The sequence below is a fragment of the Ochlerotatus camptorhynchus genome, unplaced genomic scaffold, assembly GCF_037179485.1.
Source record: "Ochlerotatus camptorhynchus isolate MF236.1 unplaced genomic scaffold, CSIRO-AGI_Acam_v1.1 ptg000349l, whole genome shotgun sequence".
Classification (NCBI taxonomy): Eukaryota; Metazoa; Arthropoda; class Insecta; order Diptera; family Culicidae; genus Ochlerotatus; species Ochlerotatus camptorhynchus.
Genome location: NW_027040837.1, coordinates 350,250 through 491,000, shown reverse-complemented (window position 1 = coordinate 491,000; position 140,751 = coordinate 350,250). Strand labels below are relative to the sequence as shown.

At 38.8% G+C, this 140,751-nt stretch overlaps 28 protein-coding genes across 28 annotated transcripts; 12 read left to right on the top strand and 16 right to left on the bottom strand.

Annotated features, from left to right (window-relative positions):
- Positions 1-7,036: 7,036 nt before the first annotated feature.
- On the bottom strand, positions 7,037-9,065 carry LOC135709104 (ionotropic receptor 75a-like). Its single transcript, XM_065231303.1, has 6 exons — positions 8,960-9,065; positions 8,709-8,887; positions 8,156-8,628; positions 7,944-8,099; positions 7,434-7,881; positions 7,037-7,054 (listed from the first exon to the last, which is right to left on the bottom strand). The coding sequence occupies exons 1-6, from the start codon at positions 9,063-9,065 to the stop codon at positions 7,037-7,039; spliced, it is 1,380 nt and encodes a 459-aa protein (XP_065087375.1).
- Positions 9,066-37,979: 28,914 nt separating this feature from the next.
- Positions 37,980-38,375, bottom strand: LOC135709097 (histone H2B-like). Its single transcript, XM_065231295.1, has one exon. The coding sequence runs from the start codon at positions 38,373-38,375 to the stop codon at positions 38,001-38,003; it is 375 nt and encodes a 124-aa protein (XP_065087367.1). The 3' UTR covers positions 37,980-38,000.
- A 199-nt stretch (positions 38,376-38,574) lies between these two features.
- LOC135709068 (histone H2A) lies at positions 38,575-39,073 on the top strand. Its single transcript, XM_065231255.1, has one exon. The coding sequence runs from the start codon at positions 38,646-38,648 to the stop codon at positions 39,018-39,020; it is 375 nt and encodes a 124-aa protein (XP_065087327.1). The 5' UTR covers positions 38,575-38,645; the 3' UTR covers positions 39,021-39,073.
- Positions 39,074-41,041: 1,968 nt separating this feature from the next.
- Positions 41,042-55,331, bottom strand: LOC135709103 (uncharacterized). The gene is made up of 4 exons (XM_065231302.1): positions 54,897-55,331; positions 52,580-52,771; positions 41,829-42,027; positions 41,042-41,498 (listed from the first exon to the last, which is right to left on the bottom strand). The coding sequence occupies exons 1-4, from the start codon at positions 55,299-55,301 to the stop codon at positions 41,080-41,082; spliced, it is 1,215 nt and encodes a 404-aa protein (XP_065087374.1). The 5' UTR covers positions 55,302-55,331; the 3' UTR covers positions 41,042-41,079.
- On the top strand, positions 41,715-42,090 carry LOC135709089 (histone H4). The gene has a single exon (XM_065231286.1). The coding sequence runs from the start codon at positions 41,737-41,739 to the stop codon at positions 42,046-42,048; it is 312 nt and encodes a 103-aa protein (XP_065087358.1). The 5' UTR covers positions 41,715-41,736; the 3' UTR covers positions 42,049-42,090.
- LOC135709083 (histone H1-like) lies at positions 44,151-44,883 on the bottom strand. Its single transcript, XM_065231278.1, has one exon. It carries the CDS (start codon positions 44,868-44,870, stop codon positions 44,196-44,198), a length of 675 nt encoding a protein of 224 aa, XP_065087350.1. The 5' UTR covers positions 44,871-44,883; the 3' UTR covers positions 44,151-44,195.
- On the bottom strand, positions 51,742-52,168 carry LOC135709087 (histone H2B-like). The gene has a single exon (XM_065231282.1). The coding sequence runs from the start codon at positions 52,157-52,159 to the stop codon at positions 51,785-51,787; it is 375 nt and encodes a 124-aa protein (XP_065087354.1). The 5' UTR covers positions 52,160-52,168; the 3' UTR covers positions 51,742-51,784.
- Positions 52,371-52,834, top strand: LOC135709086 (histone H2A). The gene has a single exon (XM_065231281.1). It carries the CDS (start codon positions 52,430-52,432, stop codon positions 52,802-52,804), a length of 375 nt encoding a protein of 124 aa, XP_065087353.1. The 5' UTR covers positions 52,371-52,429; the 3' UTR covers positions 52,805-52,834.
- A 179-nt stretch (positions 55,332-55,510) lies between the features above and the next one.
- LOC135709090 (histone H4) lies at positions 55,511-55,894 on the top strand. The gene has a single exon (XM_065231287.1). The coding sequence runs from the start codon at positions 55,548-55,550 to the stop codon at positions 55,857-55,859; it is 312 nt and encodes a 103-aa protein (XP_065087359.1). The 5' UTR covers positions 55,511-55,547; the 3' UTR covers positions 55,860-55,894.
- A 2,266-nt stretch (positions 55,895-58,160) lies between these two features.
- On the bottom strand, positions 58,161-58,871 carry LOC135709084 (histone H1-like). Its single transcript, XM_065231279.1, has one exon. It carries the CDS (start codon positions 58,856-58,858, stop codon positions 58,184-58,186), a length of 675 nt encoding a protein of 224 aa, XP_065087351.1. The 5' UTR covers positions 58,859-58,871; the 3' UTR covers positions 58,161-58,183.
- Positions 58,872-74,154: 15,283 nt separating this feature from the next.
- On the bottom strand, positions 74,155-74,607 carry LOC135709096 (histone H2B-like). The gene has a single exon (XM_065231294.1). The coding sequence runs from the start codon at positions 74,568-74,570 to the stop codon at positions 74,196-74,198; it is 375 nt and encodes a 124-aa protein (XP_065087366.1). The 5' UTR covers positions 74,571-74,607; the 3' UTR covers positions 74,155-74,195.
- A 178-nt stretch (positions 74,608-74,785) lies between these two features.
- LOC135709067 (histone H2A) lies at positions 74,786-75,284 on the top strand. The gene has a single exon (XM_065231254.1). The coding sequence runs from the start codon at positions 74,841-74,843 to the stop codon at positions 75,213-75,215; it is 375 nt and encodes a 124-aa protein (XP_065087326.1). The 5' UTR covers positions 74,786-74,840; the 3' UTR covers positions 75,216-75,284.
- A 1,538-nt stretch (positions 75,285-76,822) lies between these two features.
- LOC135709102 (histone H3-like centromeric protein cpar-1) lies at positions 76,823-94,308 on the bottom strand. The gene is made up of 3 exons (XM_065231300.1): positions 93,832-94,308; positions 77,590-77,788; positions 76,823-77,259 (listed from the first exon to the last, which is right to left on the bottom strand). The coding sequence occupies exons 1-3, from the start codon at positions 94,237-94,239 to the stop codon at positions 76,841-76,843; spliced, it is 1,026 nt and encodes a 341-aa protein (XP_065087372.1). The 5' UTR covers positions 94,240-94,308; the 3' UTR covers positions 76,823-76,840.
- Positions 77,476-77,851, top strand: LOC135709048 (histone H4). The gene has a single exon (XM_065231235.1). It carries the CDS (start codon positions 77,498-77,500, stop codon positions 77,807-77,809), a length of 312 nt encoding a protein of 103 aa, XP_065087307.1. The 5' UTR covers positions 77,476-77,497; the 3' UTR covers positions 77,810-77,851.
- On the bottom strand, positions 79,912-80,644 carry LOC135709049 (histone H1-like). Its single transcript, XM_065231236.1, has one exon. It carries the CDS (start codon positions 80,629-80,631, stop codon positions 79,957-79,959), a length of 675 nt encoding a protein of 224 aa, XP_065087308.1. The 5' UTR covers positions 80,632-80,644; the 3' UTR covers positions 79,912-79,956.
- LOC135709095 (histone H2B-like) lies at positions 90,630-91,029 on the bottom strand. Its single transcript, XM_065231292.1, has one exon. It carries the CDS (start codon positions 91,022-91,024, stop codon positions 90,650-90,652), a length of 375 nt encoding a protein of 124 aa, XP_065087364.1. The 5' UTR covers positions 91,025-91,029; the 3' UTR covers positions 90,630-90,649.
- On the top strand, positions 91,147-91,698 carry LOC135709062 (histone H2A). The gene has a single exon (XM_065231248.1). The coding sequence runs from the start codon at positions 91,295-91,297 to the stop codon at positions 91,667-91,669; it is 375 nt and encodes a 124-aa protein (XP_065087320.1). The 5' UTR covers positions 91,147-91,294; the 3' UTR covers positions 91,670-91,698.
- An 89-nt stretch (positions 94,309-94,397) lies between the features above and the next one.
- On the top strand, positions 94,398-94,886 carry LOC135709065 (histone H4). The gene has a single exon (XM_065231252.1). It carries the CDS (start codon positions 94,486-94,488, stop codon positions 94,795-94,797), a length of 312 nt encoding a protein of 103 aa, XP_065087324.1. The 5' UTR covers positions 94,398-94,485; the 3' UTR covers positions 94,798-94,886.
- A 2,458-nt stretch (positions 94,887-97,344) lies between these two features.
- Positions 97,345-98,145, bottom strand: LOC135709050 (histone H1-like). The gene has a single exon (XM_065231237.1). The coding sequence runs from the start codon at positions 98,126-98,128 to the stop codon at positions 97,454-97,456; it is 675 nt and encodes a 224-aa protein (XP_065087309.1). The 5' UTR covers positions 98,129-98,145; the 3' UTR covers positions 97,345-97,453.
- An 8,740-nt stretch (positions 98,146-106,885) lies between these two features.
- Positions 106,886-107,292, bottom strand: LOC135709058 (histone H2B-like). Its single transcript, XM_065231245.1, has one exon. The coding sequence runs from the start codon at positions 107,278-107,280 to the stop codon at positions 106,906-106,908; it is 375 nt and encodes a 124-aa protein (XP_065087317.1). The 5' UTR covers positions 107,281-107,292; the 3' UTR covers positions 106,886-106,905.
- A 203-nt stretch (positions 107,293-107,495) lies between these two features.
- LOC135709061 (histone H2A) lies at positions 107,496-107,985 on the top strand. Its single transcript, XM_065231247.1, has one exon. It carries the CDS (start codon positions 107,551-107,553, stop codon positions 107,923-107,925), a length of 375 nt encoding a protein of 124 aa, XP_065087319.1. The 5' UTR covers positions 107,496-107,550; the 3' UTR covers positions 107,926-107,985.
- Positions 107,986-109,330: 1,345 nt separating this feature from the next.
- On the bottom strand, positions 109,331-126,707 carry LOC135709101 (uncharacterized). The gene is made up of 2 exons (XM_065231299.1): positions 126,299-126,707; positions 109,331-109,783 (listed from the first exon to the last, which is right to left on the bottom strand). The coding sequence occupies exons 1-2, from the start codon at positions 126,705-126,707 to the stop codon at positions 109,365-109,367; spliced, it is 828 nt and encodes a 275-aa protein (XP_065087371.1). The 3' UTR covers positions 109,331-109,364.
- LOC135709056 (histone H4) lies at positions 109,959-110,360 on the top strand. Its single transcript, XM_065231243.1, has one exon. It carries the CDS (start codon positions 110,023-110,025, stop codon positions 110,332-110,334), a length of 312 nt encoding a protein of 103 aa, XP_065087315.1. The 5' UTR covers positions 109,959-110,022; the 3' UTR covers positions 110,335-110,360.
- On the bottom strand, positions 112,784-113,503 carry LOC135709051 (histone H1-like). Its single transcript, XM_065231238.1, has one exon. The coding sequence runs from the start codon at positions 113,479-113,481 to the stop codon at positions 112,807-112,809; it is 675 nt and encodes a 224-aa protein (XP_065087310.1). The 5' UTR covers positions 113,482-113,503; the 3' UTR covers positions 112,784-112,806.
- On the bottom strand, positions 123,151-123,551 carry LOC135709063 (histone H2B-like). Its single transcript, XM_065231250.1, has one exon. The coding sequence runs from the start codon at positions 123,544-123,546 to the stop codon at positions 123,172-123,174; it is 375 nt and encodes a 124-aa protein (XP_065087322.1). The 5' UTR covers positions 123,547-123,551; the 3' UTR covers positions 123,151-123,171.
- Positions 123,741-124,250, top strand: LOC135709057 (histone H2A). Its single transcript, XM_065231244.1, has one exon. It carries the CDS (start codon positions 123,817-123,819, stop codon positions 124,189-124,191), a length of 375 nt encoding a protein of 124 aa, XP_065087316.1. The 5' UTR covers positions 123,741-123,816; the 3' UTR covers positions 124,192-124,250.
- Positions 126,708-131,272: 4,565 nt separating the features above from the next.
- LOC135709064 (histone H4) lies at positions 131,273-131,689 on the top strand. The gene has a single exon (XM_065231251.1). The coding sequence runs from the start codon at positions 131,295-131,297 to the stop codon at positions 131,604-131,606; it is 312 nt and encodes a 103-aa protein (XP_065087323.1). The 5' UTR covers positions 131,273-131,294; the 3' UTR covers positions 131,607-131,689.
- Positions 131,690-133,093: 1,404 nt separating this feature from the next.
- On the bottom strand, positions 133,094-133,816 carry LOC135709053 (histone H1-like). The gene has a single exon (XM_065231239.1). It carries the CDS (start codon positions 133,793-133,795, stop codon positions 133,121-133,123), a length of 675 nt encoding a protein of 224 aa, XP_065087311.1. The 5' UTR covers positions 133,796-133,816; the 3' UTR covers positions 133,094-133,120.
- Positions 133,817-140,751: the final 6,935 nt, after the last annotated feature.

Below are 140,751 nucleotides of genomic sequence, written 5' to 3'. Positions count from 1 at the left end.
AATGTGCTGAACTTTTTGGCTCAGTTCTGGTACTATCTTCGGTCCCAAGCTAATCGATGCACTCCTCGAAACATAGGAAAATCCACGAACCCCTCATTTTATCTGTCAAACTTCCATACAGAATCAAAACAAACATAGTGTAGTACTAGAATTTCGACAAGAATAGGGTACGTTAATCGATTTGCTTGGGACCAATAGGCAATTCAAGTAGTGAATCAATTTAAAATCGTTAGTTTCCACCGGTACTATTCGTAATATCAACAATCAATACGAAACTAACGATTTTAAATTGGCTCACTACTTGACTAGCCTATTGGTCCCAAGCAAACGATTAACGTACCCTATTCTAGTTGAAATTCTATTACTACACTATGTTTGTTTTGATTCGCTATGAAAGTTTGACAGATAACATCAGGGGTGTGTGGATTCATGCAGAACATGCAGGGGTGAGTGAAATAGCTTGGGACTGCTTGGGACCGTTGTTCTGGTACTGAGTGAGCCAAAAATAATAATGATTTTCTTCGGGACCCAGTGGTCTTAGAGTTACCTCTATGGTAATATCATGAAGTCCGCCATGTTTCACGCACAGTTTGAAGTTTACTTATGGATTTTAACGTAGGAGTAAAAAGCTACAGGGTCGCTGTGAACGTCAATTGCATTCAATTGATGGTTATGTTATTTTCACTGAATGGATTATTGATGAGGATTTCTCAAAATTTAGTTTTCATAATTTATTTAATTTTAGCTAGCCTCATGAAAGCCACATGATGAGTGAAAGAGAACTCAATTTTTAACTAACTTTAAAGTACCCATTATTGGGTGAAAAATATAAATTTTAAAGATAAGTGACTTACCATTAAATTAGCAATTTTTACCCATTAATGAGTATCTGTTACCCATTAATTGATAACAGTTACTCATTAATGGGTAAAAAACTACTAAAACTAGTTTAGTCACTTTTCTTCAAAATTGACCTTTTTTTTACTTATAAATGGGTACTTTCAAGTTAGCGTGTTGGGTACCTCGTTCTCCATGCAGCAACATTGAGTTCTCCAAGCAGGATCTCACGAACACTACACTAATAACATAATTTTACACACACTAGCGTATACTGTCATGTGCACGGTAAGAATCAAACATCCATTTATGAGTAAAAGTGAACCCATTGTCAATAAAAGCGGCACCACTAATTAATGAGTAATTCATTATGCCAATGAGGTACTAACTGTTAGCTACTGTTAGCAGAAACTCATTGTTGTTAAAATAATTTACTCATTAATGAGTAAAGCCACCTTTATCAAAAATGGGTTAACCTTTACTCACAAAAGGGTACTTGACTGTTACCGTGCAAGCGTAGGGTTTGTTTTCGTTTTGTTGTTTATTTTTACTTTAGAATGACAGTTCTTACAGCAAACAAAAAATTTCTCACAGCTAACAAAAAATTTCTCACAGCTAACAAAAATCGCACCAATACGAACCGGCCTGGAGAGGCCTATGTGCAAAGGCGTACAAGCCAAATGTATGCCATGCATTTAAACGTCGGTTGTTCCCAAATTGATGAATCTACGCAAAACTGCACCAGTGCATGCGACACCTAGGTTTGAAATCCAGAACCACAAAAATGATGATGTACTAAAAAGTATTCCATACGATTTGACAGCTAGCAAAACGTCATTATCATTTTCACATCATTTCCATCTACAGGTCGACCGTAACGTAGATTCATCAATTGCAACATGCCCACTCAAACTAACTATATCATCTGATAGAGTAAGTTATCTCTCAGATGTTGGTGTCAGTTTGCCAGATTGAGTCAATACTCATGAGAAATCGTTCGAAGTCATTGTTTACATTTGGTAAATAGGCTTTTTTTACATTTTTCTCTATACTTACTAGCTTTCTCTATCATACGTCAAAACCTTCATAACTCAAAACAAAAACGATAAAGTTGAGTGTTGTGGACTGGACTATGGAGAGTTTTTATGTACAATTGTCGGAAATTTAAAGTGGTTGTAAGTACGAAATACTATAGAGATTTAACAGAGATTTTTTTTTTCTTGATTGTTTTCCGTCGATCGTATTTTCTGTGCTGAGTTTACTGCGGTTTTACTTAAATTTGAGTTGTTTAAACTCAAGCTTTGGGTAAGTTTCATTTTCTGTGTACTCTGAGACTGGGTAGACGGTACCCATTCTTATGTGCAGTAAGGAGTTGGCAGAATCTGAGTAAACCAGTTTTATTACGATGAGTAAAATGTACCAAAATTCTGAGGAAATGGTTATAATCGCATGTTTAGAATGGTGCAGGTATAAGAGGGAGATTTTTGCGGTGTCCAAATATCCTACAATACTGTGGACCCCCGCTTATCTGAATGACACTTCGTGCATATTATCGGGGTTTATTATTATTTTGAACTTCTTGTAACCCTATGACCATTAGAAATTTGAGTTTCTGGTTGCCTTAGTTGCGGTTTTGTTTTGATTCTGCATTCCATCGTTTCATTCCGTTTTTTATTACGCAATTACAGCGGAAGCGGAACGGCAGCGCGAAAAGCGGAAAAGCCCAATCTGAGTAAGCCTACAAAATGTACTCCGGCTAGGCATCTTGATGTCATTTGTGACAACTGCCAAACTGCTCATAAAGACGATAATAAATAAAAACTGAAAATGTTCATGCATTTCCAAATGGTTTCCTACCATTCCCATATATTCGAAAGTGACTGGCCCTCTGGATGTGGATGATGTCAAAAACAACAAAACATGATTAATTGAGTACATGGGACTTTACTTACTTTTGGCTTCCCACATAGTACCTAGTTGGGTGAAATAAACTTTTTTCCTTGATTTGTTTTCCGTACTGAATACCAATGCTACTGACGCCCGGGAAGCAGCTTCCACACCCACACGAAACGAAAATCAATTATTTAATTCATGCGTTTCACTTATACATTTTTTCCAAAGCATCAGCCTTATACATTCCATAAGACAAACCACATAGGTCCTATTAGAATGCATGAAAGGTATGTGTGACCGCTTATACATTTCATTTGACACATGATCTTTATTAACTTTGTGCAAGGCGTCTGCTTATTAGTTGACTTATACATTTTATGAATAATCAGCAATGGAAATTTGCCAAAAGGTATAAGGAGATTTCTATTCGTGCACCCTTCGTGATCAGATATTTTTTACCTCAGAAAATCCCGGCGGCGCTTGAGATATAAACTTAATTTTGACTATTTTTTCTTACCGTGTGGTTAAATTTTACTCAACAGTGAGTTGTTTTTGATAGCCTTGTTACGCTCAATTTACAGTGTACTAGTCACCTTTCGCGTCACTAGAGCCGCTAGTATCGGGAAAAATCGTGTCTTGGGGATATTTGAAGAGTGAACCATATTGTTAATTTATAATATTTGCTATTTCCCTTCCATATTTCTTGCCGTGGCTTCCCTTAATTTTTGCGTGAAGTGTGGTTTTCGGAATATTGTACCTTTTCTGTGCCTAATACGCGGTAAGTGATTTATTTCTTGCTAAAAGAACAGCCTCTTGAAAATTTTCGACCGTATAACTCTTTTCTTTAGCCATTTTTTCAATCGAAGAAACTGATCACTCGGCCAAAACGAAATCGAATTTAAAATCAGCTGCACATGAAGGATGTAGACAAACCGAAGCGCACCTAGCGGCCGTCTTAGGAAACACATAGGTCTAACCATCATCATGCGTAGGTCCAACCATGATTATATTTATCTATTCGAGTTTCGTCAATTATTCAAACATTTTAGTGTAACCAATGGATAAATGGCCTACTAACGTGTTATTTACACCTTAAAGCAGTATTTTACTGCATGAAAATAAAAATAAATGTAAAAAATATTCCTTTTTGGTATGTTTGAAAGTAAGGCATGATGACGAGCAAATGTGTGGAAAGTGAACTGTTTTGAAAACACATTGAAACTCAATTGTTTTGAAGTTTTTTTTCTATAAAACACCCATGCAAATTGAAGAAAAAGAGTTTTTATATGATAGTAAAGTGGTCTTTGAAAAAAAAAAATAGCGAAGATTGATTAAACTAGCAATTGAAAAAATAGGTCCAACCATCATCAGTTTTTCGATAGGTCCAACCAGAATCAATTACCCTAATGAGATTTTGACGAAAGTTTTTTTGAGGATCAAGCTATCAGTGACTATGTGAATGCGAAAGCCTGTCAATGACAATGACAAATCTTAGCACTGCACAGTGGTTGAAAAGTCCATTTTGACGATCTTAATTAATAACACCATGGAGAGTGGATTTAGAGTAATGCTGTCTTCAGCAAAGTTGATGAGTATGACATGCTTCATCTTTTGAAGGCATGGGTTTTGTGATTAATCCCACTAAAAGTGAAATGAAATGTTTATTTTTTCACAATGTCCAGATAAATGGTTGACGTCTTGAGAATTGTAAAAGTTGTAAAGTTGTAGCAAAAATAGTTACAAACAGTTTTGCTCAAGACATCATAGCCGTAAATTTCACTCAAATTGAGATAGAGAGCGTTGTTTGAGGATGGACCCCTAAAAACACGTTTTTCATGAAAACACATATTTTCTATAATTTTATATTCATAAGGTATTAATACATGGATCAGCCGTGATTGAAAATTTCCTTGTTCCAATCGGTCAGCTTTCTGAGGAAACACAAGAGGCAAGGAACAAGGATTGGAAGAGGTACATGTATTTAACCAAAATAACAACGAATAAATTGATAAAACTTTTATTTAACAGATACCGAGAGTCCAATAAAGCAATCAAGATCGCTTACAAATCGTGGTCTATTGAACTGGCTTCTAGTATCATCAGATCCATTTATTACTAGCATTCGTGGATGGCCTAAAAAGCACGAGAAGCCATTGTCGAGCGTTGCTAAACAGCTGCTAGCAGAAGAAGCTTAAGGAAACGATAATTATTATATTAATGGTTATGATTATGATAATAATGATGGTAATTGAATACGATACACAATATTGATAACAAAAATACAAACCCAATCAAACAAAAAGAAAATCCAGAAAAATATTGATGTTGATTATCTTTTTATACTGGTTATATCATAAAACAGAGTAAAGATATGGATACTTGTTTTGATCATAACTCCCCAGCAGACGGTCGTGGACGGACAAGTTTACCACCATTTGAAAGCTCTTTTAATGTAGTTTTAGGTGCATTTGACTTCTTCTGCACCTTCTTGCACCTAAGAAAGATACGCAAGTCTGAAATACGTGGAAAATATGAGAAAATTTATCAATAATTCATCCTATTAAAATGATGCAAGTATAGTATATTCTAGAAAGATGTGTATACCATGGTATTTAGTATACCAATTAACTTTGTTAAACATAGTGAAGACCTCAAATTAAAAAAAAAATATGTGCTTTCATGAAAAACGTGTTTTTAGGGGTCCATCCTCAAACAACGCTCTCTATCTCAATTTGAGTGAAATTTACGGCTATCATGTCTTGAGCAAAGTTGTTTGTAACTACTTTTGCTACAACTTTACAACTTTTAAAACTCTCAAGACGTCAACCATTTATCTCGACATTGTGAAAAAATAAACTTTTCATTTAACTTTTAGGGGCATTAATCACATCAACATACTCATCAACTTTGCTTAAGAAATATTTGCTCTAAATCCACTCTTTAAAATTAAGAGCGTCAAAATGGACTTTTCAACCACTGTGCACTGCTTAGAGCCCTTGCACCACCTCTAGGTAAATGTTAACGAAAAAAGCTAAAATTTTGAACTGTTACTTAATTAGTCCCAAAAACCATTTTCCACATCGAAAAACATGTTCTCGAACGATCAGGGGTTGAAACAGTCGACGTTTTTTACTACACTCGCTTCGTTGTCGTGCGCCACAGTCTGTTTGTATTCGAACACTCATGCTCTACCGTCGTCTCTCTCACACAACACAAGCGGTAAAATAACATTCGAGCTAAAAGAAAATTATCAAAATAGCTATCATATGACATGTGTGATTTCGTTGTAATTCCTCAATTTGGTGTAAATCAAACCATTTCTGATCAGAAATATTATTACTAGGACATCATTGCTTGCTATTTTCAGAATTCACACAAGCACACCATCAGCAGCTCTTATTATGATAAAAACTAAAATACATACATTCGTGACGGTCTTCGGCGACAGTGTCGTATGACAGAGCCTGTCATATGACATTTTAGTTTGGTACTGTACTATGAAAGCTTGTTTTGCAAGTGTAGGAGGCAAAGGCAGTCAATTATCACAGAAAATGTGTCGACTAGCGTGACCGCTTACAAGACTGCGAACGATTATTAAAAATAAACTCTGCCCTATTGGGACAAGCTTTTATTGCATATCCATTTACACAATATATACAGCTGTTATTCTACTGTTTGCGGATTTTTTTGCGTTACCTAATTTGTGTATCGCGCCTTACAGACAGACTTGACAGACGAGGAATTAATTTTTACAAAGACCTTCTCGAAAACCGAACGATCAACAGCAGAGGGATTTCCGTACATTTTAATTTATTTTCGAAGAATGAAACACAGCCTAAGTCTATGTTGCACACAAAGTTTGTCATGACAATCATCGCAAAGGTTTGGTCTATATTGATGCTTGCTCTCTGTGCTCTGATACCAATCTGTTACATTTATTTAATACGGTGAAAGTTATATAAGAACGTTGACTACATGTGAGCTTGTTAATACTTCAATATCAACTACTTTAATCCATCGCTGAAAATTCATAAAGTAGTTAATTGGTTTTAACCGATTTTTCCACTACCCACAGTGTATAATACCACCATGAATCTGGGAAACACTCGACCCAAACCAATGTCCGATAGTACGGAAAATCCCGCTTTCGAGTGCAAATGCAAGAAATGCAGCAAGTGTGCCGGCTATCAGTAGCAAAAGTAATGGCAAAGCTCCGACAAGAGTAACGCTAGAAATCACACTCGTCACCAGACAGTCCGGCTTCTTGGTAATCCACAGCTCAGTGAACCGTTTGAATGCTCCAACTTCACGAAGACGTGTGAGTCTATAAAGAGAAACGAGTTGCGTTGATGTAGTACCTACTAATAATCATCACCTACCTGATGGTAAACAACTCACGGAAGGGAGAATCCTTCCGAATCATTAGGCCAACCCGCTGAAAAGGCATGACTTCCACCTCGTTGAGGTCACACGTCTCGGTAAAATCATACGAATCACGAATTATGCTGTAGGCTACAGTTCTGTCGCAATGATAAGCATAAGTTCCATCGCGGACCAGTTTGATTCCATCCGCAGGACCAACGTGGAAATTCCCTCCAAAATATTTCTTCTCCATCATATAACGGACGTCCGAATGTTTTGATCCCTTCAATATTCAAGGAGTATCTATAATGGATATGATGAGAGGGTTACATTTTACCTACCATAAAGAATTCCTTTGCTTCAACGGTGCCATCGATGCCTACCAACATCTGACTATCGGCCAGTTGTTCAAGAGTTTTAATATTTGACATCTGCGGTCCTTGCATTAGAATTGAGAATAAACCCGAGCTGTAATAATTAAACACAACAATAGAGCAAATGAACAGTATCATTTGAGATAGGCGCCCTGGTGAGCTGCGATTGATGAATTCACATCCTTCCTGGCAAAAGTTTGCTAGTGATTCCGTAAGCATTGTGGACAATGCGTAGTTTTCATGATAATCGACATCCGGCGTCATTTGTTCTTCGGCCAGGAAGTTGATCTTTACGGCAACACTTCCCAGGATTATAGTTAGTGCAATTGCGATCCATGTTTCCATAGCAAATGGTTGTGTGAATATGTTATCCATTAAACTTCTGCTCGCTGGCGTTCTGAATATGAACATTGATCTAAGAATGAGAAAATAAGTTAGAAAATAACATCGACAGGAAAAAGATTGTGTTAACCCAACTTGTAAGCCATGAAATTCTGAATGTACGCCAGTTCATTTGTAGTTTGTTTCATTACTCCAAAAATAGATAAATCTATTTGTTTATTTAACACAGCCTCAGCATTGTCCTCAAATGTTCCATTTCCCAACGTTTGTCCAGAGAATACGAAGTCGATTCTGCAATAAATCTGATCGTACAATCTACTGATATCAGCTGAATATTTAGCCATTACTTAAATTTCATATCAGCTTCAAGTGCCTTTGTCAACATGTATCCAATACGAGCAGCTGCATCTGTTCCCGGTTTCTTATACGATTCGAAGAATTCCAAAACTTCTTCCACCGTTATATTCGGAAACGGGCAACATTGTGATACTATTCCTGCTCTCAAACCAATATCCGACAACATATTTCGATTGTGATACTTCGGCTTCGCATCTACCGTACTTTCACCCAAGGCGATACGTCCATCGTCGAAGGCAAACACCTCCCGATCGAAGGTAACATTGAGCTTTCCTCCGAGCAGGAATCCATTGTTGTACACATCATACAAACTGAAATTACCGTCGGACTCCTTTGAAAGCACCTTCAGCTCAGCGTCCACGTATAGATCAGTATATTCCAATTCCACCAATACTGAATCATTCGCATTTCGATCAAACATGACCCAGTGGGTGGAGGTGGAAAAGCATCTTTTATCGGCACACTGCAGTACACAATACAAAACAAAACTCCTCGTTAATGGCTGTTCGTCCAATACCTACTGTCAAAACAAAAATGCAAAACCTCTTGCAGCATTCGTCTGCTCGAAGGACATCCAAATTCGAAAAGCACTCCGATTCTGGTGCGATCCCTTCGGTACGCACGATGTGCCAGATCAGCAAAATGCAAATTCTCGTCGTTCAAATCAACCAGTTGAACGAATTTCGTGACTGCAGACAGATTACCCATCAAGTATCGATTATCTGTGAAAAAAGAGGGAGGCAGTCAATTGAACTATAACTGGTTGACGTGAACACAAGTCAGATGCCAACAACCTTCCAATATCCAACAGTTGAAAACGGTGACATAATTAAGTTGCATCGCAGACAAGTAGCTCACTAGTAAGTTGATAACGAAACTGGGCTCAAACAGAGTTGACATCGTGCTTGGACAGGCGGTGGTCCTCGACTTGGGGAAACCTTGCTGCTGAAAAAGAATATAAGCTAATGGGTAGGTTGTAAAGTAAATGCAAATGGGTTGAATATTGTATGAGATTTGATTGATTTTGTGACATTTGAAATTGTTACGTAGATAAACGGCTATTTGCTATGATTAGCTGTCAAGTCTTCTTCTTTTTCTTTGAATTTAATACTTATAGCTTTTCGCATATTAGCATACTGCGTGCTCTCAACTTAGCGTTCTAGATGCACTGCCACAGTTATTAATTGAGAGCTTCCTTCGATGCCTGTACCATTTTTGCATTAGTATCTATAATTGTGTGGCAAGTCAAGTACAATCATATACTCTAAGCCCAGTCGAGAAAATTTCCAACTCGAACAATTTTTAGACCGGACCGGAAATCGAACCCAGCCACCTCCAGCACGGTCTTGCTTTGTAGCTGAGCCGTTACCGACTGAGCTAAGGGAAGTCCAATAGTCAAGTCATAGCAAGCCTAATTTTTTCAGCCGACGGATGAGTAGATTGCATTTGTTACACAAGAAACATTCTATTTATTTAATTACAACAATCAGAGAAATTAATTGTGCACCTCGTTCTATAAGTGCTAGCTTTGTTTCGAGGATTTTTTAGATTATCGTGATGTTTAGTTCCGTTAAATTGTAGAAAAATAATGGCAGGTAGTGTTCGTGGGTGTTGTGCAGTTTTTGGCAAGGCAAAGATAGTACAGTTTACCGTAGAACGCAGCAATCCACCCCTCCGAAAATTGCAAAACCCACCACCAGATGGACGAACAACTGCCTGTTGGGAGGCCATGAGGGTTGGCGATTGACGAATCCAACTTAAACTAATGCGCGCCTGGTGACAGGAATAAACACTATCCGACGGTGATCAGCTAGTGACAGCCCTTGGAAATTTCATTATTTTTATGAAAATTTGTTAAATTACAGTGCTAGTTCGTGTAAATATGCTATTAAAATGAATGAATCTTGTTCAAAACCTAAAAAACTATTGTGATAAGTGTCGATCCCAAAATAAAAATTACTAGTTTTCAAATAAAATTGAAAAAACATGATGAAGTTATGGGCATGGTTATGTTAACAGCCATACCACATCGATTAATGTTGATATGGAGACGTAACCAACAACAACGTGCTGGTATATGATTTGGCGGATATGATTTGCAACCATCGTTTGAAGCATGCAGGAATTTCGTTGTTTTATCATGTTTGTTCTACGATTTTTATTTTATTTCAATGCTATTTCAATAATTTAGCACTTAAATATCTAATTCTACTTACCAGAGAGATTCTACTTATGCCAGAGAAGAAAGAGTTTCCGCTCGGTTATATGTATGGTGATCAGGCAAACTACCCGTAAAAAAAAGAACCACAGAGGTACAATGAAATGTATTGTAACCATACAATATAATTTATTGCATTTACAATAAATCGTACTGTCCACAACGATAAAATAACCATAGGATTTATTGTTTCCACAGTAGTATCTATGGTAAATTTGATAATCTAAAATAGGACAAGGGGGTTGTTATGTATCTTAAGCATAAAAAAAATCTCTTTTTCTGGAACAAACTTGAGCCATTTATCATTAATTTTATTGTTTTTCTTTTGTTGAAAATTCATACTATATGGTACGTATCGTACATCTATTGTAATAACAATATTTTAAATTTACTTGTATGATATACATACAATAGGACCGATTGTTCGAAAAAGATTTTGTTGTGAATGCATAATATTTTAGCGTATTTTTTTTTCCGGGTATCCAATGCCGTCTACGACACAGGCACTTTTGGTACTGCCTTTGTTGTCCCGCTCGTCTGAATCTACCAAACCAGGCGTGATAACCTCCTAATGGTTTCGCAGCGGATTCAGCTATAAGAAAGATGATGTTCCTGCGGATGGAACAATATATTGTTTTGATTGCTTCAATATGTAAAATTGTTCTAACAACTCACCTCAAACAGCAAAATTAATTGATTTAATTCAATTTCCGATGGGATGATCCTTGAGTATTGCATTCTCAGTTTAAATACTGTAAGAAAATTGTTAACATTATTTGTTTATGTTTTGCTGGGAGCAACCTATTTTTCATTTTGAAGAAATCTCATTGATTTTGCATTTAAAAATAAGGATTTACTTACCATTCTTACCAGCGCTACTTTTCTGTTCATATTTGCTTTCTGTTATTGAATAAAGCAATTATAATAACACGTAAAACATAGGTTTCTTATCACAAACTTGAAAATATATGCAGTTTGACAGATGATCTCAAGTTCATCACCGCTACGATTACAGCGCCGCGGTGGCCGGCATAAACTTGGATTTGTCAATTGACAAATCCCAGTTTATGCTGGCCACCGCGGCGCTGTAATCGCAGCGGTGATAAGTCCAATAATGTCCCGAAAAAAATAATTATAATAAAACAATGAAATTACAATGATTATTACTGGTGAATTTCGAGTACATTAAAATTTATTGTTAAATTCTCGGTTAAATTGAAGTACGGGAGAAAAAGTTCATTTCTATTTTTATCGATACAATCATACAATGTTCAAACCATGAAAATTAGTGTTATGTGATCAAATTGATCAAACTGTAAATTTCTCAAATACCACGATTGTCATTGTTGTGAACCATGAATTTCGTTGTGATTTTATGGTAATCGACAAAAATGTCCAATGTTTTGACTGTAAATATCATGGTTACAATGACAATGAAAATCATTGCTTTTTGATTGGATTTTTTTTACGGGTTGATCAACATAGATTTTCACGCCTGATTGTATTGGTGCGATGTGTGAAACTGTGGTAGTTAAAATTCGAAGAAAATACATTACAAACCGCTGTCAAACTCATTTTGACAGATCGAATTACACACATAAATGCAGGTTAGCCCGGGAAAAATAATAAACAACCACAGCATAGTTCTGTCAAAACCTTAGTATTTTCATTGATCCATTGACAGATTCTCTTCGTCAACTTTCTCTTTGTATCCTCACGGCCATATTAAGAAATTCCCAGCTATTTTAGGCACACCGATCGATGAAATAAGCTATTATATCTAATATGACAACACGAAAAGAAACGGTTCTCTACCCAAGTTATCAACGATAATTAAGCTGATGAAGAGAATGTTACTTAGGACCTAATGCATTGTTCGGCTTGAATTGGGTTATGGTGATTCCCTGGTAGCGTCCCTTTTCTTGTTACACATCGTAATTGTTGAATTTACGACCAGCAGATGGAAATGATGTGAAAAAGATAGTGACGTTTTGCAACACGACTCATAAACAATGAACAGTGACGTTTTGCAAACCCGCATAAACAATAACCAATAAAAGCGCCTAGACACCACTTCGGGTATAATCTCAACTGTATGTGAAATGGTTGTACCATCTATGATATCGTTAGTGTATGGTACCTGTTTATTAGGGAACACTTTGCAGATCATCCAAACAGGGACTGTATTAAAAGTGAATCCAAGTTGGAGCTTACCGCATTTGTATTGAGGTAATTGCATTGCAATGACGTTTATATAAGGTGTGCGCCAAAGGGCTTATTGAGATTTTCACGTCCGGTTGTATTGGTGCGATATGTGAGAGCGTGTTAGTGGAAATCCGAGGAAAATACATAGCAAATCGAAGTCAAACTCATTTTAACAGATCTAATTTCATACATTTTTAGGTTAGCCAGAGGAAAATAATTAACAACTTTACACGGTGATAGACTCCCGTTAGTGTGTGTGCGTTAAACGTCACTAATCTCTATTAGGGTTAATGAATTGAGCAAATGTTTAGTGGTGTTTGTATTTCATTGCAATGTTTATCTTTTTATTATGTCCCGCTAAATTGAGGAAACATTATACCCCTCATACCCCTTCCGTGACGTTTTTCCTATACCTAATGTATTGCTTGTCACAAAATCATAATCCCCCTCCCCCTTAGAGCGTGACATAATATGTGCATCACCCCTTACACGAAACAGCTGTTGGCAGTGACGTGTCTATTTGTTCGTAGTAAAGAGCCTAAATTTATAAAAAGGGGACATGTCAAAATTGGAACAATCGATTGTCTGTCAAAGTCATAGGAAAAGTCATTCCAATCGAGCAGAAGAGCTGTCAAATGGATAAGGTGTCGTCTCTTTATAAATTCAGGCTCTTTAGTTCGTAGTACCTACAGCCGCTCTGAAAGCAAAATTTACAGGTTTAATGTGTCAAATACTTGCCTCTAAACCTGTTCTTGTATCTTAAAAGTACAAAATATCATTACAACATCTAATGATTTAAAAATTTCGAAAATAATGTTTTTATAGCAAGTGAGTGGAAGCAACCCTGCCTACAGCAATGTTACAATATTAAATATTTTGCTTCTAAAGGCCGGCGCACAATAGATACGTTTTCGGGTTTTTTGACAGTTAGCCCATGCATTATCTGTCAAAAAACCCGAAAACGTATCTATTGTGCGCCGGCCTTAAAACCAGCAAGCTGCATGTTGCCACATACCTTAGAGCAACCGTACCAGTCGTTGCCATTTGCGGCACTATTTTACTTACGCACAGCGTTTCCATTTTGGCTTAATCACTCCTCTCCACACCGGTCGTTGCTATCAGAGTCATAATTTAAGTAACTGTTTTCCACACCGGCAAAACCGAGGGCAAAACAATCTTTTGACGTTTATTCAAAATAGCAACCGTCTGATGCGTTGCTACCGGGTTGCTAAATTTATGAACTCACTACTTTCCAAGGTGCGGATTGCTATTTCCCCCCCCCTGAATAGCAACCCCCGGTACGCAAGTAGCGTTGTGGTAGAGGTTGGTAAATGTGCCTTATTTCTCATTGACGAGTGCACGGATGGATTTGAGTTCACTCACTCGCCAAAAAGTGACACAACAGCGGGCCCTGTTTACTAAAAATGAGCACATATGTGTTCATTTTTAGTAAACAGGGCCCCGCTGTTGTGTCACTTTTTGTCGAGTGAGTGAACTCAAATCCATCCGTGCACTCGTCAATTAGGTACTGCAGCGTGACGTCACGAATGAACTCAGGCTGTGAACCATTTGCCGAGTTAAATTTAACTCGTAGTTAAAAGTGACATTTCGAAAGTTATTTCTTATGTTCGAAAATCCCCGTGCTGTCGATCGACCGGTTTTCGAGCCACGGTCGTCAAAATTTAACTTCTTGTCTGTCAGAAATAACCACGCTCGGATAGCAGGGTTAATCGATAACTTTCCATCTGTCAAATTTTAACCAAAAGTTAAAATAATCCACCAAATGGTTCAGAGCCTCAGTGTTAATCGGCTGAACCTTTTTGACAGTTCAGTGGTACTGTTTACAAGCACTTAGTCGTTTTTCCGAAAAAAAAAAATTCTAAAATTTACGAATTTTAACTTGAAAATTGTCGAGGAACAGCGCATTGCAAGGATGTTGCTCGTGAACATTGCAGAAATGTGGTCGCAGTCTGAAAAATTATCGAGAAAATCCACCCAAGAAAAAATCGGCTAAGTCCACGTAAACAGTACCACTAAACTGTCATCAGATTGAGGTTAACCCCGACGGTGCAAAACCTAATTGGTACGGTTGCTCTAGGATTGGGCGATATTCAGAGAAAGATCGATCTTGACGGATCGATCTTGTATTTGGCTATTGGCGTTGACGGCGACTCTGTAGCTCTTTACTCCTATGAGAAAATCCATAAGCAAACGTCAGACTGTGCGTGAAACATGGCGGACTTTGTACTATCCTGTCACTCCACCGAAAATTCCCATAAGAAACTGTCTATATTTGCTGAAAGAGCAAATTTTTCGACGGTGCCGTCAACGCCAATAGAATCGATACACTGATTAAATCGGTACCAAAGAATTCGACAGTGAGCATGCATAAGGGTGAATACGCGATGATCGATTCTCTTCATCGATTTTCTCTTTGCATTACTACAGCTAAGCGAAACAATTTTCTAGAATTTGTTCAATGCAGAGTAGTAACAGGTTGTATTGACTATCAAAAGCAACACCAAACGCACCGAGAAACGTTAAATTCAGCGAGTTATTAACAAAAGAGAAAATCGACGAAGAGAATCGATCATCGCGTATAGGCCCTTCCCAAGTAACAATTTCCAGTTGAAGAAACGCTTTCGTTTTGATTTTGTTCAGCTGCATGTTGAATAATAATTGCACAATGTGTTCACCACAACTTTTATAAAACCCTTGTTTACACTGGTTTGGAGAACCTATACAACTGCAACACAAAGGTGTTGTCTAACGTATTCAGTAAAACGTTTACCCAAAATCAATTTCTTGTTGAAGAAACGCTTCCATTGTGATTTTATTCAACTGCATGCTGAATAATAACTGTACAATTTGTTTATTACAACTTCTGTAAAACTCTTGTTTACACTGGTTTGGAGAACCTGTTCAACTACAGCATTATATGTATACGCGGTATAGGAGTAGAAGCAACTTTTATACAACGTTTATAGATGCATATTTAAACTCAAGCTTTATTGTTTTGGTGAAAGCTCTAATACAACGTTTGTAGACATCTCCTAACAGCTGCTTCGAAATGTATTAGAGATTGAACCTGAGAGGCGTTTGTTGCACTCTTTTATGACTCCTAAATAATCACTATACAGCAAGCGGTGAAAAGCGTTTGTAGCACTTTTCAATGACTCCTTAACAACTGGATAGAAGCAACTTTTATACAACGTTTATAGATACATATTTAAACTCAAGCTTTATTGTTTTGGTGAAAACTTTTATACAACGTTTGTAGACACTTCCTGACAGCTGCTTTGAAATTTAGTAGATAGTAAACCTGAGAGGCGTTTGTTGCACTCTTTTATGACTCCTAAATAATCATTGTACAGCAAGCGGTGAAAAGCGTTTATAGCACTTTTCAATGACTCCTTAACAACCGGATAGAAGCAACTTTTATACAACGTTTATAGATACATATTTAAACTCAAGCTTTATTGTTTTGGTGAAAGCTCCTATACAACGTTTGTAGACACTTCTTGACAGCTGCTTTGAAATTTAGTAGAGAGGAAACCTGAGAGGCGTTTGTTACACTCTTTTATGACTCCTAAATAATAACTATACAGCAAGCGGTGAAAAGCGTTTATAGCACTTTTTAATGACTCCTTAATAACCGTTGTGTAAGTACTCACAATATTCACAGATTAAAATTAGTTTAAGAATTGTCGTGGTACGCCAAAATAATTGCTTGTACAGTTTTTAATTTAATTTATTTGTGCACGTTGAGAAAAATATGTAATTATGCCATAATTCACATTCTGTGATCATGGAGGAAGTAGTAACAAGCATCTGTTTAATCTTTGATTGATATTCTTTCAATTAATCTCTCTAATCATTAATTGAGAGAATTTATCTAGAAATGTTATCGTTGATTATATGATATATGTCTTAAATTAATGTTTGCATTTATTAATAAAACCTATATATAAATTTACCTCTACTCCACCGAAGGTTTCTCGAAGCAAGATTCGAACTCATGATCCCGGATTGCCAGCCGCTTCTGTTTCCATCTGCTCTATTCTTGAATACATATTTTGATCATATGAGAGAAGTATATGAAGCTCATCTTGAGTGACTTCTCTTGCAGTCGAATAATCATTGCCTTATGGTCATATAAACGTGCCTATCACTTGTGCTATTTTTAGCAACAAAATTGTGGTTGGTGGTTGGTCGAACGTAAACAATCATTTAAGAGTGCTCCAAGCAGTTTTTGAAGCTTTTAACCAAATGGCAATACAACTACATTCTTGTACAACTCTGGAAGCTATTATTCAACGTTTGATCAACTCAGGTGTTGTATAAGAGCCCCCAATGGTTTGTTTTGATGCGTTTATTCCACGTTCTGTATAGCTTTTGTGAATCAGTTTAACTAAGGTGCTATAAAAGTTATCGTAAGTCTTATAAAGCATATAGTTAAACCAAACGTAAACAATCATTTAAGAGTGCTCCAACAGCTTTTAAAACTTTTAATCAAATGGCAATACAACTACATTCTTGTTCAACTCTGGAAGCTATTATTCAACGTTTGATCAACTCAGGTGTTGTATAAGAGCCCCCAATGGTTTGTTTTGATGCGTTTATTCCACGTTCTGTATAGCTCTTGTGAATCAGTTTAACTAAGGTGCTATAAAAGTTATCGTAGGTCTTATAAAGCATATAGTTAAACCGAACGTAAACAATCATTTAAGAGTGCTCCAACAGCTTTCAAAACTTTTAATCAAATGGCAATACAACTACATTCTTGTTCAACTCTGGAAGCTATTATTCAACGTTTGATCAACTCAGGTGTTGTATAAGAGCCCCCAATGGTTTGTTTTGATGCGTTTATTCCACGTTCTGTATAGCTCTTGTGAATCAGTTTAACTAAGGTGCTATAAAAGTTATCGTAGGTCTTATAAAGCATATAGTTAAACCGAACGTAAACAATCATTTAAGAGTGCTCCAACAGCTTTTAAAACTTTTAATCAGATGGCAATACAACTACATTCTTGTTCAACTCTGGAAGCTATTATTCAACGTTTGATCAACTCAGGTGTTGTATAAGAGCCCCCAATGGTTTGTTTTGATGCGTTTATTCCACGTTCTGTATAGCTCTTGTGAATCAGTTTAACTAAGGTGCTATAAAAGTTATCGTAAGTCTTATAAAGCATATAGTTAAACCAAACGTAAACAATCATTTAAGAGTGCTCCAACAGCTTTTAAAACTTTTAATCAAATGGCAATACAACTACATTCTTGTTCAACTCTGGAAGCTATTATTCAACGTTTGATCAACTCAGGTGTTGTATAAGAGCCCCCAATGGTTTGTTTTGATGCGTTTATTCCACGTTCTGTATAGCTCTTGTGAATCAGTTTAACTAAGGTGCTATAAAAGTTATCGTAAGTCTTATAAAGCATATAGTTAAACCAAACGTAAACAATCATTTAAGAGTGCTCCAACAGCTTTTAAAACTTTTAATCAAATGGCAATACAACTACATTCTTGTTCAACTCTGGAAGCTATTATTCAACGCTTGATCAACTCAGATGTTGTATAAGAGCTCCCAATGGTTTGTTTTGATGCGTTTATTCCACATCCTATATGGCTCCTGTCAAACAGTTTAACCGAACGTAAACAATCATTTAAGAGTGCTCCAAGCAGCTTTTGAAGCTTCTAACCAAATGGCAATACAACTACATTCTTGTACAACTCTGGAAGCTATTATTCAACGTTTGATCAACTCAGGTGTTGTATAAGAGCCCCCAATGGTTTGTTTTGATGCGTTTATTCCACGTTCTGTATAGCTCTTGTGAATCAGTTTAACTAAGGTGCTATAAAAGTTATCGTAAGTCTTATAAAGCATATAGTTAAACCAAACGTAAACAATCATTTAAGAGTGCTCCAACAGCTTTTAAAACTTTTAATCAAATGGCAATACAACTACATTCTTGTTCAACTCTGGAAGCTATTATTCAACGTTTGATCAACTCAGGTGTTTTATAAGAGCTCTCAATTGTTTGTTGGGTTATGCATGCTCACTGTCGAATTGATCTTTGGTAGATCGATCTTACACACTAATCCAGCATTTAGTTGTTCGGTATTTTTTTGTACTGGGCTTACACGGTAAAACGAAAGATTTACTGAACATTCAGTTTAAATCAGGTGAATAACCGACGTTTTGCAAAACACAAACTGAACTTCGGTATCGTTTGATGCAAAATACTGAACACAGAATATTTATTTACTGAGAAAGTCGTTAATTTCCAAATTTTCGTGATTTCACGAAAAGTCAGCAAAAATAATTACTGTACCCAAAGTAGTCTTTATTTTTTTACCGACTGGTCAGCAAAATAGCAACCTTGTTTTACCGACCACGAATTGTAAAACTCTAACCTGTCAATTTTATTCCCGCCGCCATTTTAGCTTCAGTAAAATCCGGGAGCAAGAGTTTAATCACGCGGTTTTGTTAAAATTTGAATTATATCATGACGGAACTGAGAAAGCTCGACAGCGAAATTGAAGAACTATTTCGTTAGTACCAACACGTTACTCTCTTTGCAGTTCCTTGGTATCCAACAAATTTTGATTAAGAAAATGGATTTTTGCATTGTTTGCTTTCACTGTTGACGCGCTATTCCGGGGTACGTCAAGGGATTAAGTCGTCATATTAATTGGCATATTATAAACGGTGAATTGCACCAGGATTCATGCTTTTATGACTGCAAATTCACTACTTTTAATATACCTGGGTAACACGGTATAATTAAGGGACCAAATAACTGTCGTTTCAGTTAAATTGCAGCAAAATAAACAAAAAGAAAATACTGGGTTTTCCAGTATACGCAACTCGAACCAATTACTGAATGAACAGTTATTTTTGACAGATTGACTTTACGGACAGTTCGGTAATGCAAATTATTTCTGTGATGACTACTGGGCGATCCGCAATTCAAAAACCCAGTAAAATTTTACTGACTCCAGTAATCTAAAGTTAGTGTGTATGGTTTTTGCGTAATCCCATGTTCAAGTGCTTAGTTTGCTATCCTCACTTTCGCGCTAGCCAAAAATGCTGGTCTGGCCTCACTTCCGGACTATAGAGATTAGTGATGTTTAACGCACGCACACTAGCGGGAGCAACACCGTGTAAAGTTGTCTATTATTTTCCTCTGGCTAACCTAAAAAATGTATGAAAGTAGATCTGTCAAAATGAGTTTGACATCGATTTGTTATGTATTTTCCTCGGATATTCCGACAACCGGACGTGTAAATCTCTACACACAAAAAACGAAAATTGTATCAATAAAAGTATTGACCTTTCAATTTAATAGTACCCAAAAATTCGTTACTTCAACAATGAAAATGTTTAAAATAACAAGGGAATTTTCAATTCAAAAGTAGATGTTTTGATTTTAACTTGTGGTTGTAAAAGTGCAAATTTTCAAATCAAAAATTGTTTAACTGTCAAAATTACTTCTTCTGCGGTAGATTTTTACTCATTTCTGGATAGCTTTAGAATAACGTGAGTAAATAAAAAGAAAAACGCGCAAACCGGGAGGTGAAAAACATTACATCAGAACAGTTTTTAAATTAAATTATTCAAGGAGTGTTTAATTATTCGTATGGAGATGAAATACGCCCGAAACAGTTTTGTTTTGCTTCCACTGGTTATTCCCGGCAGTCGCCTAACCGGACAAGAAGGGAATCGAGAGGATAAAGGAGTGTTCTCACGATTTGTCCATCTGTGGAATCATCTGGTTCGAGATGAGGAAGATCTCACCAATGCCCAATCCTAATGAAGAGTGGGCCAAATATAAATACGGGAGAAGACAATCACCAAATCCAGCCGTGTATTGTTATGTAATGTAATGTACTGAATTGATAATTTTTGCCCTACATACGTTTTCTACTATCTCCACAGCGCTTCCATCATCGCATCTGGTGATTGTTACCATCACCAAAACGATCTACTGAGTAACCGAGTCGTTGGAGAGTCGTGTCTCAGCTGGTGATGCTCAATCTTCTCGTTGAACGATCTCGAGTCGGAAGGTGCAGCCAAGTACCTGAGTATAGTATCCCGAAAAAGATGTTCAGTTGAAGAAAACAAATATAGGAATTTAAAGGGTCCACGAGATCAAAGAATAATATATGGTTATTCATAAAACAAATGATATATAACAATTGAAAAATATACTTTTATAACTTACAATTGAATAATTAAGACTTTGAATTTGATATTCATTAGAATTAAAATGAAAAATAAAACTGTTATGTTGATAATTCTGATGTTTCACGCAGAAAAATTTATCGTTGAAACAAAAATATTTCAGGTAAATTTAAACGTAAACTCAGTTTGTTCTGGCCACAAAAATAAACAAGGTTTATTTCAAACGTATTCCATGTTTGAAGTCATGTGATATTAATGTTTAAAACAAAAATAATGTTACGTTTATTTTAAAAATATTCGTGTTGAAAATAAACGTGAATATTTTTGTTTGGTTTGACAAGTATGTGAACAAAAATAAATATGTTTATTTTAAACATGCTTCTTATGTTTGAAAGAAACATACTTAATTTTAAATTATATTAGCAGGATAAAGCAAAAAAATGGATTGCAAAGAGATGAAAAAACGATCTGCAGACAAGGCATCTAAACTCCTGCTCTTTTTCGGGTGCGATTAAGGGTAAGCTGTGGATGTTGGGTCCTGGTCCGAGATGCGGGGACCCGTCGGGGTGAGTGTCCGGAAGTTTCAGTTCAGTAAAACCAGTGAAACTTTGTGATATCAGCGTCGTTTTGTCGTTTCTAACGCTGGTCCTCATGCCAGCCTCTTTCTACGTTTGGTGTTCAAGGAGGGGGGGCTGGAGGATCCGGAATAGATTCAAAATCTATTTCGGATTTTCGTTTTTCTTTCGACGTCAGTTGTGGAGGAGGATGATACAGGATCGGCATCAGAAACGACAGAGTGACGTCGATACCGCTGGGGTTCCTCCGGTTTTATCGAGCCGGAACTTTGTTAAGACACTTACCTAGGTGGGTTTCCGAATCCATGACTTCGGTTTTGTTGCGGGCCGTTTTCAGTTGATTGGGGCATTTTTTTTCCGAATGTAAACAAGAAGGAAAAAAAGGCAGGGCACGCTAAAAATCGTTTACCCAAATTCTATATTGTTGAAATAAACATGCTTTTGACTTTAATTCAAACATATATATTTTTGATGCAAACATGTTTTTAATTTATTTTGAATTATTCATATGTTTATAGAATGAACATTTATATTTTTGATTTAAATGAACAAAATTTGGTTCCGTGTTAAATTGAGAATAGTTTTATTTGTTTTGAAACAGTGAACGTTGTTTCAACTAATCCCAACTTTCATGCCAAAAGTTTGTTTTGAATTCGTACTTTTCATTTGACAGTACTACAATTCATTTTGAAAGTTTCAACTTTCAAAAGCAGGGAATGGGTAACTTTTGAATTAACAGTTGGCTAACTTTTGTTTTGAAAGTTAACCGCTTTCTACCAAAAAGAACCAATGCAAACTTTTAGTTCTACCAATGGTTTTTATTAATTCTAATAACGTTTATTTTTTGTGTGTATACACAGAAATTCAAAACAACCCAAAATTAAGTTCTTTTCACTCATCTCTCATGTTCCGTACGATAAGCCAAATTTGGGTAAACCGGCTCAAAGTAGTTTGCATTTAAGCACGGCAAAAAAAATTACCCATCGCTAAGTTATTTTCAATTTTTTCTACCCAAAATTAAGTTCAATTAACTCAAATTTGGGTATATCGCATATTACTCAATTTTGGCTTCTCGTACGGAACTAGACGGTTGAGTCGAATCTTTCGTTCTATTTTTGACAACAATAGCGAGAGGAAATGAAACGGGCAGAGGTCAAATAACTTAAATTTGAGTTTAAAAAACCCAAGCGGTGGGTAGTTTTGTTTTTCTGTGTATGCTTGTTACCCACCACAGAGAATCGATCCGAAAAATCGAAAATCGGGATGCCAAAGATCGATCCAAGATCGCCCAATCCTAACACGTAATTGCGTAATTCCAAATTAAAGTGCGAAGTTTGCTATCCTCAATTTCACTTCTGCCAAAAATAATGGTTTGTTATTGTTATCCTCACTTTCGGGCCATCAATACTCGCACGATGCGCATAGAATGGCCTATATTCGTACCCTAATAAAAATGTTATGGTTAATTTGCTTTACGACGTGTTCGGGGTTTCATCCAAACAATTGCTGGAATAGTTCAACTATTGTGGTTATCGTTCGCGTGTGGTAATGTTTTTATTAGGGTAGGCTTGAAAGCAGCAAGAGAAGTGAAAACAAATGGTTTTGTGAAGTGACAGTGATCAGTGCCAGAATCGTGACGGTTGATACGGTAAGTTTTCATGTTATAAAGATGGAACTAGCAATCCGTTTTTCTGACGAGCATCCATCGAACTTTGCTCCAATTGAATGCGCTGAAAAAACGCAGCCGCAATCACACTGCTGCCGGTCAAAGAAGGATCGGAAACCCAGATCCAGGACGCCCCGTTCGATATGATTTCGTCGGTCAAGTTTTTCCCCAACAGAGCCCCAACTTTCGCGGGGATTCGATCCTCGAGCATCCTGCTGTTCGCCGTTGCCAAGCGCAGAATCTCGTTTTGCTATTTTTCCATCAAGAACTTTCCCATCCTACCCGAGAAACCTGCACGGCCAATGAGATAAACATAAATTTGAGTTCAGTTTACTCATAAATCACAATAAGTCCAGGAACTCAACGATGAGTAAGTTTGCCTCATGTATTTCCAGGAAAAAAAAATCCCAAATCCGAGTAAAGTAACGATGGATTCTCTCTGTCTATTGGTACTGCACCTAGACAGTAAAATTTCCCTCAGTTTCGGCAGATTTTTGGGGTTTATATGGCAAATTTACTGTTCGCTGAGTTCCTGCACTTCTTGTGATTATGAGTATACTGAACTCTAATTTGGGTTGATCTCATTGGCCGTGTGAATCTGTGTGAGGATGAAGGCTGCAATGACGCGGATACATTTGTATCACCAACTATGAGCATGAGCCTTATTTGTACAGTAACACCTAGTAACACTTGCATACTGCCTATAATCACATATCAGTCCCATATGGAAAAAGTAGGTATTGAGAAAATGTCAGTCAAAGCTACGAAGTGCAATTTTCATGTAAATATTTGAAAAATCATAGTAAATTAATTGATAATTTTTTCAAGTTAAAATCTGTCACAATGAAGCTTGCATGTTTTGCTATATCTGTGAATAATATGACAATTCGAAAAGCAGAACTTTAACTTGAACTATGGACGATTGAATTTCAGGATGGGAATGGTATGCGATTACTTTGCTTGAGCTTGAGCTTGAGCTTGCTTGAGCTTGATTGACCGCCCACGGTTGCTACTCTGTTATTGCCAGATCAGCTGTAATTACACAGAGAACCAATAGACGATGCTTGGGACTAGCAATCATCCTCAATGTGTAAAAACTGGTGATCTTAAATTAGGCAATACCAGCGCCGGCCGCGCCCGAACACAGGTCAAGAAAGGAATGGGAAGGATTGTGTTGACATGACACTCGCTTTGATGGAAGCCGAGAACACCTCTGCACTTCCACGAGGAATCACTGGGATGTTGGATAAGAGGGTTGGGTTTGCAGCAGGGTTCGTTTTGGTAAACGATAAGCTGAATTGATGCCCTAACGATCATATAACGCGAAGGAGCTTGGGACTAAACCCACGGTCTTCTGCTCAGTAAGCAAAAACGTTTGCCACTAGGCAGACGAGCACCTTTTTAATCACCGAGTTGCTGTTATTACCATGTAGTCATATTAACGATTGACGAATCTTGAATGTGGATGGGCCTGAGATTAGACTCATGATGTTCTGCTCAGTAAGCAAAAACGGTTGCTCTAAGGCCACCGAGCCCCTCATATCACATAATACCGTTGCTCAAATTTTTGTATCCATTCAAACCCGGAACCAACGACAACAACGAGTTTCACAAAATACACGATACACAAGCGATTTTACCATAAATCTCTTTGATATGTAAGGACCTGGGACCGCGTTTTTCTGCTCAGTAAGCAGGCCACTGTAACCGACGATCTTTCAAATCCGAAAACTAAAAACTACGAAAAAGTACTTAGGCCTTCATTAAGTTCCACTTTCACGCGACGTTCAATGTTTCAATTTGCTCTTTACGTATTGTTCAGGCTATAAATAGGCTCTTTTCAAAAGTTACGCGAGAAATACGCACAATCGTCGCCTACCTTGCAAAACTGGTTCCAAACGACAACAAAGGCATAAGCAACGATGGATTGTTGAACTTTGCTGGCTGGTGTAGTGCTGCTGAAAAAAGATAAGTCTATTATTTTGGTTAGTGATCGTTTGGATTTGGGTCACCCCACGTTGTGTTTAGGTTAGTATAAATAAATAATACTATTTAGTCATATAAATCACCAAAGCTCATTATCTTCAGCGTTATCGGTTTTCGTTTCTGTATCTTTAGTTGCCTCTGTGATATACTTACTTGCGGCATACTATTTTGGGAGTGTATATGAGCGTGTACCATGTACGGTAGCTCATCTCTCATCGTGATGGTGGGACATAGTAGACAAATTAGAGAGAAAACAAGGAGGTATTAGTATTAGTTATATGTAAACAAACAAAACAAAAGAAGAGAAGAGGAAAGAAGAGCAGACAAATAAAAAAGGGATGAAATAGATAACAAATAAAAGAAACGTAGGCAGATTATTAGAAAAGGCATTATCCGAGACTCGGCAATCAAATGTCACTCCCGCCGAGATCTCAGCGAAACCCTCTTCCCGCCGAGACCCGCACAGCCGAGCTCGGTAGAAAAAAACTAAGTGTGTAGATAGATTAGTAGGAAAATAAATAAAACTACTTTATGACTCAAAGTGCAATGAATGAGCGTTAGTTTCGGGATCATTTCAGTGTTAGAGTTATGTTAGTTTTGATCCGTAATCAGCCCTGCTGACCCCTCCAACATTAGTTGCAGGCAGTGGTTGTTAGATAATGCGGCACTGTAACTACTACTATTTTAGAGGTATGATTCGTCAAGTTTATGCAACTCAATGTTTCAATTGAGGCAAACTATCTATCTCACAATTACAAAAGCAAACCTAAACTTACAATTATATGCAAATGCAAAATGAAACTTGACAAATCATCGTCAATCCCCTTATTACAGGGCAGGGCCTGACGATTTGAATCTAATTTAATTTTGATCAGTGAACGGGCACCATATGGTACATTTTCTCACCATGAACCTATCATTTCCAGCCTATCTGAACTATTTAATAAATGGAAGCCATAACATGGGTTACGTTCCCTCTAAGCGGGCCCTCCGCATCCTGTCTCTGTCTTATCTCAAATACAAAATGCCAATGGTATGAATGTATCTATATATATAGGTCAGGCTTCAGAATCGTCCAGTGGGCAGTGCGCTCTACACTCCAAGTTCCGTTTCTTTCCAATTTACCGCAAATTTGATATTTTACCCATTGATTGTTGATTAGACACAATGAAACATTGTGACAGAAGTTGAGGTTACTAGTGTATTAAATAATCTAGGTCCTATTTAGGATTATATCTGAAAAATCCAAATCTGGCCAACGCCCACCCTAAACCTAAACCTGTTCTAATCCACCTGAAATGACTAACGTATGGAAGACTTTGACTACCCAGCCATGCAATAGTCTCATTCCGTGCCTTATGGCAACTTGATGATTCTATTGCGCTCATCTTCTTGCACCACCCAGGGGAGACTTGGTCCTGTACCCAATGCTTAACTTATCTCCTTTCCACTCAGCTACTCGCAATTTCTTGTGATATAGTGGGCGGAATATTATTATATGAGACAATTCAATGCAGACGTCTTTCCAAATTTGGCAGATCGACAGGTAATCGGTGAGTTACCACGATAGTTGCTATTCAACAACTCGACAACGTCCCATCGTCAACGCCTGCTATGAGAATTTCCCATTGCAGACGCCAACGAAATGACGTCATCGAGCTATCGATCAACTACCCTGGTTATCGCCTGGTACCTTATAGCACGATGCTAGGAGGCGAACCGGAAGAATCGATGAGCTACCTCCCCCGGTATGCGATTACTTTGCTTGATGGGATAAACTGACTTGATGTCGTTTTCATATTTTTCATGATCAAAGTCCATAGTTTTATCACATAAAATGAAAGTAGATGCCTATTGATAGTGGATTGCGTTGTTATCTCAACATTGACGAAAATCCATATGGGACTGATATGCGATTATAGGCAGTATAGTTTTTGTATAGTTTTTGTATAGTGCTCATAATTATACTCAAAATAATCGACGCGTTATAGTTACGTGAAAAATCACGTAGAGTATCTCTTTTTGCTCTGCCGTCAATTTTACATGATGCAAGTAGAATCTATATGACACCACTTATATATGAGGGGAAAATCCATTCGAAGCCGCTACATGTTTTTAATGAAGTTTACGTGATTTTCCCATACACACATTCAATGTGCGTTTCACGTAAACCCTAAGTGATTTTCACGTCTGAAAAAAAATGAGTGACCTTCATAGTTGTAAACAATATGGCGCTAGTTCAGTGGGTATATTTCCATACCACTGTTACTTCAGATTATTGTAGATCTTACTTTTGTGGGAAAATTTTATGTGGTAAGTTTACTGAATTAAACATTTAAATAGAGAATAATTTAGTCTGTTTTAGTGTGAATACAGCAGCCTCATGGAGTTATTTGTTATTTGTTATTTATTTAATTACATCAACAGGCTGGATGAAGCCCCAATGATTTAAACCTTATCAACTATGGTAAAAAAAAAATTACATTCAAGCATGGTCATAACATAAAAAAACATTAAAAAACGTATATCTTATAGTCAATATCTTAACTCCTGCCGGCGAAAAACAGAAGAAAACTTTCGACGAAGCGCATCACGGGAAAGATGAAAGTCGAAAACAGATGCAACTCTGTTGAATGTTCTCTGCAGTCCGCAAATCGCACCGTACGCTCCATAATTTGTGCGACGTAGAGGCAGTCTTAGCATAAGGTTATTACGAAGCGGTCGGGGTTGAACATTCAGGTCAATTTGCCTCAGGATAGCCTCACAATCTGTCCTTCCTTGTAGGATATCGGCCACGGTAAGGGCTCTGTTTGTGTCTCTTCTAGTCCGGAGAAGTTCTAGGTCGATAAGTTGACAACGGCTTTCGTAGCTTGGTAATCGAAACGGATCGTTCCAAGGCAATCTACGCAACGCAAAACGAAGAAAGCGACGTTGAACAGATTCAATTCTCTCGGCACCGTTGTTGTAGTTTGGGTTCCAAACCGCTGAACAATATTCAAGCGTCGATCGAACAAGCGAACAATAGAGAGATTTTAGACAGTAGATATCAGTGAAGTTTTTAGCTATCCTAAAAATGAACCCTAAAGTTCTTGACGCCTTATCAACAACTAATGCAATGTGTTGCTTGAAAGAAAGCTGCGAATCCAAGATCACACCCAAGTCTTTCACCTGATTCACGCGTTCGATTGTCGAGCCAAGCAGGTCATAGCTAAATATTATCGGTTGTTGTTTTCGTGAGAACGTAATAGCGGAGCATTTGGCTGGGTTCACTACCATTCTGTTTAACCTGCACCAACTAGCGAATACATTCAGTTGACGTTGAAGAAAGTGACAGTCAGCAATGGAGCAGATTCGTAGGAAGATTTTGAGGTCATCTGCATATGATAACCGAGGAGCTTCGATGACCACACAGCTCGTTTCCTTCCTTTTTTGTGGACGGGAAACATATGCGCAAATTTCCAGCAAGATGGAAATATGCCACCTGAGAGAGACATTCGGAACAGGCGAAGAAGCGGAATTAACAAGCTAGCAATATGTCTCTTCAAAAATACAGATGGAACTCCATCAGGTCCAGGATTGAAGGATGACTTGAGCAGAGTCGCGGCCTTAGAAATCATTTCTGCATTAACATCAATTGCACCCAGCGTTTGATCGTTTACTGGAACGTTCCTGGCAGCCAGGTTAATATGGTCGTCAGTTAGTGTCTCATTAGTGAATACACTGGAAAACTTTTCGGAAAAAAGGTGGCATATATCCTGAACAGTGGAAGCAACTTCTCCGTTGAATTCCATAGACGATGGGAGGCCGGATTCCCTGCGTTGCTCGTTCACGTAGTTCCAAAAGGATTTCGGGTGTAGCTTAAGTTTGCGCTGGATGCCTCGTTGGAAATTTGAAAAGCATTCACGACTGACTCGCTGGTACATGTGATTCAGCCTCACATAATGTAGTTTCAGAGGAAGCGTGCGATACTTCGTAAATCTTCTCAATGCTGCTCTCTTGATTGACTTCAACCTACGTAGCTCTCTCGTTTGCCAGGGAGGGTGAGACACTTTGTGGTGAGTTCTTTTCGGGACGTGTCTGTCAATGACATATGCCAAGACATGTGAAAAGGTTTGCGCTGCAGCCTCAACGTCATCTGGATCAAGGATGTTCTCCCATACCATGCTAGACAATACATCTATGATGCTACGGTGGTCAGCTTTACGGAAGTCATAAGAAACCGTAGCAGTATAGTCGCCAAAATCACGCACGAGTTTGTCCTCAACAGTGACAATTAGAGGAGGGTGATGTGGAATTAGCTTAGTTAGTGCACAAGGAGCCGAGGAAATTGATGGAGCCCTGTCCTGTGTGCTCACGAAGCAGAGGTCCAAACTACGACCATTTTCATTAACTACATGGTTAATTTGAGAAAGCGTCGCTGCGCTGTAGTTGTCGAGAAGGCTAATAGCTCCTGCGTGAAATGTAGATCTATCAGGATCTGGATACAGGAATCCGCTATGAGATGGACTCCACGAAACGCCTGGCAGATTGAAGTCACCAAAAATGAATATCTCATCAACTGGAGTGGAACTTTCGACAACTGTGAAAACTGACCGACAGTGAGTATCGATGAGTTCATTGTCGCGGACTCGATCAGGTGGAATGTACAGAGCGCATAGAAATAGCGTGCGATCACCCAGATTAATGGCTGTCCAAACCTGCTCCACATTGTTCCATGAATCGTTCTCGATGGCCTTTGCCTCCAACCCGCTACGGACAGCTACAAGGACACCTCCACCAGTAGATTTACGGCTGTTGTTAGGATTCCGATCGCAACGAAAGACCTCGTAGTCAGGACCGAAGACTTGACTGGAAAGCGTTCGATAATCGAGCCACGTTTCGCACAGGACAATAATATCGTAGCAACGATCCGATACAGCTAGGCGGTATTCTTCAACATCAGAATTCATTCCACCGGCGTTTTGGTAGAAGATCACGACGTCCTGCTTGCGGCAAGGAATCGAACGACTGCTCTCCCTGGAAATCACAGATACATCAGGCAATAACTGACCATCATCAAGTCTCATTGGATACTCGCCATAGTGAGTGGGTTGGAAGACCCCCTCTCCGCATCCGACAGCAGGTCCGGAACGACTATGATGAACGAAGGCTGCTGATGGCAGGACTGAGACGGAGGGATTGGGGGCTTCCATGGGGCTTTCTACGGCGCGTTCCGGGTTTCCAGGATTAGGAGTTACAGAGGCATCATCACAATGACTAACATAGTTAGAATTGCTGAAAATTTGATCGGCATCAGGCAGTGAATAGTTAATATATTGATTGTACTTGCTTGTAGAGGCAAGGTGGAAGACTCCTGATTCATATCCAGCCACAGGTCCAGGACGACTATGCAGAACGCTGGCGGGAATCGGCACGACTGGGCTGGAGTAACCAGGAGCTTCCAAAGAGCGGTCTATTGTGCGTCCCGGAGATGAATTAGGATTGTTCGAACAGTAAAGCGGATGTTGTGAATGAGCAGTATCAGAAGTGCTTCTCAACTGGAAACAGCCGGCAGGTGCTTGAAGCGTTGCACTGGAACACGGAAACTGATCAGGCAAATGACTGTAACTAATGTATGCATACTTGCCTGAAGACGATGCTTGGGAGACCCCACCACCGAACTCGACCGCAGGGCCAGAACGACTCTGATGGCAGGAAATAGAACGACTTTGATGGCGGGAAACAGCTAGCGCGACTGGATCGAGTGGTTCGAGGTCTCCCATAATGCGACAGGCATTGCGTTCTGGTCTACAGCGCTCCGATCCACAACGCAAAATCCAATTCTGAATCAGCAGACTGGGTCTAGTCCGGAAATGGAAGTTGAGAACTCGGAAGGTCCCGTAATAGGAGAGATCGTGATGGTAGGCGTGTTCAAACGAGGCAACCACATGTTTTTTGAACCGTCTTCAAATTCACGGAACAAAATTCCTTTCGGCCATGTATCCGATCTAAGAGCAGCTTCGCGTAGTTTGGGATCCATTCCGGCTTTGTACGAGATGAAACTCATACGGCTGATGTCGGATCCTTTTTTGACTAGCGGCACAACCTTAATCGGATCTTCGCACTGTACACAACCTTTCACCAGCTTCTCGATTGATTCCGATTTCACGCTAGGATGAATACGAGAAAGGTACAGCCAAAACAGCTCGGTGGGTTCAGGGACAGTAAGGACCTCGGTAAAGGCATTGTCACCTGTTACTGCTTTAGAACCACCAACAAGTGGTTTGCCTGTGAGCGAGCCTTCATCGCGGCGCCGTTTTAATGGCGGTTGACGCATGAAATCAGAGTTTGTCGGAGTTGTCAATGCGATTCGTTTTGATAGCTGAGCGATCTGCTGTTCTTGCTTAGCCATTTCTTTCCTAAGCTCAGCGTGTGCGATTTCCTGTCTCTCGGTGATAAAATTAATCACACTGCCAAACGACGAGGCGGCAGTTTTGAATCGAGCACATTTCATCAGCTTCGCGCACTCGTTACACATCCAAAACAGGTTCGGGCTAGTATGGACAATGTTCAGAAAAGCCTTATTCAGCTTTGTGCCGCCACACTTTAGGTGAATCATCCTGTCGCAAAAAGCCATGCAGGAGACGGATTCTTCATCGCCTTTAACTGGCTTAGCGCATTGGTCACAGGCGGAAGTCATGCTGACTCAGTTTCCAAAAGTGATTTAGAAACAGCGGTGGAGATGCTCTAATACGCAAAGAGGAATTGGATTCTCGAGATCGCCCAATGCTAGTCGTGTACAATATGTCCGATTGGATAATGTTTTCACTGTTTTCACAACACAAAATATGCCCTAATTGGCCGATTATCGTAACGAACTACACTTTCCACTAACAACCAGTACAATATTACAAGTATACCGAACGGAAAAACACGAATAACGATAGCCCGTGTGATAAAAAAATGACAAATTTAGCAGCGCAAAATCACGACGATGTGAATAACAACAACTCTATTGACAACTCTCAGAGTTAGATCAAGTGCAGGATATGGGCATATGTATTACATGTATGTGATCTCGTCCCCAATGCTTGTCCCGGTCGACTTTATTTCTATCTGGTTTTTATGTAAAATAAAAGCATATGCATAAAATAAGACTGGATTTTAGCCTAATGCGAAATCAAGAATTCATTTTATTTAAATCGTACATGAATTAACATCATTATGAACCACCATGAGCTGAACTGAAGGAATCACGTAACTTCTACGTGATAATCCAGTGACGATGAAGCTCACTCAAATGAGTGCTTCCATATGAGAATCACGTAACGTTTACGTGAAAAGTGCGATGGACAGATTCTATGTATGTTTTCACGTAGCATCAACGTGAAAATTATTTTGAGTGTATTATTCAAATAACGCTCATGTGCATAGTTTATCATACAAGTGCATCCACCGCATAACAGTGAGTATTTATAAAAGCCAGTATCGCAAACGCAAACAATGGTTTCTTTCTAAATTCTAGATCTAGAAGTCTAGATTGATTCTTCAAACGGTCCTATCTCGATCGATTCTCTCAAACCTGTCCGATAATAAAAAATATATAATGATTTGGTACATTAGTGCTTGGCGTGGTATAAACTGGGTCGAAATAGGCCAATAATTATACTGGATTTAAATAAAACCATTCTATTATAAAACAAATTTTAGAACACCGGTGCTACAAATTTGGACTGATCCAGCAAATTGAACGGCACGGCCGCCAAAGTTACCCTTGAGAAATTTAAGTTTGGGAAAAATTATGTCGATTTGTGGCAACTCGGGGGCAACATGACAGCTTCAGTATATTGCCAGTGTACCCTGACAATTTGGTGCTCGTGGTTCTGTTAAACTCACAAATTTCAGACGTGTTTTCTGAAAAGGGCGAATTTGGAAATAATGTACAGTAAATAAAATTAAATTATAAAATTGATCTTATTGTCGCGTGCCAACCAAAATGGACACGCAACGTCCAACGTAAAAATCAACATTTGCGACATAGGAACTCCAGTGATGCCAGCAAGAAATGTCGTTTTGATTCTCAGTAGTATGCACAATACATAATTGGTTTACGAAACTTTTTTTATTTGATGTAGCGTATGTATTTGAGCAGAGCCAAAAGCTTAAACATTTGATTTGGGAAACGAAATTATGTGATTATCATTGAATTTATTTGAAGAACTGAGAATTGATCAAGGATACTGTCGGTGTTTTTGATGCTATTGATATTATCGTCGATGATGAACAAAGAAGAATGGTTTTGCAGCGACTAAGAGCGTACTGATTATACGCAGCTAGTACTACAAAATGTATAATTTGAGGTACAAGCTTAAAAGAGTACAACCAATGGCTTGCTATTAAACTAGCCTATTGGTCCCGAAAAAATTCTGAACCACTTCACTTATATGATCACTAAATTTTCTCGAGAGTTCTTCATGCTATTTGTGTTTCATTGTCACTATGCCCAGTACCGTGTAACTACATAATATAACATACAAACTTATGGACTCATATGTTTAATGAGGCTTTGAGGGTGAGGAATAGAAGAAGCTCATTATGAATAATTTTTTGTGAGACCCTTATATAATTTAGATGATATAATTTTATTTATTTCTTCAATTTGAAACGGATTTACACCCAGCTACTCACTGCAAAATAAAATCAATTTTGTATTTTTTTTTTTTGCGAATGGAATTCTTAATGCCTACTATGCTTTTGGCATATCCAGCTTTCCATGCTCGGTAATGGCGGCCTGTTTGTATGAATAAATGTATCCTTCACTGTGCTTTTTGACACTATCTGGATGTTCGAATTTCAACCCCTTCCCTTGCCCTCTCCCAGGAACAGTAAAAATGGAACAACATACACCCTCCAGTTAGTGTCAAAAAGCACAGTGAAGGATACATTTATTCATACAAACAGGCCGCCATTACCGAGCATGGAAAGCTGGATTCCTCAAGCCGGACATTTAAACAAAAAAATATTTATTTTATTATAATTTTTTATTGATACGGCTCATGGCAAGCCTTCATCGCACAACTATGATAAAAAAATAATAAGCTGAAGCCTGCTTATATTCAAGAGCAAATAAAAAAGAAGACAGCAAAGTATTTTTATTGCCATTTAATTATATAAGAAAATGAACCTCCACCAATCTGTTTCAATTCGTTTGGATTTATTTCATTTCACCACGAATATCATAAATTCGCTCTTTTCATATAGTATTCATGCCTATGTTTTTGTCATGCAATGAAAAAGATGGTTTCCCATAGAGAAATACCATTACAGTGGTGAAGGATAATCCCTGTTCACGTTGTGTGGCGAAATCTACTATTTGCAAGTGGGCAAGTTAAACTGGGATAATCTGTTACCTTGCCGGGGACTTGATTTGTGGCGTCTAATTTCTCACACCTTGATCAATATTTCATAATGTTAGTAGGGTAAATGTGTCAATTGTGTAACTAGTACTCTAATTTTTGGTCTTAGGATCATAATTAAATTTTAAATTAATGTTCATGGTAGTATTTGCGTAGATATATCGTTAATTGTATGTTCTTACTTTGTATCGATATAAATTTAGTAAAGAAAGAAAAAAATCTATATAAATAAAAATGAATTTCTGTCTGTCTGTGTGTCTGTCTGACCCTTATAGACTCGGAAACTACTGAACCGATCGGCGTGAAAATGTGTATGCAGGGGTTTTTGGGGCCGGTGAAGGTTTTTATGATGGTTTGAGACCCCTCCCTACTCTGTAAGAGGGGGCTCCCATACAAACTAAACAGAAATTTCTGCATAACTCGAGAACTAATCAAGCAAATGGAACCAAATTTGGCATGTGGAGGTCATAAGGGGTGGCCCCTTAGATAAAGGGGGGCTACGTAAAATATAGCATCCTTTTTTAATTGGTGCGTAAACTCAAGCTAATATTGAATCCCGAGCAAGGCCGGGCACACTCAGCTAGTATGATATAAAAGAGAGCCAATCAGAAGACGATCCAGGTGAAAGTGGATCGGTTCAGAATTATTCACTTCATCGATTTTTTTACAAAATAACGCGACGCTCAATCGAACAACTCTTCCGTGCAAAATTAAAGAACTAAAATCTATCTTTTGGTATTATTTTGGTCTTTCAATTCGAAATATTCTGCGAAAATTATCGATACTTGAAAACGGATGTAATAATTATTCGGCAATGTCATCTATGCGTTATCGCAAGAACTCCTTTATGAAAGTGCTTGAAAATAAATAGTTAAAATAACGATAAATTGAGAGTAAATCATGTTGGATACGCGCAAGGGGTTCGTCAAATCTTAATCTCAATTCTAGATGCTCGAAAAATCTCACACTAATTAATCAATCTACGAAAAATTCTCTTTCATTTTTCACATTTACTTTTTGCAGGAAATCTTTAGAATCGTCATCAATCTTCCTTCTATCTACTCAGTGTCCGTGCAGTTAACCACAGCAAAACAAAATCTTTCCTGCATCGCGTGTATTTGTGAAATAATAAAAACAATTCAAGTGTGTGTTGCTAAGAAATAAGCGTTCTCTAGTAGCGCGGTTGTCGCAAATCGGTTGTGGCATCTTCTATACAACTTAAATCAGTCATAAACAAGTTTCTGCAACTTATTGTGACGGAAATGTGCTACTCGGGTTGATTTAGAAGCCAAGCTGCAGTGAAAGTGCATAGTAGTGGAAAAAACGAAATTTTAAAACGTATCCCAAACTTGAATCATTCGATAGTGCAAATGGTGGTTCATCACCGGAAGTTGCGAAGGCTCCTCGAAAGGGAAACAGTGTTCCTGGTGTGAACCGCACGAAGAAACAAAAGCTGAAAGACGAAAAATTTCAACAGACATTACCACAGGACGAATCAGGACCTTCTGAGTCAAACCAGCTAATAAGTGAAAGCTTCGAAACTGAAGAGGGATGGCGAAAGGTAAGTCCAAACCATTAATTTTCAATTACACTAGCTTACGGCATATTTCAAATTTGTACACTGGTGGTTACGTTCCATATAAAATCATGTGCCGAATCCAAAAATGTAGTCAGAAAAAATCTCAGTAGTATAGTTTTGTAGATACAGCTAAAACAATGAAATTTCACTCAAAAAAAAGTTTTTTTTACTAAAATACAAATATCTCCGGCTGTAATGAAGCTTTATCAATTATTTTAAAGCCAAATTAGAGGTATTTTTTTCCCTCGATCAACTGGTAATTTTTTTTCTTGGTACAACCACTACATACAAAATATTTACCTTGCTCAAAAACTTAGCTTAAATCGAAGACATCATATCAAGAAGACTGGCAACTTTGCCAGAATCCTAGCGACAGATACAGTAGCGCTGCACTTGAACGAAGGTGGAAGCAACGCATAGAAAAATGAGCAAATACACAAACCTTTCTTGATATCAAATGCGTTCGAAGCATTTACCTTTGAGCACGAGATGACGCGATTGTACCTGTCTCATAGCGTTCGTATGAGAAAATGGAAGAGTTGACAGTCTTCTTGATTTGTTGTCTTCGCTTAAATCGAATTTTTCTTGGAAAAATATAAAAAAAAAAAATATATTCAACAAACCATTAATTTACAACAATACCACTAATATAACTGAAGAGTTATGTCCAGTTGATTGAAAGAAATTATTCTCACCTTTTATTTAGCGTTAAAATAATTTATATAGCTTTACTTTAGCCGGAGAAATTTGTATTTAAGAAAACAATAGATACAATTAGATAATTTTAACTATTTTAGAAATTCGAAATATTTTTGAAGGTAATAAGATTAATTTAACTTTATCTTCAAATATTTGAGACATCATCCACCTTTGCCCTTAATAAATACAATATATTTTAAACCTTGTTGATCCTTGCCACAATTTGTTTCACAAGTATTTGAATATATTCTGTGCAAATTTCAACCTATATGATGGATGTATTCTGATGTGTGTCGGAATATTTTTGAAAATAATTAGATAAATTGAACTATTTAAAAAAAAAAATTTGAAAACCATTCGCCATCTTGGATCCACATTCTGGATCACTATTGCGAAAGTAAACCAACATCCAAGAATTGAAATGACAGGACTTCCCTGAACATCAGTAGGACTATGTCTATGTGGGCAATCGATCAACGTTACATTGGACAGTGGACCATGAATTAAATCTAGCAGGAAAAAAATAATAACGTTTTGCTGGTCCAATTGAAATGACGTCTTCAGTGAAATTTCTTGAAATAATTAGGACTACAATTTTTAGATAAAAATAGTTCACGTTTTGGTCAAACAGATGGCGCAGCGATACAAACATTTATATTCCACAAGATAGAGGTTTGCGGACTTGGGCAAAGTTGTAGAACCAAGAATCTTATGAAAAGTTACCCAATACATGGAAGCTGTACATCTTCAAACAACTGCGATGTACGAAGTTTTATAAAATTTGTCTAAAATTTACGTTTTAGTATTATATTTTGAACAATTGTTCAAATGAATACTTTTTATCATTTTGACTCGATCGGTGCTGATCAATCCAATCTCAATGCTTTTATTTTTAGAGTACTGAACAATTAATGTATCATGAAATTTGGAAAAAATCATGAATTTATGAATAGATTAAAAAAAAAGCGCAACCGAACGAAAGTTTGGTCAATACTTCAAAATTTAAATCAAATAGACATTTATGCCTCAAAATATCTCAGATGATTGTAATTGAGACATGAATTGAAAATTTAATAACCATTTCAATCGATTTCTGCTTTGTGAAAATTAAAAATGATCACATATGGAACACATCACACACAACTAAACAACAAATTCGTGAACAGTGATGAGAAAGTTCATTAGGCGAACATCGTTAAATATCGCGAACTTCTCCAACACTGCTTCCAAACATTTAAAAGAAATCATCAAAACTTAAACTCTTTTACGTTGAAAATCGATTGGTGGCCCTGAAAAGGGCCGATTTGTAGTTTCGATGGTACGAATTTATTTGGAGCTGGTGTACTTGGTGACGGCCTTGGTTCCTTCGGAGACGGCGTGCTTGGCCAACTCACCCGGCAGCAGCAGACGGACAGCGGTTTGGATTTCGCGAGAGGTGATTGTCGAGCGTTTGTTGTAGTGAGCCAGACGGGATGACTCAGCAGCGATACGTTCGAAGATGTCATTGACGAAGCTGTTCATGATGCTCATGGCCTTCGACGAGACTCCGGTATCTGGGTGGACCTGCTTCAACACTTTGTAGATGTAGATGGCATAGCTTTCCTTCCTGCGTGGCTTTCTCTTCTTCTTGTCTCCCTTGACGATGGCCTTCTGAGCCTTGCCGGACTTCTTGGCGGCCTTTCCACTGGTTTTTGGTGCCATAGTAAAGCTGTCAACTTGGGTACAGAATAACTAATAATTTTGGTAAGACGATGGTGTTTCTTTTTATACGCGTAGCATGGCAACCGCCACTCGTCCCCTTTTATGTATTTTAATCAAAACCCGTTTTATGCTACCCTCCTTGTATGTATAATATGCTGCTCGACGCAGGTATAAAAGCAACTTCGACGAGCTAAAACGGCATCAGTACAGCTTGAGCATAAAGCTGCTCGTTTTATTTTCACATCGTAATCTACCCTACTACATCGAAACATGTCTGGCCGAGGCAAAGGTGGAAAAGTTAAGGGAAAGGCAAAGTCCCGCTCGAGCCGCGCTGGATTGCAGTTCCCAGTTGGTCGTATTCACCGTCTTCTGAGGAAGGGCAACTACGCCGAGCGCGTTGGTGCCGGTGCTCCTGTCTACCTGGCTGCCGTGATGGAATATCTGGCCGCTGAAGTTCTCGAGTTGGCAGGAAACGCCGCCCGTGACAACAAGAAGACCAGAATCATCCCACGTCACCTGCAGTTGGCCATCCGCAACGACGAGGAGTTGAACAAACTGCTGTCCGGGGTGACCATCGCCCAGGGTGGTGTCCTGCCAAACATCCAGGCCGTCCTGTTGCCCAAGAAGACCGAAAAGAAGGCTTAAATTTGATCGGAGACCACGCCCAACATGTACAAAACCGTCCTTTTCAGGGCGACCAATTTGATATCACCAACTAAAGAGTTTGATTTATTGGCATTTTTTAGTTCAAATGAAGGCATATTTTCATATTTCATTCCTATGAGGCACCCCTCTATACAATAAAATGAGAGATGAAAAATGTATTCTTAATCGACCAATGCATATAAATACCACCCGATTTGTGGCTGCTCTGCAATTTCGTTTCCCCAGCTACCTGGTGAAGATTATCTCGGACTACCTCGACGGCAGGACGTCTCAAGTATACGTAGGCAGTGCTCCCTCCCAGTCCCTCAAGGAAGCATCCTGGGACCCATATTGTACCATCTGTACACATCGGACATACCGACACTGCCGGAAGGTGGAACACTGTCGCTGTTTGCTGACGATTCGGCAATCAGCTACAAGGGACGAGTAATGCGCACTCTCGTATCGAAGTTCCAAAACGGATTGGATGTTTACACCATTTATCTCACCGACTGAAAGATATGTGTGAACGCGGCCAAAACGCAAACCATTGTGTTTCCGCATAGCAACACCGACCGGCTCAAACCGTCATCAAAGATAAAGGTTCTGAACGCTGAAACTGAGTGGTCACCCGTGGTACGCTACCTTGGCCTGATTCTCGACAGTAAGCTCCTCTTCCGGTCGCTCGTGGAAGACCGAGTCAAAAAAGGCACCATGATGCTGAAACGTCTGTATCCGATCATCAACCGTCAATCGAAAGCATCCACCGTCAACAAGCTGGCTGTCTACAGGCAGATTGTTGCGCCTATGCTATAGAATGGGTCTCCGGTATGGAAAGGTTGCGTTAAAACACATCGGAAGAAGCTCCAAGTCTTGTAGAACAAGTTCCTGAAGATGATTCTGAATCTGCCCCCGCGCACACGGATAGCCGACGTTCATCGGCTGGCAAATCTCGATCAAATCGACCAGAGAATGACTGCGCTCGCCAGTTAGCACCAAACTAGGACACTAAATTCAGAGTACGAAAAAATAATAAATCTTAACCAATAATTTTGTAAATAATATGTTGTAGTTATATAGGAAATTTAAAAGTTTAAAATAGAACCAAAGTTCACACTGTAAAAAGATAAATACCAATAATAAACAAATTCAGATTAGAGAAGCTCTTGTGTGGGCAACATAATCGAGCAGCTACGAAAAGCCGAATAAACAGTATGAAACAGTACATAAAGGCCATTTTTCTTGTTCTTCGGCCAAAGGACGGCTCTTCTGCCAAACATCTTCAAGGGTGGTTTGTTTAAAGGGACGTTAATATATGGAAGCACAGCTCTTCTGCCAAAATATAGCAGACTTGGGAGACTATACAACTCCAGTATGTCTCTATATAAATCAGCCATTAGCCTTAAGTTACCCGTGCTGTAACCGTCCTAATAATAAGTAAACGCACCTTAAAACTGACCAAAGATAAATGTTCTTGTCCCGTATTCCGTCGCATAAAATCTTATTCAACAGTGTAATTAGTCCAGTTTTCCGTTACTGTGCTCGAGCAAACAAAAACAGTTGAAGACGGTTTATTCGTATTCATATTCCGAAAGGTAATCGTCATTACCTGACCAGATTCACGGCACCGGTCCAACAGACGCTTGAATGTGCATCAACTAGAACTAGAATCGATAGGACTAAGGACTAACTCTTATGCACAAAACGCACGGAATCTTAAAAACAATCATTCTATTCAGTCAATTTTGGTTTTCTCAATCGGTAGATAAGAGATGCACGGAGAGGTGATTGGAAGGACTTCCCGCTAAAATGTTTTGATCGACCCCATTTGCTTATGCTTTTTTTCTACCGTCTTGAACAAAGCCTTACCGTTATATCTGTCTTTGAGTAAAGCAAACTGAAAGTTATTACTTCCACCAAAAACAACTGTACATACAAAAGGATCAATTAAAGGGACAACAATTTAAATTGCAATAGGAATGTTCCATCTAAACTCTCTTGTGGATTGCGAGTAGTGGCCCTGAAAAGGGCCGGTTTTAAAACGGTGCGTTGGAGAAATTTAAGCGCGTTCACCACGGATACGACGAGCCAGCTGGATGTCCTTTGGCATGATCGTGACACGCTTGGCGTGGATGGCGCACAGGTTGGTATCTTCGAACAGACCGACCAGATAGGCCTCACTGGCTTCCTGCAGGGCCATGACGGCCGAGCTCTGGAAGCGCAGGTCGGTCTTGAAGTCCTGAGCGATTTCACGGACCAGACGCTGGAAAGGCAACTTGCGGATCAGCAGTTCGGTCGATTTCTGGTAACGACGGATCTCACGCAGAGCGACGGTTCCTGGCCGATAGCGATGAGGCTTCTTCACTCCTCCGGTGGCCGGAGCGCTCTTGCGAGCGGCTTTGGTGGCCAGCTGTTTGCGAGGAGCCTTTCCTCCGGTGGACTTACGTGCGGTCTGCTTGGTACGAGCCATTATGTTTAGTTACGATGCGGATACGATGAATCGAAGATGTTGAATAAAAATTTTGACCGTCTTCCCCTCGATTTTATACCATAATTTTGCTATGTTCAACCAATCACAAATGATGTAAGAACAAGAGGACAACAACTAGCAAGAAGAATCTAACCCTCGAATGGGTATAAAAGATGCATTAATGGTCAAATTAAGAATCATTTTCGTTTCAATCGTACCTGAAGACAGTATCAATCAGCATCAACAATGACCGGACGTGGCAAAGGAGGCAAAGGACTCGGCAAAGGAGGAGCTAAGCGTCATCGTAAGGTGTTGCGTGATAACATCCAGGGTATTACCAAGCCCGCCATCCGTCGTCTGGCTCGTCGTGGTGGTGTCAAGCGTATTTCCGGGCTGATCTACGAGGAAACCCGAGGCGTGCTGAAGGTGTTCCTCGAAAACGTGATTCGTGACGCCGTCACCTACACTGAACACGCCAAGCGTAAGACCGTCACGGCCATGGATGTCGTCTACGCTCTGAAGCGACAGGGACGCACTCTGTACGGTTTCGGAGGTTAAATCAGCATTATCAACTCTAGCATCAAAACGGCCCTTTTCAGGGCCACAATATGAATCAAAAAGAGTTTTTGATGGCAACTTCTTGCAGCATCTTTATTTGAAATTTTTTTAAAAGCCTTGTACCACTTTTTTTTCTTGGCCTATTTTTGTTCACATTCTTTTGTCACGAACTGTGTTCGGGTGTGGACATTTTTGCATTTCGGTTATTTTGTGTATATTGTTTTCACACTTCTACAGTAGTAGTAAAATTCCGTTTATTTCTGTTGATCATGATTGTACATTGTAGCCTATCTGGTTCTTCATCTTTGTTTCATTGGATATTCTAATTTAGTATTTGCGTTTTTCAACTAGTTTATAGGGGTGCGTTGAAAAATGTGATAACCTAACTATCTAAAGTGCTAGATCACGTATGATCTGATCTCAGACAGGTGTCTTTGAACCTTTCCAGGATGAATACTCTGCGTTTTTCTAATGTCTGAATTCCAGTCAGAAGGTGGATCTCAGAATTTTGAGTCCGCGGGACAGTTTAGGATCAGCCTAACGATCTTGTTCTGGATCCTTTGCAGTTTAAGATGATGGTATTTGGAACAGCTCTCCCAGATTGGCATACCATACTCAATAACAGGTAGAATTAGTTTTCTATAGACAGCAAGCTTAATTTTTCAGGGATAAGATGGACTTCTTGTTTGAACTTCCTTTGTTTCGCTAGCAGTGGATTGTCAAAACATTGCTATTCAGGCATACAAAGCCAAATCTAAAGTGAATATTTCGACCATTCTTATTTCTAATGACAGTATTGCATGAATCCGACGAAGTATGTTCTTGTTATTCAAATATTAATGTTTTTTGAAGATGACTATCAGGATCATAATGCAAGTTGTTTAAGATTACTTCTGTTGAAAGAAGAAAATGATCATCCACAAAACATTCAAATGCGGCCCAGAATTGCAGGAAACTAACAAAGGCTCATGAAACGGGTAGAAGCATAGCTACTATATACACTCTGAGCAATTTGCTTCTTGCTACCAAGCTCTCAACGGAAACTACATTGAATAGAAATTATCATCCAAATCCTACCTGTTGATACATACGTCGTCTCTTATGGAAGGTAGAAATATTAAATTAACGTTAGTCTATTTGTGAAAATAAACGATAAAATAGGTAGACAAAAGACAGCACACATCAAGCGTCATCGTCATTAATGCATAAAACAGTAACGTCTATTTTAATGAGATTGTTGAAAACTGCGGCGAAAAACTGCACGTCTTGCTTGATAATTTGTCTGTATTCAGAAGGGATAAGTTGGGAATAGAAATAATAGATAGGATGGATTGAATTTGAAAATTTGATGCGAGATTTGGGTAAAAATGGGACAATCCTAAAGTGTCGTTCCCCCTGGTTGTCATACATGTTATGGGCCATTTAATGAGGGAGTATTCTTAACGTTCAGGATCTACAGGCGATATTATTAAAAATGACGAGTTTCAAGAGAAAATGAACAAAAAGGGAATTTTACACTCAACACAAATAAAAATTAATCAATTTTTCGATCATAAATTTAATTAATTGCATTGAGAAACATATTGCTTAACCTTCAATTGAAAATTGTGGCTAGTCTTTCAGTATACTGGAGAACAATGTTCAACACCACGCGCCGAAAGCACGGCTGCTGATGATGACTGACCGGACACTACCACACACGGTGATTGACCGAGACCGAATGGAATTCGATTTTGAAATCTATGTTAAGGAAAGCGCTTCTTGCAGGCAATCGATGATAATTTTGATCACCATTGCAACAGTTGGACATTTGTGTAATATTCAATAGTGTGCTATTGAAAATTAATAAAATTTTCATTTAAGCAGATTCACAGAAAAATGATCAATCGATTGGCTTATTTGGAATTAAAATCCATTCGGGATTGACAGAGTTATAATTGGTCAAAACCTGACCACTTTCGTAACACGGTCGATTTAGGTTTTTTTGAAATTACACCTCCAAATATGTTGCCGAAAGACGTAATCATACGTCAAAAGATTATTCCAAAAGCAAACTCTTGATGGAAATCAATGATGGTAGCCCTGAAAAGGACTGATTTGGGTGATTATTTCGTGTATGACACACGTTGGGGGCGTCGTTTCCAAGTTTACTTCTTGGCGGCGGCCTTCTTCGGTGCAGCTTTCTTGGCTGGGGCGGCCGTCTTCGGCTTCGGGGTCTTTGGCTTCTTGGCAGCGGTCTTCGAGGGCTTGGTGGCCTTTTGCTTGGGAGCAGCAGCCTTCTTCACAGTTCCGGCCTTCTTGGCGGCCTTGGCAACGACAGCTTTGGCTTTCTTCACACCGGCAGGCTTCTTGGCTGCCGGCTTTTTGGCCTTCTTCTCACCAGCAGGTTTCTTAGTGGCGGGTTTCTTGGTGACCTTTTTCTTCTCACCGGTAGCCTTCTTTGCCTTCTTCTCTCCGGTGGCCTTTTTAGGTTTCTTTTCGTCGACCTTGAGCTTGAACGATCCTGAAGCCCCGGATCCCTTGGTCTGGACTAGAGTGCCCTTCTCGACACCGCTGACCAGAGCCTTTCTGATGAAGATGGACAGCTTGGCAACGTCGCACTTGTAGTTCGCAGCGATGTACTTCTTGATGGCCTGTAGGGACGATCCTTTGCGTTCCTTCAGGGTCTTGATAGCTGCAATGACCATCTCGTTCGCTGGTGGATGAGTAGCTGGCTTCTTTGGCTTCTTAGCGTCTCCCTTGGTGGCCCTGGCCTTCTTCGGAGTCTTGGCTGGCGAGGCAGCAGCAGGCGCCGCGGCGGCAACTTCAGCGGTTTCAGTCATGATGATTCACAGGGTTTCGTTTGATACTAGTATGTAGGTTAAAATGAACGAATAAACATGTATGATGAACTGACAGTCGTTTGACTCTGATGTCTGTGTTAGGGATAAAGATGTTAACGGAAAACATGAGTTCATGTGATATATTTTAATTTCTACCAGAAATAGTTTTTAAAACAACGGTTTCTACCAAGTGCAGGTTGATAAATGTGCTTGTGTATATTTCTAAATAGCGAATCGACTATTGTAGTTCTCAAAAATTAGCTTTGTAGTGGACTATATTTACTAGAAATACCATACAATTATCTTCTTTTGAGAAATGTTAGAATCAACTAGCAAATAGTTGTTGAAAATCAATAATATTCACCTATTGAAACAATATTGATTGTTCTGCAAGTTGGTCGCTCTTATAGACAAATATTTCCGCTACACATTGGCATCAATTTTATTGTTCTATTAGCAGAACGTTCCGTTTAAATTTGATATTTACCTGAATGATCAATGCGGTTATACTTTTCTCAATAGCATTATTCATGATGCCTCAATCATGGGTGTCCCGTGATTAATTATTATGGAAAAACTTTAACCCTTTTTAAGTCAATTCTCTTGGAATATAATGATTAAAAATAAATTACTCAAGTTTGAAGAAAAATCAGACAAGGCTATAGGACAATCTCAAAGTGAAACATCATTATTCTAGAAATCTTTGACTCGCTGTTTGATCATTAAACTGGAAAAGCGAGAGCTCTCAGCAAAAGGGATGTTTGATTGCTAAGTCGCAGAAAATGTCACAAAATTCACTGTTTGCTGAAATCGCAGTAAGTGCTGAAGTGCTTGAATTAAGTGTGTAAGTAGTTGGAGTCGAGAAAAGTACCGGCTCGGATACCGACTGATCTGCAAAATAATATTAATTAGAACGTTCCGAACCATGAATTATCATATTTGAGATCAAGGAACTTTGACCTGAAAGAAATTATGGACAGTTCAGGGAATTGATTTTTTTGTTTTTAGGGCCCTAGCACAATTTCCTGATGATCTCAAGCTTTTACAACTTTCCCGAACTTCAAATACTTTAAACATCCATAACGGTGAGAGACACCCTCTGAAAGTATCACCAGTGAAAAATAAGAATCTTTTAAGCAAAAGCACTTTTTTAGGATAACTATCGCAACTCGGAAAATAATTTTTTCTGATTTTCTTATTTTCTCAAACCATGAAAAACCATTTTCTGGTTAAATTTTTATGATCGGTTTATGAGTTATGGGTTTTTATAGTATTGAAAGTACGGGTAAATCGGAACGATAAAATAAACAAAAAAAACATTAACGTCTCATCGGAACGATGTTTTCCTACACAACTCGTACACGGCCAACTACAACATCTCAGTGACTGAATTCAATTGACTCAGAGCATTTTCTTTCCATACGGAATTTACTCATAATGGAAAAAAAAAACTGCAGTTACTCATTAGCTATGAGTAACTGCAGTTGTTTTTTGTTCAAATATGAGTAATTTTCGTACGGAAAGAAAATGCTCTGAGTCAATTGAATTCAGTCGCTGAGTTGTTCACTCATAAAATAAATCACATAACCAGTGGAAAATATCTATGTGAATTTCACATAACTTTCATGTGATCCAATGAAATCTATATGATTTCTCATATAGAATTTCTTATGCTATGTGATATTCAGATAAAAATCATTATTTTGGTTATTGGAAAAATATTATGTGCGTTCCTAATAGAAACTATGTGAAAACTTTTTCAGTGTTGTAGTTGGCCGTGTACGTTGTATTGGAAGGTGTTTTGCAGGTTTGATGTGAATTGTGTTTTATATAATGCTTATTTTTATGAATTTTCTATACAGGCTGTCAACATTATTATCATCATATGCAGGGGCGACTGAGGTGGCAACTCCTGCGAAGAGCTTTTATGAAAATTTCTCAATTGTTAGAATCTGAAATTTTAACTTTCTTATATTCCTATATTATGTGCCGCTTTTCTCGATACCAAATGTTTTTGTTGTTTCTAAACTACAGAAGAAATTTAAAATCAAATCTCAACAAATGGTTAGCATTTGTAACAACGATATTCCTATTTGAGGATTGCAATGTCATATTTCATAGTTATACATTTTTTTCGAATAATTACCTCGACAACCATAAACATTGATAAAAAAAAAATAATCTGAAGCCTGATTTTATTCAAGAGCAAAATAAAATAGAAGAGGGCAGAGTATTTTTGTTGTCATTTTATTATATAAGAAAATCAAGCCCCGTAACGTGGGTAGATCATCTTTTCGTCGTACGTTACGGGATGTAAGATCTACCACCAATTCCTAGTCTTGTCTACTTCAAACTAGGGGAACGGGATTTTCAGTAATCAAAGGAACACATCTTAGTCCTTGTTACTTTTTATGCCTTGTTGATAGTTACAAGACTGGGCTTTGTCCATCGAGGATGATCTTAAAACAAGGGAAAAATGAGTTAGTCAGTCTTCATCTATGTGATTCCTAATCTTCTATTCGTTGTTCTCTAGTTTGAAGTGGTTAAGACTAGGATTCTGATGCATGGTCATTATCGGTCTCATTCCTTAATTTTGCTGCTAAGGAATCCAATTTTGACTGACAAAGGAGCGCGCCGTTGGAAGGTGTTTCAACACTCCGAAGGGGAAAAATACCGAGATCTTTCAATTAGAATTGATTCCTTGCGATGAAGACAAGAATGACAACTGTATCAAAATCGAATACTTCATCATTTCTCAATAGTGATGGAGTAATACAACATGCACTAAACTAAGGACACGGGATTTACTACAATAGATCAAATTACTGGTCGCAGTAGTTTTATGTCCCGAACAGAGAAAAAAAAATCAACCTCCATCAATCTTTTTCAATTCTTTTGGTTTTATTTCATTTCATCGTGAATATCATAAATTCGCTCTTTTCATATAGCATTCTTGCCTGTTTTTTGTCATCCAAACAAAAAGTTGGTTTCCCATAGAGAAATACCATGAAGGACAATCCCTTTATTTACGTTGTGTGGCAAAATCTACTATTTGCAAGGGTGCAAGTGTTAAACTAGGATTATCTGTCACCTTGCTCGGGACTTGATTTGTTTCGTCTAATTTCTCACACCCTAGTCATTATTTCATAATGTAAATAGGGTAAGTGTGTCAATTGTGTTACTAGTACCCCAGTGTTTGGTCTTAGGATCTTAATTAAATTTGAAATTAATTTTCTCGGATTTCTTTGCGTAGATATATCGTAAATTCGTAAAGCAAGAAAAAATATAATATAAAAGAGGGCCAATCAGAGGACCATCAATGTGAAAGTGGATCGGTTCAGAATGACTCACTTCATCGATTTTTTACAAAATAACGCAAAGCTCAATCGAAAAACTCTTCCGTGCAAAATTGGAGAACTGAAATTCCTTTCTCTAGCAATTCACACAAGATTAATATATTGTTTAGGTTTTCAGAAATCTATTCCCTAAGTTCAATTTTAGGACCACAATTGTAGTGGTTGCTAACGTTGCTCATTAATTACACAAATATTTAGTATGAAAGGTCACATTTGACTTTCGTAGCTCATTTTAATACATTGTTAGTAGTATTTCCTCCGAGATTTCCTACGAATACAATTAACAATGCATTATTTCAATACAAACCTTTATTTATTACTTTGACTATATGTTTTAGTATTACTTCTACGTGAAGTCAACGATTTACATAGTTGAAGATGCTAATTTCAAATAACAGACTGCAGTGGTAATTTTTATACGATAGATGGAGTAGATGAAAGCATAGAGTTGATAGTTCCGTTAGATTACGGCAGTGTGAAGATTGCATATAGATATTAGAATAGCGAGCTAGGACAACTTTTAAGGAAGGTACAGCTCGGTTTTTTCAGTGGTGGTGGGGGGGGGGACACCCCTCACCATCCCTCTCCAAAGGGGGAGTTTGGTAAAGAGAGATGAAAAAAACCGATTTGTACCTTCCTTAAAAGTTGTCCTAGCTCATTCTAATATCTATATGCAATCTTCACACTGCCGTACTCTAACGGAACTATCAACTCTATGCTTTCATCTACTCCATCTATCGTATAAAAATTACCACTACAGTCTGTTATTTGAAATTAGCATCTTCAACTTTATTTATTTTTTGTCACGCAACCCCAAGCATTAGATTTCGTTTTCCTTAACAATCTGGCTTTCGTATGTATTTGTGAGTAAACAGTCTCCAAGTGGAAGAACAATGTGACTTGAAACGCTCACACAAAACAGAGAAGCGAAATGAGCCGCACGACGGGGTGATCCATAAATTAATTTGCAAGAAAAACCATTAGAACCGAGAGCATGATCATTTTGTATTTCAATTTCAAATATTCTGCGAAAATTATCGATACTTGAAAACGGATGTAATAATTATTCGGCAATGGTCATCTACGCGTTATCGCAAGAACTCTTTGATGAAAGCGTTTGAAAATAAATGGTAAAAATAACGATAAATTGAGAATAAATCATGTTGGATACAAGCGAGGGGTTCGTCATATCTTAATCTCAATTTCAGATGCTCGAAAAATCTCACACTATCGAATCAATCTACGAAAAATCCTCTTTCATTTTTCACATTTACTTCTTGCAGGAAATCTTCAGAATCGTCATCAATCTTCCTTTTATCTACTCAGTGTCCGTGCAGTTAACCACAGCAAAACAAAATCTTTCCTGCATCGCGTGTATTTGTGAAATAATAAAAACAATTCAAGTGTGTGTTGCTAAACAAGAAGCGTTGATTAAGAAACCAAGCTGCAGTGAAAGTGCATAGTTCGAAAATATATTTCAAGAAGCGAAAGAAAAATTCGATTATCGCGTGGTGGAAAAACGAAATTTTAAAACGTATCCCAAACCTGAATCATCTGATAGTGAAAATGGTGGTTCATCACCGGAAGTTGCGAAGGCTCCTCGAAAGAGAAACAGTGTTCCTGGTGCGGGCCGCACGAAGAAACAAAAGCTGAAAGACGAAGAATTTCAACAGGCATTACCATAGGACGAATCAGGATCTTCTGAGACAAATCAGCCAATACGTGAAAGCTTCGAAACTGAAGAGGGATGGCGAAAGGTAAGTCCAAACCATTAATTTTCAATTACACTAGCTTACAGCATATTTCAACTTTGTACGCTGGTGGCGATTTTCCATGTAAAATCATGTGCTGAATCCAAAAATGTAGTCAGAAAAAAATCTAAGTAGGATAGTTTTCTAGATACATCTTAAACAAAAATTCACTCAAAAAAATGTATTTACTACAATACAAATATCTCCGGCTGTAATGAAGCTATATAAATTATTTTAACGCCAAATTAATGCCAAATTGATAAAATTTTTGCACAACATTTTACATAAGAATCATAGGTCAAACATTGGAGTTAATTTTTTTGCTTTTATTTGTAAACTAGTGTTTTTACTATTTTTATCACTATTTTTAGACAATTAGATAAATTAAACTAGGGGAAATGGCTCTAATGTTGGCCTATGGATCTAAGATTGGGCCCATCGCTAAAAATCTGCTTTTTTTCTATTATATCTAGATGAACGCGTCATTGGAACGGTACTAATGGATATTTTTAGTTGCTATTGAAAATTTAGTTGATTGCTGAATTTATGTATGGCCCCAAATTAGGGACACTTAGGCCGACATAACATACCCCTTTTTTAGAAATTCAAAATATTTTTCAAGATAAAAACATAAATTGAACTATATCTTCAACTATTTTAGAAATCATAAACCTTTGCCAATATCATAAACCTTTACCAATATATTTTAAACCTTATTGATCATTGCCACAATTTGTTTCTCAAGTATTTGAATATATTCTGAGTAAATTTCATCCTATTTGACAGAGGTATTTTGATGTGTGTCTGAATATTTTTGAAGATAATTAGATTAACTGAACTATTTTAAAAATCCCCATTTTGAAAATCATTCGCAAACATGTCCAATATTGTGACAGTAAACCAACATCCAAGAATTGAAATGGTAGGACTTCCCTGAACTTAGTAGGACAGTAGGACTATGTCTATGATGGCAATCGATCAACGTTACATTGCACAGTGGGCCAGAAATTAAATCTAACTGAAAAAAAATAACGTCTTCAGTGAAGTTTCGTGAAATAATTAGGGCTACAGTTTTTTGGTAAAAAAATTTCAAGTTTTTGTCACGAATATGGCGAGGTTATACAAATTTTTATAATCCACAAGATAGAGGTTTGCGGACTTGGAAAAAGTTGTAGAACGTAGAATCTGATGGAAAATTCCAGAAGGCATGAAAGCTGTACATCTTCAAATAACTGAGATATTCTATAAAATTTGTCTGAAATTTCCGTTTTAGTATTATATTTTGAACATTCGTTCAAAAGAATTCTTTTATAATATTTCTTTGATCGGTACTGATCAATCTTATATTTTCCAGATCAATGCTATTATTTTATGAGAAATAAAAAAAATGTGTAATGAAATTTGGAAAAAAAATCATTATTTTCTGAATACATTTTAAAAAAGATGCGCAACCGAACGCAAAGTTTCATTAATTCTTCAAAATTTAAATCAAATAGACAATTATGCCTCAAAATATGTCAGGTGAATGTAATTGAGAATTGAATTGAAAATTTAATAACAATTTCAATTTATTTCTGCTTTGTGAAAATAAAAATGATCAAACATGAAACACATCACACACGTCTAAACAACAAATTCGTGAACCGTGATGGGAAAGTTTCACTAGGCAAATATCGTAAAATATCACGAACTTTTCCAATACTGCTTCCAAACATTTAACAGAAATCATCAAAACTTAAACTCTTTTACGTTGAAAATCGATTGGTGGCCCTGAAAAGGGCCGATTTGTAGTTTCGATGGTACGAATTTATTTGGAGCTGGTGTACTTGGTGACGGCCTTGGTTCCTTCGGAGACGGCGTGCTTGGCCAACTCACCCGGCAGCAGCAGACGGACAGCGGTTTGGATTTCGCGAGAGGTGATCGTCGAGCGTTTGTTGTAGTGAGCCAGACGGGACGACTCAGCAGCGATACGTTCGAAGATGTCATTGACGAAGCTGTTCATGATGCTCATGGCCTTCGACGAGACTCCGGTATCTGGGTGAACCTGCTTCAACACTTTGTAGATGTAGATGGCATAGCTTTCCTTCCTGCGTGGCTTCCTCTTCTTCTTGTCTCCCTTGACGATGGCCTTCTGAGCCTTGCCGGACTTCTTGGCGGCCTTTCCACTGGTTTTTGGTGCCATAGTAAAGCTGTCAACTTGGGTACAGAATAACTAATAATTTTTGTAAGAAGATGGTGTTTCTTTTTATACCCGTAGAATGGCAACCGACACTCGTCCCCTTTTATGTATTTTAATCAAAACCCGTTTTATGCTACCCTTCTTGTATGTATAATATGCTGCTCGACGCAGGTATAAAAGCAACTTCGACGAGCTTAAACGGCATCAGTACAGTTTGAGCATAAAGCTGCTCGTTTTATTTTCACATCGTCATCTACCCTACTACATCGAAACATGTCTGGTCGAGGCAAAGGTGGAAAAGTTAAGGGAAAGGCAAAGTCCCGCTCGAGCCGCGCTGGATTGCAGTTCCCAGTTGGTCGTATTCACCGTCTTCTGAGGAAGGGCAACTACGCCGAGCGCGTTGGTGCCGGTGCTCCTGTCTACCTGGCTGCCGTGATGGAATATCTGGCCGCTGAAGTTCTCGAGTTGGCAGGAAACGCCGCCCGTGACAACAAGAAGACCAGAATCATCCCACGTCACCTGCAGTTGGCCATCCGCAACGACGAGGAGTTGAACAAACTGCTGTCCGGGGTGACCATCGCCCAGGGTGGTGTCCTGCCGAACATCCAGGCCGTCCTGTTGCCCAAGAAGACCGAAAAGAAGGCTTAAATTTGATCGGAGACCACGCCCAACCTGTACAAAACCGTCCTTTTCAGGGCGACCAATTTGATTTCACCAACTAAAGAGTTTGATTTATTGGCATTTTTTAGTTCACATGAAGGCATATTTTCGTATTTCATGCCTATGAGGCACCCCTCTATACAATAAAATGAGAGATGAAAAATGTATTCTTAATCGACCAATGCATATAAATACCACCCGATTTGTGGCTGCTCTTCAATTTCGTTTCCCCAGCTACCTGATGAAGATCATCTCGGACTACCTCGACGGCAGGACGTCTCAAGTATACGTAGGCAGTGCTCCCTCGGTACAGTATGATGTACCCGCCGGAGTCCCTCAAGGAAGCATCCTGGGACCCATATTGTACCATCTGTACACATCGGACATACCGACACTGCCGGAAGGTGGAACACTGTCGCTGTTTGCTGACGATTCGGCAATCAGCTACAAGGGACGAGTAATGCGCACTCTCGTATCGAAGTTCCAAAACGGATTGGATGTTTACACCATTTATCTCACCGACTGAAAGATATGTGTGAACGCGGCCAAAACGCAAACCATTGTGTTTCCGCATAGCAACACCGACCGGCTCAAACCGTCATCAAAGATAAAGGTTCTGAACGCTGAAACTGAGTGGTCACCCGTGGTACGCTACCTTGGCCTGATTCTCGACAGTAAGCTCCTCTTCCGGTCGCTCGTGGAAGACCGAGTCAAAAAAGGCACCATGATGCTGAAACGTCTGTATCCGATCATCAACCGTCAATCGAAAGCATCCACCGTCAACAAGCTGGCTGTCTACAGGCAGATTGTTGCGCCTATGCTATAGAATGGGTCTCCGGTATGGAAAGGTTGCGTTAAAACACATCGGAAGAAGCTCCAAGTCTTGTAGAACAAGTTCCTGAAGATGATTCTGAATCTGCCCCCGCGCACACGGATAGCCGACGTTCATCGGCTGGCAAATCTCGATCAAATCGACCAGAGAATGACTGCGCTCGCCAGTTAGCACCAAACTAGGACACTAAATTCAGAGTACGAAAAAATAATAAATCTTAACCAATAATTTTGTAAATAATATGTTGTAGTTATATAGGAAATTTAAAAGTTTAAAATAGAACCAAAGTTCACACTGTAAAAAGATAAATACCAATAATAAACAAATTCAGATTAGAGAAGCTCTTGTGTGGGCAACATAATCGAGCAGCTACGAAAAGCCGAATAAACAGTAGCCGAATAAACAGTACATAAAGGCCATTTTTCTTGTTCTTCGACCAAAGGACGGCTCTTCTGCCAAACATCTTCAAGGGTGGTTTGTTTAAAGGGACGTTAATATATGGAAGCACAGCTCTTCTGCCAAAATATAGCAGACTTGGGAGACTATACAACTCCAGTATGTCTCTATATAAATCAGCCATTAGCCTTAAGTTACCCGTGCTGTAACCGTCCTAATAATAAGTAAACGCACCTTAAAACTGACCAAAGATAAATGTTCTTGTCCCGTATTCCGTCGCATAAAATCTTATTCAACAGTGTAATTAGTCCAGTTTTCCGTTACTGTGCTCGAGCAAACAAAAACAGTTGAAGACGGTTTATTCGTATTCATATTCCGAAAGGTAATCGTCATTACCTGACCAGATTCACGGCACCGGTCCAACAGACGCTTGAATGTGCATCAACTAGAACTAGAATCGATAGGACTAAGGACTAACTCTTATGCACAAAACGCACGGAATCTTAAAAACAATCATTCTATTCAGTCAATTTTGGTTTTCTCAATCGGTAGATAAGAGATGCACGGAGAGGTGATTGGAAGGACTTCCCGCTAAAATGTTTTGATCGACCCCATTTGCTTATGCTTTTTTTCTACCGTCTTGAACAAAGCCTTACCGTTATATCTGTCTTTGAGTAAAGCAAACTGAAAGTTATTACTTCCACCAAAAACAACTGTACATACAAAAGGATCAATTAAAGGGACAACAATTTAAATTGCAATAGGAATGTTCCATCTAAACTCTCTTGTGGATTGCGAGTAGTGGCCCTGAAAAGGGCCGGTTTTAAAACGGTGCGTTGGAGAAATTTAAGCGCGTTCACCACGGATACGACGAGCCAGCTGGATGTCCTTTGGCATGATCGTGACACGCTTGGCGTGGATGGCGCACAGGTTGGTATCTTCGAACAGACCGACCAGATAGGCCTCACTGGCTTCCTGCAGGGCCATGACGGCCGAGCTCTGGAAGCGCAGGTCGGTCTTGAAGTCCTGAGCGATTTCACGGACCAGACGCTGGAAAGGCAACTTGCGGATCAGCAGTTCGGTCGATTTCTGGTAACGACGGATCTCACGCAGAGCGACGGTTCCTGGCCGGTAGCGATGGGGCTTCTTCACTCCTCCGGTGGCCGGAGCGCTCTTGCGAGCGGCTTTGGTGGCCAGCTGTTTGCGAGGAGCCTTTCCTCCGGTGGACTTACGTGCGGTCTGCTTGGTACGAGCCATTATGTTTAGTTGCGATGCGCATACGATGAATCGAAGATGTTGAATAAAAATTTTGACCGTCTTCCCCTCGATTTTATACCATAATTTTGCTATGTTCAACCAATCACAAATCACGTAAGAACAAGAGTACAACAACTAGCAAGAAGAATCTAACCCTCAAATGGGTATAAAAGATGCATTAATGGTCAAATTAAGAATCATTTTCGTTTCAATCGTACCCAAAGACAGTTTAAATCAGCATCTACAATGACCGGACGTGGCAAAGGAGGCAAAGGACTCGGCAAAGGAGGAGCTAAGCGTCATCGTAAGGTGTTGCGTGATAACATCCAGGGTATTACCAAGCCCGCCATCCGTCGTCTGGCTCGTCGTGGTGGTGTCAAGCGTATTTCTGGGCTGATCTACGAGGAAACCCGAGGCGTGCTGAAGGTGTTCCTCGAAAACGTGATTCGTGACGCCGTCACCTACACTGAACACGCCAAGCGTAAGACCGTCACGGCCATGGATGTCGTCTACGCTCTGAAGCGACAGGGACGCACTCTGTATGGTTTCGGAGGTTAAATCAGCATTATCAACTATACCATCAAAACGGCCCTTTTCAGGGCCACAACATGAATCAAAAAGTGTTTTTGATGGCAACTTCTTTCAGAATCTTTATGATGAAATTTTTAAAAAAGCCTTGGACCACTTTTTTTTCTTGGCCTATATTTTGTCCACATTTTTTTTTTGTTTTCGGGTGTGGACATTTGTTTTATTTCGGTTATTTTGTGTGCATTGTTTTTACACTTCTACAGTAGTAGTAAAATTACGTTTATTTCCTTTAATTATGATTGTACATTGTAGCCTATCTGGCTCTTCATCTCTGTTTCATTGCATATTCTAATTTTGTATTTGCGTTTTTCAACTAGTTTACAGGGGTGCCTTGTGTTGAAATTGAAAAATGTGATAACCTACCTATCTAAAGTGCTAGATCACGTATGATCTGATCTCAGACAGGTGTCTTTGAACCATTCCAGGATGAATACTCTCCGTTTTTCTAATGTCTGAATTCCAGTCAGAAGGTGGATCTCAGAATTAAGAGTCCGCGGGACTGTTAAGGATCAGCCTAACGATCTTGTTCTGGATCCTTTGCAGTTTAAGATGATGGTATTTGGAACAACTCTACCGGACTGGCATACCATACTCTATAACAGGTAGGATTAGTTGTCTATAAACAGCAAGCTTATTTTTCAGGGATAAGATGGGCTTCTTGTTTGATCTTCCTTTGTTTCGCTAGCAGTGGATTGTCAAAACATTGCTATTCATTCATAAAAAGTCAAATCCAAAGTGAAAATTTTGACCATTCTTATTTCTAATGACAGTATTGCATGAATCCGACGAAGTGTGTTCTTGTTATTCAAATATTAATGTTTTTTGAAGATGACCATAAGTATCATAATGCAAACTGTTTAAGATTACTTCTGTTGAAAGAAGAAAATGATCATCCACAAAATATTCAAATGCGGCCCAGAATTGCAGGAAACTAACAAAGGCTCATGAACCGGGTAGAAGCATAGCTACTATATACACTCTGAGCAAATTGCTTCTTGCTACCAAGCTCTCAACGGAAACTATGTACATTGAATAGAAATTATCATCCAAATCCTACCTGTTGATACATACGTCGTCTCTTATGAAAGGTAGAAATATAAAATAAACGTTAGTCTATTTGTGAAAATAAACGATAAAATAGGTAGACAAAAGACAGCACACATCAAGCGTCATCGTCATTAATGCATAAAACAGTAACGTCTATTTTAATGAGATTGTTGAAAACTACGGCCAGAAACTGCACGTCTTGCTTGATAATTTGTGTGTATTCAGAAGGGATAAGTTGGGAATAGAAATATTAGATAAGATGGATTGAATTTGAAAATTTTATGAGAGATTTGGGTAAAAATGGGATAATCCTAAGGTGTCGTTCTCCCTGGATGTCATACATGTTATGGGCGATTTAATGAGGGCGTATTCTTAACGTTTTGGATCTACGGGCGACATTATAATATTGACGAGTTTCAAGAGAAAATGAACAAAAAGGGAATTTTACACTTAACACAAATAAAAATTTATCAATTTTACGATCATAAATGTAAAAAATTGCTTTGGGAAAAATATTGCTAAACCTTCAATTAAAAATGGTGGCCAGCCTTTCGGTGAAAAGGAGAACAATGTTCACCGCCACGCGCCGAAAGCACTGCTGCTGATGACGACCGACCGGACACTACCACACACGGTGATTGACCGAGACCGAATGGAATTCGATTTTGAAATCTATGTTAAGGAAAGCGCTTTTTGCAGGTAATCGATGATAATTTGGATCACCATTGCAACAGTTGGACATTTGTGTAATATTCAATAGTGTGCGATATTGAAAATTAAAAACATGTTCATTTTAGCAGATTCGCAGAACAAATTGTCAACTGATTGGCTTGTTTGGAATTAAAATCCATCCGGTATTCACAGAGTTATAATTGGTCAAAACCTGACCACTTTCGTAACACGGTCGATTTTGGTTTTTTTGAAATAACACCCCTAAGGGGCTGTCCATAAACTACGTAGACAGTTTCGGGGGGGGGGGGGGTTGACAATTATCCAAGGCCCATACAAATTTAAAAAATTTTGTATGGACAATTGTCTACGCAGGGGGAGGGGGGGTCAATAATCCCAAAAAACTGTCTACGTAGTTTATGAACAGGCCCTAATATGTTGCCGAAAGACGTAATCATACGTCAAAAGATTATTCCAAAAGCAAACTCTTGATGGAAATCAATAATGGTAGTCCTGAAAAGGACTGATTTGGGTAATTATTTCGTGTATGACACATGTTGGGGGCGTCGTTTCCAAGTTTACTTCTTGGCGGCGGCCTTCTTCGGTGCAGCTTTCTTGGCTGGGGCAGCCGTCTTCGGCTTCGGGGTCTTTGGCTTCTTGGCAGCAGTCTTCGAGGGCTTGGTGGCCTTTTGCTTGGGAGCAGCAGGCTTCTTCACAGTTCCGGCCTTCTTGGCGGCCTTGGCAACGACAGCTTTGGCTTTCTTCACACCGGCAGGCTTCTTGGCTGCCGGCTTTTTGGCCTTCTTCTCACCAGCAGGTTTCTTGGTGACGGGTTTCTTGATGACCTTTTTTTTCTCACCGGTAGCCTTCTTTGCCTTCTTCTCTCCGGTGGCCTTCTTAGGTTTCTTTTCGTCGACCTTGAGCTTGAACGATCCTGAAGCACCGGATCCCTTGGTCTGGACTAGAGTGCCCTTCTCGACACCGCTGACCAGAGCCTTTCTGATGAAGATGGACAGCTTGGCAACGTCGCACTTGTAGTTCGCAGCGATGTACTTCTTGATGGCCTGTAGGGACGATCCTTTGCGTTCCTTCAGGGTCTTGATAGCTGCAATGACCATCTCGTTCGCTGGTGGATGAGTAGCTGGCTTCTTTGGCTTCTTAGCGTCTCCCTTGGTGGCCCTGGCCTTCTTCGGAGTCTTGGCTGGCGAGGCAGCAGCAGGCGCCGCGGCGGCAACTTCAGCGGTTTCAGTCATGATGATTCACAGGGTTTCGTTTGATACTAGTATGTAGGTTAAAATGAACGAATAAACATGTATGATGAACTGACAGTCGTTTGACTCTGATGTCTGTGTTAGGGAGAATGATATGAACGGAAAACACGATCTCATGTGATACATTTTAATTTCTACCAGAAATAATTTTTGAAACAACGGTTTCTACCAAGTGCAGGTTGATAAATGTGCTATTGTATATTTCTTAATAGCGAATCGACTTTTGTAGTTCTCAAATATTAGCTTTGTAGTGGACTATATTTACTAGAAATACCATACAATTATCTTCTTTTGAGAAATGTTAGAATCAACTAGCAAATAGTGGTTGAAAATCAATAATATTCACCTATTGAAACAATATTGATTGTTCTGCAAGTTGGCCGCTCTTATAGACAAATATTTCCGCTACACGTTGGCATCAATTTTATTGTTCTATTAGCTGAACGTTCCGTTTAAATTTGATACATATCTGAATGTTCAGTGCGGTTATACTTTTCCAATAGCATTCTTCATGATGCCTCAATCATGGGTGTCCCGTGATTAATTATTATGGAAAAACTTTAACCCTTTTTAAGTCAATTCTCTTGGAATATAATGATTAAAAATAAATTACTCAAGTTTGAAGAAAAATCAGACAAGGCTATAGGACAATCTCAAAGTGAAACTTCATTATTCTAGAAATCTTTGACTCGCTGTTAGATCATTAAACTGGAAAAGCGAGAGCTCTCAGCAAAAGGGATGTTTGATTGCTAAGTCGCAGAAAATGTCACAAAATTCACTTTTTGCTGAAATGGCAGTAAGTGCTCGAATTAAGTGTGTAAGTAGTTGGTGTCGAGAAAAGTACCGGCTCGGACACCGACTGATATGCAAAATAATATTAATTAGAACGTTCCGAAAGTTGAACCTCCAGGGTTGAACCACGTGAAGTTCCATGATTAATTTGATTGCATTTGGAACCCTATAAATAAAAGTAAAATTAACCCAGTTGGACATCAGAAGGCTTGATATCCCGGGATCATGAATTATCATATTTGAGATCAAGGAACTTTGATCTTAAAGAAATTATGGACAGTTCAGGGAATTGATTTTTTTGTTTTTAGGACCCTAGCACAATTTCCTGATGATCTCTAGTTTTTACAATTTTCCCGAACTTCAAATACTTTAAACATCCATAACGGTGAGAGACACCACTCTGAAAGTATCACCAGTGAAAAATTAAGAATCTTTTAAGCAAAAACATTTTTTTTAGGATAACTATCGCAACTCGGAAAATAATTTTTTTCTGATTTTCTTATTTTCTCCACCCATGAAAACCATTTTCCGGTTTAATTTTTATGATCGGTTCATGAGTTATGGGTTTTTTATAGTATTGAAAGTACGGGTAAATCGGAACGATAAAATAAACAAAACAAATCATAGTCTCATCGGAATGATGTTTTCCTACACAACTCGTACACGGCCAACTACAACATCTCAGTGACTGAGTTCAATTGACTCAGAGCATTTTCTTTCCATACGGAATTTACTCATATTTGAAAAAAAAAAACTGCAGTTTCTCATTAGCTATGAGTAACTGCAGTTGTATTTTTTTTTTTTCAAATATGAGTAAATTTTGTACGGAAAGAAAATGCTCTGAGTCAATTGAATTCAGTCGCTGAGTTGTTCACTCATAAAATAAATCACATAACCAGTGGAAAATATCTATGTGAATTTCACATAACTTTCATGTGATCCAATGAAATCTATATGATTTCTCATATAGAATTTCTTATGCTATGTGATATTCAGATAAAAATCATTATTTTGGTTATTGGAAAAATATTATGTGCGTTCCTAATAGAAACTATGTGAAAACTTTTTCAGTGTTGTAGTTGGCCGTGTACGTTGTATTGGAAGGTGTTTTGCAGGTTTGATGAGAATTGTGTTTTATATAATGCTTATTTTTTTGAATTTCCTATACAGGCTGTCAACATTATTATCGTCATATGCAGGGCTTTATGAGCTTTTATGAAAATTTTTCAATTGTTAGTTCCTGAAATTGTAACTTTCTTATAATCCTATATTATGTGCCGCTTTTCTCGATACCAAATGTTTTTGTTGTTTCTAAACTAAAGAACTAATTTAAAATCAAATCTCATCAAATGGTTAGCATTTATAACAACGATATTCTTATTTGAGGATTGCAATGTCATATTCCATAGTTAAACATTTTTTCGAAAAATTACCTCGACAATCATTAACATTGATCAAAAAAAACCTGAAGGTTGGTTTTATTCAAGAGCAAAATAAAATAACAGACAGCAGAGTATTTTTATTGACATTTGATTATATAAGAAAATCAAGCCCCGTAACGTGGGTGGATCACCTTTTCGTCGTACGTTACGGGATGTAAGATCTACCACCGATTCCTAGTCTTGACTACTTCAAAGTAGGGGACAAGGATTTTTCAGTAATCCAAGGAACGCATCTTAGTCCTTGTTACTTTTTATGCCTTGTTGATAGTGATAAGTCTTCGGGTTGCCAGGACCGAAGATGATCTTGAAACAAGGAAAAAAAATGAGTTAGTTACACAGCAAAAAAAAAAAATGTAATATCGATCAGTGTATTTCAAGCTGATGTATGAAATAATGATGTAATAGCAAAAAGCAGATATAATATTACATCAATGGATGTAATTTTGTTCGCAAAATCGATGTACATCGTACAACGTTATATTACACAACCGATGGATTGACCTGGTTGCAGCAGTTTGGATGTAATATTCAACAACTTTTTTTTCTGTGAAGTCTTCACCTATGTGATTCCTAATCTTCTGTTCGTTGTTCCCTAGTTTGAAGTGGTTAAGACTAGGGTTCTGATGCATGGTCATTATTGGTGTCATTGCTTGTTTTTGTTGCTAAGGAATCCAATTTTGATTGACAAAGGAGCGCGCCGTTGGAAGGTGTTTCAACACTCCGAAGGGGAAAAATACCGAGACCTTTCAATTAGAATTGATTCCTTGCTATGAAGACAAGAATGACAACTGTATCAAAATCGAATACTTCATCATTTCTCAGTAGTGATGGAGTAATACAACATGCACTAAACTAAGGACAAGGGATATACTACAATAGATCAAATTACTGGTCGCAGTAGGGGGAGGTAGCTCATCGATTCTTCCGGTTCGCCTCCTAGCATCGTGCTATAAGGTACCAGGCGATAACCAGGGTAGTTGATCGATAGCTCGATGACGTCATTTCGTTGGCGTCTGCAATGGGAAATTCTCATAGCAGGCGTTGACGATGGGACGTTGTCGAGTTGTTGAATAGCAACTATCGTGGTAACTCACCGATTACCTGTCGATCTGCCAAATTTGGAAAGACGTCTGCATTGAATTGTCTTATATAATAATATTCCGCCCACTATATCACAAGAAATTGCGAGTAGCTGAGTGGAAAGGAGATAAGTTAAGCATTGGGTACAGGACCAAGTCTCCCCTGGGTGGTGCAAGAAGATGAGCGCAATAGAATCATCAAGTTGCCATAAGGCACGGAATGAGACTATTGCATGGCTGGGTAGTCAAAGTCTTCCATACGTTAGTCATTTCAGGTGGATTAGAACAGGTTTAGGTTTAGGGTGGGCGTTGGCCAGATTTGGATTTTTCAGATATAATCCTAAATAGGACCTAGATTATTTAATACACTAGTAACCTCAACTTCTGTCACAATGTTTCATTGTGTCTAATCAACAATCAATGGGTAAAATATCAAATTTGCTATAAATTGGAAAGAAACGGAACTTGGAGTGTAGAGCGCACTGCCCACTGGACGATTCTGAAGCCTGACCTATATATATATAGATACATTCATACCATTGGCATTTTGTCAAGCTACAGACCGATTAGCCTGCTCTCAGCGCTGAGCAAGCTGTTCGAAAAATTGATCCTCAGCCGACTAAACAAGTTTGTGGAGGAACATGACATTCTTCTTCCGGAACAGTTCGAGTTCCGTAAGGGGCATTCCACCAATCATCAGCTAGTGCGGGTGATGAATAACATCCGAAGTAACAAAGCTGTATCCAAGTCCACAGCCATGGCCTTGTTAGACGTCGAAAAGGCGTTTGACAATGTCTGGCACGACGGACTTATATACAAGCTTTGTAACTCCAACTTTCCACCATACCTTGTGAAAATCACCCGTAACTATCTCCAGCAAAGGTCGTTCAGGGTGTCGTTGAATAGTTCCCTTTCGGGACAATTTCCGATCCCAGCAGGTGTTCCGCAAGGGAGTCTGCTGGGACCACTGCTTTACAGCATCTACACGTCGGACATCCCTCCTCTAGGAGACGGTTGCGTGTTCTTTCTGTTTGCAGATGACACCGCGATAGCCGTCAAGGGTAGGATGCCTCGTGAAATTACGAACAAGCTCCAACGATGCCTTGACACCTTTACTGATTATGCCACCACGTGGAAAATCAAAATCAACGCCTCGAAAACCCAAGCGATCATGTTCCTTCACAGACAATCATTAAAACTTAAACCGTCTCCCTCCTGTACCGTAATAATGGATGGTACAAGGGTCGAGTTTGCCATTTAAATGATCTTTATTTCTTGTGATTGTGTGGTTTACATGTATGAATTTTCAAGTGACACAGATGCGTCTTTTCAACTTTAGTACATTTGAGATTTTAATTATTATTTACAGTTCCTAGTCCTATCAGGCCTATTTTAAAGTATGACCACCTTGGTGGGATTGGTTTAATTTGAATTGGAAAAAGGAGACTACTTATAACTACTATTTACAACTACAACTAACCTACAACTACTATGTACACCTAACCTACTATATACAAATTGCTTATCAAAGCATGTTCTGATAAATTACATTTTTGTGTAAATTTAGTCTTAATTTCGTTAATTTTGGAATCTATTTTGGCAATGCCTGCCTCTTCATGTAAATTTGTTATTCTAGTGTCGAAAGGACGATCAAGAACCATCCTCAGCACTCTATTCTGAGCGACCTGAATTTTGTTCCTGTGAGTCTGTGCACATGATTCCCACACCGGAGCTGCGTAGAGGATCGCAGGTGCTATGATTTGTTTGTAGACGGCCAGTTTGTTCACCCTTGAGAGGCGGGATCTGCGGCAAATCAGCGGATACAGACTCCTAACCAAGGCGGAACACTTGACTACGGTTTTCTCCACATGCGAGCGGAATAGGAGCTTTTCGTCAAACAACATCCCGAGATAGGTTACTTCGGCGGACCACTCAACCCTTGTGCCATCCATGATTACAGTACAAGAGGGAGCCGGTTTTAGTTTGGGTGATTGCCGATGGAGAAACATGATTGTTTGTGTTTTGGAAGCATTGATTTTGATTTTCCACGTGGTGGCATAATCAGCAAAGGCGTTAAGGCATCGTTGAAGTTTGTTCGTTATTTCGCGAGGCATCCTTCCTTTGACGGCTATTGCGGTATCATCTGCGAACAGGAAAAACACGCAATCTCCAAGGGGAGGAATGTCGGAAGTGTAAATGCTGTAAAGCAAGGGGCCCAGCAGACTGCCTTGCGGGACTCCTGCTGGGATGGAAAACGTGTCTGAAAAACAACCATTCAACGATACCTTAAACGACCTTTGCTGGAGGTAGCTACGGGTGATTTTAACCAGATGTAATGGAAAGTTGAAGTTACAAAGCTTGTATACAAGCCCATTGTGCCAGACATTATCAAACGCTTTCTCAACGTCTAACAAGGCCATGGCTGTGGACTTGGATACAGCTTTGTTACTTCGGATGTTATTCATCACCCGCACTAGCTGGTGATTGGTGGAGTGCCCCTTTCTGAACCCAAACTGTTCCGGAAGGAGAATGTTATTTTCCTCGACAAACTTGAGCAAACGATTGAGAATGAGTTTCTCGAACAATTTGCTCAGCGCTGAAAGGAGGCTGATTGGTCTGTAGCTTGAAGCTAGCGTTGGGTCCTTCCCGGGTTTGCGGATAGGTATGATTTTCGCTGTCTTCCAGATACTTGGAAAGTAGTGCAGTTCCAAGCATCTGTTGAAGACAGCAGCCAGCAGAGAGTGAACCTTCATGCTGAGATTTTTCAACACTAGGTTGAATATTCCGTCAAACCCGGGGGCCTTCATGTTTTTGGTGCATTTCAGCGCTGAGCAAATCTGTTCCACTGTGATTCTATCCTCCGGAGGGATGGCACAAGGGGAGGAATCAAGGTTGAGTACGCATTGCTCAACCTGCACTTCAAGCGGACTTTGGATGTTGGAGCCAAGCATGTGCGATTTGGCAATATGCTCACCAATCGCATTTGCTTTCTCCTGAGGGGTGATTATGAGCCGATCGTCATCATTTTCATCTTTTAGTGGCGGAATGGGTTTAGGGTGCGTCTTTAAGACCTTGGCAACTTTCCAGAATGGTCTGGAGCGGTCGTCCAGATTCTGGACAAGCCGCCCGAAACTTTCGTTCCGGAGTGAGACCATTCTGGAAGCAATCTCCTTGTTCAGATCGGCCATTTCACGTTTCCTCGCTTGATCTCCAGTCCTCTGAAACTGGCGTCTACGAACATTTCTCAGGCGAATTAAGAGTTGGGTGTGGGAATCAATAGCAATAAACTTACCCCTCACAGGAACTCGTCGGACGCACGTCTCGTCAGCCACGGTTATGGCTTGGTGGAGTCCCTCCAACGCTCGGTCGATGTCCTCCACGGTGTCAAGCGGCGGGTTGTCGATGATGTGCCTGTCTACCACGCGTCCAAACTGGGCCCAGTTTACGTGATGATAGTTCTTGCGCAGGCTTGAAGCAGGAGCCACGTTGCAGCCCAGCTCAGACACCACCGGTTGGTGGTCGGAGCTGAGTTCGTTCAAGGCTACCGGCTTGGACAAGCCGATATTTGTCAGGAACAGGTCTAGCGTCGATGGGTTACCCGCCGGTGAGATGAATGTTGGTTCTTCCGAAAACCAAACGGAATACAGCCCATGCTGTGAGTGGTCGAACAGGAGACGACCGTTCTGGTTCTGCTGGTAGTTCCGCCAGGCCTCATGGCGAGCATTCAGATCTCCTCCAACTACGAAGCGGGAACCGGTACGGGTGATGGTGGACAGGTCCTTCTTAAATTTAGCCGCTAGTCCACTGCTGGCGGCACACTGTCGAGGGCAGTAGACGGCGATGAACTGGACGTATCCAGTCGACGACTCCACCTCCACACCAAGGGCCTCGATGATAGAGGTGCGGATATGGGACAGAGTGTGGTATTTTATTCCTTTCTTGACGACGACCGCAACACCACCCCCCCTGGAGCTGATGCGATCAAGCCGGATAATATTGTGGTCAGGCAACCAGAAGCTGTCGCCGGACTTTAGATGGGTCTCGGTTAGCAGGCCCACGTCGATGCTGTGCTTGCGGAGGAAGTCGGCAAGCTCAATCCTTTTTGCTCTTACGGAGCAAGCGTTCCAGGTGACGATAGTTAGCGGTTTAGACGCCATACTGGATGATGAACTTACCGAGCACTTGGATCTGTTCGGGCTTATTGCGGCACTTACGAAGAGCACCGGACATGTTGACGAAAATTTCCATCAGTTCATCCGCTGAGAACAGATCGGGGTTGTTGTTTTGCGTTGTTGGTTGTCTCCAGAGTCCAGGGGGGGATGGAGAGCTTTGGCCAGCAGAATCACCGGAAGCTTCTTGAGGAGGGGCGGGTTGCACCCGCGAATTCGCTTGCCTTTGCTGGGGAGCACGAAGAGGCGGAAAATCCTCCGTCCTGAATGCTGGGGTTTTGTCCTTCTTGCGTCCTGGTTGATTGTTGCTTGACGCCTGCTTTCGGATGCGTTTGAAGTCCTCGCGTTTGGAGCACTGTCTGTCGGAACCTTGATGTGCACCACCACAGTTGGCGCATTTTAACGCCACGGCTCCATCCGCAGGGCAGTTGGAAGTGGCGTGTTCTTGAGCGCAGTTGCTGCAGCGTGGCTTGATGTTGCAGTTGCGGGTACCGTGACCAAAATTGAGGCACCGCTGGCACTGCGTTACGTCACGATGGCCGCCACGGTATGGCTCCCATCGTACGATGATGGAGTAGATCGATCGGATGGCTTGCAGCGCATTGAGAGTCACCGTCCCTTTCTGGAAGTGCACCAGGAAGAGGCAATCCGGGTACGTCTTCACGTTTTCGTCTCTCCTTGTCATTCGGAATACAGCGATTGGGGCTAGCTTGTACCGGTTGATTTCAGCTTCGACCATCTTGGGGTCGAAATTTGGTAGACCCCTGATGACTACCTTGAAGGGCTTCTCACCGGGGATGTCGTGCGTGAAGAATTCCGCCTTGGAATCCTTCAGATATTTCACGGCCACTTCGTACTCCGCTTTTGTTCGCAGCATCACCTTGGTGCCGATCCTGCCGAGCTTAAACTCAGCGGCAACGCCCAGCGATGAGAGATCGCCAATCAGCGTGTTGAGTGGTACTTGCTTCACCACCAGTGGAGGAAGCTTGATTTTCACCGCACTCGGGCCGGCAGAATTCTCGGTTTCGACGGCGTCGCCGAAATCACCGATGTCGCTGGCGTTCGTCGCGGTAACATCGTCGCGTCCGCTCGTACCATCGGACTGTCCTTGGTTCTTCTTCCTCTTTTTCGTCCGCTTCACCGGGACTGGGTTGGTATTTCCAACATCGGTGGGCAGGGTAGCGTACCTATTTGAGGTAGGTACCGAGCTACCCTCACCACTGTTCTTCTTCTCCGCTTGGTCACGAAGTCTGCTCCGAGAGCGCTGTCTTCCCATCACGCTATGCGACCGACACTACTGACGACGCGACGTGCAGTATATCTGCGAACGTTTGTAACAAACTATAGGTTAATCGAACAACTCGACAGAGCGAGCAAAGACCGAACTGTACTGCTTGACGTTCAAGCAGCTAATGCAAGGGTCGAGTGGTCCACTGATGTTACTTATCTCGGGATGTTGTTCGATGAGAAGCTCCTGTTCCGCTCGCACATAGAGAAAACCCTAGTTAAGTGCTCCGCCTTGGTTAGGTGTTTGTATCCGCTCATTTGCCGCAGATCCCGCCTCTCAAGGCAAAACAAACTGGCTGTTTACAAACAGATCATAGCCCCCGCGATCTTCTATGCCGCCCCGGTGTGGGAATCGTGCGCTCAGACCCACAGGAACAAAATCCAGGTTGCACAGAATAGAGTGTTGAGGATGATCCTAGATCGTCCATTCGACACAAGAATAGCAGACCTCCATCAAGAGGCAGAAATTCCCAAAGTAGATTCCAAAATTGATGATATGACAACTAAATTTATTCAAAAATGCAATCTTTCTGAACATGCTTTAATAAGCAATTTGTACATAGTAGGTTAAGTGTATATAGTAGAGTAGGTTAGTTTTAAGCTGTAAATAGTAGTATTAAGTAGTTTCTCTTCAAATTCTAAAAACAAAACAAACCAATCCCACCAAGGTGGTCGACCGTGTACTAAGTCTAGGACTAATTCTGTAAAACAAATTTTGAATTTTGCCCATACCTAAAGATGAAGAAAGCAATTAAATCACTTAGTAAAAATTTATATGGTAATCGTCCAAGTTAAACTAAAATAAAGATCATTTAAACTAAACTAACTAAACCATTGGCATTTTGTATTTGAGATAAGACAGAGACAGGATGCGGAGGGCCCGCTTAGAGGGAGCGTAACCCATGTTATGGCTTCCATTTATTAAATAGTTCAGATAGGCTGGAAATGATAGGTTCATGGTGAGAAAATGTACCATATGGTGCCCGTTCACTGATCAAAATTAAATTAGATTCAAATCGTCAGGCCCTGCCCTGTAATAAGGGGATTGACGATGATTTGTCAAGTTTCATTTTGCATTTGCATATAATTGTAAGTTTAGGTTTGCTTTTGTAATTGTGAGATAGATAGTTTGCCTCAATTGAAACATTGAGTTGTATAAACTTGACGAATCATACCTCTAAAATAGTAGTAGTTACAGTGCCGCATTATCTAACAACCACTGCCTGCAACTAATGTTGGAGGGGTCAGCAGGGCTGATTACGGATCAAAACTAACATAACTCTAACACTGAAATGATCCCGAAACTAACGCTCATTCATTGCACTTTGAGTCATAAAGTAGTTTTATTTATTTTCCTACTAATCTATCTACACACTTAGTTTTTTTCTACCGAGCTCGGCTGTGCGGGTCTCGGCGGGAAGAGGGTTTCGCTGAGATCTCGGCGGGAGTGACATTTGATTGCCGAGTCTCGGATAATGCCTTTTCTAATAATCTGCCTACGTTTCTTTTATTTGTTATCTATTTCATCCCTTTTTTATTTGTCTGCTCTTCTTTCCTCTTCTCTTCTTTTGTTTTGTTTGTTTACATATAACTAATACTAATACCTCCTTGTTTTCTCTCTAATTTGTCTACTATGTCCCACCATCACGATGAGAGATGAGCTACCGTACATGGTACACGCTCATATACACTCCCAAAATAGTATGCCGCAAGTAAGTATATCACAGAGGCAACTAAAGATACAGAAACGAAAACCGATAACGCTGAAGATAATGAGCTTTGGTGATTTATATGACTAAATAGTATTATTTATTTATACTAACCTAAACACAACGTGGGGTGACCCAAATCCAAACGATCACTAACCAAAATAATAGACTTATCTTTTTTCAGCAGCACTACACCAGCCAGCAAAGTTCAACAATCCATCGTTGCTTATGCCTTTGTTGTCGTTTGGAACCAGTTTTGCAAGGTAGGCGACGATTGTGCGTATTTCTCGCGTAACTTTTGAAAAGAGCCTATTTATAGCCTGAACAATACGTAAAGAGCAAATTGAAACATTGAACGTGAACGTGAAAGTGGAACTTAATGAAGGCCTAAGTACTTTTTCGTAGTTTTTAGTTTTCGGATTTGAAAGATCGTCCGTTACAGTGGCCTGCTTACTGAGCAGAAAAACGCGGTCCCAGGTCCTTACATATCAAAGAGATTTATGGTAAAATCGCTTGTGTATCGTGTATTTTGTGAAACTCGTTGTTGTCGTTGGTTCCGGGTTTGAATGGATACAAAAATTTGAGCAACGGTATTATGTGATATGAGGGGCTCGGTGGCCTTAGAGCAACCGTTTTTGCTTACTGAGCAGAACATCATGAGTCTAATCTCAGGCCCATCCACATTCAAGATTCGTCAATCGTTAATATGACTACATGGTAATAACAGCAACTCGGTGATTAAAAAGGTGCTCGTCTGCCTAGTGGCAAACGTTTTTGCTTACTGAGCAGAAGACCGTGGGTTTAGTCCCAAGCTCCTTCGCGTTATATGATCGTTAGGGCATCAATTCAGCTTATCGTTTACCAAAACGAACCCTGCTGCAAACCCAACCCTCTTATCCAACATCCCAGTGATTCCTCGTGGAAGTGCAGAGGTGTTCTCGGCTTCCATCAAAGCGAGTGTCATGTCAACACAATCCTTCCCATTCCTTTCTTGACCTGTGTTCGGGCGCGGCCGGCGCTGGTATTGCCTAATTTAAGATCACCAGTTTTTACACATTGAGGATGATTGCTAGTCCCAAGCATCGTCTATTGGTTCTCTGTGTAATTACAGCTGATCTGGCAATAACAGAGTAGCAACCGTGGGCGGTCAATCAAGCTCAAGCTCAAGCTCAGCTAGATCAAATTACTGGTCGCAGTAGTTTTATGTCCCGAATAGAGGAAAAAAAAAAGAAAATGAACCTCCATCAATCTGTTTCAATTCTTTTGGTTTTATTTCATTTCATCACGAATATCATAAAGTCGCTCTTTTCACAAAGCATTCTTGCCTGTTATTTGTCATCCAAACAAAAAGTTGGTTTCCCATAGAGAAATACCATGAAGGACAATCCCTTTATTTACGTTGTGTGGCAAAATCTACTATTTGCAAGGGTGCAAGTGTTAAACTAGGATTATCTGTCACCTTGCTCGGGACTTGATTTGTGGCGTCTAATTTCTCACACCCTAGTCATTATTTCATAATGTAAATAGGGCAGTGTGTCAATTGTGTTACTAGTACCCCAGTTTTTGGTCTTAGGATCTTAATTAAATTTGAAATTAATTTTCTCGGATTTCTTTGCGTAGATATATCGTAAATTCGTAAAGCAAGAAAAAATATAATATAAAAGAGGGCCAATCAGAGGACCATCAATGTGAAAGTGGATCGGTTCAGAATGACTCACTTCATCGATTTTTTACAAAATAACGCAAAGCTCAATCGACAAACTCCTCCGTGCAAAATTGGAGAACTGGAATTCCTTTCTCTAGCAATTCACACAAGATTAATATATTGTTTAGGTTTTCAGAAATCTATTCCCTAAGTTCAATTTTAGGACCACAATCATAGTGGTTGCTTACGTTGCTCATCAATTACACAAGTATTTAGTATGAAAGGTCACATTTGACATCCGTAGATCGTTTTAAAACATTGTTAGTAGTATTTCCTCCCAGATTTCCTACGAATACAATTAACCTGTAAAATGCATTATTTCAATACAAACCTTTATTTATTTTTTGTCACGCTACCCCAAGCATTAGATTTTGTTTTCGCATGTATTTGTGCGTAAGCAGTCTCCAAGTTGAAGAATAATGTGTCTTGAAACGCTCACCCAAAACAGAGAAGCGAAATGAGCCGCACGACGGGGCAATCCATAAATTAATTTGCAAGAAAAACCATCAACACCGAGAGCATGATCAAACTCGCGCGTGACGTTTTTCGTTCACAATAATTGATGAATATTGTAAGATATCTTTTTGTTTTTCAATTTCAAATATTCTGCGAAAATTATCGATACTTGAAAAAGGATGTAATAATTATTCGGCAATGTCATCTATGCATTAAAGCGGAACTCCTTAATGAAAGCGTTTGAAAATAAATAAATAGATAGTAAAAATAACGATAAATTGAGAGTAAATCATGTTGGATACACGCGAGGGGTTCGTCAAATCTTAATCTCAATTTCAGATGCTCGAAAAATCTCACACTAACGAAACAATCTACGCAAAATACTCTTTCATTTTTCATTTACTTTTTGCAGGAAATCTTCAGAATCGTCATCAATCTTCCTTCTATCTACTCAGTGTGCGTGCAGTTAACCACAGCAAAACAAAATCTTTCCTGCATCGCGTGTGTTTGTGAAATAATAAAAACAATTCAAGTGTGTGTTGCTTAACAAGAAGCGTTGATTAAGAAACCAAGCTGCAGTGAAAGTGCATAGTTCGAAAATATATTTCAAGAAGCGAAAGAAAAATTCGATTATCGCGTGGTGGAAAAACGAAATTTTAAAACGTATCCCAAACCTGAATCATCTGATAGTGAAAATGGTGGTTCATCACCGGAAGTTGCGAAGGCTCCTCGAAAGAGAAACAGTGTTCCTGGTGCGGCCCGCACGAAGAAACAAAAGCTGAAAGACGAAGAATTTCAACAGGCATTGCTATAGGACGAATCAGAATCTTCTGAGACAAACCAGCCAATACGTGAAAGCTTCGAAACTGAAGAGGGATGGCGAAAGGTAAGTACAAACCATTAATTTTCAATTACAGTAGCCTACTGCATATTTCAAATTTGTACGCTGGTGGTTACGTTCCATGTAAAATCATGTGCTGAATCCAAAAATGTAGCCAGAAAAAAATCTAAGTAGGATAGTTTTCTAGATACATCTTAAACAAAAATTCACTCAAAAAATGTATTTACTACAATACAAATATCTCCGGCTGTAATGAAGCTATATAAATTATTTTAACGCCAAATTAATGACAAATTGATAAAATTTTACACACCATTTTACATAAGAATCATAGGTCAAACATTGGAGTTTTTTTACTTTTATTTGTAAACTAGTGTTTTTACTATTTTTATCATTATTTTTAGACAATTAGATAAAATGAACTAGGGGAAATGGCTCTAATGTTGGCTTATGGATCAAAGATTGGGTCCATCGCTAAAAATCTGCTATTTATCAATTGTATCTAGATGAACGCGTCATTGGGACGGTACTAATGGATATTTTTGGTTGCTATTGAAAATTTAGTTGATTGCTGAATTTATGTATGGCCCCAAATAAGGGACACTTAGGCCGAAATTACATACCCCTTTTTAAGAAATTCAAAATATTTTTCAAGATAAAAACATAAATTGAACTATATCTTCAACTATTTTAGAAATCATAAACCTTTGCCAATATCATAAACCTTTACCAATATATTTTAAACCTTATTGATCATTGCCACAATTTGTTTCTCAAGTATTTGAATATATTCTGAGTAAATTTCATCCTATTTGACAGAGGTATTTTGATGTGTGTCTGAATATTTTTGAAGATAATTAGAAAAATAGAACTTTAAAAAATCGCCATTTTGAAAATTATTCGCCATCTTGCATCCACTATTGTGAAAGTAAACCAACATCCAAGAATTGAAATGGCAGGACTTCCCTGAACTTCAGTAGGGCTATGTCTATGGTGGCAATCGATCAGCGTTACATTGCACAGTGGGCCAGGAATTAAATCTAGTTGGAAAAAAATAACGTCTTCAGTGAAGTTTCTTGAAATAATTAGGACTACAATTTTTTAGACAAAAATAGTTCAAGTTTTTGCCACAAAGATGGCGAGGCGATACAATTTTTTATATTGCACAAGATAAAGGTTTCCGGACTTGGGCAAAGTTGTAGAACGTAGAATCTTTTGGAAAATTCCAGAAGACATGAAAGATGTACATCTTCAAATAACTGAGATTTGGATGTTTTATAAAATTTGTCTGAAATCTCCGTTTTAGTGTTTTATTTTGAGCACTCGTTCAAAAGAATTCTTTATATTATTTCTTTGATCGGTACTGATCAATCTAATCTTTTCCAGATCAATGCTATTATATTATGAGAAATAAAAAAAATGTGTAATGAAATTTGGAAAAAAAATCATTATTTTCTGAATACATTTTAAAAAAGATGCGCAACCGAACGCAAAGTTTCATTAATTCTTCAAAATTTAAATCAAATAGACAATTATGCCTCAAAATATGTCAGGTGAATGTAATTGAGAATTGAATTGAAAATTTAATAACAATTTCAATTTATTTCTGCTTTGTGAAAATAAAAATGATCAAACATGAAACACATCACACACGTCTAAACAACAAATTCGTGAACCGTGATGGGAAAGTTTCACTAGGCAAATATCGTAAAATATCACGAACTTTTCCAATACTGCTTCCAAACATTTAACAGAAATCATCAAAACTTAAACTCTTTTACGTTGAAAATCGATTGGTGGCCCTGAAAAGGGCCGATTTGTAGTTTCGATGGTACGAATTTATTTGGAGCTGGTGTACTTGGTGACGGCCTTGGTTCCTTCGGAGACGGCGTGCTTGGCCAACTCACCCGGCAGCAGCAGACGGACAGCGGTTTGGATTTCGCGAGAGGTGATCGTCGAGCGTTTGTTGTAGTGAGCCAGACGGGACGACTCAGCAGCGATACGTTCGAAGATGTCATTGACGAAGCTGTTCATGATGCTCATGGCCTTCGACGAGACTCCGGTATCTGGGTGGACCTGCTTCAACACTTTGTAGATGTAGATGGCATAGCTTTCCTTCCTGCGTGGCTTCCTCTTCTTCTTGTCTCCCTTGACGATGGCCTTCTGAGCCTTGCCGGACTTCTTGGCGGCCTTTCCACTGGTTTTTGGTGCCATAGTAAAGCTGTTAACTTGGGTACAGAATAACTAATAATTTTTGTAAGACGATGGTGTTTCTTTTTATACCCGTAGAATGGCAACCGACACTCGTCCCCTTTTATGTATTTTTATCAAAACCCGTTTTATACTACCCTCTTTGTATGTATAATATGCTGCTCGACGCAGGTATAAAAGCAACTTCGACGAGCTAAAACGGCATCAGTACAGTTTGAGCATAAAGCTGCTCGTTTTATTTTCACATCGTAATCTACCCTACTACATCGAAACATGTCTGGCCGAGGCAAAGGTGGAAAAGTTAAGGGAAAGGCAAAGTCCCGCTCGAGCCGCGCTGGATTGCAGTTCCCAGTTGGTCGTATTCACCGTCTTCTGAGGAAGGGCAACTACGCCGAGCGCGTTGGTGCCGGTGCTCCTGTCTACCTGGCTGCCGTGATGGAATATCTGGCCGCTGAAGTTCTCGAGTTGGCAGGAAACGCCGCCCGTGACAACAAGAAGACTAGAATCATCCCACGTCACCTGCAGTTGGCCATCCGCAACGACGAGGAGTTGAACAAACTGCTGTCCGGGGTGACCATCGCCCAGGGTGGTGTTCTGCCAAACATCCAGGCCGTCTTGTTGCCCAAGAAGACCGAAAAGAAGGCTTAAATTTGATCGGAGACCACTCCCAACATGTACAAAACCGTCCTTTTCAGGGCGACCAATTTGATTTCACCAACTAAAGAGTTTGATTTATTGGCATTTTTTAGTTCAAATGAAGGCATATTTGCATATTCCAATATTTCATTCCTATGAGGCACCCCTCTATACAATAAAATGAGAGATGAAAAATATATTCTTAATCGACCAATGCATAAATACCACCCGATTTGTGGCTGCTCTGCAATTTCGTTTCCCCAGCTACCTGGTGAAGATTATCTCGGACTACCTCGACGGCAGGACGTCTCAAGTATACGTAGGCAGTGCTCCCTCCCAGTCCCTCAAGGAAGCATCCTGGGACCCATATTGTACCATCTGTACACATCGGACATACCGACACTGCCGGAAGGTGGAACACTGTCGCTGTTTGCTGACGATTCGGCAATCAGCTACAAGGGACGAGTAATGCGCACTCTCGTATCGAAGTTCCAAAACGGATTGGATGTTTACACCATTTATCTCACCGACTGAAAGATATGTGTGAACGCGGCCAAAACGCAAACCATTGTGTTTCCGCATAGCAACACCGACCGGCTCAAACCGTCATCAAAGATAAAGGTTCTGAACGCTGAAACTGAGTGGTCACCCGAGGTACGCTACCTTGGCCTGATTCTCGACAGTAAGCTCCTCTTCCGGTCGCTCGTGGAAGACCGAGTCAAAAAAGGCACCATGATGCTGAAACGTCTGTATCCGATCATCAACCGTCAATCGAAAGCATCCACCGTCAACAAGCTGGCTGTCTACAGGCAGATTGTTGCGCCTATGCTATAGAATGGGTCTCCGGTATGGAAAGGTTGCGCTAAAACACATCGGAAGAAGCTCCAAGTCTTGCAGAACAAGTTCCTGAAGATGATTCTGAATCTGCTTCCGCGCACACGGATAGCCGACGTTCATGGGCTGGCAAATCTCGATCAAATCAACCAGGGAATGACTGCGTTCGCCAGTTTGCACCAAACTAGGACACTAAATTCAGAGTACGAAAAAAATAATAAATCTTTACCAATAATTTTGTAAATAGTATGTATAGTAGTATATTGTAGTTATATAGGAAATTTAAAAGTAGTCCAGTTTTCCGTTACTGTTCCGGATTGATCGTATCCGTGTTCCAAACTGTAATCGTCCTCACCTTACGAGATTCACGGCACCGGTCCAACAGACACTTGAATCTGCATCAACTAGAACTAGAACCGATAGGACTAAGGACTAACTCTTGTGCAGAAAAGGCACGGAATCTTAAAAAAAAAGCAAGTATTCAGTCAATTTTGGTTTTCTCAATCGGTAGATAAGACATGCACGGAGAGGTGATTGGAATGACTTCCCGCTAAAATGTTTTGATCGACCCATTTGCTTATGCTTTTTTCTAGCGTCTTAAAGAAAGCCTCACCGTTATATCTGTTTTTGAGTAAAGCAAACTGATAGTTGTTACTTCCACCAAAAACAACTGTACATGCGAAAGCATCAATTTTAGGGACAACAATTTAAATTGCAATAGGAATTTTCCATCTAAACTCTCTTGTGGATTGCGAGTAGTGGCCCTGAAAAGGGCCTGTTTTAAAACGGTGCGTTGGAGAAATTTAAGCGCGTTCACCACGGATACGACGAGCCAGCTGGATGTCCTTTGGCATGATCGTGACACGCTTGGCGTGGATGGCGCACAGGTTGGTATCTTCGAACAGACCGACCAGATAGGCCTCACTGGCTTCCTGCAGGGCCATGACGGCCGAGCTCTGGAAGCGCAAGTCGGTCTTGAAGTCCTGAGCGATTTCACGGACCAGACGCTGGAAAGGTAACTTGCGGATCAGAAGTTCGGTCGATTTCTGGTAACGACGGATCTCACGCAGAGCGACGGTTCCTGGCCGATAGCGATGAGGCTTCTTCACTCCTCCGGTGGCCGGAGCGCTCTTGCGAGCGGCTTTGGTGGCCAGCTGTTTGCGAGGAGCCTTTCCTCCGGTGGACTTACGTGCGGTCTGCTTGGTACGAGCCATTATGTTTAGTTACGATGCGGATACGATGAATCGAAGATGTTGAATAAAAATTTTGACCGTCTTCCCCTCGATTTTATACCATAATTTTGCTATGTTCAACCAATCACAAATGATGTAAGAACAAGAGGACAACAACTAGCAAGAAGAATCTAACCCTCGAATGGGTATAAAAGATGCATTAATGGTCAAATTAAGAATCATTTTCGTTTCAATCGTACCTGAAGACAGTATCAATCAGCATCAACAATGACCGGACGTGGCAAAGGAGGCAAAGGACTCGGCAAAGGAGGAGCTAAGCGTCATCGTAAGGTGTTGCGTGATAACATCCAGGGTATTACCAAGCCCGCCATCCGTCGTCTGGCTCGTCGTGGTGGTGTCAAGCGTATTTCCGGGCTGATCTACGAGGAAACCCGAGGCGTGCTGAAGGTGTTCCTCGAAAACGTGATTCGTGACGCCGTCACCTACACTGAACACGCCAAGCGTAAGACCGTCACGGCCATGGATGTCGTCTACGCTCTGAAGCGACAGGGACGCACTCTGTACGGTTTCGGAGGTTAAATCAGCATTATCAACTCTAGCATCAAAACGGCCCTTTTCAGGGCCACAATATGAATCAAAAAGAGTTTTTGATGGCAACTTCTTGCAGCATCTTTATTTGAAATTTTTTTAAAAGCCTTGTACCACTTTTTTTTCTTGGCCTATTTTTGTTCACATTCTTTTGTCACGAACTGTGTTCGGGTGTGGACATTTTTGCATTTCGGTTATTTTGTGTATATTGTTTTCACACTTCTACAGTAGTAGTAAAATTCCGTTTATTTCTGTTGATCATGATTGTACATTGTAGCCTATCTGGTTCTTCATCTTTGTTTCATTGGATATTCTAATTTAGTATTTGCGTTTTTCAACTAGTTTATAGGGGTGCGTTGAAAAATGTGATAACCTAACTATCTAAAGTGCTAGATCACGTATGATCTGATCTCAGACAGGTGTCTTTGAACCTTTCCAGGATGAATACTCTGCGTTTTTCTAATGTCTGAATTCCAGTCAGAAGGTGGATCTCAGAATTTTGAGTCCGCGGGACAGTTTAGGATCAGCCTAACGATCTTGTTCTGGATCCTTTGCAGTTTAAGATGATGGTATTTGGAACAGCTCTCCCAGATTGGCATACCATACTCAATAACAGGTAGAATTAGTTTTCTATAGACAGCAAGCTTAATTTTTCAGGGATAAGATGGACTTCTTGTTTGAACTTCCTTTGTTTCGCTAGCAGTGGATTGTCAAAACATTGCTATTCAGGCATACAAAGCCAAATCTAAAGTGAATATTTCGACCATTCTTATTTCTAATGACAGTATTGCATGAATCCGACGAAGTATGTTCTTGTTATTCAAATATTAATGTTTTTTGAAGATGACTATCAGGATCATAATGCAAGTTGTTTAAGATTACTTCTGTTGAAAGAAGAAAATGATCATCCACAAAACATTCAAATGCGGCCCAGAATTGCAGGAAACTAACAAAGGCTCATGAAACGGGTAGAAGCATAGCTACTATATACACTCTGAGCAATTTGCTTCTTGCTACCAAGCTCTCAACGGAAACTACATTGAATAGAAATTATCATCCAAATCCTACCTGTTGATACATACGTCGTCTCTTATGGAAGGTAGAAATATTAAATTAACGTTAGTCTATTTGTGAAAATAAACGATAAAATAGGTAGACAAAAGACAGCACACATCAAGCGTCATCGTCATTAATGCATAAAACAGTAACGTCTATTTTAATGAGATTGTTGAAAACTGCGGCGAAAAACTGCACGTCTTGCTTGATAATTTGTCTGTATTCAGAAGGGATAAGTTGGGAATAGAAATAATAGATAGGATGGATTGAATTTGAAAATTTGATGCGAGATTTGGGTAAAAATGGGACAATCCTAAAGTGTCGTTCCCCCTGGTTGTCATACATGTTATGGGCCATTTAATGAGGGAGTATTCTTAACGTTCAGGATCTACAGGCGATATTATTAAAAATGACGAGTTTCAAGAGAAAATGAACAAAAAGGGAATTTTACACTCAACACAAATAAAAATTAATCAATTTTTCGATCATAAATTTAATTAATTGCATTGAGAAACATATTGCTTAACCTTCAATTGAAAATTGTGGCTAGTCTTTCAGTATACTGGAGAACAATGTTCAACACCACGCGCCGAAAGCACGGCTGCTGATGATGACTGACCGGACACTACCACACACGGTGATTGACCGAGACCGAATGGAATTCGATTTTGAAATCTATGTTAAGGAAAGCGCTTCTTGCAGGCAATCGATGATAATTTTGATCACCATTGCAACAGTTGGACATTTGTGTAATATTCAATAGTGTGCTATTGAAAATTAATAAAATTTTCATTTAAGCAGATTCACAGAAAAATGATCAATCGATTGGCTTATTTGGAATTAAAATCCATTCGGGATTGACAGAGTTATAATTGGTCAAAACCTGACCACTTTCGTAACACGGTCGATTTAGGTTTTTTTGAAATTACACCTCCAAATATGTTGCCGAAAGACGTAATCATACGTCAAAAGATTATTCCAAAAGCAAACTCTTGATGGAAATCAATGATGGTAGCCCTGAAAAGGACTGATTTGGGTGATTATTTCGTGTATGACACACGTTGGGGGCGTCGTTTCCAAGTTTACTTCTTGGCGGCGGCCTTCTTCGGTGCAGCTTTCTTGGCTGGGGCGGCCGTCTTCGGCTTCGGGGTCTTTGGCTTCTTGGCAGCGGTCTTCGAGGGCTTGGTGGCCTTTTGCTTGGGAGCAGCAGCCTTCTTCACAGTTCCGGCCTTCTTGGCGGCCTTGGCAACGACAGCTTTGGCTTTCTTCACACCGGCAGGCTTCTTGGCTGCCGGCTTTTTGGCCTTCTTCTCACCAGCAGGTTTCTTAGTGGCGGGTTTCTTGGTGACCTTTTTCTTCTCACCGGTAGCCTTCTTTGCCTTCTTCTCTCCGGTGGCCTTTTTAGGTTTCTTTTCGTCGACCTTGAGCTTGAACGATCCTGAAGCCCCGGATCCCTTGGTCTGGACTAGAGTGCCCTTCTCGACACCGCTGACCAGAGCCTTTCTGATGAAGATGGACAGCTTGGCAACGTCGCACTTGTAGTTCGCAGCGATGTACTTCTTGATGGCCTGTAGGGACGATCCTTTGCGTTCCTTCAGGGTCTTGATAGCTGCAATGACCATCTCGTTCGCTGGTGGATGAGTAGCTGGCTTCTTTGGCTTCTTAGCGTCTCCCTTGGTGGCCCTGGCCTTCTTCGGAGTCTTGGCTGGCGAGGCAGCAGCAGGCGCCGCGGCGGCAACTTCAGCGGTTTCAGTCATGATGATTCACAGGGTTTCGTTTGATACTAGTATGTAGGTTAAAATGAACGAATAAACATGTATGATGAACTGACAGTCGTTTGACTCTGATGTCTGTGTTAGGGATAAAGATGTTAACGGAAAACATGAGTTCATGTGATATATTTTAATTTCTACCAGAAATAGTTTTTAAAACAACGGTTTCTACCAAGTGCAGGTTGATAAATGTGCTTGTGTATATTTCTAAATAGCGAATCGACTATTGTAGTTCTCAAAAATTAGCTTTGTAGTGGACTATATTTACTAGAAATACCATACAATTATCTTCTTTTGAGAAATGTTAGAATCAACTAGCAAATAGTTGTTGAAAATCAATAATATTCACCTATTGAAACAATATTGATTGTTCTGCAAGTTGGTCGCTCTTATAGACAAATATTTCCGCTACACATTGGCATCAATTTTATTGTTCTATTAGCAGAACGTTCCGTTTAAATTTGATATTTACCTGAATGATCAATGCGGTTATACTTTTCTCAATAGCATTATTCATGATGCCTCAATCATGGGTGTCCCGTGATTAATTATTATGGAAAAACTTTAACCCTTTTTAAGTCAATTCTCTTGGAATATAATGATTAAAAATAAATTACTCAAGTTTGAAGAAAAATCAGACAAGGCTATAGGACAATCTCAAAGTGAAACATCATTATTCTAGAAATCTTTGACTCGCTGTTTGATCATTAAACTGGAAAAGCGAGAGCTCTCAGCAAAAGGGATGTTTGATTGCTAAGTCGCAGAAAATGTCACAAAATTCACTGTTTGCTGAAATCGCAGTAAGTGCTGAAGTGCTTGAATTAAGTGTGTAAGTAGTTGGAGTCGAGAAAAGTACCGGCTCGGATACCGACTGATCTGCAAAATAATATTAATTAGAACGTTCCGAACCATGAATTATCATATTTGAGATCAAGGAACTTTGACCTGAAAGAAATTATGGACAGTTCAGGGAATTGATTTTTTTGTTTTTAGGGCCCTAGCACAATTTCCTGATGATCTCAAGCTTTTACAACTTTCCCGAACTTCAAATACTTTAAACATCCATAACGGTGAGAGACACCCTCTGAAAGTATCACCAGTGAAAAATAAGAATCTTTTAAGCAAAAGCACTTTTTTAGGATAACTATCGCAACTCGGAAAATAATTTTTTCTGATTTTCTTATTTTCTCAAACCATGAAAAACCATTTTCTGGTTAAATTTTTATGATCGGTTTATGAGTTATGGGTTTTTATAGTATTGAAAGTACGGGTAAATCGGAACGATAAAATAAACAAAAAAAACATTAACGTCTCATCGGAACGATGTTTTCCTACACAACTCGTACACGGCCAACTACAACATCTCAGTGACTGAATTCAATTGACTCAGAGCATTTTCTTTCCATACGGAATTTACTCATATTTGAAAAAAAAACTGCAGTTACTCATTAGCTATGATTTTGTTTTTTTTTCAAATATGAGTAAATTTCGTACGGAAATAAAATGCTCTGAGTCAATTGAATTCAGTCGCTGAGTTGTTCACTCATAAAATAAATCACATAACCAGTGGAAAATATCTATGTGAATTTCACATAACTTTCATGTGATCCAATGAAATCGATATGATTTCTCATATAGAATTTCTTATGCTATGTGATATTCAGATACAAATCATTATTTTGGTTATTGGAAAAATATTATGTGTGTTCCTAATAGAAACTAAGTGAAAACTTTTTCAGTGTTGTAGTTGGCCGTGTACGTTGTATTGGAAGCAGTGCTGCCCAATTTCGACAATACATGGTGATACTCAAAATTCTGCTTTGGTCACTCGTTTGAGCTAACAGTCATGTCAATTGTCAGTGGCATTTTTGTCAGTGACGAACATGTGCTGATTTGTTTATTAGCTAAATTTAAAATGAAATAAAATGGCTTGAGGAAAACAATTACATAGAGCCATTAAAGTGAACAAGCATCTACGTCCTGAACAGCTTGGATAACAAAAATGTGACTCAGAATGCAAGAAATTACCCTTTCTGTTACCAGGTGAATCTTTGTCATTGACGAAAAAATGAATGAGATTTTGACAAAGATTTTTTTGAGGATCAAGTCTATCATTGACTATGTGAAAAACAATTTTGTCAATATCGTGCAAAAGTCTGTCAATGACAATGACAAATCTCAGCACTGATTGGAAGGTGTTTTGCAGGTTTGATGAGAATTGTGTTTTATATAATGCTTATTTTTATGAATTTCCTATACAGGCTGTCAACATTATTATCATCATATGCAGGGGCGACCGAGGTGGCAACTCCTGCGTAGAGCTTTAATGACAATTTCTCAATTGTTAGTTTCTGAAATTGTAACTTTCTTATATTCCTATATTATGTGCCGCTTTTCTCGGTACCAAATGTTTTTGTTGTTTCCAAACTACAGAACTAATTCAAAATAAAATCTCAACAAATGGTTAGCATTTGTAACGACGATATTCTTATTTGAGGATTGCAATGTCATATTCCATAGTTCTTCATTTTTTTCGAATAATTACCTCGACAATCATTAACATCGATAAAAAAAATCTGAAGGCTGATTTTATTCAAGAGCAAACTAAAATAGCAGACAGCAGAGTATTTTTGTTAAAAAATTTGCTTATATAAGAAAATCAAGCTCCGTAACGTAGGTAGATCACCCTTTCGTGGTAAGCTACGGGATGTAAGATCTACCAGCGATTTCTAGTCTTGACTACTCAGTAGTTCTTAGTCTCAGTAATCAAATGAACACATCTTAGTACTAGTTACTTTTTATGCCTTGTTGATAGTGATAAGTCTTCGGGTTGCCAGGACCGAAGATGATCTTGAAACAAGGAAAAAAAATGAGTTAGTTACATAGCAAAAAAAAAATGTAATATCGATCAGTGTATTTCAAGCTGATGTATGAAATAATGATGTAATAGCAAAAAGCAGATATAATATTACATCAATGGATGTAATTTTGTTCGCAAAATCGATGTACATCGTACAACGTTATATTACACAACCGATGGCTTGACCTGGTTGCAGCAGTTTGGATGTAATATTCAACAACTTTTTTTTCTGTGTAGTCTTCGCCTATGTGATTCCTAATCTTCTGTTCGTTGTTCCCTAGTTTGAAGTGGTTAAGACTAGGGTTCTGATGCATGGTCATTATCGGTGTCATTGCTTGTTTTTGTTGCTAAGGAATCCAATTTTGATTGACAAAGGAACGCGCCGTTGGAAGGTGTTTCAACACTCCGAAGGGGAAAAATACCGAGACCTTTCAATTAGAATTGATTCCTTGCGATGAAGACAAGAATGACAACTGTATCAAAATCGAATACTTCATCATTTCTCAATAGTGATGGAGTAATACAACATGCACTAAACTAAGGACACGGGATTTACTACAATAGATCAAATTACTGGTCGCAGTAGTTTATGTCCCGAACAGAGGAAAAAAACAAAAGAAAATGAACCTCCATCAATCTGTTTCAATTCTTTTGGTTTTATTTCATTTCATCACGAATATCATAAATTCGCTCTTTTCACATAGCATTCTTGCCTGTTTTTTGTCATCCAAACAAAAAGTTGGTTTCCCATAGAGAAACACCATGAAGGACAATCCCTTTATTTACGTTGTGTGGCAAAATCTACTATTTGCAAGGGTGCAAGTGTTAAACTAGGATTATCTGTCACCTTGCTCGGGACTTGGTTTGTGGCGTCTAATTTCTCACACCCTACACTGAACCAATATGACATATTCCTGTTATGTGGAAATCTTATAAATTTGCGCCATAAGATAATCCATTGAAAATTATATGATTGAAAATGTGCCAGGTAAATTCTATATGAATATCTGATACATTTACAATGCTGATAATTTGGTAACTTTTATATGATCGTCGTATGATAAATGAAAATCGATCAAATTATAATAATTAACTGAAATGGATTTGAAACCCATAAGCATAAGCTACACTTTTCACCACAATATAATATATGTGTCATAAATCAATCGAAGTAAAGTTATGTGAAAATCTTCTTTTGACACATATATTTAATCGATTTCTAAAAATAAATCGAAAAATAAACATCAGGCAGTGGGAGCTTTCACAGTTGTGCCTTTTTTTTATTGTAGCTGATTTGGGATTCGATCAAGGACTGTTGAGGTGTGATGCTTTCGGTGTCTGCGCTCGATTTCACTGGGCCACGACTGACTTCAAGATTGAGCTCGTTCAAATAGCATGAAGTAAGAACAGCTCTCCCGACATGGAATGCAGTGCAACGTTATGCTCGTTTTGCTAGAGTGAAGACAAATAGCACTGACAAATTTATGTTCCGTTTCGGTGGTGTGGTTTGTTCAAATCTTTCTTAATGCACCTGTGTGCAATAAATCAACGACTAAATTATATAAGTTGATGTAACTGGTTCATGAAGTTCGAGTACTAGGGCTGGAATCTGAATTAGCCGTGTAGAAGGCTTACAATTAGAATCATAGCAAAGTAAATATTGCAGTAGAATCATTTTTTTTTTTCAATCTCAATACATTCTTTTCCGGAAACAAACAAAGATTATTCAATACAGTATCATTGTTGTTAGTAGTATTTAGTTCAACTAATCATTTTAATGAGTGTACGATAACATCGTTGAAAATTGTTTCAATAATTTATAAAGAACAATCATGTAAGATGTATTTTATTGGGAGCGATATTCAGCCCAGAAAAACATGCAAAAACAAACGTTTGCTGTTGGATTTCTTAAAAGGCATATCTATATGACTATTAAATGATTGGGATGGATCTGTTTACAATCTTTAAACCTCAAAAATCAAAGGAAGCTATTCCAATGAGATATACATGTTTTCCTATACTGCAAAGTTAAATGACAGTTCAATAGTTTCTTCATGTCTGTTTACACGCGACATATCAACAAACGTCAAAAATCATTAAAAGCAACTCCAATAAAATATAAAAATACAAACAAATTAAATCTTATAAGATATACATTTTAGTGAGCAATATTCATCATGACAACAGGTATATTTTACTGGATTTTCTCATAGTGCAAACTTATATGATTTTCCATTAGTTTCTAGATGTCTGTTCCCACCCATGACATATCAACAGTTTTTCACCATGAAATATATCAGACAATATTCATATACTTATTACTTATCGCTAACCACGTTCGAAGCAAAGTATTATCAAGTACTAAGTATGTGAAATTACGATAGAAATCATTCCATATCGCAGTCATAGTTTTTAAGTGATAATCCAATGGAATCTATCAATCATCACATAGAATGAATAAATCGGCTGACATTGCTATGTTATAAGAGGGATCCAATAAACGGTACATGTCGATTTGTTTCAGTGTAGTCATTATTTCATAATGTAAATAGGGTAAGTGTGTCAATTGTGTTACTAGTACCCCAGTTGTTGGTCTTAGAATCTTAATTAAATTTGAAATTCTTTGCGTAGATATATCGTAAATTGTATGTTCTTACTTTGTATCGATATAAATTTTGGAAAGAAAGAAAAAAATATGATATTTAAGAAAGCCAATCAGAGGACCATCAAGGTGAAAATGAATCGGTTCAGAATGACTCACTTAATCGATTTTTTACAAAATAACGCAATGCTCAATCGAAAAACTCTTCCGTGCAAAATTGCTGAACTAAAATTCCTATCTCTAGCAATTCACACAAGATTAATATATTGTTTAGGTTTTCAGAAATCTATTCCCTAAGTTCAATTTTAGGACCACAATCATAGTGGTCGCTAACGTTGCTCATTAAGTACACAAATATTTAGTATGAAAAGTCACATTTGACTTCCGTAGATCGTTTTAAAACATTGTTAGTAGTATTTCCTCTAAGATTTCCTACGAATACAATTAACCTGTAAAATGCATTATTTCAATACAAACCTTTATTTATTTTTTGCCACGCAACCCCACCCGAATAAAAATTTACCATACAAAAACAATAGAACCTATTGTAACAATACAATAAAACCTATTGTAGCAACAGTAAATGTTATTGTCAAAAACAATAAAAATAAAATAGACCTTATTGTTATGTACAATATAATCTATTGTTTATGAGACATTTACAATAGAAAAGGGGGGTGGTTAGTTACCGTAACCATAAAAAAATCAATTTTTTCTCTAAAAAATTTGATCTCATTACAATAAATTTTATTGTTTTTTTATTGTGCAAAATTTTGATTCCATAGAATTTGTTGTAAACCTATAGTGGTGACCAGAGAGAATAGGTAGAGAGGCGAAGAGTGTGAAGCAAAAAAAACCTTATCGAACCGTCAAACTGGTATCCTATCGAACAAAATAAACAAAAGTTGATGTTCCCCAATTTGGTGAAGGCAAGTATTGTAATCGCTGCGAATATATTTGTTCGAATATATTCTCTCTGGTTAAAAAAGTCACTTGAAGTGTGCCCTTCAGAAACAGTTGCCAGAACTTGTAGGATGGAATCATAATAAAAAGAGTGCTGCCGTTTCCACGGTTTTTCACTCTTCGTCTCTCTACCTATTCTCTCTGGTGGTGACTAATTGATTATTTCCCGGATAAAAATAACCATAAAATTACAATAAAATATCAATAAAATACAATACATTCTATTGTTGACAATTAATCTTATTGTAATTCTATTGTGTTGGTCAAATAATCAAATAGTCACCACAATAGGTTTACAACAAATTCTATGAAATCAAAATTTTGCACAATAAAAAAAACAATAAAATTTATTGTAATAGGATCAAATTTGTTCGAGAAAAAATTGATTTTTTTATGGTTACGGTAACTAACAACCCCCCTTTTCTATTGTTAATGTCTCATAAACAATAGATTATATTGTACATAACAATAAAGTCTATTTTATTTTTATTGTTTTTGACAATAACATTTACTGTTGCTACAATAGGTTTTATTGTATTGTAACAATAGGTTCTATTGTTTTTGCATGGTAAATTTTTATTAGGGTTGGCCAATACAATAGAATTACAATAAGATTAATTGTCAACAATAGAATCGGCTGTATTTCATTTATATTTTATTGTAATTTTATGGTTATTTTTATCCGGGCAAGCATTAGATTTTGTTTTTGCTTGTATTTGTGCGTAAGCAGTCTCCAAGTGGAAGAACAATGTGTCTTGGAACGCTCACACAAAACAGAGAAGCGAAATGAGCCGCACGACGGGGCGATCCATAAATTAATTTGCAAAAAAAACCATCAGCACCGAGAGCATGATCAAACTCGCGCGTGACGTTTTTTGTTCACAATAATTGATGAATATTGTAAGATATCTTTTTGTTTTTCAATTTCAAATATTCTGCGAAAATTATCGATACTTGAAAAAGGATGTAATAATTATTCGGCAATGTCATCTATGCATTAAATCAGGAACTCCTTAATGAAAGCGTTTGAAAATAAATAAATAGATAGTAAAAATAACGATAAATTGAGAGTAAATCATGTTGGATACACGCAAGGGGTTCGTCAAATCTTAATCTCAATTCTAGATGCTCGAAAAATCTCACACTAATGAATCAATCTACGAAAAATCCTCTTTGATTTTTCACATTTACTTCTTGCAGGAAATCTTCAGCATCGTCATCAATCTTCCTTTTATCTACTCAGTGTCCGTGCAGTTAACCACAGCAAAACAAAATCTTTCCTGCATCGCGTGTATTTGTGAAATAATAAAAACAATTCAAGTGTGTGTTGCTAAAAAAGAACCGTTGATTTAGAAGCCAAGCTGCAGTGAAAGTGCATAGTTCGAAAATATATTTCAAGAAGCGAAAGAAAAATTCGATTATCGCGTGGTGGAAAAACGAAATTTTAAAACGTATCCCAAACCTGAATCATCTGATAGTGAAAATGGTGGTTCATCACCGGAAGTTGCGAAGGCTGCTCGAAAGAGAAACAGTGTTTCTGGTGCGGGCCGCACGAAGAAACAAAAGCTGAAAGACGAAGAATTTCAACAGGCATTACTATAGGACGAATCAGGATCTTCTGAGACAAACCAGCCAATACGTGAAAGCTTCGAAACTGAAGAGGGATGGCGAAAGGTAAGTCCAAACCATTAATTTTCAATTACAGTAGCTTACAGCATATTTCAACTTTGTACGCTGGTGGTTCCCTAATAAAAAATAACCATAGACGAACGATAACCCAAATCATTGAACTATTCCACAAATGGTTTGGATGATACCCAGAACACGTCGTTAAGCAAATTAACCATACAATTTTTATTAGGGTTACTTTCCATGTAAAATCATGTGCTGAATCCAAAAATGCAGTCAGAAAAAAATCTAAGTAGGATAGTTTTCTAGATACATCTTAAACAAAAATTCACTCAAAAAAATGTATTTACTAAAATACAAATATCTCCGGCTGTAATGAAGCTATATAAATTATTTTAACGCCAAATTAATGACAAATTGATAAAATTTTGCACACCATTTTACATAAGAATCATAGGTCAAACATTGGAGTTTTTTTACTTTTATTTGTAAACTAGTGTTTTTACTATTTTTATCACTATTTTTAGACAATTAGATAAATTAAACTAGGGGAAATGGCTCTAATGTTGGCCTATGGATCTAAGATTGGGCCCATCGCTAAAAATCTGCTATTTATCAATTGTATCTAGATGAACGCGTCATTGGGACGGTACTAATGGATATTTTTGGTTGCTATTGAAAATTTAGTTGATTGCTGAATTTATGTATGGCCCCAAATTAGGGACACTTAGGCCGACATTACATACCCCTTTTTTAGAAATTCGTAATATTTTTGAAGTTAAAAAAATAAATTGAACTATATCTTCAACTAATTTAGAAGTCATAAACCTTTGCCATTTATAAATACAATATATTTTAAACCTTATTGATCATTGCCACAATTTGTTTCTCAAGTATTTGAAAACATTATGTGCAAATTTCAACTTATTTGATAGAGGTATTCTGATGTGTGTCAGAATATTTTTGAAGATAATTAGATAAATTGAACTATTTTAAAAATCCCCATTTTGAAAATCATTCGCCATCATGTCCAATATTGTGACAGTAAACCAACATCCAAGAATTGAAATGGCAGGACTTCCCTGAACTTAGTAGGACAGTAGGACTATGTCTATAATGGCAATCGATCAACGTTACATTGCACAGTGGGCCAGAAATTAAATCTAACTGAAAAAAAATAACGTCTTCAGTGAAGTTTCTTGAAATAATTAGGGCTACAGTTTTTTGATAAAAAAAATTTCAAGTTTTTGTCACGATATGGCGAGGTTATACAAATTTTTATATTCCACAAGATAGAGGTTTGCGGACTTGGGCAAAGTTGTAGAACGTAGAATCTGATGGAAAATTCCAGAAGACATGAAAGCTGTACATCTTCAAATAACTGAGATGTTCTATAAAATTTGTCTGAAATTTCCGTTTTAGTATTATATTTTGAACATTCGTTCAAAAGAATTCTTTTATATTATTTCTTTGATCGGTACTGATCAATCTTATATTTTCCAGATCAATGCTATTATTTTATGAGAAATAAAAAAAAATGTATAATGAAATTTGGAAAAAAAAATCATTATTTTCTGAATACATTTTAAAAAAGATGCGCAACCGAACGCGAAGTTTCATTAATTCTTCAAAATTTAAATCAAATAGACAATTATGCCTCAAAATATCTCAGGTGAATGTAATTGAGAATTGAATTGAAAATGTAATAACAATTTCAATCTGATTCTTCTTTGTGAAAATTAAAAATGGCCAAACATGAAACACATCACACACGTCTAAACAACAAATTCGTGAACAGTGATGGTGAAGTTCATTAGACGAATATCGTAAAATATCGCGATAACACTGCTTCCAAACATTTAACAGAAATCATCAAAACTTAAACTCTTACGTTGAAAATCGATTGGTGGCCCTGAAAAGGGCCGATTTGTAGTTTCGATGGTACGAATTTATTTGGAGCTGGTGTACTTGGTGACGGCCTTGGTTCCTTCGGAGACGGCGTGCTTGGCCAACTCACCCGGCAGCAGCAGACGGACAGCGGTTTGGATTTCGCGAGAGGTGATCGTCGAGCGTTTGTTGTAGTGAGCCAGACGGGACGACTCAGCAGCGATACGTTCGAAGATGTCATTGACGAAGCTGTTCATGATGCTCATGGCCTTCGACGAGACTCCGGTATCTGGGTGGACCTGCTTCAACACTTTGTAGATGTAGATGGCATAGCTTTCCTTCCTGCGTGGCTTCCTCTTCTTCTTGTCTCCCTTGACGATGGCCTTCTGAGCCTTGCCGGACTTCTTGGCGGCCTTTCCACTGGTTTTTGGTGCCATAGTAAAGCTGTCAACTTGGGTACAGAATAACTAATAATTTTGGTAAGACGATGGTGTTTCTTTTTATACCCGTAGAATGGCAACTGACACTCGTCCCCTTTTATGTATTTTAATCAAAACCCGTTTTATGCTACCCTTCTTGTATGTATAATATGCTGCTCGACGCAGGTATAAAAGCAACTTCGACGAGCTAAAACGGCATCAGTACAGTTTGAGCATAAAGCTGCTCGTTTTATTTTCACATCGTAATCTACCCTACTACATCGAAACATGTCTGGCCGAGGCAAAGGTGGAAAAGTTAAGGGAAAGGCAAAGTCCCGCTCGAGCCGCGCTGGATTGCAGTTCCCAGTTGGTCGTATTCACCGTCTTCTGAGGAAGGGCAACTACGCCGAGCGCGTTGGTGCCGGTGCTCCTGTCTACCTGGCTGCCGTGATGGAATATCTGGCCGCTGAAGTTCTCGAGTTGGCAGGAAACGCCGCCCGTGACAACAAGAAGACCAGAATCATCCCACGTCACCTGCAGTTAGCCATCCGCAACGACGAGGAGTTGAACAAACTGCTGTCCGGGGTGACCATCGCCCAGGGTGGTGTCCTGCCAAACATCCAGGCCGTCCTGTTGCCCAAGAAGACCGAAAAGAAGGCTTAAATTTGATCGGAAACCACGCCCAACATGTACAAAACCGTCCTTTTCAGGGCGACCAATTTGATTTCACCAACTAAAGAGTTTGATTTATTGGATTTATTTTTAGTTCTAATGTAGGCATATTTTCACATTTCAATCTTTCGTTCCTATGAGGCAAAATGAGAGATGAAAAATGTATTCTTAATCGACCAATGCATATAAATACCACTCGATTTGTGGCTGCTCTACAATTTCGTTTCCCCAGCTACCTGGTGAAGATCATCTCGGACTACCTCGACGGCAGGACGTCTCAAGTATACGTAGGCAGTGTTCGCTCGGAACAGTATGATGTACCCGTAGGAGTCCCTCAAGGAAGCATCCTGGGACCCATATTGTACCATCTGTACACATCGGACATACCGACACTGCTGGAAGGTGGAACACTGTCGCTGTTTGCTGACGATTCGGCAATCAGCTACAAGGGACGAGTAATGCGTACTCTCGTATCGAAGTTCCAAAACGGATTGGATGCCTACACCATATACCTCACCGACTGGAAGATTTGTGTGAACGCGGCCAAAACGCAAACCATTGTATTTCCGCATAGCAACACCGACCGGCTCAAACCGTCATAAAAAAGGTTCTAAACGCTAAAACTGAGTGGTCACCCGAGGTACGCTACCTTGGCCTGATTCTCGACAGTAAGCTCCTCTTCCGGTCACTCGTGGAAGACCGAGTCAAAAAAGGCACCATCATGCTGAAAAGTCTGTATCCGATCATCAACCGTCGTTCGAAAGCATCTACCGTTAACAAGCTGGCTGTCTACAGGCAGATTGTTGCGCCTATGCTGGAGAATGGGTCTCCGGTATGGAAGGGTTGCGCTAAAACACATCGGACGAAGCTCCAAGTCTTGCAGAACAAGTTCCTGAAGATGATTCTGAATCTGCATCCGCGCACACGGATAACCGACGTTCATCGGCTGGCAAATCTCGATCAAATCGACCAGAGAATGACTGCGTTCGTCAGTTAGCACCAAACTAGGACACTAAATTCAGAGTACGAAAAAATTATAAATCTTAACCCATAATTTTGTAAATAGTATGTTTAGTAGTATATTGTAGTTATATAGGAAATTTAAAAGTTTAAAATAGAACAAATGTTTACACTGTAAAAAGATAAATACCAATTAATAAAAATTTGCCAATGGCTTTCATTAATGTTAGCAAATAATGAATAACTAATGTTGATCACAACTATGGTAAAACAAAACAACTGAAAAAATAAATTTAATATTAAAAAAAACAAATTCAGGTTAGAGAAACTCTTCTATCGGCAACATAATCGAGCAGCTACGAACAGCCACGAACAGTCGAACAAACAGTATGAAACAGTACATAAAGGCCATTTTTCTTGTTCTTCGACCAAAGGACGGTTCTTCTGCCAAACATCTTCAAGGTGGTTTGTTTAAAGGGACGTTAATATATGGAAGCACAGCTCTTCTGCCAAAATATAGCAGACTTGGGAGACTATACAACTCCAGTATGTCTCTATATAAATCAGCCATTAGCCTTAAGTTACCCGTGCTGTAATCGTCCTAATAATAAGTAAACGCACCTTAAAACTGACCAGAGATAAATGTTCTTATCCCGTATTCCGTCGAATAAAACCTTATTTTACAGTGTAATTAGTCAATTTTTCCGTTACTGTGCTCGAGCAAACAAAAACAGTTGAGGAGTCCGGTTTATTCGTATCCGTATTCCGAACTGTAATCGTCATTATCTGACCAGATTCACGGCACCAGTCCAACAGACACTTGAATGTGCATCAACTAGGACTTGGATCGATAGGACTAAGGACTAACTCTTATGCACAAAACGCACGGAATCTTTAAAACAATCATTCTATTCAGTCAATTTTGGTTTTCTCAATCGGTAGATAAAAGATGCACGGAGAGTTGATTGGAGGGACTTCCCGCTAAAATGTTCTAATCGACCGTAAAATCTGTTTTTGAGTAAAGCAAACTGAAAGTTATAACTTCCACCAAAAACAACTGTACCTACGAAAGCATCAATTTTAGGGACAACAATTTAAATTTCAATAGGAATATTCCATCTAAACTCTCTTGTGGATTGCGAGTAGTGGCCCTGAAAAGGGCCGGTTTTGAAACGGTGCGTTGGAATAATTTAAGCGCGTTCACCACGGATGCGACGAGCCAGCTGGATGTCCTTTGGCATGATCGTGACACGCTTGGCGTGGATGGCGCACAGGTTGGTATCTTCGAACAGACCGACCAGATAGGCCTCACTGGCTTCCTGCAGGGCCATGACGGCCGAGCTCTGGAAGCGCAGGTCGGTCTTGAAGTCCTGAGCGATTTCACGGACCAGACGCTGGAAAGGCAACTTGCGGATCAGCAGTTCGGTTGATTTCTGGTAACGACGGATCTCACGCAAAGCGACGGTTCCTGGCCGGTAGCGATGAGGCTTCTTCACTCCTCCGGTGGCCGGAGCGCTCTTGCGAGCGGCTTTGGTGGCCAGCTGTTTGCGAGGAGCCTTTCCTCCGGTGGACTTACGTGCGGTCTGCTTGGTACGAGCCATTATGTTTAGTTGCGATGCGCATACGATGAATCGAAGATGTTGAATAAAAATTTTGACCGTCTTCCCCTCGATTTTATACCATAATTTTGCTATGTTCAACCAATCACAAATCACGTAAGAACAAGAGTACAACAACTAGCAAGAAGAATCTAACCCTCAAATGGGTATAAAAGATGCATTAATGGTCAAATTAAGCATCATTTTCGTTTCAATCGTACCCAAAGACAGTTTAAATCAGCATCTACAATGACCGGACGTGGCAAAGGAGGCAAAGGACTCGGTAAAGGAGGAGCTAAGCGTCATCGTAAGGTGTTGCGTGATAACATCCAGGGTATTACCAAGCCCGCCATCCGTCGTCTAGCTCGTCGTGGTGGTGTCAAGCGTATTTCCGGGCTGATCTACGAGGAAACCCGAGGCGTGCTGAAGGTGTTCCTCGAAAACGTGATTCGTGACGCCGTCACCTACACCGAACACGCCAAGCGTAAGACCGTCACGGCCATGGATGTCGTCTATGCTCTGAAGCGACAGGGACGCACTCTGTACGGTTTCGGAGGTTAAATCAGTATTATCAGCTCTAGCATCAAAACGGCCCTTTTCAGGGCCACAATATGAATCAAAAAGGGTTTTTGATGGCAACTTCTTGCAGTATCTTTATGATGACATTTTTAAAATAGCCTTGGATCAACTTTTTTCCTAGCCATTTTCTTTTCTTGGCCTACATTTTTTTGTCACGAACTGTTTTCGGCTGTGGACGTTTTTGCATGCAGTCGGCTATTTTTTATATATTTTTTCACATTGATAGTAGTAGTGAAATTACGTTTATTCCTGTTGATGATGATTGTAAATTGTAGTCTATCTGACTCAAATCTTCGTGTCATTGGATATTCTAATTTAATATTTGCGGTTTTCAACTAGTTTACAGGGGATGTGTTCGGGGGTTCGTTTTGTTTAAATTGAAAAATGTGATAACCTACCTATCTAAAGTGCTAGATCACGTATGATCAATGTCTGAATTCCAGTCAGAAGGTGGATCTTGGAATTTTGAGTCCGCAGGAACTGTTAAGGATCACCCTAAGGAGCTTGTTCTGAATCCTTTGCAGATTAAGATGATGGTTTTTGGAACAACTCTTCAGATTGGTATACCATACTCAATAATATGTAGAATTAGTTGTCTTTAGATAGCAAGCTTTTTTCAGGGATAAGATCGACTTCCTGTTGATTAGGATGGACCCAAGGATACTTCCTTGCGAAACGCCCAATGTTGAAGGCAGCAGAAGTGATGAGCATTTGCAGGCTTGCATTGAACAACAAAATTTGTATTTATCAATTATTGATTTGTTAATTTATTATCAAATGAATTGTTAAAACATTAATCTTTATATCGTTCCTTGTTATTTATTTTCATTACCCGTCGAATTATTTGAGTGATGTTGGACATAAAATTAAAATAATATTTTTATCATCCTAGTTAGCTTTAAGGTAAAGCGCATAGCGAATAAAAATTATCAACAAGCATTTTTTTTTAGCCTTGTAATATTTTGTTAATTTCTAAGGGTGGGGGATGATGAAATCAATTAATAATAAAATTTTCAGCAGACTAATTTTGATCGAAAAAAATATGGAAAGTTTCTCGTTTCTGTCATCTATGATAATTGGGAAATAACTGTATTTGTGACTGTGATAGATGACGGCTTTTTTGAAAACCAAGAACACAGCGTATGGCCGAATGCTGGTCGAAACACACCTAGCAGTGGATTGTCAAAAAATTGCAGTTCAGCCATTAAAAAATCAAATCCAAAGTGAAAATTTCGACCATTCTCATTTCTAATGACAGTGTTGCATGAATCCGACGAAGTATGTTCTTGTTATACAAATATTAAAATTTTATAAACATGACTATCAGGATCATAATGCAAATTGCTTAAGATTACTTCTGTTGAAAGAAGAAAACGATCATTCACAAAACATTCAAATGCGGCCCAGAATTGCAGGAAACTAACAAAGGCCCAAGAACCGGGTAGAAGCATAGCTACTATATACACTCTGAGCAATTTACTTCTTGCTACCAAGTTCTCATCGGAAACTACATTGAATAGAAATTATCATCCAAATCCTACCTGGTGATGCATACGTCGTCTCTTATGGAAGGTAGAAATATTAAATAAACGTTAGTCTATTTGTGAAAATAAACGATAAAATAGGTAGACACAAGACAGTACACATCAAGCGTCTTCGCCATTACCGCATAAAACGGTAACGCCTATTTTAAAGAGATTGTTGAAAACTGACAGTGAGTATGGCAGAGTGCTTCGAAGTCGACCTGAAAACTGCGAGAAACTGCACGTCTTGCTTGATAATTTGTAGGTATTTAGAAGGGATAAGTTAGGAATAGAAATAATAGATAGGATGGATTGAATTTGAAAATTGTATGAGAGATTTGGGTAAAACTGGGATAATCCTAAAGTGTCGTTCCCCCTGGTTGTCAGCCATGTTATGGGCGATTTAATGAGGGTGTATTCTTAATGTTCCGGCTCTACGGGCGATATTATGAAAATGACTAGTTTCAAGAGAAAATGAACAAAAAGGGAATTTTACACTCAACACGAATTAAAATTAATTAATTTTACGATCATAAATTTAATTAATTGCATTGGGAAAAATATTGCTAAAGCTTCAATTAAAAAATTGTGGCCAGCCTTTCAGTATACTGGAGAACAATGTTCAACACAACGCGCCGAAAGCACTGCTGCTGATGACGACGGACTGGACACTACCACACACGGTGATTGACCGAGACCGGATGGAATTCGATTTTTAAATCTGTCTTAGGAAAAGCGCTGATAGGCAATCGATGATAATTTTGCAACAGTTGGACATTTGTGTAATATTCAATAGTGTTCTATTGAAAATTAATAAAATGTTCATTTTAGAAGATTCGCAGAAAAATTATCAATCGATTGGTTTGTTTGGAATTAAAATCCATCCGGTATTCACAGAGTTATAATTGGTCAAAACCTGACCACTTTCGTAACACGGTCGATGTTGGTTTTTTTTAAATTACACCTCCAAATATGTTGCCGAAAGACGTAATCATACGTCAAAAGATTATTCCAAAAGCAAACTCTTGATGGAAATCAATAATGGTAGTCCTGAAAAGGACTGATTTGGGTGATTATTTCGTGTATGACACACGTCGGGGGCGTCGTTTCCAAGTTTACTTCTTGGCGGCGGCCTTCTTCGGTGCAGCTTTCTTGGCTGGGGCGGCCGTCTTCGGCTTCGGGGTCTTTGGCTTCTTGGCAGCGGTCTTCGAGGGCTTGGTGGCCTTTTGCTTGGGAGCAGCAGCCTTCTTCACAGTTCCGGCCTTCTTGGCAGCCTTGGCAACGACAGCTTTGGCTTTCTTCACACCGGCAGGCTTCTTGGCTGCCGGCTTTTTGGCCTTCTTCTCACCAGCAGGTTTCTTGGTGGCGGGTTTCTTGGTGACCTTTTTCTTCTCACCGGTAGCCTTCTTTGCCTTCTTCTCTCCGGTGGCCTTTTTTGGTTTCTTTTCGTCGACCTTGAGTTTGAACGATCCTGAAGCACCGGATCCCTTGGTCTGGACTAGAGTGCCCTTTTCGACACCGCTGACCAGAGCCTTTCTGATGAAGATGGACAGCTTGGCAACGTCACACTTGTAGTTCGCAGCGATGTACTTCTTGATGGCCTGTAGGGACGATCCTTTGCGTTCCTTCAGTGTCTTGATAGCTGCTATGACCATCTCGTTCGCTGGTGGATGGGTAGCTGGCTTCTTTGGCTTCTTGGCGTCTCCCTTGGTGGCCCTGGCCTTCTTGGGGGTTTTGGTTGGCGAGGCAGCAGCAGGCGCCGCGGCAGCAACTTCAGCGGTTTCAGTCATGATGATTTAAAGGGGTTCGCTTGTTACTGGTATGTAGGTTAAAATGAACGAATAAACATGTATGATGAAGAACTGACAGTCGTTTGACTCTGATGTCTGTGTTAGGGATAAAGATGTAAACGGAAAACATGAGCTTATGTGATATATTTTAATTTCTACAAGAAATAGTTTTTAAAACAACGATTTATACCAAGTGCAGGTTGATAAATGTGCTATTGTATATTTCTTAATAACGAATCGACTAATGTAGTTCTCAAATTTTAGCTTTGTAGTGTACTATATGTAATAGAAATACCATAAAATTATCTTCTTTTGAGAAATGTTAGAATCAACTAGCAGATAGTTGTTGAAAGTCAATAATATTCACCTATTGAAAAAATATTGATTGTTCTGCAAGTTGGTCACTCTTATAGACAAATATTTCCGCTACACGTTGGCATATATTTTATTGTTCTATTAGTTGAACGTTCCGTTTAAATTTGATATGTATCTGAATGATCAATGCGGTTATACTTTTCCAATACCATTCTTCATGATGCCTCAATCATGAATGTCCCGTGACTAATTATTTATGGAAAACTTAAACACTAGAGTTGGTTGGAAATGCTAACATGAAGCTTTAGTGTGATGATTTATTAGCTAGAGAATGATCTTTAGAAGAGGGTAGGTGGATAGTTCCGTTAGAGTACGGCAGTATGAAAATTGAATAGAAGTTGAAAATGAGCTAAGGGCCATTAATGCGACAGTTTTTAAAGATGGACGCACATTTTTGCCTAACCCGTACGATGTACGCGGGGACTTGAAGTATGTCTCCAAGTCCACAGGCAAAAATGTGCGTCCCTCTTTTTGCTCATAAACTGACTGCGGCTGTGGAATAGTTCTAGCGACGTTTTCATCACTACCTAGCAACACAATAGTTGGGTAAAGAAGAACTGCATTATAACACACCATCGACTGGAAATGCTCTCGCAACGTGGGGCTTTAGGTAGTGATGAAAACGTCGCTAGAACTATTCCACAGCCGCAGTCTATTCTTTTTCTATTCTTTTGAATGAAAAAATCATTTCAAATAAAAATGGCATGGTAATAAAAAGTTGGTTCTTTCAAACAAAAAATTCAATTGAAGCTTCCTTGTTAGGTAGTTTTAAAAATTACTTCGTATATATTTTATACTCTTTGGGACGTATTTGTCCATTGTTCACAAAGATTCAAACGTCAATTTCTCGAATGTATACGAAAACGGTTCTAAAGGTAGAGTTTATAATCATATAAACGAATCGAAAATTCATAAAATTTGAGATTTTCCAAGACATCACGTACTTCGAAAATGCAAGACTCACATCAAAGAGAAAATGAGTGCCAACATTTCAAAGGTGTGTAATTGCATTTGTAAACAATGGCTTTAGCCGTCAATTTCTCGCAAAGAAAAGCTCACTCATGAAAATTAATTGCACCAACAGGTAGATGAATGTTTGGAGGAGTGAACTTTCCTTTTGCGAGAAATCGATGGCTAAATTCATTTTTTACAAAAGCAATTACGCCTCTTTGAAATGTTGGCACAAAAACATTTTATCTTCGTTTTCCTTTCCTTCTCCTTCTTCTTCTTTTTCTTCGAATTTCAAGCTTATTGTTTATTGCATATTAGCTTATTGTGTGTTCTAAATTTAATGTTCTAGATGCACTTCCACAGTTATTAAATGAATGCTTTCGATGGCTGTACCTTTTTTTACATCAGTATAATTGTGTGGCAAGTACAATCATACTCTATGCCCAGGGAAGTCGAGACATTTTCCAACCCGAAAAATTCATAGCCTGGACCGGGAATTGAACGCAACCACCTCCAGCATGGTCGAGCTATTGAGCTATGAGAGGCTCAAATGTTTTATAGTGAAGTGATACGGAAATCTCGGCAATTTATATAAAATATAATCTAAACAATTTTCTGATGATCTCCAGCTTTACAATTTTCTCGAACTTCAAATACTTTAAAAATCCATAACGGTAAGAGACACCACTCTGAAAGTGTCACCAGTGAAAAATAAGAAACTTTTAAGCTAGAGCATTTTTTGCTCCCTCTCTCCTGTGCTCATTGCTCCTTACCGTCACTATAACATTTAATTGAAGGAATGCATTTCTTGGGGTACCAACGTAAACAAGCGTAATAGTCCATTATATATGCAAGAATCTTGATGGTCCGAAAGTGAGGATAACAATAACAAACCAAGATTTTTGGCTAGAGTGAAAGTGAGGATAGCAAACTAAGCACTTGAAAATGGGATTACACAAATGTGCGAGTTATCAACGTCAGAAAGATCGATTCTTTGGTACCGATTTAATCAGTGCATCGATTCTAGAGCCAAATATAAGAATGATCCGTCAAGATCGATCTTTCTCTCAGGATCGCCCAATCCTCTGTTCGCAGTATGTTGGCAGTGACGTATAGATATTGCTGACGATTATCGTACGCACACTACGTCTCGTATACGTATACGTAAAATGTTTTCATCGGGAAAAAAACTTCATAGCGGAAAATTTTTCCGTTTAAAACAAATCACTGACACAATCATACTTTAGCAATCTCTATGTCTATCTGTTCGCAGTATCCACTGCAATGTTACAGTATTTTTGCCTATAACACCAGCAAGCTGCCTGTTGGTCCAAACCTTATATAAAGTCGTTCAATACTTTGACCTTTCTAACGTTTATAACGCGCACACTTGCGTAATTCCCAATTCAAGTGAGAGTTTGTTATCGTTACTTTCACTTCAGCCAACCAATTTGGTTTGTTATTGTTATCCTCAGTTCGGGGCCATCAATACTCGTGCGCATAGAATGGACTGATCAGTGCCAGAATCGTGACGGTTGATACGGTAAGTTTTCATGTTATGAAGATGGAACAAGTATCCGTTTTTTTCCGACGAGCATCCGTCGAACTTTACTTCTATTAAATTCGCTGAAAAAACGCAGCCGTACCCAGGTAATTTCGTCAGTCAAGTTTTTCCCCAACAGAGCTTCAACTTTCGCTGGGATTCGATCCTCGAGCATCCTGCTGTTCGCCGTTGCCAACGTGATGATAAGCACAGCTTCTGGCTTTACAATTTTCCCTTCAAGACATTTTCTTTCCCATCCTAGCTGAGGATCCTGCACGGCTAATGAGAAGAATTCAAATTTGAGTTCAGTTTACTCATAAATCACAAAAATTCCAGGAACTCAACATTGAATAAATTTGCCTTATGTCTTTCCAGGAAAAATTCCGAAAATGAGAAAAGTAACGATTGGATTCTCTTAGTCTATTGGTACTGCTCGTAGGAAGTAAAATTTTCCTCAGTTTTGTCAGATTTTTGGGGTTTCAACAGGAAAGGGAAATTTACTGTTCGCTGAGTTCCTGCACTTCTTGCGATTATGAGTACGCTGAACTCAAATTTGGGTTGATCTCATTGACCGTGTGAATCTGTGTGAGGATGAAGGCTGCAATGCCCTGGCTACACTTGTATGACCAACTATGAGCATGGGCCTTATTTGTATAGTAAAACTCATGGTCACACTTGTATACTGCCTATAATCGCTTATCAGTCCCATATGGAAAAAGCAGGCGTTGAGAAAATTCCACTGTAAATATTTGAAAAATCATAGTGATATTTTTTTCAAGTCAAAATCGGTCACAATGAAGCTTATATCTGCAAAAAATATGGCAATTCGAAAAACAGAACTTTAACTTGAACTATGGACGATTGAATTTCAGGATGGGACAGAGGGTCAGGGAAAGTCCCAGATTTATTAAAATTGTATGAAATAATATCTTGATTAATAGATTCATGTCTTCATAAATCCATTTTATCCGATATAATCTCTTAAATTAATTATATCGATTTTTATCGATCACATCTCTATCATATCGGGTCACAGCTCTAACTATCTCATGACAAATTACGAATTTTGAGGACGCCGCGAAGGAGTGTCTTGGTGTGGTCCAATTTTTTGACGTTTAATCGTCGTTCTCTAGTTAGCACACATGGATGGTTTGTTTTCCCACTAATCTGTTTAACACATTGTAGTTTCATTTTTATACCTGTGATCTTGACTTTTTTACCTAGGAGATGAGTACTTAAGGGAGTTAGATTTAGATAAGTTCTTTAGTGGGAATGACACTGATGAAGACTTCACATTGTAGTCGAAATACGTATCTGTCATGGATACCAAAATTAATTAAGTGGAATCAAATGGAAAATAACCCTTTTTTTGCTGTTTTATTTAAGCATTCCGCTAACAACCCAATTTCATTATATTTCAGTTTTATATTACAAAACAGCCGTCCATAAATAAACTGGTCCGCAAGTATCGTGCACACTGAATAATACATCTTCTGAATACCAATTTTCTCGATAAATTTTACACATTTGATTTAATATATTTTTCATGATAAAACTCTCTGATTAGTTTCACTTTACTATTGATGATACACTACGTTTACTTTTATGGAATTGTGTATTTATCAATTCCAAACCATTTTATAGCTCTTTAGAAAATGACAACTTCAAGTTTTCGAGCACTTCGTTCATCATTTAAAAAGTCAAAGGGTCTATTATGCAATCCAATTCAACCAGTCGGAAACGGTTAAACCTTATCGAAGAATTGTTCGACCTGAGTTGAAGAATTTCTCTTCATGGATTAAAAAATCAGTGCATGGAACGTTGAACTGCCGATTACAAATTTATAATATTATTCCACACGTTATTTTCCCAAATGGTCATTGCCCCGTATCCCATGCGAAAAGCTATTGATTATATATTTTCCTTATGTATTAAAAGAAGGAAATATTACCTTTTTTTCGTACATACATCTAAAGAATTAATAAATTTCTCTTTTTTATATTCAAAGAAAGGAAATTCCCTTCTTTATCGTTTATCCATAGAATTAATCCCTTTTGTTATATTTTCAAAGAAGGGATTATTCCCTTCTTTATCATATATTCAACGAATTTATTATGTTTTCTTTTAAATTTTAAAAGAAGGGAAAATTCGCTTCTTTATCGTATATCCAAAGAATTAATTATTTTCTTTTCTTATATTTTCAAAGAAGGGAAAACCCCTTAATCCATCAGGTCTCCTAAAACCTCTTGACCAATTTAGAAGTTTTTCTCTTCTTTTTATATACGCGAAAAAAGATTCCAGGTGTGACTATAATAAACAAAAATAGTCAATCTAATACATGGCATATTTTTCTGGGGAATGGTACATTCTGGGGAATGGTGCATTCTGGGGAATGGTTTTCTGGGGAATGTTTTAGAATCGTCATTTTCCACCAATCAGAGTGCAGCATATGTTTGAAACGATGAGTGATTATCCTCTGGAGAAGTAAAAAATTATGTCGGCATGATATAACCGATTACAAATATTTTACTTTTCGGTCATTCGAATGAAAAACGGCCATCACTAGATAAATGTGAATCGTCATTTTAAATATAAGGACCGTACATAAATAATGATATAATTTGAAAGGAACACGGACTAATCACAAATAACGTCCCCACGGTGACTGAAATAAACACGAGTGCTCATCGGTTGCTAACATTATCTGTCACCTTGCCGGGGACTTGATTTGTGGTGTCTAATTTTTCACACCCTGATCATTATTTCATAATGGTAGTAGGGTAAGTGTGTTAATTGTGTAACTAGTACCCCAATTTTTGATCTTAGGATCTTTTCTTTTTTTTTTCCTCTGTTCAGGACCTAACACCACTGCGACCAGTAATTTGATCTATTGTAGTATATCCCGTGTCCTTAGTTTAGTGCATGTCGTATTACTCCATCACTATTGAGAAATGATGAAGTATTCGATTTTTTACAGTTGCCACTCTTGCATTTATCGCAAGGATCCGACTCTAATTGAAAGGTCCCGCTATTTATACCCTTCGGAGTGTTAAAACACCCTCCAAAGGCGCGCCCCTTTGTCCGTCAAAATTGGATTCCTTAGCAACAAAATTAAGGAATGACACCGATAATGACCATGCATCAGAACCCTAGTCTTAACCACTTCAAACTAGGGAACAACGAATAGAAGATTAGGAATCACATAGATGAAGACTAACTAACTCATTTGTTCCTTGTTTCAAGATCATCCTCGGTGGATAAAGTCGAGTCTTGTCACTATCAAAAAGGCATAAAAAGTAACAAGGACTAAGATGTGTTCCTTGGATAACTGAAAAATCCTGTTCCCCTAGTTTTAAATAGTCAAGACTAGGAATCGGCGGTAGATCTTACATCCCGTAACGTACCACTAAAAGGTGATCTACCCACGTTACGGGGCGTCTTAGGATCTTAATTCAATTTGAAATTAATTTTCTCGGTTTTCTTTGCGTAGATATATCGTAAATTGTATGTTCTTACTTTGTATCGATATAAATTAAGTAAAGCAAGAAAAAATATAATATAAAAGAGGGCCAATCAGAGGACCATCAATGTGAAAGTGGATCGGTTCAGAATGACTCACTTCATCAATTTTTTACAAAATAACGCAAAGCTCAATCGAAAAACTCTTCCGTGCAAAATTGAAGAACTAAAATTGCTATCTCTAGCAATTCACACAAGATTGATATATTGTTAAAATTTTTCAGAAAACCATTCTCTAAGTTCAATTTTAGGACCACAATCATAGTGGTTGCTAACGTTGCTCATCAATTACACAAGTATTGAATATGAAAGGTCACATTTGACCTCGGTAGATCGTTTTAAAATATTGTTAGTAGCATTGATTCCCAAGACAATATACCTGTAAAATGCATTATTTCAATATAAACCATTTTTTTTGTCGCGCAACCCCAAGCATTAGATTTTGTTTTCCTAAGCAATCTGGCTTTCGCATGTATTTGTGCGTAAGCAGTCTCCGAGGGGAAGAACAATGTGACTTGAACCGCTCACACAAAACAAGTCAAACGATGGTGCAATCCATAAATCAATTTGCAAGAAAAACCATCAGTACCGAGAGCATGATCAAACTCGCGCGTGACGTTTTTCGTTCGCAATAATTGATTAATATTTTAAGACATCTTTTAGTGTTTCAATTCGAAATATTCTGTGAAAATTATCGATACTTGAAAACGGATGTACTAATTATTCGGCAATGTCATCTATGCTTTATCGAAAGAACTCCTTGATGAAAGCGCATGAAAATAAATAGTAAAAATAACGATAAATTGAGAGTAAATCATGTTGGATACGCGCGAGGGGTTCGTCAAATCTTAATATCAATGCTCGAAAAATCTCACACTAACGAATCAATCTACGAAAAATCCTCTTTCATTTTTCACATTTACTTCTTGCAGGAAATCTTCAGAATCGTCATCAATCTTCCTCAGTGTCCGTGCAGTTAACCACAGCAAAACAAAATCTTTCCTGCATCGCGTGTATTTGTGAAATAATAAAAACAATTCAAGTGTGTGTTGCTAAAAAAGAACCGTTGATTTAGAAGCCAAGCTGCAGTGAAAGTGCATAGTTCGAAAATAGATTTCAAGAGGCGAAAGAAAAATTCAAATATCGCGTGGTGGAAAAACGAAATTTTAAAACGTATCCCAAACCTGAATCATCTGATAGTGAAAATGGTGGTTCATCACCGGAAGTTGCGAAGGCTCCTCGAAAGGGAAACAGTGTTCCTGGTGCAGGCCGCACGAAGAAACAAAAGCTGAAAGACGAAGAATTTCAACAGGCATTACTATAGGACGAATCAGGATCTTCTGAGACAAACCAGCCAATACGTGAAAGCTTCGAAACTGAAGAGGGATGGCGAAAGGTAAGTCCAAACCATTAATTTTCAATTACAGTAGCTTACAGCATATTTCAACTTTGTACGCTGGTGGTCATTTTCCATATAAAATCATGTGCTGAATCCAAAAATGTAGTAAAAAAATCTCAGTAGGGTAGTTTTCTAGAAACACTCTAAAAAATTTTGTTTACTTAAATACAAATATCTCCGGCTGTAATGAAGCTAAATCAATTATTTTAACGCCAAATTAAAGCCAAATTGATAAAAAATTTGCTCACGATTTAACATAAGAATCAAAGTTCAAACATTGGAGTTCATTTATTTTTTACTTTGATTTTTAAACTAGTTTTTTTAGTGGGAATGACACTGATTAAGACTGCACATTGTAGTCGAAATACGTATCTGTCATGGATACCAAAATTAATTAAGTGGAATTAAATGGAAGATAACCCTTTTTTGCTGAGATTTGGATGTTTTATAAAATTTGTCTGGAATTTCCGTTTAAGTATTATATTTTGAACACTCGTTCAAAAAAAACTTTTTTATATTTTATATCTTTTCCAGATCAATTTCATTATTTTAAGAGTACTAAAAAATAAATAAATAATGAAATTTGGAAAAAAAAAACCATGATTTTCTGATTATATTTTTAAAAAGATGCGCAACCGAACGCAAAGTTTCATTAATTCTTCAAAATTTAAACCAAATAGACATTAATCCCTCACAATATCTCAGATGAATATTGAGATCTAATTGAGACTTGAATTGAAAATGTAATAACAATTTCAATCTGATTCTTCTTTGTGAAAATTAAAAATGGCCAAACATGAAACACATCACACACGTCTAAACAACAAATTCGTGAACAGTGATGGTGAAGTTCATTAGACGAATATCGTAAAATATCGCGATAACACTGCTTCCAAACATTTAAAAGAAATCATCAAAACTTAAACTCTTACGTTGAAAATCGATTGGTGGCCCTGAAAAGGGCCGATTTGTAGTTTCGATGGTACGAATTTATTTGGAGCTGGTGTACTTGGTGACGGCCTTGGTTCCTTCGGAGACGGCGTGCTTGGCCAACTCACCCGGCAGCAGCAGACGGACAGCGGTTTGGATTTCGCGAGAGGTGATCGTCGAGCGTTTGTTGTAGTGAGCCAGACGGGACGACTCAGCAGCGATACGTTCGAAGATGTCATTGACGAAGCTGTTCATGATGCTCATGGCCTTCGACGAGACTCCGGTATCTGGGTGGACCTGCTTCAACACTTTGTAGATGTAGATGGCATAGCTTTCCTTCCTGCGTGGCTTCCTCTTCTTCTTGTCTCCCTTGACGATGGCCTTCTGAGCCTTGCCGGACTTCTTGGCGGCCTTTCCACTGGTTTTTGGTGCCATAGTAAAGCTGTTAACTTGGGTACAGAATAACTAATATTTTTTGTAAGCCGATGGTGTTTCTTTTTATACCCGTAGAATGGCAACCGACACTCGTCCCCTTTTATGTATTTTTATCAAAACCCGTTTTATGCTACCCTTCTTGTATGTATAATATGCTGCTCGATGTAGGTATAAAAGCAACTTCGACGAGCTAAAACGGCATCAGTACAGTTTGAGCATAAAGCTGCTCGTTTTATTTTCACATCGTAATCTACCCTACTACATCGAAACATGTCTGGCCGAGGCAAAGGTGGAAAAGTTAAGGGAAAGGCAAAGTCCCGCTCGAGCCGCGCTGGATTGCAGTTCCCAGTTGGTCGTATTCACCGTCTTCTGAGGAAGGGCAACTACGCCGAGCGCGTTGGTGCCGGTGCTCCTGTCTACCTGGCTGCCGTGATGGAATATCTGGCCGCTGAAGTTCTCGAGTTGGCAGGAAACGCCGCCCGTGACAACAAGAAGACCAGAATCATCCCACGTCACCTGCAGTTAGCCATCCGCAACGACGAGGAATTGAACAAACTGCTGTCCGGGGTGACCATCGCCCAGGGTGGTGTCCTGCCAAACATCCAGGCCGTCCTGTTGCCCAAGAAGACCGAAAAGAAGGCTTAAATTTGATCGGAGACCACGCCCAACATGTACAAAACCGCCCTTTTCAGGGCGACCAATTTGATTTCACCAACGAAAGAGTTTGATTTATTGACATTTTTTTTAGTTAAAATGAAGGGATATTTTCATATTTCAATCTTTCATTCCTATGAGGCTATACAGTAAAATGAGAGATGAAAAATGTTTTCTTTATCGACCAATGCATATAAATACCACCCGATTTGTGCCTACTCTCGATTGAATCGACCAAAGAATGACTGCGCTCGCCAGTTTGCACCAAACTAGGACTCTAAATTCAGAGTACGAAAGAATTAGAAATCTTTACCCATAATTTTGTAAATAGTAAGTTTAGTCAGGGTTTGATGTAGTTAGAAAGGAAACTTATAATTTAAAAATTTGAAATAGAACAAATGTTCACACTGTAAAACGATAAATACAAATAAGTAAAAATTAGCCAATGGCTTTCAGTAATTTTAGGCAAGAATGAATATCTTACATGATCACTTACAATGTAAAACTATGGTAAAAACAAGTGAAAAAAAATATGTTAAAAAAAATTCAAATTCAGAGAAACTCTTCTGTCGGCAACATAATCGAGCAACTACGAACAGGCGAACAAACAGTATGAAACAGTACATAAAGGCCATTTTTCTTGTTCTTCGGCCAAAGGACGGCTCTTCTTCCGAACATCTTCAAGGTGGTTTGTTTAAAGGGACGTTAATATATGGAATCACAGCTCTTCTGCCAAAATATAGCAGACTTGGGAGACTATACAACTCCAGTATGTCTCCATATAAATCAGCCATTAGCCTTAAGTTACCCGTGCTGTAACCGTCCTAATAATAAGTAAACGCACCTGAAAGCTGACCAAAGAAACATGTGCTGTATCCCGTATTCCGTCGAATACAACCTTATTTAACAGTGTAATTAGTCCAGTTTTCCGTTACTGTGCTCGAGCAAATAAACAGTTGAAGATTCCGGTTTATTCGTATCCGTGTTCCGAACTGTAATCGTCCTCACCTGACCAGATTCACGGCACCGGTCCAACAGACGCTTGAATGTGCTTCAGGACTAGGATTGATTTTATGCATCAACGCACAAAACACATGGCATCTTAAAAACAAGCAATTTTGGTTTTCTCAATCGGTAGATAAAAGATGCACGGAGAGTTGATTGGAGGGACTTCCCGCTAAAATTTTCTGATCGACCCCATTTGTTTATGTTTTTTCTAGCGTCTTGAAGAAAACCCTCCATTAAAATCTGTTTTCGGGTTAATTAAACTGAATGTTATTACTTCCACCAAATAAAACTGAACGTACGAAAGCATCAATTTAAGGGACAACAATTTAAATTGCATTAGGAATTTTCCATCTAAACTCTCTTGTGGATTACGAGTAGTGGCCCTGAAAAGGGCCGGTTTTAAAACGGTGCGTTGGAGAAATTTAAGCGCGTTCACCACGGATGCGACGAGCCAGCTGGATGTCCTTTGGCATGATCGTGACACGCTTGGCGTGGATGGCGCACAGGTTGGTATCTTCGAACAGACCGACCAGATAGGCCTCACTGGCTTCCTGCAGGGCCATGACGGCCGAGCTCTGGAAGCGCAAGTCGGTCTTGAAGTCCTGAGCGATTTCACGGACCAGACGCTGGAAAGGCAACTTGCGGATCAGCAGTTCGGTTGATTTCTGGTAACGACGGATCTCACGCAAAGCGACGGTTCCTGGCCGGTAGCGATGAGGCTTCTTCACTCCTCCGGTGGCCGGAGCGCTCTTGCGAGCGGCTTTGGTGGCCAGCTGTTTGCGAGGAGCCTTTCCTCCGGTGGACTTACGTGCGGTCTGCTTGGTACGAGCCATTATGTTTAGTTACGATGCGGATACGATGAATCGAAGATGTTGAATAAAAATTTTGACCGTCTTCCCCTCGATTTTATACCATAATTTTGCTATATTCAACCAATCACAAATGATGTTAGAACAAGAGTACAACAATTAACAAGAAGAATCTAACCCTCGAATGGGTATAAAAGAGCCATTCATGGTCAAAATTAAGCATCAATTTCGTTTCAATAGTACCCGAAGACAGTTTCAATCAGCATCAACAATGACCGGACGTGGAAAAGGAGGCAAAGGACTCGGTAAAGGAGGAGCTAAGCGTCATCGTAAGGTGTTGCGTGATAACATCCAGGGTATTACAAAGCCCGCCATCCGTCGCCTGGCTCGTCGTGGTGGTGTCAAGCGTATTTCCGGGCTGATCTACGAGGAAACCCGAGGCGTGCTGAAGGTGTTCCTCGAAAACGTGATTCGTGACGCCGTCACCTACACTGAACACGCCAAGCGTAAGACCGTCACGGCCATGGATGTTGTCTACGCTCTGAAGCGACAGGGACGCACTCTGTACGGTTTCGGAGGTTAAATCAGCATTATCAACTCTAGCATCAAAACGGCCCTTTTCAGGGCCACAACATGAATCAGAAAAGTGTTTTTGATGGAAATTTCTTGCAGCATCTTTATGATGTCATTTTCAAAAAAGCCTTAGACCACTTTTTTTTTTGGCTTACTATTTTTCCTTTGCCTACATATTTTTGTCACGAACTGTTTTCGGATGTGGACGTTTTTGCATTTCGGTCGGTTATTTTGTCTATATTTTTTCGCATTGGTAGTAGTAGTAAACTGACGTTTATTTCTGTTGATTATGATTGTACATTGTAGCCTATCTGGCTCTTCATCTTTGTTTCATTGGATATTCTAATTTTGTATTTGCGTTTTTCAACTAGTTAACAGAATACCCCTTGGGGGTGCGTTTTGTTGAAATTGAAAAATGTGATAACCTACCTATCTAAAGTGCTAGATCACGTATGATCTGATCTCAGACAGGTGTCTTTGAATACAGGATGAATACTCTCCGTTTTTCTAATGTCTGAATTCCAGTCAGACGGTGGATCTCAGAATTTTGAGTCCGCGGGACTGTTAAGGATCATCCTAAGGATCTTGTTCTGGATCCTTTGCAGATCAAGATGATGGTATTTGGAAAAACTCGCCCAGACTGACATACCATACTCAATAATAGGTAGGATTAGTTGTCTATAGACAACAAGCTTATTTTTCAGGGATAAGATGGACTTCCTGTTTGATCTTCCTTTGTTTCGCTAGCAGTGGATTGTCAAAACATTGCAATTCAGGCATAAAAATCAAATCCATAGTGAAAATTTCGACTATTCTTATTTCTAATGACAGTGTTGCATGAATCCGACGAAGTATGTTCTTGTTATTCAAATATTAAAGTTTTATGAACATGACTATCAGGATCATAAAGCGAATTGTTTAAGATTACTTCTGTTGAAAGAAGAAAATGATCATCTACAAAACATGCAAATGCGGCCAAGAATTGCAGGAAACTAACAAAGGCTCATGAAACGGGTAGAAGCATAGCTACTCTGAGCAAATTGCTTCTTGTTACCCAGCTCTCAACGGAAACTACATTGAATAGAAATTATCATCCAAATCCTACCTGTGTCGTCTCTTATGGAACGTAGAAACTGATACTGAGTGGTTGCGGTACAAGCACATATCGTCGATAATAGACGATTGTTGTGTATCAGAGAACGCTTGCGCAAAAAGACTAGGGTGGGGAACGGATTCGAAACTCAAATGTCATTAGCCAAATACATCCGTAGACCATAGGTCCACCGTTGTATAATTGGCAATGCACCCGTGTACTGAATGGGAATTGTGGGTTCGAATCCCACCGGTGCCCTTAGATTTTTTCGCAAATTTTCTCACACACATGTCTCTTACCGATGATATGTGCTTACCTCTCAGTATGTTCAAACTTTCCTATAAATATTAAAATAACGTGAGCCTATCTGTGAAAATAAATGGTAAAATAGGTAGACAAAAAAAAAACACACATCAAGCGTCTTCGCCATTATCGCATAAAACGGTAACGTCTATTTTAATGAGATTGTTGAAAACTGACAGTGAGTACGGCAGAGTGCTTCAAAGGCGACCTGAAAACTGCGAGAAACTGTACGTCTTGCTTGATAATTTGTGTGTATTCAGAAGGGATAAGTTGGGTATAGGATGGATTGAATTTGAAAATTTTATGCGAGATTTGGGTAAAAATGGGACAATCCTTAAGTGTCGTTCTCCCTTATTGTCATACATGTCATGGGCGATTTAATAACGTTCCGGATCTACAGGCGATATTATGAAAATGACGAGTTTCAAGAAAAAATGAACAAAAAGGGAATTTACACACAACACGAATTAAAATTAATTAATTTTACGATCATAAATTTAATTAATTGCACTTGGAAAAATATTGCTAAACCTTCAATTAAAAATGGTGGCCAGCCTTTTGGTGAAAAGGAGAACAATGTTCACCGCCACGCGCCGAAAGCACTGCTGCTGATGACGACCGACCGGACACTACCACACACGGTGATTTACCGAGACCGGATGGAATTCGATTGCAAAATTTGTGTTAAGGAAAGTGCTTTTTGCAGGCAATCGATGATAATTTTGATCACCATTGCAACAGTTGGACATTTGTGTAATTTTCAATAATGATGTATCGAAAATTAATAAAATGTTCATTTTAGAAGATTCGCAGAAAAATTATCAATCGATTGGTTTGTTTGGAATTAAAATCCATCCGGTATTCACAGAGTTATAATTGGTCAAAACCTGACCACTTTCGTAACACGGTCGATGTTGGTTTTTTTTAAATTACACCTCCAAATATGTTGCCGAAAGACGTAATCATACGTCAAAAGATTATTCCAAAAGCAAACTCTTGATGGAAATCAATAATGGTAGTCCTGAAAAGGACTGATTTGGGTAATTGTTTCGTGTATGACACACGTCGGGGGCGTCGTTTCCAAGTTTACTTCTTGGCGGCGGCCTTCTTCGGTGCAGCTTTCTTGGCTGGGGCGGCCGTCTTCGGCTTCGGGGTCTTTGGCTTCTTGGCAGCGGTCTTCGAGGGCTTGGTGGCCTTTTGCTTGGGAGCAGCAGCCTTCTTCACAGTTCCGGCCTTCTTGGCAGCCTTGGCAACGACAGCTTTGGCTTTCTTCACACCGGCAGGCTTCTTGGCTGCCGGCTTTTTGGCCTTCTTCTCACCAGCAGGTTTCTTGGTGGCGGGTTTCTTGGTGACCTTTTTCTTCTCACCGGTAGCCTTCTTTGCCTTCTTCTCTCCGGTGGCCTTTTTTGGTTTCTTTTCGTCGACCTTGAGTTTGAACGATCCTGAAGCACCGGATCCCTTGGTCTGGACTAGAGTGCCCTTTTCGACACCGCTGACCAGAGCCTTTCTGATGAAGATGGACAGCTTGGCAACGTCGCACTTGTAGTTCGCAGCGATGTACTTCTTGATAGCCTGTAGGGACGATCCTTTGCGTTCCTTCAGGGTCTTGATAGCTGCAATGACCATCTCGTTCGCTGGTGGATGGGTAGCTGGCTTCTTTGGCTTCTTGGCGTCTCCCTTGGTGGCCCTGGCCTTCTTCGGAGTCTTGGCTGGCGAGGCAGCAGCAGGCGCCGCGGCAGCAACTTCAGCGGTTTCAGTCATGATGATTTAAAGGGGTTCGCTTGTTACTGGTATGTAGGTTAAAATGAACGAATAAACATGTATGATGAAGAACTGACAGTCGTTTGACTCTGATGTCTGTGTTAGGGAGAAAGATGTAAACGGAAAACACGAGCTCATGTGATATATTTTAATTTCTACCAGAAATAATTTTTAAAACAACGATTTCTACCAAGTGCAGGTTGATAAATGTGCTTGTGTATATTTCTAAATAGCGAATCGACTATTGTAGTTCTCAAATATTAGCTTTGTAGTGGACTATATTTACTATAAATACCATAAAATTACCTTCTTTTGAGAAATGTTCGAATCATCTAGCAAATAGTTGTTGAAAATCAATAATATTCACCTATTGAAACAATATTGATGGTTCTGCAAGTTGGTCGCTCTTATAGACAAATATTTCCGCTACACGTTGGCATCTATTTTATTGTTCTATTAGTTGAACGTTCCGTTTAAATTTGATATGTATCTGAATGATCAATGCGGTTATACTTTTCCAATAGCATTCTTCAAGATGCCTCAATTATGAATGTCCCGTGACTAATTCTTTATGGAAAAACTTAAACCCTTTTTAGGTCAATTCATGGTTATGGCAGTTCCATATGGTTCTCTTGGAATAGAATGCTTAAAAATAAATTACTCAAGTTTGAAGAAAAATCAGACAAGGCTATAGGACAATCTTAACGTGGAACATCATTCCCTCATAAATTTGTTATGGTTATTTTGCTTAACGACGTGCTTAGGTTATCATCCAAACCATATGTGAAAAAGTTTCACTATTTAGGTTATTATTTGTTTATGGTATTGTATATAAGGGTTATTCTAGAAATCTTTGACTCGCTGTTAGATCAAAAGGAAAAGCAAGAGTCTCCAGCAAAAGTGATTTTTGATTGCTAAATCTCGGAAAATGTCACAAAAGTAATGTTTTGCTGAGATAGGAGTATGTGCTGAATTTGAAGGTACCGAAGTTTGGCAAATAAAATTAAGTGTGTAAGTAGTTGGAGTCGAGAAAAGTACCGACTCAGACACCTACTGATATGCAAAATAATATTAATAAGAACGTTCTGAAATTTTACCCACGTGAAGGTCCATGATTAATTTGATTGTATTTGTATTTGTATTTGTAAAGTAAAATTATATCAGTTAGAAATCAGAAGGAGAGAATTATCATGTTTGAGATTAAGAAACTTTGAACTTAAAGAAACTATGGACAGTTCAGGGAATTGATTTTTTGTTTCTAAATTTCCTAGCATACGAAATATGAAACTACGAACATCATGAAACCTGCTACATCTAGGATTAAGAAGCATTACGAACTAAAATATATCAATAAAACAAAACAAAAAGGCAACTTAACGCAGAGCAAAGTGTAAGTACCGTCAAATGGAGTATTTTGGATAATGCGGATAACTTTGATAGTAGAATATAAAAAATAAATTTACTAGCTGCGCTTTTTCCAAATTAGAAACATTAGTTCTATATTGTAGCTAAGGATATTTCCGTTGATATCGCATATAGTTTTTATAAAGTTTGTGTTACATATTTTGCAAACATATTAAAAAACGATTTTCGTGTTTTTCGCTACTTTCAAAAAGCGCTCAAACCATCACTTATGAAATATATTTCCTATATAGCCATCACGAATTAAATGCTGTATTCTTATTACTTATGATGTTTTCTGGTTATATACTCATTCAAAGTTTCATATATAAAAAACTAAATTCTTTGAGTTTCGCTCATTTTTTCTGCAGTCATCGAGCATTATCAAAGTAACCCCAAATTAAAATACTGAAGTTCGGTCTCAAAAAAAAAAAGAAGTGCAAATGTTTATATTTCCTTTAAACATATTACTGACAAATTAACTCTTGGATCCTCAGTACTTGTTTTAAAAATATAAAAATTGAAAAACATTCATTGTTGTAAAAAAAAATTAGAATATTTTTTTAACAAACTATCAATGTTACCCCATTTTACGGTACAATTAAATTTCAGTTTAACTCAACCTATTTTCCAGCTTAATTAGTGACAAACAAGTTGGCGACCGAGGTGGCAACCCCTGCGTAGAGCTTTTATGACAATTTCTCAATTGTTTGTTTCTGAAATTTTAACTTTCTTATACTCCGATATTCTGTGCCGCTTTTCTTGAAACCAAATGTTTTTGTTATTTCTAAACTACAGAGCTAATTTAAAATCAAATCTCAACAAATGGTTAGCATTTGTAACAACGATATTCTTATTTGGGGATTGCAATGTCATATTCCATAGTTCTACATTTATTCGAATCATTACCTCGACAATTATTAACAGGCTAGAGGAGCCCGCCAGGCGAGGTAATGTCTGATAGAGCTACAGCAGTAACTAATTTCTATTAAAATGAGTAAATTTGCCCCAGTTATCAAATGTAAACATCTGAGTAAACTTTACCCTGTATCTTTTGCAAGTACGTTTACCCATTATAAGGTAAATGTATGTTTATCTAATTTTTGGGTAGGATCATTTTTATCCGTATTGTACCTATTTTTGAATAGTTTCCCAGCAGCGTAAATTTAATTAAGAGCTTTGAGTGGGTTGGTTTATTTCCTTTAAATTCCGTTATAATTGCTTATCTTTTGACAGATACACGTATTTCGTCTACTACTTGTAGACTTCATCAGTGCCAAGTACTCAACAGTACAACAGTGAGTACTTGGCACTGATGAAGTCTACAAGTAGTAGACGAAATACGCGTATCTGTCAAAAGATAAGCAATTATAACGGAATTTAAAGGAAATAAACCAACCCACTCAAAGCTCTTCATAAAGGGATTCCGTTAAGAGGTTCGACAAATTTAAAGGAGTAAATTTAATGTTTTTGTACAGCTTATTTTAGTACATATTCCTGCCATTAGGTGTCGTACTTCATGGTCGTTCAGACTAACTCAAAATCGAATAAAGTTGACGCTCTTTGGCAAAAGTGAGTTTACTCAAGAATGATTTGAATTTTCCGGTAAAAGCCATGCACAGCCAACTATAAAAACTCAACGACTTAATTAAATTGACTCAGTGCATTTTCTTTCCATATGAAATATACTCATATTTGGAAAATCCTGCAGTTGCTCATAGCTAATGAGTAACTGCAGGTTTTTTCAAATGTAAATAAATTTCGTATGAAAGCATTTTAGCTCTGAGTCAATTGAATTCAGTCGCTGAGTTGTTCTGGTTGACCGTGTCGAAAACAGGATATTTTTTTTGAATATGAGGAAAATCAATAAAAAATTAATTCAGTTTAGGAGTACACTTATTGACAAACCCAAGTTTGAATCGGCCACCGTGGCGCTGCAATAGCAGCGGTGATAATCCGAAATGATGTTTCAAACCACAGAAAACAGACGTCCAACTTCCACCAGAAAGTTGTGCAAAGATAAGGGGGAACGTCACCGTTAAGTGGCGGCAGCATCTTCTGATTTCCTCTATAAATTTTCCACTTTCCACCAAATTGTTGCTAGTATCAACAGGCTCTTTTAATATCCCACCAACGTAGAGTACGCCACGCGAGTTCGAGAGGAAATGTCAACCAAACCGTTTGTATACATCAGAATAAGGATTGTTCACAAAATTAAATTAAAATTAAAGCATTTTTCATTGAACATCTTGCAAATTTCCATCATTAATTGTCTTATTTTATGGTTTTCCACAGTTCTTTTCTACTGAACTATTCACGCACAGGATTTCCTGAAGATCATAATCACTAAGGCATTATTCTAATTTTCCATTTTTCTCAACAAAAACATTCCTGAACACCAGTAGGATCCTCGCAAAAACGATACAGAATTAAATTTTTCAACTGACCATCAACTTTTGGAGCATCTCAGATGAATCAGTTTATCAGGAATAGTGAAAAAGTGTTTCACTGCTTCTTTTGGCTCACGTTAGAAATTTCTGCTCACAATACTCTTTTTAAAGTTCTCTTATTTACCACCAGAGGTTGAATCGATCACTTAGTTTATATTAAAAAGGCGTATTAATTGTCTGTTGAAAATTAACACTCGGCGCTACCGGCATTTAGTAGTGTAAGTTGTGCAACGCCAGCGCCATGCTGTTGTCAAAGAGGGTTTTAAAGTGGGGAAGTCGACGTTGGTGGTGCTTAAGTCGTATAGGAATCTTCACACTAGTTTTTACAGACATTTTGTTCGAGCCTCAACGTCTGTACTCTGTGGTCAAACTGAATACCCCTTTTTTTTAATTGCGATCAAAATACTATTATTTTCAATTTATTCTAGCGAGTTTCTGTGGAAGTCAAAACATGTTCCGAGCAAAAAAGTAGTACTCCCAATAATGTAGATAATGTTTATTTCCGCACAACTTTTTGAAAATATCAAAAAGCAACTGCTGCTGGTTAGCTGTAAGCGATCCGAAACGCGATACAGAAAGGGACAGATGGTCGAACCGTGATACACACTAAACATTATACTAGAGAACGGCTAGATAATTCTGACTCATTCAAGATTATCGATTAAAATCGGATAAAATCGGCAAGCGCCATTAATTATTCTTTGCGAATCAAACAAATCCACAAAAAATTTATTGAAATCAGTTAAATAAAATGTAGAATTGATAACTTTCGTCCCCCTCGGATCGGACCGATTTGCGATTACTTTGCTTGATGGGACAAACTGACTTGATGTTGTTTTCATATTTTTCATGATCAAAGTCCATAGTTTTATCACATAAAATGAAAGTAGATGCCAATTGATAGTGGATTGCGTTGTTATTAATGTATGTTAAAATTGACGAAAATCCATATACACTTTAAAATTATCGGCGACTTCGGTAATTTTTACCGAAATCTGAGCAGCTGAACTGTTCGGTAAAATTTATGCAATTCAATTCAATTGCCTTTCACCTACTTTGGAACTAAATCTCCACTAAAATGGCAAGATTTTATCATTTAAACAAGGTTGAACATGTTTTTATATTAATTTCAAATTCAATAGCCTTTGAAATGAAGGTCAAAGTTTTACCGAACGTTCAGCTGTTCTGATTTCGGTAAAATTTACCGAACACGGAAACAAAATCTTAGTGTGCATGGGACTGATATGCGATTATAGGCAGTATAGTTGTTGTATAGTTTTTTTATAGTGCTCATAATTATTATCCAAACTACGCTCATGTGCATAGTTTATCATACAAGTGTATCCGCGGCATAACAGTGAGTATTCATAACAGCCAGTATCGCAAACGCAAACAATGGTTTCTTTCGTAAATTTCTCGTAACTCAAAGCCATGTAAGCCACCAACTCTACCGAGTAGAGGGACCCTCCCCCTACACAGTTCTTGTGGTGATCTACTTGGAAAAATGTCATTCTCTATAAATTCTCAACATTTTTAATTAAGATAATAATTAAGTAGATAATGGTTTGGTACATTAGTGCTTGGCTTTGTATTAACTGGGTCGAAATAGTCCAATTATTATACTGTATTTAAATAAAAACATTCTAACATAAAGCAAATTTTAGAACACCGGTGCTACAAATTTGGACTGATACAGCAAATTCAACGACACGACCGCCAAAGTTACCCTTGAGAAATTTGTGTTTGGGAAAAATATGTCGATTTGTGGCAACTCGGGGACAACATGACAGCTCCAGTATATTGCCAGTATACCCTGACAATTTGGTACTCGTGGTTCTGGCAAACTAACAAATTTCAGACGTGTTATCTGAATAGGGCGAATTTGGAAATGATGTACAGTAAATAAAATTAAATTATAAAATACATCTTATTGTCGCGTGCAACCCAAAACGGACACGCAACGTCCAACGTAAAATTCAACATTTGCGACATAGGAACTCCAGTGATGCCAGCAAGAAATGTCGTTTTGATTCTCTGTAGTATGCACAATACATAATAGGTTTACGAAACTTTTTTTTTTTGGTGTAGCGTATGTATTTGAGCAGTACAGAACCAAAAGCTTATCATATCATTAGTGAAACGAAATTATATGATTGTCATCGAATTTATTGGAACAACTGAGAATTGATCAAGGATATTTTCGGTGTTTTCGATGCTATTGCTATTATCGTCGATGATGAACAAAGAAGAATGGTTTTGCAGCGAGTAAGAGTCTACTAATTATTCGCAGCTAGTACTGCAAAATGTATAATTTGAGGTACAAGCTTAAAAGATACAACCAACCGGTGGAAACTAACGATTTTTAATTGGCTCGCCTATTGGTCCCAAGAAAATTCTGATTAACAACCACTTTACTTATATGATCACTAAATTTTCCAGAGTTCTTCATGGTATTTGTGCTCATAATTGTGTAACTAAATAATATAATATACCTACTTATGGACTCATAAGGCTTTAAGTTTGGTGAGGTTAATGTTAATGATACGGACCCTTATTAGATTTAGATAATATTATTTTATTTATTTTTTTCAATTTTAAATGGATTTAAACAATGTTTGTCTCCACCCAGTTACTCACTGCAAAATAAAATAAATTTTGTATTTTTTTAGCGGATGGAATTCTTAATGCCTCCTATGGTTTTGGCATATGCCTCAAGCCGGAGTTTTAAATAATAAATAATTTATTTTTTAATATTTTTTCATTCGGCTCATGGCAAGCCTTCATCGCACAACTATGATCAAAATATAATAATCTGAAGCCTGATTATATTCAAGAGCAAATAAAATAGAAGACAGCAAAGTATTTTTATTGCCATTTAATTATATAAGAAAATGAACCTCCATCAATCTGTTTCTATTCGTTTGGATTTATTTCTTTACACCACGAATATCATAAATTCGCTCTTTCCATATAGCATTCTTGCCAATTTTTTTAAAACCTACCAGAAAGTTGTCCGTAAAAAAAATCCTTTCAAAATACACTGATTTTCATTGTCATTGTAACCATGATATTTACTGTCAAAACATTGGACATGTTTGTCTGCGAAAATTATCGATAGTTGAAAATGGATGTAATAATTATTCAGCAATGTCATATATGCGTTATCGCAAGAACTCATTCATGAAAGCGCTTGAAAATAAATAGTAAAAATACTCTCATCCTAAATCATACTGGATACGTGCGAGGGGTTCGTCAAATCTAAATCTCAATTCTAGATGCTCGAAAAATCTCACACTAACGAATCAATCTACGAAAAATCCATTTTAATTTTTCACACTTACTTTTGCAGGAAATCTTCAGAATCGTCATCAATCTTCCTTCTGTTTACTCAGCGTGCGTGCAGTTAACCACACCAAACCAAAATCTTTCCTGCATTCGAGTGGTGGAAAAACGAAATTTTAAAACGTATCCCAAACCTGAATCTGATAGTGAAAATGGTGGTTCATCACCGGAAGTTGCGAAGGCTCCTGGTGCGAGCCGCACGAAGAAACAAAAGCTGAAAGACGAAGAATTTCAACAGGCAAATCAGGATCCTCTTCAGGACTTTCTGAGACAAACCAGCCAATAAGTGAAAAATTTGAAACTGAAGAGGGATGGCGAAAGGTAAGTCCAAACCATTAATTTTCAATTACACTAGCTTACAGCATATTTCAAATTTGTACGCTGGTGGTCATTTTCCATGTAAAATCATGCGCTGAATCCAAAAAATTAGTCAGAAAAAATCTCATTAGGTAGTTTTCTAGAAACAGCTGAAAAATGAAATTTCACTCAAAAAAAGTTTGTTTACTAAAATACAAATATCTCCGGCTGTAATGAAGCTGAATCAATTATTTTAAAGCCAAATTAAAAGTAATAAAACTTGTTTTAGAAAACTTTTTTTTAATGTAAAATATCGTTTTTAGCTGTATGTAGAAAACTATCCTACTGACATTTTTTTTACTACATTTTTGGATTCAGAGCAGTATTTACATAAGGAGCATAGGTCAAACATTGAAGTTTATTTATTTAACTTATATCTGTAAACTAATTTTTTTACTATTTTTATCATTATTTTTAGAGATAATTAGTTAAATTGAACTATTTGAGAAATTCGAAATATTTTTGAAGATAATTCGATAAATTGAACTATATCTTCAACTATTTTAGAAATCATCCACCTTTGCCCTTGATAAATAAAATATTTTTTAGACCAAATTGATTCTTGCCACAATTTGTTAGAAGTATTTGAATATATTCTGTGCAAATTTCATGATGTGTGTCTGCATATTCTCAAAGATTTTAAATTATAAAAAGATAAATTGGACTGTTTAAGAAATCACCGACCTTTGCCACTGCTCAATAAAATATGTTTTTAATCAAAAGGTTCCTCAATCGCCACAAGTTGTTTCTCAAATATTTTGGAACATTCTGTGCAAATTTTAACCTATTTGATGGAGGTATTCTGATGTATGTCTGAATATGTTTAGAGATAATAAGATCAAATGAAATATTTTAAAAATGACCATTTTGAAAATCATTCGCCAACTTGGATCCACCATTGTGAAAATAAACCAACATCCAAAAATTGTAATGGCAGGACTTCCCTGAACTTCAGTAGGACTATATCTATGATGGCAATCGGTCAACGTTAAATTGCACAGTGGGCCAGGAACTAAATCTAGCAGAAAAAAAAAATAATAACGTTTTGCTGGTCCAATTGAAATAACGTCTTGAGTGAAGTTTCTTGACACAAAAAGGACTAAATTGTTTTAGATAAAAATAGTTCGAATTTTGATTAAAAAGATTGCGAAACGATACAAATTTTTAAATTCCACAAGATAGAGGTTTGCTGAATTGGGCAAAGTTGTACACACTAAGATTTTGTTTTCGTGTTCGGTAAATTTTACCGAAATCAGAACAGCTGAACGTTCGGTAAAACTTTGACCTTCATTTTAAAGGCTATTGAATTTGAAATTAATTTCAAAACATGTTCAATCTTGTATAAATGATCAAATCTTGTCATTTAAGTGGACATTTAGTTTCAAAGTAGCTGAAAAGCAATTGAATGGAATTGCGTACATTTTACCGAACAGTTCAGCTGTTCAGATTTCGGTAAAAATTACCGAAATCGGCGATAATTTCTAAGTGTGTAGAACGTAGAATCTTATGGAAAATTCCACAAGACATGAAAGCTGTACATCTTCAAATAAATGAGATACACGAAGTTTTACAAAATTTGTCTGAGATTTCCGTTTAAGTATTATATTTTGAACACTCATTCAAAAGAATACTTTTAATCATTTTTCCTCGATCGGTACTGATCAATTCAATCTTTTCCAGATTAATGCTTTTATTTTTAGAGTACGCAAAAAAATGTATCATGAAATTTGAAAAAAAAATCATGATTTTCTGAATAGGTTTTAATAAAGATGCGCAACCGAACGCAAAATTTCATCAATGCTTCAAAATTTAAACCAAATAGACATTAATCCCTCACAATATCTCAGATGAATACTGAGATCTAATTGAGACTTGATTTGAAAATGTAATAACAATTTCAATTTGATTCTTCTTTGCGAAAATTAAAAATGGCCAAACATGAAACAATCACTCACGTCTAAACAACAAATTCGTGAACAGTGACGGGAATGTTCATTAGGCGAATATCGTAAAATATCGCGAACTTTTTCAATACTGCTTCCAAACATTTAAAAGAAATCATCAAAACTTAAACTCTTTTACGTTGAAAATCAATTGGTGGCCCTGAAAAGGGCCGATTTGTAGTTTCGATGGTACGTATTTATTTGGAGCTGGTGTACTTGGTGACGGCCTTGGTTCCTTCGGAGACAGCGTGCTTGGCCAACTCACCCGGCAGCAGCAGACGGACAGCGGTTTGGATTTCGCGAGAGGTGATCGTCGAGCGTTTGTTGTAGTGAGCCAGACGGGACGACTCAGCAGCGATACGTTCGAAGATGTCATTGACGAAGCTGTTCATGATGCTCATGGCCTTCGACGAGACTCCGGTATCTGGGTGGACCTGCTTCAACACTTTGTAGATGTAGATGGCATAGCTTTCCTTCCTGCGTGGCTTCCTCTTCTTCTTGTCTCCCTTGACGATGGCCTTCTGAGCCTTGCCGGACTTCTTGGCGGCCTTTCCACTGGTTTTTGGTGCCATAGTAAAGCTGTCAACTTGGGTACAGAATAACTAATAATTTTGGTAAGACGATGGTGTTTCTTTTTATACCCGTAGAATGGCAACTGACACTCGTCCCCTTTTATGTATTTTAATCAAAACCCGTTTTATGCTACCCTTCTTGTATGTATAATATGCTGCTCGACGCAGGTATAAAAGCAACTTCGACGAGCTAAAACGGCATCAGTACAGTTTGAGCATAAAGCTGCTCGTTTTATTTTCACATCGTAATCTACCCTACTACATCGAAACATGTCTGGCCGAGGCAAAGGTGGAAAAGTTAAGGGAAAGGCAAAGTCCCGCTCGAGCCGCGCTGGATTGCAGTTCCCAGTTGGTCGTATTCACCGTCTTCTGAGGAAGGGCAACTACGCCGAGCGCGTTGGTGCCGGTGCTCCTGTCTACCTGGCTGCCGTGATGGAATATCTGGCCGCTGAAGTTCTCGAGTTGGCAGGAAACGCCGCCCGTGACAACAAGAAGACCAGAATCATCCCACGTCACCTGCAGTTGGCCATCCGCAACGACGAGGAGTTGAACAAACTGCTGTCCGGGGTGACCATCGCCCAGGGTGGTGTCCTGCCAAACATCCAGGCCGTCCTGTTGCCCAAGAAGACCGAAAAGAAGGCTTAAATTTGATCGGAGACCACGCCCAACATGTACAAAACCGTCCTTTTCAGGGCGACCAATTTGATTTCACCAACGAAAGAGTTTTATTTATTGGATTTGTTTTAGTTCAAATGAAGGCATATTTTCATATTTCAATCTTTCATTCCTATGAGGCACCCCTCTTTACAGTAAAATGAGAGTTGAAAAATGTATTCTTAATGTGATTTCTTGTAAAGTTCACAAATGACCGCGTAGGATATAAATGCGCTTCCACGTCGAATTTTAATTACTCAAATATCGGAAATGAGAGCTCTCTTTAACCTGAAATTGTTACTGTATGTATGCTGCAGCGCAGCAAACGTGGAGTTACAGTTTAATTGTAGTACGAATCGTGGAAGCTGATATGTGGGCACTTAAAGTTTTGAAGTGGTAGAGAGAATAAGGATCTCACATCGAATCACCTTAATCGACCAATGCATATAAGTACCACCCTATTTGTGACTGCTCTGTCCCCCAAGGGTTAAAGTAGGCTAATCAACAAACAGAAAAGAACATAATTTTATTAGTTTTAATTAGGCTGCTCTGCACAATTATTATTGGACCTTCGAAGTGAATTGATGCAGTGGAAAGAATTTAAATGGTAGAGATTGAAGTGCAAGTGAAGTGATAACTAGTGGTGTGTGTTATGTTAGATTTGAAGAGTGGTGTGACATTTATTACGGTTGAGGCAGTAGTAACCCTGGAAGTGAAATAACTACTTGACATCGGTTAGCTGGATCTCGATTAGTATACATTATTCTCCGCTTTGAAAGTGAACTGTTCGTCTGCAATAAATTGAGTGATTTTTTGACTTGTATCATCAAAAGAGGTTTTCCTCGGATCGCTAGAGAAACTATGTATTATCTATCATTGCCTACCCTACCAGGTTTCCCCGCCGTATTTATGAATGGGGTGGGGCTTACAATTCGAATCTAAATGTATTGTTTGCGCCGCTAAGCATAAATTCAAATTCAGATTCGAGAAACTCTTCTGTCGGCAACATAATCGAGCAGCTACGAACAGGCGAACAAACAGTATGAAACAGTACATAAAGGCCATTTTTCTTGTTCTTCGGCCAAAGGACGGCTCTTCTGCCGAACATCTTCAAGGTGGTTTGTTTAAAGGGACGTTAATATATGGAATCACAGCTCTTCTGCCAAAATATAGCAGACTTGGGAGACTATACAACTCCAGTATGTCTCGATATAAATCAGCCATTAGCCTTAAGTTACCCGTGCTGTAATCGTCCTAATAATAAGTAAACGCACCTTAAAACTGACCAAAGAAACATGTGCTGTATCCCGTATTCCGTCGAATACAACCTTATTTAACAGTGTAATTAGCGTAAATCTCAATTATGGATATTCGAAAAATCTCACACTAGCAAACCAATCTACTAAAAATCTTCTTTCATTTCTCGCATCTACTTGCATCGTGCAGCATCTTTTTGCAGGAAATCTTCAGAATCGTCATAAATCTTCTTTCTACCTACTCAGCGTGCGCGCAGCTAACCACGTTAAAACAAAATCGTTTCCGCATCATAGATAGAGTCGTCCCCCTCGGTAATTAGTCCATTTTTCAATTACTGTGCTCGGTCAAAGAAACAGTTGAAGACACTGGTTTATTCGTATCCGTGTTCCGAACTTTAATCGTCCTCACCTGACCAGATTCACGGCGCCGGTCCAAAAGACGCTTGAATGTGCTTCAGGACTAGGATTGATTTTATGCATCAACGCACAAAACACATGGAATCTTAAAAACAAGCTATTCATTCAATCTTGGTTTTCTCAATCGGTAGATAAAAGATGCACGGAGAGTTGATTGGAGGGACTTCCCGCTAAAATTTTCTGATCGACCCCATTTGTTTATGTTTTTTCTAGCGTCTTGAAGAAAACCCTCCATTAAAATCTGTTTTCGGGTTAATTAAACTGAATGTTATTACTTCCACCAAATAAAACTGAACGTACGAAAGCATCAATTTAAGGGACAACAATTTAAATTGCATTAGGAATTTTCCATCTAAACTCTTTTGTGGATTGCGAGTAGTGGCCCTGAAAAGGGCCGGTTTTAAAACGGTGCGTTGGAGTAATTTAAGCGCGTTCACCACGGATGCGACGAGCCAGCTGGATGTCCTTTGGCATGATCGTGACACGCTTGGCGTGGATGGCGCACAGGTTGGTATCTTCGAACAGACCGACCAGATAGGCCTCACTGGCTTCCTGCAGGGCCATGACGGCCGAGCTCTGGAAGCGCAAGTCGGTCTTGAAGTCCTGAGCGATTTCACGGACCAGACGCTGGAAAGGCAACTTGCGGATCAGCAGTTCGGTCGATTTCTGGTAACGACGGATCTCACGCAGAGCGACGGTTCCTGGCCGGTAGCGATGAGGCTTCTTCACTCCTCCGGTGGCCGGAGCGCTCTTGCGAGCGGCTTTGGTGGCCAGCTGTTTGCGAGGAGCCTTTCCTCCGGTGGACTTACGTGCGGTCTGCTTGGTACGAGCCATTATGTTTAGTTACGATGCGCATACGATGAATCGAAGATGTTGAATAAAAATTTTGACCGTCTTCCCCTCGATTTTATACCATAATTTTGCTATATTCAACCAATCACAAATGATGTAAGAACAAGAGTACAACAATTAACAAGAAGAATCTAACCCTCGAATGGGTATAAAAGAGCCATTCATGGTCAAAAATAAGCATAGATTCTCTACTTGTTCGTCAAGCAGTACAGTCCGGTATTTGCTCGCTCTGTCGAGTTGTTCGATAGTTATTCCAAACGTTTATTCGCGTCGTCAGTAGTGTCGGTCGCATCGTGTGATGGGAAGACAGCGCTCCCGGAGCAGGCTCCGTGAGAAAGCGGAAAAGAACAGTGGCGAGTGTAGCACGAGTGTACCTATTTCAAATAGGTACGCTACTCTTCCCACCGATGTTGGAAATACCACCTCCGCCACGGTGAAGCGATCCAAGAAGAGGAAGAAAAACCAAGGCCAGTCCGATGGTGCGAGTGGACGTGATGACGTCACAGCAACGAACGCCAGCGACATCGGTGATTTCGGCGACACCATCGACAACGAAAATTCTGCCGGCCCGAGTGCGGCAAAAGTGAAGCTACCTCCATTGGTGGTAAAAAATGCTCATCTTAATGAGCTCATCGCGGATCTAGCGACGCTGGGCGTTAAAGCCGAATACAAGTTGGGCAGAGTCGGCACCAAGGTGGTGCTCCGTACCAAAGCGGAGTATGACTTGGTCGTCGCCCACCTGAGGACTTCCAAGGTGGAATTCTTCACCCACGACATTCCCGGTGAGAAACCATTCAAGGTCGTCATCAGGGGCCTACCAAACTTCGACCCGAAGTTTATCGAAGCTGAAATCAGGGACCGGTACAAGCTGGCCCCAAGTGCCGTCTATCGGATGACAAGAAGAGACGAGAATGTGAAGGCGTATCCGGATTGCCTTTTCCTGGTACACTTCCAGAAGGGAACGGTGACGCTCAACGCGCTGAAAGCCATCCGCTCCATTAATTGCATCATCGTCCGCTGGGAGCCATACCGTGGCGGCCATCGCGATGTGACTCAGTGCCAACGGTGTCTGAACTTTGGACACGGCACCCGCAACTGTAACATTAAGCCACGCTGCGGCAATTGCGCTCAAGACCACGCCACTTCCGACTGCCCTGCGGATGAAGCCATGGCGTTAAAATGCGCCAACTGTGGTGGTGCTCACCAAGGTTCCGACAGACAGTGCTCCAAACGCGAGGACTTCAAACGCATCCGAAAACAGGCGGCAGTTAACAACCAACCAGGACGCAAGAAGGACAAAGTCCCGGCATTTCGGACGGAGGATTTCCCGCCTCTTCGTGCTCCTCAGCAAAGGCAAGCAAATTCGCGGGTGCATTCCGCTCAAGCAACTTCTGGTGATTCTGCTGGCCAAAGCTCTCCATCCCCCCCTGGATTCTGGAGACAACCACCAGCGCAAAACAACAACCCCGATCTGTTTTCAGCGGATGAACTGGTGGAAATTTTCGTCAACATGACCGGTGCTCTACGTAAGTGCCGCAATAAGCCCGAACAGATCCAAGTGCTCGGTAAGTTCATCATCCAGTATGGCGTCTAAACCGCTAACCATCGCTACTTGGAACGCTTGCTCTGTAAGAGCAAAACAGATTGAGCTTGCCGACTTCCTCCGCAAGCATAGCATCGACGTGGTTCTTCTAACCGAGACCCACCTAAAGTCCGGTGACAGCTTCTGGTTGCCTGACCACAATATTATCCGGCTTGATCGCACCAGCTCCAGGGGGGGTGGTGTAGCGGTCATCGTCAGAAAGGGAATCAAGTTTTGCACTCAGCCCCACATCCGCACTTCTATCATCGAGGCCATTAGTGTGGAGGTGGAATCACCAACTGGAAACATCCGGTTCATCGCTGTTTACTGCCCACGCCAGTGTACCGCAAGCAACGGATTAGGAATCCAATTCAAGAAGGACCTGACCGCCATCACCCGTACTAGCTCCCGATTCATCGTTGGGGGCGACCTGAACGCCCGCCATGAAGCTTGGAGGAACTATCAGAGGAACCGGAACGGATGTCTATTGTTCGACCACGCACAACATGGTCTGTACACTGTGCAATTTCCGGACGAACCAACTTTCATCTCTCCGGCGGGAAATCCCTCCACGCTGGACTTTTTCCTGTCAAACATCGGACTATCCAAGCCGGAGGCGCACAACGATCTCAGCTCCGACCACCAACCGGTGGTGACTGAAGTCGGTGTCAATGTGGTTCCTGCTAGAAGCTGCCTGCGTAAAGACTACCACCATGTCAACTGGGTGCAGTACGGACGAATGGTGGACAGCAACATCGATGAAAATCCACTACTCAACACCGTAGATGACATCGACCGGACGTTGGAAGGGCTCCAACAGGCCATATCCATGGCTGACGAGGCATACGTTCGACAAGTTCCTGTGAGGGGTAAGTTTGTTGCTATTGATTCCCACACCCAATTACTGATTCGGTTGAGAAATGTTCGTAGACGCCAGTTTCAGAGGACTGGAGATCTGGGCAAAAAACTTGAAATGGCCGATCTGAATAGGCAGATTGCTTCCAGAATGGACTCACTCCGAAATGAAAGTTTCGGGCGTGTTGTCCAGAATCTGGATGACCGCTCCAGACCATTCTGGAAGGTAGCCAAGGTCCTGAAAAATCATCCCAAACCCGTTCCACCTCTCAAAGTCGAAAATGATGACGATCGGCTTTTAATTACCCCACAGGAGAAAGCAAATGCGATCGGCAAGCATGTCGCTTCATCGCATTTGCTTGGCTCGACTATCCAAAGTCCGCTCGATGATCAGGTTGCGCAATGCGTTCAAAACCTAGATACCTCCCCTTGTGTCGTGCCTCCGGCGGATATGATTACAGTACAACAAATTTGCTCAGCGCTGAAATGCACCAAGAACATGAAGGCTCCCGGGTTTGACGGTATATTCAACTTGATCTTGAAGAGACTCAGCATGAAAGTGCAGTCTCTTCTAACCGCTATCTTCAACAGATGTTTGGAACTGCACTACTTTCCAAGCATCTGGAAAGTAGCAAAAATCATACCGATCCGCAAACCCGGTAAGGATCCAACATTGTCTTCAAGCTACAGACCCATCAGCCTCCTTTCAGCGCTGAGCAAATTGTTCGAGAAACTCATTCTCAATCGTTTGCTCAAGTTTGTCAAGGAAAGCAACATTCTCCTTACGGAACAGTTTGGATTCAGAAAGGGGCACTCCACCAATCATCAGCTAGTACGGGTGATGAATAACATCCGAAGTAACAAAGCTGTATCCAAGTCCACAGCCATGGCCTTGTTAGACGTTGAAAAGGCGTTTGACAATGTTTGGCATGATGGACTTGTCTACAAGCTTTGTAACTTCAACTTTCCTTTACATCTTATTAAAATCACCCGTAACTACCTCCAGCAAAGGTCGTTTAAGGTATCGTTGAATGGTTGTCTCTCAGACACGTTTTCGATCCCAGCAGGAGTCCCGCAAGGTATTCTGCTGGGCCCCTTGCTTTACAGCATTTACACTTCCGACATTCCTCCCCTCGGTGACGGTTGCGTGTTTTTCCTGTTCGCAGATGATACCGCAATAGCCGTCAAAGGAAGGATGCCTCGCGAAATAACGAACAAACTTCAACGATGCCTTAACGCCTTTGCTGATTATGCCACCACGTGGAAAATCAAAATCAATGCCACCAAAACACAAGCGATCATGTTCCTCCATCGGCAATCGCCCAAACTGAAACCGGCTCCATCTTGTACTGTAATCATGGATGGCACAAGGGTTGAGTGGTCTACCGAAGTTACCTATCTCGGGATGTTGTTCGATGAAAAGCTCCTCTTCCGTTCGCATGTAGAGAAAACTGTAGTCAAGTGTTCTACCTTGGTTAGGTGTCTGTTTCCGCTGATTTGCCGCAGATCCCGCCTCTCAAGGGTGAACAAACTGGCCGTCTACAAACAAATCATAGCACCTGCGATCCTCTACGCAGCTCCGGTGTGGGAATCATGTGCACAGACTCACAGGAACAAAATCCAGGTCGCTCAGAATAGAGTGCTGAGGATGGTTCTTGATCGTCCTTTCGACACTAGAATAACAAATTTACATGAAGAGGCAGGCATTGCCAAAATAGATTCCAAAATTAACGAAATTAAGACTAAATTTGCACAAAAATGTAATTTATCAGAACATGCTTTGATAAGCAATTTGTATATAGTAGGTTAGGTGTACATAGTAGTTGTAGGTTAGTTGTAGTTGTAAATAGTAGTTATAAGTAGTCTCCTTTTTCAAATTTTCAAACAAACCAATCCCACCAAGGTGGTCATTCTCTAAAACAGGCCTGATAGGACTAGGAACTGTAATTAATAATAATTGAAATTTCACAGGAACTAAAGTTGAAAAGACGCATCTGTGTCACTTGATAAGTTATACATGTAAACCACACAAATTCAAGAAATATAGATCATTTAAGTCAGTAAGTCAAGTCAAAAATAAGCATCAATTTCGTTTCAATAGTACCCGAAGACAGTTTCAATCAGCATCAACAATGACCGGACGTGGAAAAGGAGGCAAAGGACTCGGTAAAGGAGGAGCTAAGCGTCATCGTAAGGTGTTGCGTGATAACATCCAGGGTATTACCAAGCCCGCCATCCGTCGTCTGGCTCGTCGTGGTGGTGTCAAGCGTATTTCCGGGTTGATCTACGAGGAAACCCGAGGCGTACTGAAGGTGTTCCTCGAAAACGTGATTCGTGACGCCGTCACCTACACCGAACACGCCAAGCGTAAGACCGTCACGGCCATGGATGTTGTCTACGCTCTGAAGCGACAGGGACGCACTCTGTACGGTTTCGGAGGTTAAATTAGCATTATCAACTCTAGCATCAAAACGGCCCTTTTCAGGGCCACAACATGAATCAGAAAAGGGTTTTTGATGGCAACTTCTTGCAGCATCTTTATGATGACATTTTCAAAAAAGCTTTGGACCACTTTTTTTTGGCCTTGCTATTTTTTCTTTGCCTACATATTGTTGTCACGGACTGTTTTCGGATGTGGACGTTTTTGCATTTCGGTTGGTACTTTGACAGTAGTAGTAAAATTACGTTTATTTCTGTTGATTATGATTGTACATTGTAGCCTATCTGACTCTGCAGCTTTGTTTCATTTGATATTCTAATTTAATATTTGCGTTTTTCAACTAGTTTACAGAATACCCCTTGGGGATGCGTTTTGTTGAAATTGAAAAATGTGATAACCAAATCCAAATCCTACCTGTAGATACATGCGTCGTCTCTTATGGTAGGTAGGAATATTAAATTAACGTGAGCCTATTTGTGAAATAAACGATAAAATAGGTAGACACAAGACAGTACACATCAAGCGTCTTCGCCATTATCGCATAAAACGGTAACGTCTATTTTAATGAGATTGTTCAAAACTGACAGTGAGTATGGCAGAGTGCTTCGTGGTTGACTTGAAAACTGAGAAACTCCACGTCTTGCTTGATAATTTGTGTGTATTCAGAAGGGATAAGTTGGGAATAGAAATAATAGATAGGATGGATTGAATTTGAAAATTTTATGCGAGAATTGGGTAAAAATTGAATAATCCTAAAGTGTCGTTCCCCCTGGTTGTCAGCCATGTTATGGGCGATTTAATGAAGGAGTATTCTTAACGTTCCGGATCTACAGGTGATATTATAAAAATGACGAGTTTCAAGAGAAAATGAACAAAAAGGGAATTTTACACTCAACACAAATAAAAATTAATCAATTTTACGATCATAAATTGAATTAATTGTATTGGGAAACATATTGCTAAAGCTTCATTTGAAAATTGTGGCCAGCCTTTCGGTGTACTGGAGAACAATGTTCACCGCCACGCGCCGAAAGCACTGCTGCTGATGACAACAGACCGGACACTACCACACACGGTGATTGACCGAGACCGGATGGAATTTGATTTTGAAATCTGTCTTGGAGAAAGCGCTTTTTGCAGACAATCGATGATAAATTTGATCACCATTGCAATAGTTGGCCATTTGTGTAATTTTCAATAACGATCTATACAAAATTAATAAAGTGTTAATTTTAGCAGATTTGTAGAAAAAATACCAATTGATTGGCTTGTTTGGAATTAAAATCCATCCGCTATTGACAGAGTTATAATTGGTCAAAACCTGACCACTTTCGTAGCACGGTCGATTTTGGTTTTTTGAAATTAAACCCCCAATATGTTGCCGAAAGACGTAATCATGCGTCAAAAGATTATTCCTAAAGCAAACTCTTGATTGAAATCAATGATGGTAGTCCTGAAAAGGACTGATTTGGGTGATTATTTCGTGTATGACACACGTCGGGGGCGTCGTTTCCAAGTTTACTTCTTGGCGGCGGCCTTCTTTGGTGCAGCTTTCTTGGCTGGGGCGGCCGTCTTCGGCTTCGGGGTCTTTGGCTTCTTGGCAGCGGTCTTCGAGGGCTTGGTGGCCTTTTGCTTGGGAGCAGCAGCCTTCTTCACAGTTCCGGCCTTCTTGGCAGCCTTGGCAACGACAGCTTTGGCTTTCTTCACACCGGCAGGCTTCTTGGCTGCCGGCTTTTTGGCCTTCTTCTCACCAGCAGGTTTCTTGGTGGCGGGTTTCTTGGTGACCTTTTTCTTCTCACCGGTAGCCTTCTTTGCCTTCTTCTCTCCGGTGGCCTTTTTAGGTTTCTTTTCGTCGACCTTGAGTTTGAACGATCCTGAAGCCCCGGATCCCTTGGTCTGGACTAGAGTGCCCTTCTCGACACCGCTGACCAGAGCCTTTCTGATGAAGATGGACAGCTTGGCAACGTCGCACTTGTAGTTCGCAGCGATGTACTTCTTGATGGCCTGTAGGGACGATCCTTTGCGTTCCTTCAGGGTCTTGATAGCTGCTATGACCATCTCGTTCGCTGGTGGATGAGTAGCTGGCTTCTTTGGCTTCTTGGCGTCTCCCTTGGTGGCCCTGGCCTTCTTCGGGGTCTTGGCTGGCGAGGCAGCAGCAGGAGCCGCGGCAACAACTTCAGCGGTTTCAGTCATGATGATTAATGGGGTTCGCTTGTTACTGGTATGTAGGTTAAAATGAACGAATTAACATGTATGATGAAGAACTGACAGTCGTTTGACTCTGATGTCTGTGTTAGGGAGTAAGATGTAAACGGAGAACACGAGCTCATGTGATATATTTTAATTTCTACCAGAAATAATTTTTAAAACAACGGTTTCTACCAAGTGCAGGTTGGTAAATTTGCTTTTGTATATTTCTAAATAGCGACTCTATTAATGTAGTTCTCAGATATTAGCTTTTTAGTGGACTATTGTTACTAGAAATACCATAAAATTATCTTCTTTTGAGAAATGTTCGAATCAACTAGCAAATAGTTGTTGAAAATCAATAATATTCACCTATTGAAACAATATTGATTGTTCTGCAAGTTGGTCGCTCTTATAGACAAATATTTCCGCTACACGTTGGCATCAATTTTATTGTTCTATTAGCAGAACGTTCCGTTTAAATTTGATATGTATCTGAATGATCAATGCGGTTATACTTATCCAACTTGAGGCATCATGAATGTCCCGTAACTAATTCTTTATGGAAAACTTAAACCCTTTTTAGGTCAATTCATGGTTATGGAAGTTCCATATGGTTCTTTAGGAATAGAATGCTTAAAAATAAATTACTCAAGTTTGAAGAGAAATCAGACAAGGCTATAGGACAATCTCAACGCGAAACATCATTATTCCGGAAATCTTTGACTCGCTGTTAGATCATTAAACTGGAAAAGCGAGAGCTCTCATCAAAATTGATGTTTGTTTGCTAAGTCTCGAAAAATGTCACAAAAGTTACTTTTTGCTGCGATCTCAGTAAGTGCTGAAGTCCTCGGTGGTGCCAAACATACCAGAATAAGGCAAATAATATTAAATGTGTGAGTAGTTGGAGTCGAGAAAAGTACCGACTCAGACATTGACGTATATGCAAAATAATATTAATTTGAACGTTCCGAAAGTTGAATAACGTTAAGGTCCATGATAAATTTCATTGCATTTGGAACCATACAAATAAAAGTTAAATTATACCAGTTAGATATCAGAAGGCTTGATGTCCCGAGATCATCAATTATCATATTTGAGATTAAGGAACATTGATCTTAAAGAAATTATCGACAGTACAGGGAATTGAATTTTTGTTTCTAAGTTCCCTAGCATACGAAATATGAAATTACGAACTACGAACATTAGGAAGCCAGCTACATCTTGGATTAAGAAGCATTATGAACTAAAATATACTAATAAAACAAAAAAAGGCAACGTATACGCAAAGAAAAAGTAAGTACAATGAAATTACAGTTTCATGTTTGAATTAATTTAACTTTTTGTTAAAAACTTCGATTATTCTTATTTAAATCAAAAATTTAATTCAGGTTTTGCAGCTATGGTTTGTAACAACCAATTTGTTTACCATAAGTTCCTGCCATTTTCGAATCCATGGTATAAACAATTAAGTTAAATAGGAAGACCTAAACAATTTATAGCTTGAATCAATTTTTTTTCTATTATTTATAATCATTTGAAAAAAACAAGGGCATGGTAATAAAATGTTGGTTCTTTCAAACAAAAAATCAGTTCAATTTAAGCTTCCTTGCTAGGTAGTTTTAGACAATACTTTGTTTATATTTTTTATATTTAATACCCCCTCCCCATGGACATGGAGGTTGACGGTACTGAAGCAAAGGGTTATGTTTATTTTCTTTATATTTGCAACGATGATGATTTCCTATAGTGACACATATCACCTTCTTAATGCTTCAGTATGCCTCAAACGATTAATTCTTGGTTGTTAATAGAACTTCCTTGATGAAATCGGCTGCTTCAAGCAGACTGAGCAATTCTGATTATAGTATCAGATTTGTTCTGTATACAGAGGAACACGGAGGGCTTATTAGAAACTTCTCACCAATCTTCTAGTAAATTTTGCATAAAATTTATTAATATTTTATTTTATTTAAGCATATTATTTTTGTTGCAGTCAATATGCATTAGCATACAATAAAAGAGATTTAATATTACTTGCTCGTTTTTGCGTAAAATAATCAAAATTTATTTTACTTGTAATAACCTTTGAATGTTTTTTTCATGTTTTTTTTTGTGATCTGAAAATTTTTCCAGTTTGGTTAGAAGTTTCGAAGCTAACGCATGTCCACAGGCTTAATAGAAAGATAGGCAGAAAAAGTTTATCATGAAGAATGGTTGCATGTAGGGTTGCTTCCACTCACTTGCTATAGATGCGTGATTTTCGGAGTTTTGAATGCGTTAGATGTTGTAATGGAGATTTGTGTTGTTGGATGCAGGAGGATATTGGAGGGTGGGTGTTTGACGCATAGAGCCTGTCAATTTCGCTTTCAGAGTGTCGCAGTCAGTGGTTTAATGATTCGTGAGCGCGCGCGATTCGTAGAATCTTTGATTGTGACTGCAAGTGGATTTGGCGGGTTTGTGTGTCGGACGCTTGCTTTTTGGCCTCTTTTTGTGTCTAACATGTGCAGAGTTTCATTATAGCGTCTAATGGTTTTGAGATTCCTGGTTGCGTGAAATATATTTGTGAGAATATCTTTTTGAGATTTTAGTAGTCACGTTTTGTTTGTAGTTTATATTTTATTTCTTTCATGTAATTATCGTAAATAATAGTTATTCAATAATAGATATTTTATCCATTTATTCGTACTTTGATGCGAAGCGCTCTGGATTATGAGATGCTCGATGACCCTGGAGGGATCGATTTTGCTTACTGAGCAGAAAATCATGGATTTAACCCCAAGCTCTTCCACAGCACAATAAATCGCCACCATCATTTGTATATTTGATATTGAACATTAACCTCGGAAACTATTTGCATATCAGGCGAAAATGTAGTCCTGTATTTTTGCGAAGCGTTATGGTTCTGAGATGCTCGATGACCCTGGAGGGATCGTTTTTGCTTACTGAGCAGAAAATCATGGGTTTAATCCCAAGCTCTCCGTCATGATTCTTAAAATTCATGATCACTAAACAAAATGAATATGTTCTTTCGATAGCCGGCTATCGAGAGATTAAATAAACAGCAAATAAACAATACATACTTTTGGTTGCATCGCCAACTTGAGGTGAATCCTAACCGAATACCCTTCCCAACCCTCCAACTCCGTAGCACTTATGAGGGTGTCGCTAAGTCGGTGGCCTCTCGTTAAGTAAGTACTACATCAACATTTCCTTCCCTATCCCTAGTTATGGTAAAGATGGGCGTGGCCGGGAATAGCGACAGTCATGCTTCTGTTACTCTTGTTTAGATTAGAACCAATGTTTACTCCCCAGCATTATTCCTGAAAGTAGTCTAGTGAGTGTCGCTAGTATCCAATCTACGAAGTATATCATAACAACGCTAACGCTAACGCTAACTTTGTTTATATTTAATACTCTTTGGAACATTTTGCTCTATTGTTAACAAAGATTCAAACGTCAATTTCTCGAAACTCTCTCGTCAACTTCTCGAAACTCCCACGCAATGCACTTTCACACCTGTAACTAAGAATGAATTTTAAATTATCACATAAACAAAGATCCAAATGTCTACGGAAACGGTTCTACGGACGATCTGGAAATTTTGCCCATAGGTAGAGTTTATAATCATATAAACGAATCAAAAATTAATAAAATTTGGGATTTTTCCGAAAAACTTTAGTTGAAGTTTTCGGATTTTCCCAGACATCACGTACTTTGAAAATGCATGACTCATGAACATCAAAGAGCAAATCAGTGCCAACATTTCAAAGGTGCGTAATTGCATTTGTAAAGAAAGGCTTTAGTCGTCAATTTCTCGCAAATAAAAGCTCACTCATGAAAATTAATTGCACCTACAGGTAGAGGAATGTTTTCTCTACCAGCGAGCATTGTTAATCTGGAGGAGTGAACTTGCATTTGCGAGAAATCGACGGCTAAATTCATTATTTAAAAAGAAATTACGCCTCTTTGAAATGTTGGCACAAAAATATTTTATCTTCGTTTTCCTTTCCTTCTCCTTCTTCTTCTTTTTCATCTTCGAATTTCAAGCTTATTGTTTATTGCATATTAGCTTATTGTGTGTTCTAAATTTAATGTTCTAGATGCACTTCCACAGTTATTAAATGAAAGCTTTCGATGCCTGTAATATTTTTTACATTAGTATAATTGTGTGGCAAGTACAATCATACTCTATGCCCAGGGAAGTCGAGACATTTTCCAACCCAAAAAATTCATAGCCTGGACCGGGAATTGAACGCAACCACCTCAAGCATGATCTTGCAACTGTGCTATGGGAGGGCCAAATGTTTTATAGTGAAGTGATACGGAAATGTCGACAACTTATAAAAAATATAATCTGAACAATTTCCTGATGATATCAAGTTTTACGATTTTCCCGAACTTCAAATACTTTAAAAATCCATAACGGTAAGAGAACTCTTAAAGTATCACCAGTGAAAAATAAGAAACTTTTAACGAAGACAACAAATCAAGAAGACTGGCAACTCTTCCATTTCCTCATACGAACGCTATGAGACAGGTACAATCGCGTCATCTGCCGCTCAAAGGTAAATGCTTCGAACGAATTTGATAGCAAAGATTACATCCTAAGAATAAAGGTTTGTGTATTTGCTAATCTTTCTATGCGTTGCTTCCACCTTCACTCAAATGCAGCGCTATTGTATATGTCGCTTGGATTCTGGCAAAGTTGCCAGTCTTCTTGATATGATGTCTTTGCTTTTAAGCAAGCATTTTTTTTAGGAAAATTATCGCAACTAGGAAAACAATTTTTCCTTATTTTCTATGCTATTTTGTCAAACCGTGAAAATATTCGTGAAAAACATTTTTCTGGTTAAATTTTTATGACCGATTCATGAGTTATGGGTTTTTAAAGTATTGAAAGTCCGGGTAAATCGGAACGATAAAATAAACTTTTCTGGGTAGTTAGTATTTTGTTCAAAATTCAAAAATGTTAAGAGACACCACTTTGGAATTTTAGTTAAAAAAATGTCATCACTCAGAAAATGGGTTTCTCAGTTTTTTTTATTTTCCTCCAACGGGAAATCATTTGTCAGATTATATTTTATATGCAAAAAAATAATCAAAGTCTCATCGGAATGACGTTTTCCTACACAATTCGTACACGGCCAACCAGAACAACTCAGCGTCTGAATTCAATTGACTCAGAGCATTTTCTTTCCATACGAAGTTTACTCATATTTGGAGAAATAAAAACTGCAGTTACTCATTAGCTATGAGTAACTGCCGTTTTTTTCAAATATGAGTAAATTTCGTACGGAAAGAAAATGCTCTGAGTCAATGGATCAATGAAAATTATAAAATAATAAATTCTATGGTTATTTTATTGTGGTAAACAGTACGATTAATTGTGAATACAATACATTATATTGTATGGTTACAATACATTGCATTGTACCGTTTTGGTTCTTTTTTTACGGGTAGTTCTCTCATAAAATAAATCACAGTGGAAAATATCCAAGTCAATTTCACATAACTTTCATGTGATCCCATAATTGGAAATTGCACCAATGGATTACATGAACGATATGTGGCCAATGAAATCTATATGATTTCTCATATCCAGCTTTCCATGCTCGCTAATGGCGGCCTGTTTGTATGAATAAATGTCTCCTTCACTGTGCTTTTTGACACTATCTGGATGTTCGGATTTTGACCCCTCCCTATCACTCTCCCAGAAACAGAAGAAAATGGAACAACATACTGTCCTGGATACCCTTCCACTCACTTACTATAAAAAATTGTTTTTCAGAATTATGAAATCATTAGATGTTAAAATTATAATTAGTACTTGTAAGCTTCAAGAAGAGGTCGTTAAGTATGTGTTTGAAACATAAAACCTGTCAATATTGCTTTCAGTGCGTCGCAATCAGCGATTTTACGATTCGTGAGCGCTCACGAATCATACGATCGCTGATTGTGACGCTCTGCAAGCAAAATTGACAGGTTTTTTGAGTCAAACACATACTTTTACACCCTCTTCTTGTTACTACAAGTACAACAAATTGTTGCATCATCTAATAATTTCATAATTCAGAAAAACACATTTTTGTAGCAAGTGAGTGGAAGCAACCCTGTGGAAAAGTTCGACAATTTGGGTTATCGTTCGTTTATGGTATTTATTTATTTGGGTACCCATATCTGCTAGCTAGATCTCTAAATCCGCTAGCACGGAGTCCCCAACATAATCCAGTATATCCAGCAGACTGACTTGAACGACAAAACATAATCTAAATAATACGGCGCATAAAAAAAAACGCATTTTCATTATCTTTCAATGACATGACAATGAAAAATCACACAACATTACATTATTCGACAAATTTCCTACATGTATCAACCATAATAATGATTGTATCGTACTATTTTGAACTTTTTTTTTCAATAATTTATCATTCAAACTTTGGAATCTGAACCGTCTGTCATAAATTTATCATCATCGACTAGTACTATTTCCCGCCACTAGTAACGCATATTTTTTTCTTCGATTCTACTATTGTCACTTTTAATTCATTTCAGTCGGTGTATTAATCAGCAGATTAAATCATGTTTCGTCTGGTTATCCACCGAGCAATCGGTCTATTCAATAGTTTTTTGTCGATGGATTTAGTTGGCTGACTTTGTTGTTGATGATTTCAATCCTTAACATGTTTTCTGTAATTTATAAGTCTTTGCATTTTATACAATATTCATCAATTCTAACAAGAAATTTGCATGAAATTACCACCGACAAAATTACTGAAATTGTCAAGGGCTGTCACAGACGTATCACCGTCGATTAGTGCATATTCCTGCCACCAGGAGCGCAGGAGTTTAAGTTTGATTTCTCAGTAGACCGCGCGAAACCTCTATTGATTTTCCACATAGAGGAAACGCACCAGTATTGGCCATGTTCCTATTTTGGCCACCATTTGACGATATTT

Coding starts and splice junctions, on each gene's coding strand:
- LOC135709104 (XM_065231303.1), bottom strand. CDS start 9,065: ATGTCAACTCTGTTTGAGCCCAGTTTCGTTATCAACTTACTAGTGAGC. Junction 8,888..8,959: donor CAACTGTTGGATATTGGAAG/GTTGTTGGCATC, acceptor CTTTTTTCACAG/ATAATCGATACTTGATGGGT. Junction 8,100..8,155: donor GAAGCTGATATGAAATTTAA/GTAATGGCTAAA, acceptor GATTTATTGCAG/AATCGACTTCGTATTCTCTG.
- LOC135709097 (XM_065231295.1), bottom strand. CDS start 38,375: ATGGCACCAAAAACCAGTGGAAAGGCCGCCAAGAAGTCCGGCAAGGCT.
- LOC135709068 (XM_065231255.1), top strand. CDS start 38,646: ATGTCTGGCCGAGGCAAAGGTGGAAAAGTTAAGGGAAAGGCAAAGTCC.
- LOC135709089 (XM_065231286.1), top strand. CDS start 41,737: ATGACCGGACGTGGCAAAGGAGGCAAAGGACTCGGCAAAGGAGGAGCT.
- LOC135709083 (XM_065231278.1), bottom strand. CDS start 44,870: ATGACTGAAACCGCTGAAGTTGCCGCCGCGGCGCCTGCTGCTGCCTCG.
- LOC135709087 (XM_065231282.1), bottom strand. CDS start 52,159: ATGGCACCAAAAACCAGTGGAAAGGCCGCCAAGAAGTCCGGCAAGGCT.
- LOC135709086 (XM_065231281.1), top strand. CDS start 52,430: ATGTCTGGTCGAGGCAAAGGTGGAAAAGTTAAGGGAAAGGCAAAGTCC.
- LOC135709103 (XM_065231302.1), bottom strand. CDS start 55,301: ATGGCTCGTACCAAGCAGACCGCACGTAAGTCCACCGGAGGAAAGGCT. Junction 42,028..52,579: donor TATTCCATCACGGCAGCCAG/GTAGACAGGAGC, acceptor GAAACCGTACAG/AGTGCGTCCCTGTCGCTTCA. Junction 41,499..41,828: donor GACGACGGATGGCGGGCTTG/GTAATACCCTGG, acceptor CCGCATCGTAAC/TAAACATAATGGCTCGTACC.
- LOC135709090 (XM_065231287.1), top strand. CDS start 55,548: ATGACCGGACGTGGCAAAGGAGGCAAAGGACTCGGCAAAGGAGGAGCT.
- LOC135709084 (XM_065231279.1), bottom strand. CDS start 58,858: ATGACTGAAACCGCTGAAGTTGCCGCCGCGGCGCCTGCTGCTGCCTCG.
- LOC135709096 (XM_065231294.1), bottom strand. CDS start 74,570: ATGGCACCAAAAACCAGTGGAAAGGCCGCCAAGAAGTCCGGCAAGGCT.
- LOC135709067 (XM_065231254.1), top strand. CDS start 74,841: ATGTCTGGCCGAGGCAAAGGTGGAAAAGTTAAGGGAAAGGCAAAGTCC.
- LOC135709048 (XM_065231235.1), top strand. CDS start 77,498: ATGACCGGACGTGGCAAAGGAGGCAAAGGACTCGGCAAAGGAGGAGCT.
- LOC135709049 (XM_065231236.1), bottom strand. CDS start 80,631: ATGACTGAAACCGCTGAAGTTGCCGCCGCGGCGCCTGCTGCTGCCTCG.
- LOC135709095 (XM_065231292.1), bottom strand. CDS start 91,024: ATGGCACCAAAAACCAGTGGAAAGGCCGCCAAGAAGTCCGGCAAGGCT.
- LOC135709062 (XM_065231248.1), top strand. CDS start 91,295: ATGTCTGGCCGAGGCAAAGGTGGAAAAGTTAAGGGAAAGGCAAAGTCC.
- LOC135709102 (XM_065231300.1), bottom strand. CDS start 94,239: ATGGCTCGTACCAAGCAGACCGCACGTAAGTCCACCGGAGGAAAGGCT. Junction 77,789..93,831: donor GCATCCGTGGTGAACGCGCT/TAAATTATTCCA, acceptor GAAACCGTACAG/AGTGCGTCCCTGTCGCTTCA. Junction 77,260..77,589: donor GACGACGGATGGCGGGCTTG/GTAATACCCTGG, acceptor CCGCATCGTAAC/TAAACATAATGGCTCGTACC.
- LOC135709065 (XM_065231252.1), top strand. CDS start 94,486: ATGACCGGACGTGGCAAAGGAGGCAAAGGACTCGGTAAAGGAGGAGCT.
- LOC135709050 (XM_065231237.1), bottom strand. CDS start 98,128: ATGACTGAAACCGCTGAAGTTGCTGCCGCGGCGCCTGCTGCTGCCTCG.
- LOC135709058 (XM_065231245.1), bottom strand. CDS start 107,280: ATGGCACCAAAAACCAGTGGAAAGGCCGCCAAGAAGTCCGGCAAGGCT.
- LOC135709061 (XM_065231247.1), top strand. CDS start 107,551: ATGTCTGGCCGAGGCAAAGGTGGAAAAGTTAAGGGAAAGGCAAAGTCC.
- LOC135709056 (XM_065231243.1), top strand. CDS start 110,023: ATGACCGGACGTGGAAAAGGAGGCAAAGGACTCGGTAAAGGAGGAGCT.
- LOC135709051 (XM_065231238.1), bottom strand. CDS start 113,481: ATGACTGAAACCGCTGAAGTTGCTGCCGCGGCGCCTGCTGCTGCCTCG.
- LOC135709063 (XM_065231250.1), bottom strand. CDS start 123,546: ATGGCACCAAAAACCAGTGGAAAGGCCGCCAAGAAGTCCGGCAAGGCT.
- LOC135709057 (XM_065231244.1), top strand. CDS start 123,817: ATGTCTGGCCGAGGCAAAGGTGGAAAAGTTAAGGGAAAGGCAAAGTCC.
- LOC135709101 (XM_065231299.1), bottom strand. CDS start 126,707: ATGGCTCGTACCAAGCAGACCGCACGTAAGTCCACCGGAGGAAAGGCT. Junction 109,784..126,298: donor CATCCGTGGTGAACGCGCTT/AAATTACTCCAA, acceptor CCGCATCGTAAC/TAAACATAATGGCTCGTACC.
- LOC135709064 (XM_065231251.1), top strand. CDS start 131,295: ATGACCGGACGTGGAAAAGGAGGCAAAGGACTCGGTAAAGGAGGAGCT.
- LOC135709053 (XM_065231239.1), bottom strand. CDS start 133,795: ATGACTGAAACCGCTGAAGTTGTTGCCGCGGCTCCTGCTGCTGCCTCG.